Below are 144,179 nucleotides of genomic sequence, written 5' to 3' on the forward strand. Positions count from 1 at the left end.
TTTATTTTAGCAATATGAAATGGAAGGAAGTTCCATGCAATAAGGGCTCTATATAATACTGTATGTTTTCTTGAATTTGTTCTGGATTTGGGGACTGTGAAAAGACCCCTTGTGTCATGTCTGGTGGGGTAAGTGTGTGTGTCAGAGCTGTGTGTAAGTTGACTATGCAAACAATTAGGGATTTTCAACACAATAATGTTTCTTATAAAAAGAAGAAGTGATGCAGTCAGTCTCTCCTCAACTCTTAGCCAAGAGAGAGTGGCATGCATAGTATTTATATCAGCCTTCTGTTTACAATTAAGAGCAAAATGTGCCGCTCTGTTCTGGGCCAGCTGCAGCTTAACTAGGTCTTTCCTTGCAGCACTGGACCACACGACTGGACAATAATCAAGATTAGACAAAACTAGAGCCTGCAGAACTTGCTTTTTGGAGTGTGGTGGTTCGAGCCCTCAATGCTGATTGGCTGACAGCCATGGTATATCAGACCGTATACCAAAGGTATGATAAAACATTTACTTTTACTGCTCTACTTACATTGATAACCAGTTTACAATAGCAATAAGGTACCTCGGGGGTTTGTGATGTATGGCAGATATACCACAGCTAAGGGTTATGTCCAGGCACTCCGTGTTGCACCTTCGAACAGCTCTTAGCTGTGGCCATATACCATTGGCCATATACCATACCTCCTTGGGCTTTATTGCTTAAATAGTCCAGGCTACTCTGGCCCATTCAAAACCCCAGTGTTCATTCCCCTCCATCGTCATTCAGTAGCCTTGGCAGCCGATAGTGACCTCTGGATCTGCACTATCTAGCGGTTGCTACTGGCTGCCTAGGCTAGTCATTCAGGAGATTTGATCTTCCGTGAATCTGGCACACAATACTAATATATATTATAAAAAATATACAGTACCAGTCAAAAGTTTAGACACACCTACTCATTCAACGGTTTTTCAACATTGTAGAATAATAGTTAAGACATCAAAACTATGAAATAACACATGGAATGGTGTAGTCACCAAAAAAGTGTTAAACAAATCAAAATATATTTAATATTTGAGATTCTTCAAAATAGCCATCCTTTTTATTTGTATTTTTTTATTTCACCTTTATTTAACCAGGTAGGCTAGTTGAGAACAAGTTCTCATTTACAACTGCGACCTGGCCAAGATAAAGCAAAGCAGTGCGACACAAACAACACAGAGTTACACATGGAATAAACAAACATACAGTCAATAATACAATAGAAAAAGTCTATATACAGTGTGTGCAATTGAGGTAGGATAAGGGAGGTAAGGCAATAAATAGGCCAGAGTGGCGAAATAATTACAATATAGCAATTAAACACCGGAGTGATAGATGTGCAGAAGATGGATGTGCAAGTAGAGATACTGGGGTGCAAAGGAGCCAAATAAATAAATAACAGTATGGGGATGAGGTAGTTGGATGGGCTATTTACAGATGGGCTATGTGCAGTGATCTGTGAGCTGCTCTGACAGCTGGTGCTTAAAGTTAGTGAGGGAGATATGAGTTTCCAGCTTCAGTGATTTTTGCAGTTCGTTCCAGTCATTGGCAGCAGAGAACTGGAAGGAAAGGCAGCCAAAGGAGGAATTGGCTTTGGGGGTGACCAGTGAAATATACCTGCTGGAGCGCGTGCTACAGGTGGGTGCTGCTATGGTGACCAGTGAGCTGAGATAAGGCAGGGCTTTACCTAGCAAAGATTTATAGATGACCTGGAGCCAGTGGGTTTGGCGACAAATATGAAGTGAGGGCCAACGAGAGCTAACGAGAGCATACAGGTCGCAGTGGTGGGTAATTAATGGGGCTTTGGTGACAAAACGAATGGCACTGTGATAGACTGCATCCAATTTGCTGAGTAGAGTGTTGGAGGCTATTTTGTAAATGACAGCGCCAAAGTCAAGGATCGGTAGGATAATCAGTTTCATGAGGGTATGTTTGGCAGCATGAGTGAAGGATGCTTTGTTGCGGAATAGGAAGCCAATTCTAGATTTAACTTTGGATTGGAGATGCTTAATGTGAGTCTGGAAGGAGAGTTTACAGTCTAGCCAGACACCTAGGTATTTGTAGTTGTCCACATATTCTAAGTCAGAACCGTCCAGAGTAGTGATGCTGGACGGGCGGGTAGATGCGGGCAGTGATCGGTTGAAGAGCATGCATTTTGTTTTTACTAGTATTTAAGAGCAGTTGGAGGCCACGGAAGGAGAGTTGTATGGCATTGAAGCTCGTCTGGAGGTTAGTTAACACAGTGTCCAAAGAAGGGCAAGAAGTATACAGAATGGTATCATCTGCGTAGAGGTGGATCAGATAATCACCAGCAGCAAGAGCAACATCATTGATGTATACAGAGAAGAGAGTCTGCCCGAGAATTTAACCCTGTGGCACCCCCATAGAGACTGCCAGAGGTCCGGACAACAGGCCCTCCGATTTGACACACTGAACTCTGTCTGAGAAGTAGTTGGTGAACCAGGCGAGGCACTCATTTGAGAAACCATGGCTGTTGAGTCTGCCAATAAGAATGCGGTAATTGACAGAGTCGAAAGCCTTGGCCAGGTCGATGAATACAGCTGCACAGTATTGTCTCTTATCGATGGCGGTTATGATATTGTTTAGGTCCTTGAGCGTGGCTGAGGTGCATCCATGACCAGCTCGGAAACCAGATTGCATAGCGGAGAAGGTACGGTGGGATTTGAAATGGTCGGTGATATGTTTGTTAACTTGGCTTTTGAAGACCTTAGAAAGGCAGGGTAGGATAGATATAGGTCTGTAGCAGTTTGGGTCTAGAATTTCTCCCTCTTTGAAGAGGGGGATGACCGCGGCAGCTTTACAATCTTTGGGGATCTCAGACGATACGAAAGAAAGGTTGAACAAGCTAGTAATAGGACTTGCAACAATTTCGGGCAGATCATTTTAGAAAGAGAGGGTCCAGATTGTCGAGCCCGGCTGATTTGTAGGGGTCCAGATTTTGCAGCTCTTTCAGAACATCAGCTATCTGGATTTGGGTGAAGGAGAAATGGGGAAGGCTTGGGCAAGTTGCTGTGGGGGGTGCAGGGCTGTTGACCGGGGTAGGGGTAGCCAGGTGGAAAGCATGGCCAGCCGTAGAGAAATGCTTATTGAAATTCTCAATTATCGTGGATTTATCGGTGGTGACAGTGTTTCCTAGCCTCAGTGCAATGGGCAGCTGGGAGGAGGTGCTCTTATTCTCCATGGACTTTACAGTGTCCCAGAACTTTTTGGAGTTTGTGCTACAGGATGCAAATTTCTGTTTGAAAAAGCTAGCCTTTGCTTTCCTAACTGCCTGTGTATATTGGTTCCTAACTTCCCTGAAAAGTTGCATATCGCGAGGTGTATTCGATGCTAATGCAGTACGCCACAGGATGTTTTTGTGCTGGTCAAGAGCAGTCAGGTCTGGAGTGAACCAAGGGCTATATCTGTTCCTGGTTCAACATTTTTTGAATGGGGCATGCTTATTTAAGATGGTGAGGAAAGCACTTTTAAAGAACAACCAGGCGTCCGCTGCTGATGGAATGAGATCAATATCCTTCCAGGATACCTTGGCCAGGTCGATTAGAAAGGCATGCTCGCTGAAGTGTTTTATGGAGCGTTTGACATTGATGAGGGGTGGTTGTTTGACCGCAGACACGTTACGGATGCAGGCAGTGATTGCTGAGATCCTGGTTGCAGACAGCAGAAGTGTATTTGGAGGGCAGGTTGGTTAGGATGATATCTATGAGGGTGCCCGTGTTTACGGATTTTGGGTTGTACCTGGTAGGATCATTGATAATTTGTGTGAGATGGAGGGATTCAAGCTTAGATTGTAGGATGGCTGGGGTGTTAAGCATGTCCCAGTTTAGGTCACCTAACAGCACGAGCTCTGAAGGGGGGAAATCAATAGAAAGTAGAAGCTCAAATTGTTTGAGCACAGACCTGGATAGTAAGACAGAACTCTGCTGGCTATCTCTGCAGTAATTTGCAACACCGCCCCCCTTGGCAGTTCTATCTTGTCGGAAAATGTTACGGTTAGGGATGGAAATTTCTGGGTTTTTGGTGGTCTTCCTAAGCCAGGATAGGACATTCGGGTTGGCAGAGTGTGCTAAAGCAGTGACTAAAACAAACTTAGGGAGGAGGCTTCTAATGTTAAAATGCATGAAACCAAGGCTTTTACGGTTACAGAAGTCAACAAATGAGAGCGCCTGGGGAATGGGAGTGGAGCTAGGGACTGCAGGGCCTGGATTAACCTCTACATCACCAGAGGAACAGAGGAGGAGTAGGATAAGGGTATGGCTAAAGGCTATAAGAACTGGTCGTCTAGTACGTTCGGAACAGAGAGTAAAAGGAGCAGGTTTCTGGGCATGGTAGAATAGATTCAAGGCATAATGTATAGACAAAGGTATGGTAGGATGTGAATACAGTGGAGGTAAACCTAGGCATTGAGTGATGATGAGAGAGATATTGTCTCTAGAAACATAATTTAAACCAAGTGAGGTCACCGCATGTGTGGGAGGTGGAACTAAAGGGTTAGCTAAGGCATATTGAGCAGGGCTAGAGGCTCTACAGTGAAATAAGACAATAATCACTAACCAAAACAGCAATGGACAAGGCCCATTGACATTAGGGAGAGGCATGCATAGCCGAGTGATCATAGGGGTCCAGTGAGTAGCTAGGCGGGCTGGAGACACGGCGATTCAGACAGCTAGCGGGCCGGGGCTAGCAAGTGCAGTTACGTCGGCAGACCAGTCGTGATGGTTCAGCAGGGCTCCGTGTAGTAAAAGGGGTCCAGGCCAATTGGCAAAATAGGTATAGTGGCCAAAGAAAATGGCTGATGGGCCTCTTAAGCTAACAGTCCGATATGCTCTAGACAGATAGCAGGCCACGGCTAGCAGGCTAGCAGATGGCCATTCAGGGGACGTCGCGACGGAGGAGCCTGTTGAAAAACCCCCTCGGGCAGATTACGTCCAGTCGTGATGGGTCGGCGAGGCTCCGTATCGGCAGTAAAAGGGGTCCAGGCCAACTGGCAATTTGCCTTGATGACAGCTTTACACATGCTTGGCATTCTCTCAACCAGCTTCACGATGTAGTCACCTGGAATGCATTTCAATTAACAGGTGTCGCTTGTTAAAAGTTAATTTGAGGAATTTCTTTCGTTCTTTATGCATTTGAGACAATCAGTTGTGTTGTGATAAGGTAGGTGTGGTATACAGAAGATAGCCCTATTCGGTAAAAGACCAAGTCCATATTATGGCAAGAACAACTCAAATAAGCTAAGAGAAATGACAGTCCATCATTACTTTAAAGACATGAAGGTCAGTCAATCCGGAAAATGTCAAGAACTTTGAAAGTTTCTTTAAGTGCAGTCACAAAAACCATCAAGCGCTATGATGAAACTGGCTCTCATGAGGACCGCCACAGGAAAGGAAGACCCAGAGTTACCTCTCCTGGAGAGGATAAGTTCATTAGAGTTAACTGCCCCTCAGATTGCAGCCCAAATAAATGCTACACAGAGTTCAAGAAACAGACACATCTCAACATACCTAAGCATTTCGCTACACTCGCAATAACATCTGCTAACCATGTGTATGTGACCAATAAAATGTGATTTGATCAACTGTTCAGAGGAGACTGTGTGAATCAGGCAGTCATGGTCGAATTGCTGCAAAGAAACCACTACTAAATGACACCAATAAGAAGAGACTTGCTTGGGCCAAGAAACACAAGCAATGGCCATTAGACCAGTGGTAATCTGTCCTTTGGTCTGATGAGTCCAAATTAGACATTTTTGGTTCCAACGCCGTGTCTTTGTGAGATGGAGAGTAGGTGAACGGATGATATCTGCATGTGTGATTCCCACCGTGAAGCATGGAGGTGTGATAGTGTGGGGGTGCTTTGCTGATGACACTGTCAGTAATTTATTTAGTATTCAAGGCACACTTAACCAGCTTAGTGGGACTGTCATTTGTTTTTCAACAGGACAATGACCCAAAACACACCTCCAGGCTGTGTAAGGGCTATTTGACCAAGGAGAGTGATGAAGTGCTGAATAAGATGACTTGGCCTCCACAATCCCTCGACCTCAATCCAATTGAGATGGTTTGGGATGAGTTGGACTGCAGAGTGAAGGAAAAGCAACCAACAAGTGCTCAGCATATGTGGGAACTCCAACAAGACTGTTGGAAAATCATTCCTCATGAAGCTGGTTGAGAGAATGCCAAGAGTGTGCAAAGTTGTCATCAAGGCAAAGGGTGGCTACTTTGAAGAATCTAAAATATATTGACACTTTTTTGGGGGGTTACTACATGATTCCATATGTGTTATTTCATAGTGAAGATTTCAAAACTATTATTCTACAATGTAGAAAATAGTAAAAGTAAAGAAACCCTTGAATGGGGAGGTGTGTCCTAACTTTTCACTGGTACTGTATATTCTCAAATTTACAATGCAATAGATGTTTATTTATTACGAAGACACCTTTACATATAGCTACTTCCATGCATTAATTTATACACAAGCATGCAAACATTACAAATCAAACAGCAATTTTTTTTCAGTTTGGTAATTTGCTTCTAAATTGCAAGCACATTCATACAGTGTATTCAGACTCCTTAACTTAACACATTTTGTTACATTCTAAAATGCATTGTTTTTCCTCATCTATGTCCACACATACCCCATAATGACAAAGTGAAAAAAGGTTTTCAGAATTGTTTGCAAATGTGTGTGTATATATATATATATAAAATGTATTTACATAAGTATTCAGACCCTTTGCTATGAGACTCTGGAATTGAGCTCAGGTGCATCCTGTTTACATTGATCATCCTTGATGTTTCTACAACTTGATTGGAGTCCACCTGTGGTAAATTCAATTGATTTGACATGATTTGGAAAGGCACTTACCTGTCTACATAAGGTCCCACAGTTGACAGTACATGTCAGAGCAAGGCATGAGGTCGAAGGAATTGTCCTTAGAGCTCAGGGACAGGATTGTGTCAAGGCACAGATCTGGGGAAGGGTACCTTGGTCAGGGAGGTGACCAAGAACCTGATGGTCACTCTGACAGAGCTCTAGAGTTCCTCTGGAGATGGGAGAACCTTCCAGAAGAACAACCATCTCTACAGCACTCCACCAATCAGGCCTTTATGGTAGAGTGGGAAGACGGAAGCTACTCCTCAGTAAAAGGCACATAACAGCCCGCTTGGAGTTTGCCAAAATGCACCTCAAGACTCTCAGACCATGAGAAACCTAGATTCACTGGTCTGATGAAACAAAGATTGAACTCTTTGGCCTGAATACCAAGCGTCAAGTGTGGAGGAAACCTGGCACCATCCCTACGGTGAAGCATGGTGGTGGCAGCATCATGCTGTGGGGATGTTTTTCAGCGGAAGGGACTGGGAGACCAGTCGGCATCGAGGGAAAGATGAACGGAGCAAAGTACAGAGTGATCCTTGATGAAAACTTGATCCAGAGCGCTCAGGACCTCAAACAGGAGCTAAGGTTCACCTTCCAACAGGACAACGACCCTAAGCACACAGCCAAGACAACGCAGGAGTGGCTTCGGGGCAAGTCTCTGAATGTCCTTGAGTGGCCAAGCCAGAGCCCGGACTTGAACTCGATAAAACATCTCTGGAGAGATCTGAAAATAGCTGTGCAGTGATGCTCCCCATCCAACCTGACAGAGCTTGAGAGGATCTGCAGAGAAGAATTGGAGAAACTCCCCAAACACAGGTGTGCCAAGTTTGTAGCATCATACCCAAGAAGACTCAAGGCTGTAATCACTGCCAAAGGTGCTTCAACAAAGTCCACACTACTTATGTTAAAGTTCTTATGGATGGTGGCAATATTGAGTAGCTTGGATGACTGACGTGCCCAGAGTAAACTGCCTGCTACTCACGCCCAGAAACTAAGATATGCGTATTATTTGGATATAAAACACTCTGAAGTTTCTAAAACGGTTTGATTGATGTCTGTGAGTATAACAGAACTCATATGGCAGGCAAAAACCTGAGAAGAAAATCCAAACAGGAAGTGGTTTGTAGTTTTTCAAGTGATTGCCTATCCAAACGAAGTGTCTGTGGGGTCATTTTGCACTTCCTAAGGCTTCCACTAGATGTCAACAGTCTTTAGAACCTTGTTTGAGGCTTCTAATGTGAAGTGGGGATGAATAAGAGCTCATTGCGTCAGATGACTGCCAGCAGGGCATGAGCCTCAGCCATGCACGCTCACGTGAGTGGTAGCTCAGTTCCATTGCATTTCTGAAGACAAAGGATTTCTCCGGTTGAAACTTTATTGCAGATTTATGATAAAAAAATCCTAAAGATTGATTCTATACATCGTTTGACATGTTTCTACGAACTGTAAGGGAATTTTTAGAGTTTGTCTGACCTGCGCGTCGTGAATTTGGATTTGTGAACTGAAGGCGCGAACAAAAAGGAGGTATTTGGACATAAAGGATGGACTTTATCGAATAAAACAAACATTTGTGGAACGGGGATCCCTGGGAGTGCATTCTGATGAAGATCATCAAAGGCAAGTGAATATTTATAATGCTATTTCTGACTATTGTTGACTCCAACATGGCGGATATTCTATGGCATGTTTTTGTGTCTGAGTGCCGTACTCAGATTATTGCATGGTGTGCTTTATCAGTAAAGCTTTTTTGAAATCTGACACAGCGGTTCATTAAGGAGAAGTTTATCAAAAGTTCCATGCATAACACTTGATGAGTATTTCTGTAAATTGGATGTGGCTCTCTGCAAAATCACCGGATGTTTTGGAGGCAAAACATTACTGAACATACCACACCAATGTAAACTGAGATTTTTGGAATATGAACTTTATCGAACAAAACATACATGTATTGTGTAACATGAAGTCCTATGAGTGTCATCTGATGAAGATCAAAGGTTAGTGATTAGTTTTATCTCTATTTCTGCGACTCTCTTTCGCTGGAAAATTGCTGTTTTTGTGTGTATAGGCGCTGACCTAACAATCATATGGTTTCCTTTCGCCGTAAAGCCTTTTTGAAATCAGACACTGGCTGGATTAACAAGAAGTAAAGCTTTAAAATGGTGTATGCATGTTGTATGTTTGAGGAATTTTAATTATGAGATTTTTGTTGTTTTGAATTTGGCGCCCTGCACTTTCACTGGCTGTTGTCATATATATCCCGCTAACGGGATTCAAGCCATAAGAAGTTAATGTGATAATTCCATTTTTAATTTTTTATAAATTTGCAAAAAAAATCTAAAAACCGGTTTATGCTTTGTTATTATGGGGTTGTGTGTAGATTGATGAGAAGATACAAATACAATAATACATTTTAGAATAAGGCTGTGACGTAACAAAATGTGGAAAAAGTCAAGAGGTCTGAATACACTGTATATCCAAAAGGGCAATGGGGACAGGAATAGAAAAGGGCAAAATGGATGAAAAGACAAAGACCAGCTTCAAACAGAAAGTGTAAAATAAAGACAATTCCTTCGGTTATCACCAAGAAACATAGCTAGGCCAGAGGACAGCTGCATAAATGGTCACACACAGATCATGCATTTAGGACATCACAGTAAAAGTGTCTGTAAACTTTAAAACATTAGGGAGAAGTATCCATCACTACATTAGCCGATTCCTTTGGCCTTGCAGAGTGACGTCCCCTCTGTCTCCTACTCCTCTTCCTCCATCATGCCCCAGGCCTCCTCTGCTTTCATATAGTACTGGTTGGCCAGTCGGCCTTTCATCGCTTCCATGGCTGCATCTGCTGCCTGTGTGAACAGATCACCTGGGCCAGAGAGAGAGTCTGTGGTTAGTTACTGTAAGTACAACAGAGGTTATCACACAGAGGGCTCAAGTTAGTGTTTTAGTTCTAGTTTAAGTTCAGCTGTGTTTCTCTCTGCTGTCTTGCCTGCTCTCTGTGGGTCTCGGTCCAGGCCATGGCCCCCCTCCTGGTACATCTCAGCCTCTCTGGCCAGCAGCAGGTAGGGAGGCTTGTCCTGCATGCCGTCAAACTCGCCCCCCTCGTCATAGTCCGTCATGTTCAGGGCACAGTCGTACCAGCTCACCGCCTCCTTCCAGTCCTGGGACCTAAGAACCACAGAGGTTTTTTAAATTTGTTTTATGAAGAAGCGCTTTTCATTTAACATCCATTTCACAGTCCTGATATAGTCTGTGTCTTGGGGACTGCTCTCTATTAGTTTTATTTGTGTAATCTGTATAGTTCTGGGTTGATAGCTTCTCGTCATAGATGGTCCCATCATTAGTTGATATCATATGTCCCCCCGAGTCTCTGACCTCTCTGGTGAGAGGTTGATGCCGGTGTCGAAGGCCCTGGCCACCAGGATCATACAGGGTCTGTCTCCTGCCTCAGCAGCCTGCAGCAGGAACTTAAAACCCTTCATACGGCTCCCTGAGTTGTCCTGATCACAAGAAAACAACATACAGCATGTAATTACAACATAGAGGAGTCAAAAGACACATTGTGTATTAGAGAGAGAGGTAGAGAGAAAGAGATACCCCTAGCTCCATCTCTGACAGTATATGGTGTGGCAGCTGTAGGTAACACTGTCCCAGTGCAACGATAGCCTCTAGTTCCCCACACATGGCTGCTGTCTCCAGGTGGTACATGGCTGAGTCCTGGTCCCACTGCTCCTCCTTTTCACAGAACCGACCACCCTCGTGGTAATTCACCATCGCCATGTGGACCTGGGGAAGAGACAAAAGGAGATTTGTGTGTTTTTAGTGTGTGTACACACGTGTGTGTGTGTGTGTGTGTGTTCCAGCCACTCACTTTCCCCAGGATGGACTTCCCGATCTTCCTCTCCAGGGTCATAGAGTCGAGTCTCTCCATCTCCACAGCAACACAGGATGGCCGGTGGACGTGAGAACGAGAAGAGTGGTAGACACTCCATTTCTCATCTGTCAGCTAGACAGACAGAGAGCATAGAAAAGGTCAATGAAGCACTGTATATGTATGCATGTTCATAGTACTTAAGCCTCAACTTGTACATATCTGATTTAACACTAATGCTAATCATACTCCAGGTATGCAGTGAGAGACGGAACAGGCAGTTACAGACTTATTGATTGGTTAGGTGATTTGATCAGGGAGGGGGCAGGTGAACATGTTGACATGGAGAGGCCAAACAAGGTCACACATAGAATTAAGACCAAAACACAGGGCGGCTGCTGAGTTTGCATTCCTTTTCTTGGGTGCAATAAAACATTTGCCCCACAAACCATACATCCCTAGAAAACAAAGCATGTGTCAAATCATCAGCTGACACAGTGCAACGTCAGTGCTGGGTTAGACCCCTTCATGCAGAGGCCAGGGCTGTTGGCTGTTGGCTGTTGGAGAAGTTTACAGCAAGAGAATTTAGGTTTGGGTTAAGGGAGGATCTGCTAGGAACCTTTCTCTAGCAAGGAGACAGACAGCAGCAGCAAAAACCCAGTTAGCTGTCAGTTATCCCATGGAATGGAGCCATAGATTAGACAGCAGGAACACTGCACTAGTGAGCAAAGGATATTGGGCGACAGAGATGAGCAAGGGGTTATTTGATTATAGCGAAGGTGGCTTTGATGATGATGGTCATTTATTTTGTTTACCCGTCCGACTCAGACTGCTGTAGAGGTGGGGCGGGCCTACACAGTGACATAAACGGAGCTAAAGAGAAGGCCTGGTTCACACTTCCATGGCTACACAGAGTAATAGTTTAACAGCTTTTGATGTTGGGGCATCAGAGAATCCATGTCATGGTGGTCCAGTGTTGCTCAGTTGGTAGAGCATGGCACTTCCAATGCCAGGGTTATGGGTTCGATTCCCATGGGGGACCAGTATGAAAATGTATGCACTCACTACTGTAAGTCGCTCTGGATAAGAGCGTCTGCTCAATTACTAAAATGTAAATGGTGAGCAAACATTAACTTTGGTGTCAGCTATAAACAATACAAGACTAAAGAGGAAGTAGTTGACTGTTTCCATAAAGTATTTATGACTGACAGGCTCACCAAGACTGAGTGTTGGTGTAGAGAAGAGTAATGTCCCCTGTCTGCATGGTCGTTGGAGTCCCCTTCACTCCTCCTCTCACTTGGACATCCACTGTCTCCTCCATTCTCTGAGTCCTACAGAAAACAAGCACAGGCCTCAGTTTGTCAACCACAACTAATGTCATTCTTGTGATCAGGATCGTCAGAGCCATTTCCACAAAGCCTTCACTGACCTTGTGTTCTGGGCTGTGGCTGCGGTTGTTGTGTTTCTCCGGTTCATCCATCTCATTTACGAAAGACCAACCTGAGGGTGGGCAACCAGATGTTAGATTTTAAAATTTTTTAAAATATCTGCCATTCTTCTAAAGAGTTGAAGTACCGTCATTTCCGGACTATTGAGCGCACCTGAATATAAGCCGCACCCACTGAATTAAAAAAAATATATATTATTTTGAACATAAATAAGCCGCACATGTCTATAAGCCGCAGGTGCCTACCGGTACATTGAAACAAATGAACTTTACACAGGCTTTAACGAAACACGGCTTGTAACAAAAATACAAAAATTAGCAGTAAACAGTAGCCTACCAAGAAAGTTATTGGTCACCATCTTCCTTCTCCTGTGCACTGAAACCTTCTCCTTCGGTGTCGGAGTTGAATAGCCTCGGAATTGCTTCATCTGATATTGGATCGTTTTCATTGTCGCTCTCGTCACTTTCATCCGGAGGCAAATCCCCCGCTGAGCCCTCTTCAACACGCAGCAGTCCAGCCTTTCGAAACCCGTTGATGATAGTGGATTTTTTGACAACGCTCCACGCTGTCTGGACCCACTGGCAGACTTGACCATAAGTTGCTCTTCGCATGCGGCCCGTTTTAGTGAAGGATTTCTCCCCACTTGTCATCCAAGCCTCCCGCTTAACACGGAGCGCCACCATAAATGCACGATTTACACTGATGTCGAGTGGCTGCAAATACTTAGTTGTACCGCCAGGAATCAGGGTGACAAAATGACTACCGTAATCAGAATGATGGGAAGTTTGAGAGCGCTCGATTTAATCTAAACAGTAAACAAAAATAGTTGTTTGACCTTAACCCGTTCGGCAATTTGATTGGTCTAATGAAAGCTTCATGCCGCCAAAAAACTGAGCACGTCACAGAATGTGTTTTTTTGGAGAAAAAAAATGTGAAAGTGGGAAAAATCCATATATTAGCCGCGTCATTGTTTAAGCCGCGACGTTCAAAGCCTGGGAAAAAAGTTGCGGCTTATAGTCCGGAAATTACGGTAGTTCAACTATCTCAAACAGAGCCCTTGTTCATTCAACCTCAATCTAGGTTATCAAATAACAACACCGTTTAGTTTGTTTTTAATGGGGCTTTAGGCATGCTATTTGGAATGGCATGCTAATGCTGGGCTGCAGCTAATAAAACAAACCCAGATGTTTGGTCACTGACTTTACAGGCCCACAGATAACCTTCTAGATTAACATAAAATTAGACAAATGTGTTATTTAGGTGAACTATAACTTCTAAACTCTGTTCCTACCCAGAGGAGACTTGTCCATGGAGCCCATAGAGAAGTGCTGTCCTAGGGGGGAGCCAGGGAAGGCGAGGGGCGAGCAGGGGATGGAGTCACTTATAGTGTTGTCCCCAGTCGAGGTCTCTGACAGACGGGAGAGAAGTGGGGGCGCACGGCCCACTGAGAGGGTACGAACACGAGCTGAACCACACTGTTCCTCACTCCCCCTCAGTACCGTCTGGGCCGACCTCTGATTGGAGGGGAGGGTTGAAAATATTGTTAAATATGAGGACTAAAAGACAATTCTAAATAGCTGCATAAAAGTTGCATGATGTCTTGGGCCTGTGTTGAAGTAATTTCCGAGGTCATATCCTGTCTGTGATGTGCTAATATAATTTCTGTGGTAATACGATGCCTGTGGCTACAACTAGGATGATATGTGATGCTATGTGTCATCGGTCTCACACACTTTGATTCTACTTCAATATATTTCTATGGTCTCACCAGCAGTCTGTTGGTGCAGTCCAGCTGGCTTTTCTCTGCAGTGGAGAGGTCAAAGTCTGTGAGGCCCATACTCTTACAGATCTTATTACACAGGTGGGAGTGGAAGAACAGCGCCATGCCCCGCACACCTGTAATAAACACACACAAGTATGTTGCAATCTATTTGAAAGTCTTTCGCTAGGTGGGTCACAACTGAAAATGTCAGTCTACCTTTGTGTTGCTAACAGTGTGACTGTGTGAGAGAAAGCCGTACCCAGGTTTCCGTTTCCGAAGTCTTTGCCCTTCTCTGTGTGGATCTGGGGGTCCGTGTAGAGGTCCCCCACCCCCTGGATGTCCACCACGATCAGCTGGTGGGCCGAACGCTCAAACGAGAAGTGACTAAATGCCTGCAGGCAGACAGAAAATCACTAGTTACCAGCAGACAACGAGAATATGGTGGTTTACAGGAATTTTGATAGGTTGGAAGTTCACACACAGAACAAAGAAAAAGGATTCAATTGAAAAATCTAGCATCTTCAATTCATAATAAAGATGAAGATGCATTGTTGGGTTCTGCAGCTCAGGAGTAATCCATGAAGTTGGCCAACAAATTTACAGCAGTAACAGCCTGATGTTGTCGTCCTTGACGAAGAAGTACCTGTGGAGTGAGCCTGATGTTGTCGTCCTTGACGAAGAAGTACCTGTGGAGTGAGCCTGATGTTGTCGTCCTTGACGAAGAAGTACCTGTGGAGTGAGCCTGATGTTGTCGTCCTTGACGAAGCCGGAGTTAGAGTTGTATTTGGTGTACTTCCCCTCGATGTAGTGTTCCAGGTGGTACAGAGGTTTACCTGGACGCTGCATCATCTCAATCACACACATCTGCATGATGTCCACCTGGGAGAGGGAGAGAGTGGGAATGGTTAGTTTGTTAGAAAATCGTGGAAAATCCACAATCAATCATCTAATCCAGGGGTTCTTAAACTTTTTCAGCCTGGGACCCAAATGAGAAATTCTGTATTTTCCTAGGAGCCCCTCTTTTGACACCTGCAACTATATATAAATATCGGTACTTTTCATTGCCCTTATGCCTCAAACAAATGCAATATAGACATAACAATGAAATATAATATAAATAGCTATTCATGTTTATTTTACCTCATTAAAAACACTCTTACAGTGCATTTGGAAAGTATTCAGACACCTTGACTTTTTCCACATTGTTACATAACAGCCTTATTCTAAAATGGATTAAATTGGTTTTTTTTTCTCTCATCAATCTACACACAATACCCCATAATGACAAAGCACTAATAGGTTTTTAGAAATGTTTGCAAATGTCAAAAATTAACAAACATTCAGACCCTTTACTCAGTACTTCATTGAAGCACCTTTGGCAGCAATTACAGCCTTGAGTCTTCTTGGGTATGACGCTACAAGCTTGGCACGCCTGTATTTGGGGAGTTTCTCCCATTCTTCTCTGCAGATCCTCTCAAGCTCTGTCAGGTTGGATGGGGAGCGTCGCTGCACAGCTATTTTCAGGTCTCTCCAGAGATGTTCGATCAGGTTGAAGTCAGGGCTCTGGCTGGGCCACGCAAGGACATTCAGAGACTTGTCCCGAAGCCACTCCTGCGTTGTCTTGGCTGTGTGCTTATGGTTGTTGTCTTGTTGGAAGGTGAACCTTGGCCCCAGTCTGAGGTCCTGAGCGCTCTGGAGTAGGTTTTCATCAAGGATCTCTGCACTTTGCTTTGTTCATCTTTGCCTCAATCCTGACTAGTCTCACAGTCCCTTCCACTGAAAAACAGAGAGTGTTGTTTCTCATGGTCTGAGAAGGATGATCAATAGAAACAGGATGCACCTGAGCTCAATTTCGAGTCTCATAGAAAAGGGTCTGAATACTTATGTAAATAAGGTATTTACATTTTTTGCAAACATATCTAAAAACCTGTTTTTGCTTTGTCATTATGGGTATTGTGTATAGATTGATGAGGATTATATATTTTTTTTAATCCAGGCTCCCGAGTGGCGCAGCTGTCTAAGGTACTGCATCTTAGTGCTAGCGGTGTCACTACAGACAGTCTGGTTCGATTCCAGGCTGTATCACAACCGGCCGTGATTGGGAGTCCCATAGGGCGGCGTACAATTGGCCTAGCGTCGTCCAGGTTTGGCCGGTGTAGGCCGTCATTGTAAAGAATCATTTGTTCTTAAAATGACTTGCCTAGTTAAATAAAGGTTCAATAAAAAATAAAAAGACTAACGTAACAAAATGTGGGAAAAGGGAAGGGGTCTCAGTACTTTATGAATGCATTGTACTCATCTGCCTAGGTTGGAACTGTTGCTGTTATAATAAGAAAACATTTTCATTCTAAACTGGAATAAGGTGACTGATCACATCACACAGAAGTAGACCAGAAAGCACACACACAGGCTCAGTTTTTGATAGAGCAACCCTAAGTAACAGTACAGAAGAAACATGATCAGGCCTACTGTACATCTTACTGTAGAAACTATTGTTGAAAAATCTAGGTTGGAACTGTTGTTAAAATACAAGAAATAATTTGCATTCTGAATTGGAATACACTGATTGAGCACATCACACAGATGTAGACCAGAAAACACACACAGTGCTTATGAGGTGTGTGGCTGGTTGAAGCTTTCAACAACAGTGTAGGTTCCGTCCCTCTCTTCGCCCCAACCCGGGCTCGAACCAGGGACCCTTGCACACATCAACAACTGACACCCACGAAGCATCGTTACCCATCGTGCCACAAAAGCCGCGGCCCTTGCCGAGCAAGGGGAACAACCACTTCAGGTCTCAGAGCGGGTGACGTCACTGATTGAAACGCTATTAGCGCGCACCATCGCTAACTAACTAGCCATTTCACATCGGTTACACAAGCATTTATATTCTGGGCTCAGTTTTAACAGTGCAAACCAGAAATCATGCTCAGCATGGAGTCTGTTTCTGTACTTGTTTTTTTAAGTAAGCCAGAGTTGAGCACCCTGACTCACATAGGTATGTGGTGCCAAACTGGATCAGAACATCTACTGCTTTCTCAGCCAGGCAGGAGACCGCTTCCTGCTGTAGATGAGCAACCCAGAACTATGTGTGGGTTTGCCTCAAAAAGCATCTTGCTTCAATCAGTTTATTCCAGTTCAGAATAAAAATTATTACTTGTATTTTAACAGCAACAGTTCCAACCTTAACTTGTTTTCAACAATCCTTTCTACAGTAAGATGTACAGTAGGCCTGATCATTTTATCTTCATATGTACTGTAACTTAGTGTTGCAATATCAGTAGCTAGCTAGCTTGCTTGGGCTAATATTAGCAATCTAACTAACGTTAATAGCGGTGTACAAGGGAATTGTATGAAAGAGAAACTCACATCTACTTTGAAAGATATAGTATTCCCTTATTTATGCTTATCATCCCCTGTTATAAAATGATAACAATGCCTTGCTAGTTGACTTACTCACTGTCGAAGCACTGTTTCCTGAAGCATTCTGCCCTGTTCTGAAAGAACTCCCTGGGTTTACCGCCATGCTGTGGATGTTGGTCAGAATGTGTTGTTTTAATTTGTTTGTTTTGAGAGACTCATTACTAAGCACTTCCCCGCACCAAATACATTGTGGGAGCCCCTCGTTATTTCTCAAAGTTTGTATTAAACCAAGCGAGAGAAACTCATCGCTGTATTTGCGTTTCATGACGATTGAGCTGTCAGAACTTGTGGCAAACGTGACTCCATTTGATGACATCGCTGAGTTTAGGCGAGTGAGAATGACAAGTCATTGGCTGACAGCGCATCATCTGCTGCTAAACGACAGCGCTGCGTCATGTGGGTCGCAGAGTGATCTTCAAGAAAACTGCAGAAAAAAAAGATCCGGTAAACTGCGAAGCACACGGGCATCTCTCTCCCACTCACGCAGCTGCCAAACTGACACGGCTGCTAAGCACAGAGCGCAATGAATAGAGTCCATTTACACTTGGCCAAATAAATTCCAGTAATGAATGAAATCACACTTACTCTAACACGGTGCGACCCACCATTAACAGGTCCGCGACCCACCCATACTTTAAGAAAGGCTGATCTAATCAATCAATCAATTGACCAATCAACTGGATGACTCATTGGTTAATTAAATGTTCCATCCATACCTGTTTGGGTGGCCTGTGGCGGTTGTACTCTTCTCCCCAGAGTTTGGCCTCCATCTGCAGCCTGACATCCTCAAAGTACACATCCCTGTCCACAGGCTCCATGTAGCGCTTCGTCACATAGTTACACGCACTCTTCCAGTTACTACTGTGGGAGAAGTTAGACAGCTTCTTCCTGCAGAAAGATGGAAAGGAAATATGGAAAAAATGACAAAGATTAGAAGAATGGCACTGTACTAAAATGACAGGAACATTTAAATGAGTAAATCCAGAAGAATGTTAGTCGAGTATCAGAATGACAAACTGAGGTGAAATACTCCTAAGGGTTTGAGTGGCGTATCTCTTGGGAATTGTGTATTTTTGCTGATAAACCATAAACATGTTTTCTATGGTGAGAACCTGTGTGTGAGCTTGTTAGTGGGTGAGGGTTTATTTATTGGACTGCCAGTGGTCTGATATAGACAGGATGGATGCCTCATTGCCTCCCCTACACTGTTCCCACAGAAAGAGATCGCATCATAATAAGATCACAATATTAATAATATCCCAGTTGTGAACATCAGGCTAGACCAGAGTCATTTCCTATATACAGAGTTCAGCAAACTCAGTTTGAGATAGAGAACTCCACTTGGTGCCATGTTGTCATGAAAAGTTTGAGAATTGAGAATGTGAATAAGAATGTTGTAGTCATGGAATGTTTGTTTCTGTCTAGGGATCTATCTATGGCTCTAAACTGGACTAAATGGGTCTGAGAGATATTTGTGGAATGTGGATTGGGGACCTGAGCAGCTCGTACCGTCTTGTCATTTTGTTTACACTGCATGAAGAGGAAAGATCACACAGCTCTGAAACTAGCAAGACACAAAAGGCCAATAAGAGACCAGGCCGTATGGAGAACATTATTAAAGATAGGGTGTGTGACACTTACGTTCTGAAGCATTCCCTCATGGCACCACGTCCAAAAGGCTGTGAGAAACCAAAAAGACAAATCAATAATTGCTGAGAAACTCAACTCACCAAGCTTTTGAAAACGTTCACATTCATGTAAACAGTGTTACTACATTCCACATACATATCCACAAGTCCAACAATGCTCTGATGAATAACAACATAGATTACTGCTGATTTAGGAGCTGAGGCATACCTGGCCAGACATCTTGATGTGCACTGTGTCTTGAGACCACTCTGCCGTGATAGCCTTGTACCTGTGGAGAATAGCAGCATAGATCAAGCAAATAACATTCACCAAACATTGATCAAACATTATTATTCCATTCTATATGGGCCAGAATTCTGGACTTGTTTTAGCAATATGGTGATGACTAGAACGTAGAAAATGTAATTTTGGCCACAATGCTCCATATACTGAAGGGGTCGAGGTTAGTACAAGGGGACTGAAAACAAAAACTGACAGAGTACTTGGATTTGTTCTAACCAGGACCCGCTCTGCTTATCCTCAAATAGTCCAAATATAGTCATCCATAACCTGAAAATAGTCTAATCTATGATGTCACGTCCCCCAGGATTACAAAGGGTTGTGAGATATTCCCTTGGTTTGGTGATGTTCAATGTCAGAGCCCAGACCCAAAGACCATGTGGGAATGCATTTATCACCCATGTGAACTTGACGTTACATGTCACAATCAATTCTCACCGTTGGGACCATTAACAGTTTTTAGGGATCCTTCTCTACGCTGGATCCGATCCTAGGGGGAGAATTTCAAACACACTGTATGTACAGATTATGAATGCTTGGCTTGTCTGAGACTGGGTCAGCCATACGCACTGATAAGACACATAGCAGACCCAGAGGCTAAATATTTACACAGTCTGTTCTGCCAAGTATGTGTCTCTGCCTAGAACTCTGTGTTTTATTCCAGTCAGAAGTCAGCCACTGCTATTGGGGGCATGGGACAAGAAGATGGCACCATGCCATTGGCTAAGAGACCAGAGAGGCTTAGGTAGAGTGAGGTTACGACTAGAGTTGTCCGGCAGCCACGAGTCATGTCCGCAACCAAATTCCACATGACCGTTGAGTCCCGGTAACTAGGCTTCTCCAAAACTGTGCTCTGATGCCGCTGATGGTCATTAGTAGCCTACCAAACTTTCTAATGGCCTGGTACTCAGTGCCCTACTGTCCCTCTAATCCCTCTACCAAATCAAACACTTCATGAGAGCCCTGGAGTTTGAGCAGAATAGGATCACCTTTGGCACAATGACTTCGGCGATGTCATTTACAAAATAGCCTCCAACACTCTACTCAGCAAATTGGATGCAGCCTATCACAGTGCCATCTGTTTTGTCACCAAAGCCCCATATACTACCCCACCACTGCGACCTGTATGCACTCGTTGGCTGGCCCTCGCTTCAAATCCGTCGCCAAACCCACTGGCTCCAGGTCATCTATAGGTCTTTGCTAGGTAAAGCTCTGCCTTAGCTCACTGGTTACCATAGCAGCACCCACCCGTAGCACTGGCCACCCCCAAAGCCTATTCCTCCTTTGGCCGCAGTTCTCTGCTGCCAATGACTGGAACGAATTGCAAAATTCACTGAAGCTGGAGACTCATATCTCCCTCACTAACTTTAAGCATCAGCTGTCATAGCAGCTCACAGATCACTGTATCTGTACATAGCCCATCTGTAAAGAGCCCATCCAACTACCTCATCCCCATATTGTTATTTATTTATGTTTTGCTCCTTTTCACCCCAGTATCTCTACTTGCACATTCATCTTCTGCACATCTATCACTCCAGTGTTTAATTGCTAAATTGTAATTCTCTCCACTGGGTTTCTCTGCCTCTAACCCTATTACAGGGGCTGAGTCACTGGCTTACTGGTGCTCTTCCATGCCGTCCCTAGGAGGGATGCGTCACTTGAGTGGGTTGAGTCACTGACGTGATCTTCCTGTCTGGGTTGGCGCCCCCCCCATGGGTTGTGCCGTGGCGGAGATCTTTGTGGGCTATACTCGGCTTGTCTCAGGATGGTAAGTTGGTGCTTGAAGTTATCCCTCTAGTGGTGTGCGGGCTGTGCTTTGGCAAAGTGGGTGGGGTTATATCCTGCCTATTTGACCCTGTCCGGGGGAGTCCTCGGACAGGGCCACAGTGTCTCCCAACCCCTCCTGTCTCAGCCTCCAGTGTTTATGCTGCAGTAGTTTATGTCTCGGGGGGGGGGATAGGGTCAGTCTGTTATATCTGGAGTATTTCTCCTGTCTTATCCGGTTTCCTGTGTGAATTTAAGTATGCTCTCTCTAATTCTCTCTTTCTCTCTCTCGGAGGACCTGAGCCCGAGGAGCATGCCTCAGGACTACCTGGCCTGATGACTCCTTGCTGTCCCCAGTCCACCTGCCCGTGCTGCTGCTCCAGTTTCAACTGTTCTGCCTGTGGCTATGGAACCCTGACCTGTTCACCGGACGTGCTACCTGTCCCAGACCTACTGTTTTCAACTCGAGACAGCAGGAGCGGTAGAGATACTCTCAAAGATCGGCTATGAAAAGCCAACTGACATTTACTCCTGAGGTGCTAACCTGTTGCACCCTTGACAACCACTGTGATTATTATTATTATTATTATTATTATTATTAGACCCTGCTGGTCATCTATGAACATTTGAACATCTTGGCCATGTTCTGTTATAATCTCCACCCGGCACAGCCAGAAGAGGACTGGCCACCCCTCATAGCCTGGTTCCTCTCTAGGTTTCTTCCTAGGTTCTGGCCTTTCTAGGGAGTTTTTCCCTAGCCACCGTGCTTCTACACCTGCATTGCTTGCTGTTTGGGGTTTTAGGCTGGGTTTCTGTACAGCACTTTGAGATATCAGCTGATGTAAGAACGGCTTTATAAATAAATTTTATTTAATTACTTTGCCACTACGGCCTATTTATTGCCTTACCTCCCTAATCTTACCTCATTTGCACACACTGTATATAGATTTTTTCCCCCTATTGTGTTATTGACTGTACGTTTGTTTATTCCATGTGTAACTCTGTGTTGTTGTTTTTGTCGCACTGCTTTGCTTTATCTTGGCCAGGCTGCAGTTGTAAATGAGAACTTGTTCTCAACTGGCCTATCTGGTTAAATGAAATATGAAATGAAATAAGTGTTTTGATAGCCTCTAAAAATGAGGAGGATCCATCAGCTTTCTATAGCCTAGGGCCTAGTCGCTAGGCCTACTACAGTGAGGGAATAAAGTATTTGATCCCCTGCTGATTTTGTACGTTTGCCCACTGACAAAGAAATGATCAGTCTATAATTTTAATGGTAGGTTTATTTGAACAGTGAGAGACAGAATAACAACAAAAAAATCCAGAAAAACACATGTCAAAAATGTTAAAAATTGATTTGCAGTTTAATGAGGGAAATAAGTATTTGACCCCCTCTCAATCAGAAAGATTTCTGGCTCCCAGGTGTCTTTTATACAGGCAACGAGCTGAGATTAGGAGCACACTCTTAAAGGGAGTGCTCCTAATCTCAGTTTGTTACCTGTATAAAAGACACCTGTCCACAGAAGCAATCAATCAGATTCCAAACTCTCCACCATGGCCAAGACCAAAGAGCTCAGGGACAAGATTGTAGACCTACACAAGGCTGGAATGGGCTACAAGACCATCGCCAAGCAGCTTGGTGAGAAGGTGACAACAGTTGGTGTGATTATTCGCAAATGGAAGAAACACAAAAGAACTGTCAATCTCCCTCGGCCTGGGGCTCCATGCAAGATCTCACCTCGTTGAGTTGCAATGATCATGAGAACGTTGAGGAATCAGCCCAGAACTACACGGGAGGATCTTGTCAATGATCTCAAGGCAGCTGGGACCATAGTCACCAAGAAAACAATTGGTAACACACTATGCCATGAAGGACTGAAATCCTGCAGTGCCTGCAAGGTCCCCCTGCTCAAGAAAGCACATATACATGCCCGTCTGAAGTTTGCCAATGAACATCTGAGTGATTCAGAGGACAACTGGGTGAAAGTGTTGTGGTCAGATGAGACCAAAACTCAACTCGCCATGTTTGGAGGAGGAGGAATGCTGCCTATGACCCCAAGAACACCATCCCCACCGTAAAACATGGAGGTGGAAACATTATGCTTTGGGGGTGTTTTTCTGCTAAGGGGACAGGACAACGTCACCACATCAAAGGGACGATGGATGGGGCCATGTACCGTCAAATCTTGGGTGAGAACCTCCTTCCCTCAGCCAGGGCATTGAAAATGGGTCGTGGATGGGTATTCCAGCATGACAATGACCCAAAACACACGGCCAAGGCAACAAAGGAGTGGCTCAAGAAGTAGCACATTAGGTCCTAGAGTGGCCTAGCCAGTCTCCAGACCTTAATCCCATAGAAAATCTGTGGAGGGAGCTGAAGGTTCGAGTTGCCAAAGGTCAGCCTCAATGACTTGGAGAAGATCTGCAAAGAGGAGTGGGACAAAATCCCTCCTGAGATGTGTGCAAACCTGGTGGCCAACTACATTTACATTTTTTTTTGTCATTTAGCAGACACTCTTATCCAGAGCGACTTACAGTAGTGAATGCATACATTTCATACAATTTCATAATTATTATTTTTTTTTTTCCCCTGTGCTGGCCCCCCGTGGGAATCGAACCCACAACCTTGGTGTTGCAAACACCATGCTCTACCAACTGAGCTACAGGGAAGGCTACAAGAAACGTCTGACCTCTGATTGCCAACAAGAGTTTTGCCACCAAGTACTAAGTCATGTTTGGCAGAGGGGTCAAATACTTATTTCCCTCATTAAAATGCAAATCAATTTATAATATTTTTGACATGCGTTTTTCTGGATTTTTTTGTTGTTATTCTGTCTCACTGTTCAAATAAACCTACCATTAAAATTATAGACTGATCATTTCTTTGTCAGTGGGCAAACGTACAAAATCAGCAGGGGATCAAGTACTTTTCCCCCCCCTCACTGTATATTTATTTCTCAACTTCCCTAATATTAAGCACATTTACAACAGGAGTAGCCTACCTGGTTGGCATGAAAATGAACCGCGGGAAAATAGTCCCTTATTCGCTATTCAAGTGCATACGGATGACATCTTTTTCCCCCTGCCCCTGTTCTGACAGATGCATGATAATGGTCCATTCTAAATCAAAACTATTTTCACACATATATGATTTAGAATATGTAAAGACAAGATTCAATTGAGAATAGTCTGATGGGTGAGAGAATATTCTAAGGCAAGAAACAGCACATGCATTTTTTTGTTGCAACTATTTCAAATCATAGTCACATTCATCATGTCTTGCCCATAGGCCTATATGTCTTGATAAGGTTTGTATCACAACTAATGTGGCCAAATAACTCTAAGTTTAGCCTATAGGCCTAGGACCCCTGGAACAGGATTGGAGCCTACAGAGAGCCTAGTGAAACATGTGTTCCTTATAAACCCAGTCACTGCGCAATCGCAGAGTTTTGGCTGGGCAGTGGGCACTATTTAAAAGAGGATCCCATCTTTCTGGAGCTACTATATTTATTGCTCAATTCTTAAAATGAAGCACATGGATCCGCTTTAAAACCAGTGTAGCCTACCTGGCATATTACAAACGTAACCGCGGGAAGCGCATCCTTCAATCACTATTCAAGCGCAGGCTTTCGGATGATGTTCTTTTTTTGGGCCATTCTAAATAAAACATTACTCACACACATACTATCAGGCTATATGTAAAGACCAGATTAAATTGAGAATAGTCTGATGGGTGAGAATATGATCAAGGGGTTGTCAAATTGTGAATGACTGATGAAGAGTGTGCAGCCTGCACAAGAAACAGAGCCGAGTACATGACTTTCATGTGATTTTTCTCAAATCATCATTCGTCGCATCATCCAGCCTTAGAATGTATTAGAAATCAAAACACAGCCTAAGGTTTGTATCACTGCTAAAATTGCATGAATAACTAAATTAACCATATAGGGGGACCTGTTTCAAATGATCACCTTGTTAACCGCTCAATACAGAATAGCCGCAAGTGTACACTCCCTCAGAAATCATTTGGGAAAATATCCTTTCTATTTTATTTTCTAACTATAAAATAATGTAACAGGAATGATGAGCAAATCTTGTCTGCTAAATGAACTAGTGTAGCTCACAGCCAGCCAGATCAGAATATGCTATTCTGTTCTTCTGAAATAGGCTACATTTTCTTCAAATCATGTTTCCTTAGACCTGCCTAAAATAAATAGTAATGTTCATGAGCTGAAATAAAAAAATTCCAGAAATGTTCCAAATGTACAAAAAGCTTATTTCTCTCAAATTTTGTGCACAAATTTGTTTACATCCCTTTTGGCTTCAGACTAAGTGTTTTGGCGTGAGCAGGCAGACAGCCCAGATATCTGCCACAAGGGAAATTTGTGCACAGGCCAAGAAACTTGTAAGGGCCATAGGAAACGCAGTGATGTTTATATAATGTACTGTACCTACAGAAAGGGCAGGGGTGTGGGGATGATGTGTTTTTGTCAACAACTGACACACACACGAATATGTACCTGTATCGTATGCATGGCTCTGTCTTGACTTCCTCCAGATGAAACTCAGCCCAGAGATCAGGCATGGCCTTGGCCTTCTCTAAGGCTCTATTCCACGCCGCCTGGGACAATGGGAAACAAGACTTATCTTTTAGATAACTATCACATTGTATCACAGCTTACGCTAAGGGGCTTCCCTACAGACACTGGGGATACATAAATGAAACACACAGATTAGGGATGTGACAGTCATGGAATTCTGGTTGATTTATTGGTCAGCCCAAAAACACAAAAACAAATCATTAGTATTTTTTTTTAAGAAGCACATTTTCTCCTCTCCTCCGCTCCAGACTGCATATGCTGCAGGGAGTCGGACACTAATGTGGTTTTCCGACAGCAAGGCTCAGATCAACATGGCAACGTTGCCATTGTTTATACGTTTTTTCTTTATAATTTATACATGAATCGCAGAAAAGTTGGTTCCTGTTTCAGTCATGTCTTTGGTTACGTTCGCATGGGTCAAACAAAAACACCCTAAATATTGGTTGACAATAGATCTTCTTACAATGCAGGCGATGGCTGCAGAATGAAGGCGATGGCTGCAGAATGAAGTTGGTAAAGAGCAGTCGACTAGTCAATTTCCTGTTTGCTAAAATTCTAATAGTTTGCCTAATTTCAGTTTGTGACAAAACAAGCTGTCATTGTGTAGAGAATCATTGTACCATCTAAACCCCTGTGAAATATATTTTCCATAACCCAAAATATTGAATTTCCAGCGGTTTGAAGCTGGTGTACAAAACCCAAAGTAAAAGACGCTAATGGGAAGCATAGAAATAGCACACATAGCTTCTTAGACTTTCAATGAGAATGACAGATCTACAACACACATTTCTATGCGAATTTGGTCAGGTAGCACAGAAAGTTACATGTTGCAGCTTTAAGGTTAGGATAGGAACGTCCCAAGGAACTCAGATAGCAGTGACCCACGTGGGAGAGCACCATCACAGAGAACAATGAACCAGATATTTCCCCGATGCATCTGGTTGGCGTTTCCACTCACTACCAAATATGGTGATGAGAGGAAGCCCAGTGGCCGGCAGCGGAAGAAGATGGAGCGAGATGGATTTTGGCCGACATTATGCACATTTTCTAAACGATCAAATGTTTAATCTCAATACAGTTTTCAGTTCCCAAAACTAGAATTTGTTGAGAACAGAGTGGACTGTTATGTAGAATTTACCCGTTGCCAAAGTTTTAAAAAAAATGCGTTGTTTAGAAGGCGTGCCAGGGCGAATTGAGTTATTGCACACGCACACTTCAGAGTAGGCGTTTTCTTGCGGAAAAATGCTAATTTAGTGCATTCGGAAAGTATTCAGACCCCTTCCCTTTTTCCACATTTCGTTATTTTACAGCCTTATTGTAAAATTGATTAAATAAAACATTTTCCTAATCAATCTACACACAATACTCCATAATGATACAGCGAAAACAGGTTATTAGAAATGTTTGCAAATGTATTAAAAATGAAAAACCTAAATACCTTACTTACATAATTATTCAGACCCTTTGCTATTAGAATCGAAATGGAGCTCAGGTTCCTCGTTTCCATTGATCATCCTTGAGATGTTTCTACAACTTGATTGGAGTCCACTTGTGGTAAATCCAATTGATTGGACATGATTTGGAAAGGCACACACCTGTCTATATAAAGTTCAACAGTTGACAGTGGATGTCAGAGAAAAAACTAAGCAATGAGGTCTAAGGAATTGTCTGTAGAGCTCCGAGACAGGATTGTGTTGAGGCAGAGATCTGAGTAAGGGTACCAGAAAATGTATGAAGCATTGAAGGTCCCAAAGAACACAGTGGCCTCTATCATTCTTAAAATGGAAGAAGTTGGGAACCACCAAGAATCTTCCTAGAGCTGGCCGGCCCAGCCAAACTGAGCAATCGGGGGAGAAGGGCCTTGGTCAGGGTGGTAACCAAGAACCCAATGGTCACTCTGACAGAGCTCCAGAGCTCTTCCTCTGTGGCGATGGGAGAACCTTCCAGAAGGACAACCATCTCCGCAGCACTCCACCAATCAGGCCTTTATGGTAGAGTGGCCAGACGGAAGCCACTCCTCAGTAAAAGGCACGACAGCCCGCTTAGAGTTTGCCAAAAGGCACCTAAAGAACTCTGACCACGAGAAACAAAATTCTCAGGTCTGATGAAACCAAGAATGAACTCTTTGGCCGAATGCCAAGCGTCATGTCTGGAGGAAACCAGGCACCGCTCATCACCTGGCCAATACCATCCCTACGGTGAAGCATGGTGGTGGCAGCATCATGCTGTGGGGATGTTTTTCAGCGGCAGGGACTGCGAGACTAGTCCGGGTCAAGGGAACGATGAACGGAGCAAAGTACAGAGAGATCCTTGATGAAAACCTGCTCTAGAGTGCTCAGGACCTCAGACTGGGGCAAAGGTTCACCTTCCAACAGATCAACATCCCTAAGCACACAGCCAAGAAAACGCAGGAGTGGGACAAGTCTCTGAATGTCCTTCAGTGGCCCTGCCAGAACCTGGACTTGAACATCTCTGGAGAGACCTGAAAAAAGCTGTGCAGCGACGCTCCCCATCCAACCTGAGCTTGAGAGGATCTGCAGAGAAGAATTGGAGAAACTCCCCAAATACGGGTGTGCCAAGCATGTAGCGTCATACACAAGAAGACTCAAGTATGTAATTGCTGCCAAAGGTGCTTTAACCATTACTGAGTAAAGGGTCTGAATACTTATGTAAATGTGATAGTTTTTTATTATTATACATTTGCAAACCTTTATAAAACCTGTTTTTGCCTTGTCATTATGGGGTATTGTGTGTAGATTGATGAGGGAAAAAAACGATTTAAATCGATTTTACAAGAAGGCTGTAATGTAACAAAATGTAGAAAAAGTGAAGGAGTCTGAATACGTTCCGAATGTATTTGTACATGCTACAACGCGCTAATAACATCTCGCTAGCTCATGCTTGGCTCTGCCCCTTCCTTGCTTGTTCTGCCCACTACGACTCATTTGTTCCCATTGGAAATGACAGGCTGTGGTCTATCTTGGGTTAGTTATAAAAATCTTTGGCACCATAGCCTAGCACAGTATGAGTCATAATACCCATAAAACCTGCCAGTCAAACACGGAAATGGTTCAAATAGTCTTTCCATCATTAATTTGATCCATTGTGGATTTTAGAAACACTTCAAATAAGCGCTGTGTATTGTGTAGACTTACCCTGGCGTGACGTTTTCATAAACGTGTAAATCACTCTCAGACAAGGTGACCTTTATCAATATATTAGCCTATATTTACCGCCCAAAAAAATGAAATGCTAAATTAGCTGCTAATGTGGCCATAATACAGAACTACAAATTCCTGTCTCAAGATCCACATCACTCACCAAGGCCATGATGATCTGGACAGGACAGGCATGTTAATGTTAGCTACATTTAGTAATTTAGTAATTAATAAGTTTAAAATGGACAATTCTGTGTACTGTCATGGGCAAGTTTTCAATTGAAAATGCATGTTATCTAGCTAGCTAGCTCATGGCTAGCTAGTTAACATTTGCCTGGCTAGATGGCTACATTTGCTGTCTATTTGTCTAGCCATTTAAATGCATGAAAAATTCATAAAAACAAGTTCAGCTTTCTTTGGCTTTTATAAACCAAAAGTCTAGCTTGCTAACTTAGACGGTGAAGCTAGGACTAGGCATTCTTGATAATGTTTGTTTGTGTCTGTGGGTGAGTAGCCTACTTCACTTGTAGCTACCCCAGCTAGCTGTATTATTTTAGTCTGGCTATTTGAGGTTTCAGAGATGGACTGATTAGCATTCTCGAGTCAGTGTGCTTACTTTACTGCGGGAAAACAATATGTTTGCTGTTACCCTCTGGACAGCAAATCATTAGTATAGCTAGTAGGCCAGGTTACAGTGTGTAACCTTAATAAGTCCTACCTGCTATGGTGGGTCTTTAAATTCATTGGTATTCAAATTCATTGGTTTGTTTGTTTTTTTAGGTAGAATTACTGTCATGTTATTGATGCCAAATTGCAAACCTTATTTTCACCTTCTGTTTTCCAGAACCATTGGGAGTGCCCAAATCTTATCACCTCTCAACTAGGTACACTGTTTCAACCTGGAACACTATTCGCCTGCTTTGGTCTGTTTCAGTCATTGCAGGAAGTCATGAAGAGCAGGAGCATGTAAAGGGTTTGTCCTAGCCCAGCTTTAACACCTGACTTAAATAATCAACATACCGAATCACAGTGATAGGCTATGATTTGTAATGCTCCACTCTCAAGTTGAAGTTGTTGACTGATGCCGGAGCAGCCGCCGCTAAGACGGGGGCAGCCGCCGCTAAGACGGGGGCAGCCGCCGCTAAGACGGGGGCAGCCGCCGCTAAGACGGGGGCAGGGGCCGCTAAGACGGGAGCAGGGGCCGCTAAGACGGGAGCAGGGGCCGCTAAGACGGGAGCAGGGGCCGCTAAGACGGGAGCAGCGGCCGCTAAGACGGGAGCAGCGGCCGCTAAGACGGGAGCAGCGGCGGCTAAGACGGGAGCAGCGGCGAACGAGAAGACTGCAGCACTGATGCACACCTGCCCTGTCTGTCAGGTGAGTAGGTATGGTTAACTGTATGTGCTCAAAATCCCTCTTTTGAATTGATAGAGGAAAACAATACAGGGAGAGATATGACAAGCAGACAAATCAACAGAGGATCATGAGAAGTTTGCTTCAGGAACTTTCAGCAAAAGATAATCGTCATGAATCATGAGATATGATGCAGGGCCAAGAGTTTTTCCTGACCACATTACCTGACCGTGGAAAACTCTTGGCCCTATGAAATATAAGTATCAATGTAGAAATAGGAGTCTTTCTATTGACCTACTAGGAGGATAAAACATCTCACATTAGCTGTCCTATCTGAAAGTCACCCAAGAGCCCTACATTGCACAATAACATAGATCATTAACGTGCTGTCACCAGATTCATTTTATAACCACAGCCAGCACAGGAGCTTTACTTGTCTATGAGGCCTAACCAGGAAAAACTCCTGACTACACTCATGAATGTCAGGACTGTTGTCCTCAGCTTTCTCAGAACTAACAGGCTGACTACACTGCTCACGTCGCGTGCACAAGCGTTGCAAAATAAATTCAGAAATCTATATTATTCAATTATTGCGCCAACGAGCGTCTGCGTTGCCAAGGGCTAAAATTGAAGTCAGTTCTATTTGTGACGCAGATCGTACTGCAAGTCCTGCCTCTCCCATCTCCTCATTGGTTATACCCACGTGCCATCTGCTCATTGGTTATACCCACGTGGGTGACTGAAAGACGAACGAGGTCAGTGGCGGTAATGCACCTAATTTATGAAAGTTGACTTTTTATATTGCGATTGGCAAGAGAAGAAAAAGCCTAGAAGGAGGAGAGGTGACTAGAAATGATTCGGTTGACCGTTTTGTGTGGATTAATTGTCAGAGTAGAGGACCTTGTGCATTTCAGGTAAAATAACAACTCAATGTTTATATGCCAGGACAAATTAGCTAGCAACAGCAAGCTAGCTAAATAATACAAATTAGCTAGCAAGTGCAAGCTAGCTAGCTAAATTGCCATAAGTGTTTAATGCTTTTCGACCTGTCCCCAAATTAATATAATTGGGTCAGAGTTTGTTTTGATATTTTAACCTGCGTGTCGTGATCGCGTTTGGTGTAGGGGGACAAAATAAATGTATACACGATGGCGTGCAGCCGGGTTGGGTTCCGTGTAACAGTGATCCTAGCGGCATTTGCTAGTAATGTAAACCTGTTTGTAACCTGACCCTCCCATACAGTAGCATCCTCCAGCCTCACACGGAACCCAAACCGGCTGCGCGCGTGCGCCATCGTGCATAAATGTATTTTACCGCCACCACCACTGACCTCGTTCGTCTTCAGTCACCCACGTCGGTATAACCAATGAGGAGATGGGAGAGGCAGGACTTGCAGAGTGATCTGCGTCACAAGTAGAACTGACTTTTATATTTCAACGCAGACGCTCGTTGGAGTGCGCGAGCAATAATTGAATAATATAGAATTCTAAATTTATTTTGCAACTCGCCGCGAGCAGTGTAGTCAGCCTGTCATGTCCACCAGTTCCCTCGGAACGCAAAGAGTTTGACGCAAGTCATTCATTGTCAATGGAGCAGTCCGCACCGCTGCGTTGGGGATGTCGCACTAGGCTGCAGTCCGTTCTGTGTATGACGTGTTCAATATTTTGAACTCGTGTGTTGCTTTATGGTGTGGTGGTAAGTTACAAAGATAATTTCATAAACAGTCAAGCTAGTTAGCTATCAAACTACAAAGCAATCACTTTGCTAGATAGCTTAGCTAAGAAAGTGCCAGCACCTAGCTTCCACTTTCCAGCGAATTATTTCACCTTCAACTGACCAGGTAATCCAATCGTATTTGCAATGTGTCTACATGCAGATTTTTTTGCATGGAGGTCCCGGTAACAATCGGCGCTTTGGTCGAACACGGCAGGGAACCAAGAGACAGCGAAAATGACCTCCATGCTGAAACCTTTCTGCAGCCTTGCAAAGCACATGTGCGTCAAGTACAGCAAATCCGGACTAGACAACTGCTAAAACAACATATGGAAAAACGAAAGAGCATTTAGTGGATTTACGGCGTGACCTACTCACTCTGCCACACACACTCTGCAATTTAGATAAGATATAACGTTACTCTAAGAGATGGACATTTGTCTTCTGCTTTTAATCCAACCCCCCACCCCAGATATACACACACATTAGGTTGTAGAAGCTGGAGCTGAGGGCAACCACAATGCAGCGCCTAATATGCATTACGTGGCAACTGACATCCATCAAGCCTAGTGTATATTTAGCCTGAACTATTTACATTGATATACGAAGGTCATGTTTTTAACAGGCAGAAAGCCACGTCTGGTTGGTGAGAAACACACACCGGGCATTGCACATCAGACCCTGGTCACCTGCAGTTTGTGTGTCCCTTCACACGTCCCCAATGACACTATATACAGCATAGCTGTGGTTGTACCCTCAATGATATCATATACAGTACATCTGTGGTTGTACCCTTGTGATCAGACACCATCTTCTCACAAAACTGCACCACCAGATATAAGACACGGTAGTGGTAAGCTATGGTACAGTATAAACAGCCTGTCTGCCTGTTGCTTTTCTGAAACAGTTTGCACCGCAGTAGAGCTGAAAATTACATTTAGAATAAGAAACAATACCCTGTTTCAACCATTATTGTCATGTGCTTATTAGATTTGCATTAGCCTAACTGTTGATATATTCCTGAGGACTCATAAAATTACAACTAAGGAATTAATAGTCTAGATTAAACAGGTCATGCAAGTACAATGGAAGGAAGGAAGAAATGATTTAAAGATTGAATTAATGACGGGAAGGTGAGGAAAAAGGAGGCAGTCACTGATGCAAAAGGAGGGGGAATGAAACAACGGGAAGGTGAGGAAAAAGGAGGCAGTCACTGATGCAAAAGGAGGGGGAATGAAACAACGGGAAGGTGAGGAAAAAGGAGGCAGTCACTGATGCAAAAGGAGGGGGAATGAAACAGCGTGGTGAGTAACGTACCCGTGCATTGTCAGATAACGCCCCAAACTCGACTGACCGTTGTTGTGGAGTTTCTTTCTCTGTTTCATTCTATGTGGAGAGGTAGAGAAATGAACAGCTTAATATTAGCAACTTAACCATATATGAGGAGCAGAGCAAAAGATATGCGATTGGTTGACTATGTTGGTGTTGAACATTCCATGAAAAGGGAATTATCATGTTATTGCCAGTAGAATGTGTTTTGGAACTTGCTTCCAACATTACGACCCATAAATTCTACATCTCAAACAGTCTGCCAAACTCTGAGGGAGGGCTATTAATTACTCCCCACTCTACAGGCTGGCCTACTGGATCAAAAGGCCAAAGGTTGCGACTCGTGCTGTGAAAGGGTCGTTTACTTATGACATCATCATGTGAGGTGAGAGCTGCTCTCTGGGTACTTTCTGTTCTGAGAGTAGAGACGAGAGGGAGCTGACCTGCTGTCAGCCACAGCAATGCGCACACACACACACACACACACACACACACACACACAGAGGGCATTCTCCTTCTCTCTAGCAGTGTGAGCAAGAGCTCAGCATTTTGCATACTGACATTAGAGCAATACAGTACATGGCAACATGTTGCAGTCAGCTGGTACTTAAAGAATCTTCTGAACCCTGGTAATATTGCACCTACACTACTGCTGCTCACCTTGTACATGAAGGAGTTTTGGGGGGAATTGGACAGCTGATTGCTGTGGACTAGGTCCTTCAGATAGACACAGATGTCTTTGGCCTGGCTGACAGGGTCGTCTGTGATGGGACAGATGTAGTAGTCGTCCTCACCGCTATCATTAGCGTCGCTAAGGGATGGAGCACGTTGACCTGGAGTCCTCTGTTTCCCTGAGTTATGCTGAGCACTGCCCACCTCCATACTAAACATCAGGTCATCCTCCATGGTGGCTTGTAGGGGTGTGTGTGATGAGTACTGGGCTGGGGAAATGCAACAGAAACACAAAGATGTGAATATGCATGTACACACAGAGCTAGACCAACAGATGGCTGTATTGCCTAGTTAAATAAAGGTTCAATAAAAAAAACTGTGTTTAATTGTGGCCTATTCAATCAATCACAAATGCAACAAACTGTCACATGTGGATGACAGTATTTGGTTTAGTCTTACATTGCATATAGGAACACTTGTTTAGACATCCAACTAGTACAACTATTTTATAAAATAATAATTATTACTACACATATTACCATTGAGCAAAAACTGCAGCTGAACAGTAGTGAGGAAGGCTCAGGGCTCACCCATCAATCACACCTGTCAATTCACCTTTTCAATGTTTTGTAAAGAGTTGGGGGCTTACAAAAAACATTTGCTGCAGTGCATTTACAGTACATGAGTGTAGACAAAGACAAACAGACAGTACTGCGGCTATTTACCTAATTTGATCAAGGGTGTATAGAGACTACTTTATGAAAATATGCATGCCTTGATAATCCTCCAACAACTTCCTCTGTCTGGCGGTATTTGCAACGTTTTCAAGGAGTTGAGTTGACTTGCTAGCTAGCTTGATAGCTGTTGATCCAAGTCAGAGGGTCGCTGCTGGACTGTGGTGAATTCTGACTCTCCGAGGTGGCCAGAAAGTCCACGGCGAGTCCCTCTTCTCTGTAGTTTTGTATGTTCCCTGGTTCACCCGTCCAGGTTGGCGGCGTACACGTATCGTTTACAGTCTCGGACAGCCGCACCCCTTTAGGCAGCGAGCCAAAAAAATAATGTGTGAGTGGTCACAAACACTCAAATGAAATTAGTACAGTTTGTCACTTTTGCATGAAAAATACAGACGATGCCACGTGGTGAAAGTTCATGTCCAAAATCTAGCAAACTGTTGAAAGTCACTCTCAAGCAGGTAGCAGTGCGACAGATGAAACGGTTAGTGCTACTCGGGCTCATTGGGACGTCCCTACCCTAACCAGCAACTCAATATAGACTGGGTTGCAACCAAAAAAGCTTCAGAGTGCGCATGCTTCCCATCCGGAAGAGTTCGTGCACATATCATGACGACATTTTGTGAAGTTTTGGAAATCTGTGAGGGGTTTTTCGGCAGTTCGGGCACACGGGATTTTTTCGAGAGGCAAGGCGAAGTTCGGAGCCGAAGTCTACGCCCCTTCGTCGCTGATTGGTCAAGAGTAGGGATTCTTCTGTGAAGTATTTGTTTTCGTTCAACGAGAGAAGACTCGTATCAAGCAAATGTTTTCCTTTTGAAATACTGCACCAAACATATTACCTAGATGTAACATTGCGGGACTAAGATATCCTAGGCAAAAACGTCAAAATTAATGACATATTTCTTGAGTTATGTTTAGATTAATTCTGACTGGAGGAAGTTTATACTAACTATGGCGTATCGAAATGGACAAACAGTACTATTAACGCTTTTTTTCCTTCTTTTTCTTCTTCTTCTTCTTCTTCTTCTTCTTCTTCTTCTATGATATAATGGCTGTCCGCAAACCAACTTTAAAGGTGCATGCCGCCACCTACTGTGCTGGAGTGTATAGTCAATCACACCATTTGGTTTGCCCATTTTCATCTCACACGTTTTTACATACATTTTTCAAACTTTCTAATTTCAATAGGGCCTTGGTCATGTGACCTACTGGACACAAACAAGGTTCAGAATGTCCACTGACTACCCTTCTATATTGCACACCCTTTAGTTTGTCCATTTTCATCTCATGCGGTTGTAACAGTGTAGGTTCCGTCCCTCTCTTCGCCCCTACCCGGGCTCGAACCAGGGACCCTTGCACACATCAACAACTGACACCCACCCAAGCATCGTTACCCATCGCGCCACAAAAGCCGCGGCCCTTGCGACGCAAGGGGAAACCCTACTTCAAGTCTCAGAGCGAGTGACGTCACTGATTGAAACGCTATTAGCGCGCACCACCGCTAATTAACTAGCCATTTCACATCGGTTACACGGTTTTACATACATTTTTAAACGTTTTTAATTTAAATAGTTCCCTGGTCATATGACCTACAACCCTCAAACTACTTTCAGAATATCCACTGACTAGCCTTATATATTGCACACCCTTTTGTTTGTCCGTTTTCCTCTCACACGATTTTACATGAATTTTGTAAACTTTAGAATTTCAATAGCTCCTTGGTCATGTGACCTACTGACCTCAAACAAGGTCTGTAGTTCCAGGGAGTAATCTATACTATAAGACCAAGGGAGATGGGTGTTGACCGGGTAGGGAGAGTAGGTGTGGAGGCCTGGAGGTCTGTACTTCCGGGGAGTAAGCTATACACTCTCAGGCCCAGGGAGAGGGCAGGCAGGCGGGCAGGGAGTGTAGGCCTAGAAGCCTTGAGTCAGCGGTCACCAGGTCAATGGGGGCCTGCCTGGAGGTCAGGAAGGCCCCAGGGAGAAGGCCCAAGTGAATATGTGTGTGAGTGATACTGTCCTTCAGGGGGGCAGAGCAGACAGCACCCCTGAAGGCCCCTAGAGTCATCCCCAAATATGCACCTGGTAACCCATCCGGTCACCCTGTGCACGGCTGGATTTTGTCACTGGAGAAAAAGTTGGACTTGCGCAATGGGACCATTTTTCAAAAAATTATTAAAAGTGATTAAAAGTACCCAAATTTGGACTGGTACCCTCTCTGGTGATGGGCTACAGTTACCTGTGGTCGAACCGGACCTAGCCCACCCGGAAGCCCCTCCCCCCCACCCCCAGTACTTTTTTTCATCACCTTCTGACGCGATTATCCAATACTGTTTTGATTGCATGGAAATGCGCGTCTTGGCGTGCATCCCGATTGGACTTTTAGTTTTCGAGATATTAACGTTTAAAGATGTACCGAGGGATTTGTAAAAGTAAAACGTCGTAACAAGGTTTACATAGGTGAAGGATCATTAACGGGTTGCCAGTCGCCGGCGCGGGGCTGTGCTCCAAAAACAAAAATCTGCTGTGGGCTGGGTAGAGCAGGGGGCTCACGCCCCCGCGTCTCCCTTCCCTCTGCATGGAGTTCTTGGCCGGGAGGGTGGCTTCGGCTCCGACCGGCAACACCCCCCTTTCCCAGCTAGACACGGCTGCATGGTGCACATGTGGGCAGGTGCATTGGCTGTGTCCGAAGGGGATCGGGGTGAACCGGGTCTTCTGGTATCCAACATCAAGCGCTTAGGTCTCGCCCAGGACACTTGTGTGGCTCCGGGTACCTAGCTAACCGCTCTGCGCCCGGGGGTTTAATGTCTCCCCTCCTGTCGCTACGGCGGCGGTGGAGTGCTTGGACACTTTCATTTCATTTCAACCTAAAACCTTTTTGCTCCGTGAACTGTGGCCTCTCGCTCTGGCGAAGGGCGTGTGGGGGAAAGGACAAACTAAAGGGTATGCAATGTGTAGGCCCAATGAGTGTACATTCTGAACCTTGTTTGAGGTCAGTAGGTCACAATACCAAGGAGCTATTGAAATTCTAAAGTTTACAAAATTCATGTGAAATCACCTGAGATGAAAATGGACAAACTAAAAGGTGTGCAATGTGTAGGCCAACTGAGTGTACATTCTGAACCTTGTTTGAGGTCAGTACGTCACATGACCAAGGAGCTTTTGAAATGTGAAAGTTTGAAAAATGTATGTAAAATCATGTGAGATGAAAATAGACAAACCAAAGGCTGTGAAATATAGAAGGGTAGTCAGTGAACATTCAGAACCTTGTTTGAGTCCATTAGGTCACATGACCAAGAAGCTATTGAAATTAGAAAGTTTTAAAAAGTAATGTAAAAATGTGTGAGATGAAAATGGACAAACTAAAGCGTGTGCAATGTGTAGGCCTACTAAGTGTACATTCAGAACCTTGTTTGGGTCCAGTAGGGCACATGACCAAGGCGCTATTAAAATGAGAAAATGTAAAAAATGTATGTAAAAACCTGTGAGATGAAAATGGACAAACCAAAGGGTGTGCAATATACAAAGGTAATCAGTGGACATTCCAAACCTTGTTTGAAGTCAGTAGGTCACATGACCAAGGGGCTATTGAAATGTAACATTTTGAAACATTCATGTAAAATCGTGTGAGATGAAAATGGACAAACTAAAGTGTGTGCAGTATAGAAGGATAGGCAGTGGACATCTGAACCTTGTTTGAGTCAAGTAGGTCACATGATCAAGGAGCTATTGAAATTTGAATGTAAAAAAAGTTTGTACGTTGTTTATACTCCCTAACTAATTAAACTAGGAATACACAATGCTGCTCACATTTCCACATGTTTATGAGCTTTGGAAAGCAAATTGTGAAAATAAGACCCGCAATTTTTCAAACATCATCATATTTGGAGTCTGTGGCTCAAGTGGTTTGAAAGCTCGTATATCCGTTGAATAGCCAACCTGAAACTGTTTTTACCACGGTCCAGCACCTTAGTATGCAACAACTGGCAAGGAGGATAACAGAATTCTGAGGCAAAATCCTCAGACTACTGATGACCAACCGAGTGAACGAGCTAGAAAGTTAGCTAGTACTAAAGTTAGTAAATTATCTGCTCAGCTGGGAAGAAACGGCGCATGGGCTAATGAGAGCTATGACACTTTTCAGTAGTAAAACCTGTTTGTGTTTCCAGGAGGTGGAAATGGAGTCCCTAGAGAAAGCACAAACTAGATGGGTGTCAGGAGTGGGGCAGCAGTATTATCATAAGGAGACGTATACTTGGAAAACGGAGGAGGAATGGAGGGAGAAGAGGTCTAAGAGAGAGATGGAAGAAGCGGGTGAGCTTGAGTTGGATAAAAATGGTGGGAAAAAGGGAGATGGTTTGTTAAAGAAAAATGGTAGAAAGTGTAAGCGGAGGGAGCTGAAGACAGGAGGAGGGTGAAGTATCGGAGGTGGTAGGTGCAGTGAAGTTATCGGAGACTGAGGTATGCTCCAAGATCAGGAAAAGAAGAGTCTGTGACAGTAGGAGTGAAGTTTATGGAAAAAGTGGACTCTTGCCTTTTGGCTGATCCATTTGTGGTTTCACGGTGGGTGAAAAAAGAGTTGGGTCATGTGGAATCGGTGAGGGTAACCAGAAGTGGTCTTGTGATAATTGTTTGTATTCCTGTTGGGCAGAGGGAGAATGCGCTTGGAGTAAAACGAATGGGGGCAAGAAAAGTGAATTGTTTCGTTCTCAAGAAAAGGGCACCAAGGTGTGATAACTGGGGTAGCGGTAAATATAAAAGTTGACCAGCTGAGGGGAAAGATTCCCGGTGTATGTGATGCTCGTCGTTTGATGCGACGCAGACAGGGTGGCGAGAGTGGGGAAACAGAAGATTCATTGTCTGTTCTTTTGAGTTTTGAAGTTGAGTCTTTGCCCGACAAAGTGAAGTTAGGATATATAAGTTATCCTGTACGAGCGTATGTGCGGAATACATTACGATGTTACAAGTGCCAAGCTTATGGGCATGTGGCAGCAGTGTGTAGGAGGGAGGGTCCAAGGTGTGAGAAATGTGCAGAAGGGCATGAGACAAAGGAATGTGTAGTATTGGGGAAAGTAGTGGTATGTGTTAATTGTAGGGGTGCCCATGGAGCTGGGGATCAGAAATGTCCCGTGCAAGAGAGGCAGGTTGAGGTTTCCAGGGTTAGAGTAGTGCAGAAGTTGTCATATGCTGAGGCAGTGAAGAAAGTAGAGGAAGATGGGTCAAGGGGGAGGAGTGGTGAGAGTAGTAGACATACCAGAACAGAGGAATAGACCAAAAAGTGATATAAGTTTTAGTAAGATTGGATTTTTAGCATTTATAGCAATGGTTATCAATTGTACTGCAGGGATGGATCGGAAGTCTCAGAAAATGGAGGTTGTGGTGGCAGCTGCAGAGAGCTATATGGGTGTGCGAGACTTGACATCAGAAGAGTTACAGGGTTTCTTAAGTGGTGTCCCATCCTTTCAGGTTGTTGGCCTGAGGTAGGACTAAATACATTTAATTAGTGGAGTAGGGTGGTGTTAATTTTATTTGATATCATTTTGAAATTAGTGAGTGTAGTGTTAGATGGTAGGGTATTTATTTAGTTAGTTTTTCAAGCCATGTATAAGGAGTTGTACTCCAGTCTAGTAGGTGGTGGTAATGCAACAAATTGGATGCCAACCGCCGTTAAACCTCATAGAAGAAGAAGAAGATGTGTTTCCAGGAGGCTAACAAGAGCTTCAGCACATACGAGATAGCTGACGATCGCAGAAGAGCGGTGTTTCTATAAGTCGTGGGTTCAACGATGTTTGAGCTACTGAAAGATTTGGGAGCAGTTGAGGCACCAGCTAGTTTATGGAGTTGCCAGTAAGGAGCTGCGTGGCAAGATGTTAAGCGCGGCATATGGGGAGAATTTAACATGGGCAAAAATATTGGACATTGTCAACAACTTCGAGTGCACAGCCCAGAGTATCCATAAACTCCAGTAGACACCGACTCAGTTGAGAACCGATCAGTTGACCACAAAATGGGAGGGGAACCGACCCTGATCCGACAGGGATAAACAGTGGATGTCAGACCGGAGGGGAGAGACGTCAAAGCCCTGTTTTCACTGTTTGGGGACAGGACATTCACAGCAGACCTGCTGTTACAAGGAGTTCCAATGCGGAGCCAGAAGACTGGACGTCTTGAAAGGGCTTGCAGGGGGAGAATATCAGTTCAATTCAAGGGTCTTTATTGGCATGAGAAACATATGTTAACATTGCCAAAGCAAGTGAAGTAGATAATATGCAAAGTGAAATAAACAATAAAAATGTACAGTAAACATTACACTCACAGAAGTTCCAAAAGAATAAAGACATTACAAATGTAATAGTATGTCTATATACAGTGTTGTAACGATGTGCAAATGGTTAAAGTACAAAAGGGAAAATAAACATAAATATGGGTTGTATTTACAATGGTGTTTGTTCTTCACTGCTTGCCCTTTTCTTGTGCCAAGAGTATCTGCAGGGAGCAGCGCGTTTTCTAAGCAACGCTCTAAAACAGCGCACTCTAATCCAGTGTAGGGGACAGGCTACTTGATAACAAATCAAGTTGAGGAGGCAGAACTGATATTGCCTGCAGGCTCCAGCACAGTTGGAAATCACCAGTCAGAAAAGGACTTGGGACTTTTTAACTGTGTGTAGTGGTCGTGAGTATGTGAAATCGTACACGGTCATAGTGAAATGTAACGGAAAAGATAAAGATGGAGGTAGATACTGGGGATGCCATGTCTGTTATCTCAGAGAAGCTGTACAACAGCAGATTTAAGAAGCATAAACTGCAACCATGTGATGTTGTTTTGAGAACTTACTCAGCTCAGCCTATTCAGTTACTGGGACAGCTGGAGATTAAAGTGAAATGTGGTGCTCAGGTGTTACCACTACCTCTTTTAGTGTCAAAGGGCAAGGGTCCTACGCTAATGGGGAGGAACTGGATTAAAATCAAATCAAATTTTATTAGTCACATGCACCGAATACAACAGGTGTAGACTTTACAGTGAAATGTTTACTTACGAGCCCCTAACCAACAGTGCAGTTTAAAAAAATACAGATAAGAATAAGAGAGAAAAGTAACAAGTAATTAAAGAGTAGCAGTAAAAACGAACAATATATACAGGGGGGTGCCGGTACAGAGTCAATGTGCAGGGGCACCAGTTAGTTGAGGTGGTATGTACATGTAGGTAGAGTTTATTAAAGTAACTATGCATAGATGACAACAGAGAGTGGCAGTGGTGTGGAGAGGGGGGCAATGAAAATTGTCTGGGTAGCCATTTGACTAGATGTTCAGGAGTCTTATGGCTTGGGGGTAGAAGCTGTTTAGAAGCCTCTTGAACCTCGACTTGGTAGCAGAGAGAACAGTTTATGACTAGGCTGGCTGGACACCGCCTGGTATAGAGGTCCTGGATGGCAGGAAGCTTGGCCCCAGTGATGTACTGGGCAGTTCGCACTACCCTCTGTAGTGCCTTGCGGTCGGAGGCCGAGCAGTTGCCATACCAGGCAGTGATGCAACCAGTCAGGATGCTCTCGATGGTGCAGCTGTAGAACCTTTTGAGGATCTGAGGACCCATGCCAAAACCTTTCAGTCCCCTGAGGGGGAATAGGTTTTGTCGTGCCCTCTTCATGACTGTCATGGTGTGTTTGGACCATGTTAGTTTGTTGGTGATGTGGACACCAAGGAACTTGAAGCTCTCAACCTGCTCCACTGCAGCCCCGTCGATGAGAATGGGGGCGTGCTCGGTCTTCTTTTTCCTGTAGGCCACAATCATCTCCTTTGTCTTAATCACGTTGAGGGAGAGATTGTTGTCCTGGCACCACACGGCCAGGTCTCTGACCTTCCTATTGGCTGTCTCGTGATTGTCGTGATCAGGCCTACCACTGTTGTGTCATCGGCAAATTTAATGATAGTGTTGGAGTCGTGCCTGGCTGTGCAGTCACGAGTGAACAGGGAGTACAGGAGGGGGCTGAGCATGCACGCCTGAGGGACCCCTGTGTTGAGAATCAGCATGGCGGATGTGTTGTTACCTACCCTTACCACCTGGGGGCGGCCCGTCAGGAAGTCCAGCACCTCAAATTAGATTGGTCAAGAGTGAACCATGTGTCAGACCCAGTTGCGCAGCTGTGCGATAAATATGCTGAGTTGTTTAGTGGTGAACTGGGTGTGGTAAAGGGAGTTATTAAAGCCAAAATTCAAGTGTCAGAGAAAGCTGTTCCAAAGTTTTGTAAGGCTAAACCTGTAAGGCTAGACCTGTGAGACCTGTGCCTTATGCACTGAGAGGCAGTAGACAAACAGCTTACAGAGCTAGAAAAACAAGGAGTGATCACACCCATAGAATACAGTGAATGGGCAGCGCCTATAGTTTACGTTCCAAAGATAAATGGGGGTGACTGTAAATGCATGGGTGGATGTGGACCAGTACCCCTTACCAAAGAACCCAGCATCTTAGGATGCAACAGACTTTCTTCTTCCAGTCAACTTCTTCAACATAGACCATACATCCCCCAGCTCAGTACCCCTGCCTATTGTAAAGCACAACTGTCTCCATGCATTTCTCTATGGCAGACTTAATGACCCTACGTACTAAAGCTCTCTTCCTTTGGAAATCAACTAGATTCTCAGGAGTCATATTCCTACGCAACACTCTGAAAGTCCTATTTCTTTCTTGAATAGCCGCAGTGCACTCTTCAGTCCACCAAGGAACCACCTTCCTTTTCTCACCCACTTCACTCACTGGTACATATCATTTTGCAGCACTCAAAATCAGAGTGGTCACAAAGGCAGCACATATATCAACCGGCCTCTCTAAAGACAATTCTCCAACAGACTTTGAGCAATGATCACCAAACCTTTCGCAGTCCGCTTTATGAAATCACCATCTTCTGAATGGTGCCCTATCTGCAATAGTAACATCACAGTTCATGGTATACAAAATCAGGAAATAATCACTTCCAACAGTAGAATCATTCATTATATTCCATTCACACATTGATGCAATAGAGTTGGAAGCCATTATGAGGTCCAGGTAGAATGTAACCCCTCTAACATCAACTCTTGTACCACATCCATCGTTAAGACATACTAATGTTCTTGATTCCATCATATCTTCCACAATAGTACCATTAGCATCTGTATGTGTGCTTCCCCATAAACTATTGAAGTCGCAGCACCATATCTCTCTATACAAGACCTTCTCTTACGAACGTGGCACAACCACCACCCTGTCCAATTGATCTATCAGATCTGATTTGAACAATAACCAGAAATAATAAAATCAAGATGTGGTCTAAGCCATGTTTCTTGAACACATATCACATCAGGTTTGATCTCTAAATCTATTACATATTTCTTAAACTCCTGACTGTTAGCAATAAGGCATCTGGCATTCCACTGAAGGATGACAAAAACCATAACTAACTATCATCATACTGAGACATTCCATCGTTACTATTATTAGGAGTCAACATATCAACCATCATGGAGACAGTAACATCTGTTACTCCTAAAAACTCTGTTGCTGCTTCCACAATGATCTTCAACTTGGCAGTTCTTCCTTCCACAATGTTGTCATGTTGATCACCTTTCCAATGAAGGCTATGAAGTCAATCTGATTAACTATCAAGGCATCCTTTGAAACAACACATTTGTGAGAGCAAGATTTCTGAGCAGGTCTTGTATCCGTGTCTGGACCAATATAAACAACATTTCCTACAGTAGGTCCACTTATTCCAGGAGTAACCCTATTATCTCCATCATTCTGCCTAATAGTTCAACTAATCTGCCTTGCAGCCTCTGCATAAGAGACATTATGAGTGATTTTGTATCTTTGAACCTCTCTAGCCTCTTTCTGCACCTGGCATCCACCAAACTTGACATTGTTCCCACATTCACCATAATCATGTTCCCCTCCATAATTGACACATCTTTTCTTTCCTTTGCTCAGAGACGCTACATGTCCCATTCGTTGGCATTTAAAACGCCTTAATGGAGGTGGGACAAACTAACAGTGAAAGCCAGGAAGCCCATCTGTACTTTCTTAGGTACAACCTTCTCAAACATGAATAATACTGACAGGCTTTCACTTCTCCGCCCCTCTTTCTTACTGAACAGCCTTTTGGCTTCAACCACGATGCCCCCCTATATATTTTATTTTACATAATCTATGGACATAGATAGTGGAACCCCAGATATGACCCCCCTCAGCTTAGCCGAATCTCCAGGGCCATGACTTCTGATTTTCTTCCCCATGAGAGTTTTCATTTTCAGAATCTTCCCTTGCTGAAGATGGTCAGCACAGAATATTAATGGTCTACCATTACCAACAAACCGGGCTAATGTGACTTACCCTATCTCTTTCTTAATGGCATTGGGTAATCGAAAAAGGTGCATATTAGACCCCGTGGTCGCATCAAACACGATTACAACTTTCCACTCCGACACGTCATTACTTTTGTTTTTCACTACCTTCACCCTCTTCACGTTCTCAACACTAGAACTGCCACTGCGTTCAGCAGAGCTTATAGCAGGGCCGTTCACTACCTTCACCCTCTTCACGGTCTCAACACTAGAACTGCCACTGCGTTCAGCAGAGCTTATAGCAGGGCCGTTCACTACCTTCACCCTCTTCACGGTCTCAACGCTAGAACTGCCACTGCGTTCAGCAGAGCTTATAGCAGGGCCGTTCACTACCTTCACCCTCTTCACGGTCTCAACGCTAGAACTGCCACTGCGTTCAGCAGCGCTTATAGCAGGGCCGTTCACTACCTTCACCCTCTTCACGGTCTCAACACTAGAACTGCCACTGTGTTCAGCAGCGCTTATAGCAGGGCCGTTCACTACCTTCACCCTCTTCACGTTCTCAACGCTAGAACTGCCACTGTGTTCAGCAGCGCTTATAGCAGGGCCGTTCACTACCTTCACGGTCTCAACGCTAGAAGTGCCACGGCAGTCAGCAGCGCTTATAGCAGGGACATTCTTTTTCCTTTTCACCACGGACCATCCAAGTCCATGACTTTCATCATCCCCACCCATACCGTCAGAACTATCATCCATGTCGACCACAGTCCAGCACAGCTGTTGCTACAACAATATAGAACAATGGATTCTATTTTGAAGTCAAACCTTGCACGTCCCGGTAGCTGCAGTTGCGATCACTGAGGTATACAGAACGATTCACTCTGCACTCTAATTACTATTACTCTACCTAGTTCAACAATTCATAAAGAAATGTGGAAATGTTCATCCTGTTTTTCTTGTTTTTCAAGCGAAACCATTTCCCTTTTAAGGGAGTATGCGAGCATGTAGAGTAGAAGTGGGGCTTCCTCTTGAAAACTCTTTGCTTCTTGGTCGTAGGCGTGAACATATTCTAGTAAGTAAGTAAATACATTGTGAAAATGTTAAAAAACTATATATTATTAGCTAGCTGGCTGGCTACAGCAGGCCACTGTGTGTAGGCTAATGAGCTGGTTGTTAGCTAGCAAGCCAACTTTTCATACTATAGCTAAGTGAAATACCATCAGCTTTTTAACTTCATATTAGCTTGTTATCTTCATTTAGTGCTGTCCCCGACTAAAAAAAACTTGGTGGACCAAGAGTTGTCTGTTCTTTGTATTTTTCCATATATAGACTCATCCCATGATTGAATAAAATCAACTATATGTAGACTACTGAGCTCGTCTGATGCTTTAAGCAGTACGATTTAAAAATGAAGACACAAATTACTAAAGAGGGAGCCAGAGATCAATATAGCCTAACCAGAATTTAAAAAATACTGTTCCCGACCCTCCTCTTCCCGGAGGAGCTGCTGGCCTTAGCAGATTCTGCCATTATGCTTCTGAAGTTGCCGGTGATAGGCAACCTTTTCCATTCGGAGTGCCAAGTTATCGTACCATTTCTATTGATCTGTGTGGCCTGCTGATTGATTATTGAAAGGGAGAGAACTGGAACGATTTTTGAAATAGGCTACGTTGAGGAACTATTGTCATTCTCAATGGATTTAAAAACAGACTTTGTTTATTTGCTGTTTGAGGCAAAGAAAACATTACTTTGAGACGCTCTATAGTGATGGTGAGTTAAGACAATAAGAAATAGTATTGGCCTTCCCTGTGGCTCAGTTGGTAGAGCATGGTGTTTGCAACGCCAGGGTTGTGGGTTCAATTCCCACGGGGGAAAAAAAATGTAAATCCCCAAATAGGCATATTTGTAAATCCCCAAGTCTACATTTGCATACAGGCCAGGTAACCTAGGCCTACTTCTATGTGTAATCAGGTGCATGTCCTTACTCAAGATTGACAGAAGTGCTCCAAACAAAAGACCTTGGGCAGGTTGTGGGATGACATGAAAATATTCCCCAGTTTTAGTCCCTAGAGAGGAGAACTAAGAAAACAGACAGAGCGATAATAGTCAGGCTGTCTAATTGTAATAAAATGAAGCCTGTTTCTTTGATGTCTGTCTATGGAGAGCTGTGAAAGCCTGTCTGCAGATGAAGAGGTCCCAAGAGACTGCTTGCACATCCTTTAATGCCATGGGTTGTATGTCTACTTATGTTAGCAAATGTTCTATACAACAATATAGTTGAAAGTCACACACAATGTAATGTAGGCTACAAATGTATTACACTGTAGCAGGCCAATCCTTCTCCTGGAGGTATGCTGTGTGTGTAGGCTTCTGTGCTAGCCCAGCACTAACACAACTGATTTAACTTATCAAATCTAATGAGTTGATAATAATGTGTATTATTGTTGGGCTGGAATAGCAGTCTGCTCACACAGTAGATCAGGGAGTGGAGCAAGGTTGGCCACATCTGGTATGGACTTTTTTAGTAATAAAGCCTCCCTACTAAGATGTCTAACATTTACAAACAAGTTTGATTATTTGTACATTCTGAAATTATATTTTGATTAATTCAATGGTAATTCATTGACGTGAAGTGTCAATGTTCATCCATGTGTCAATGTTCAGTCAATGTTCGTTTCTCTTTGCTTATTTGAGCTGTTCTTGCCATAATATGGACTTAGTCTTTTACCAAATAGGGCTATCTTCTGTATACCACCCCTACCTTGTCACAATACAACTGATTGGCTCAAAAGCATTAAGAAGGAAAGAAATTCCACAAATTAACTTTTAACAAGGCACACCTGTTAATTGAAATACATTCCAGGTGGCTACCTCATGAAGCTGGTTGAGAGAATGCCAATAGTGTGCAAAGCTATCATCAAGGCAAAGGGTGGCTACCTTGAAGAATCTAAAATATATTAGATAGATTTGTTTTTTGGTTACTACATGATTCCATATGTGTTATTTCATAGTTTGATGTCTTCACTATTATTCTACAATGTAGAAAATAGTAAAAATAAAGAAAAACCCTTGAATAAGTAGGTGTGTCCAAACTCTTGACTGGTACTGTATATATTTAACAAACCAAAAAATACATTATGACCCTCACACCAAATACAGAATATGCCCCACCGCATTTTATATGATGCATTGGTGGAGGAAGCCCTGGCGTTCTTCAACATGTTCACCACATTGTCCTGAATGCCTAGACATGACAATTTAAGCCTCTCGAGGGAACAAGCCCAAAGCTGGCAGCGGAGTGGGTCCGGATGCCAGAACGCCCCCCGAGCAGGTCGGGTCTTAGCGACAGCTGCTATGGGGTCCCGGAGAGGAGGGACAACAGGAGGCTTAACTATGGTCGTCTCGGCTAGCATGGGGCTATCAGGAGCAGACAGTGGCCCTTAAAACTGACCCTGTCAAGCGTAACTGTGATCAGGGGAAATGGTGGGAACGCATAACGTGTTGTTGCCGGCCAATCGTGAGCGAGGGCTTCCAAACCCAGAGGGCCTGGAGGGTTCGACATCGAGAACCAGCTAAGGCAATGAGTGTTCTCCTGAGATGCAAACCGCTCTCCTGAACCGTTCCCACAGCTGTAACACCACCTGAGGGTGTAGACTCCAGCCCACCTCCGGCGGGCCATTTCTCGAAAGCATGTTCACTGCCTGGTTCAAGATGTGTGCTGGCAGCAGTGACGAGCCCACAGCAAGAGCTCCCGAGCCATTTTGCGGAGGTGCCGTCATCTCAGTACCCCCTGGTGATTGATATACGCCACTACCATGGTGTTGTCTGATCTGACCAGGACATGCTTCCCCTCCAAGTAGGGCAGGAACTGTTGGAGTGCATGGCGAACTGCCCAGAGATCCAGCACATTGATGTGCTTGCCACTCCATGGGGGCTCCAGCGTCCGCTCACTGCCATGCCTCCGAACATGCCTCCGAACACTGCCCACCAACCCGCTAGCGAGGTATCTGTGCACATTAGCTCCCTGCAGTGGACTCTGTTCATTATCACTCCCTCCAACAGGAAGGAGTGTGAGTGCCATTTCAACAGAGTCCTCACACACACACACACACACACACACACACACGTGTCACCGATAGCGGACGATGTCTGCGTCGTCTCCAATAGAAACTGTCGTTTATTGTTTGCTTTTGGATCAATGATTATGGTCTGGTTATAGCTACAAATTCCCTTTTGTTTGAATCGTAAATTATAACGGTAGCGTGGCCGAGTGGTCTAAGGCGCTGGATTTAGGCTCCAGTCATTTCGATGGCGTGGGTTCGAATCCCACCGCTGCCACAATATTTTAATGTTGTTTTTTTCTTTCTCAACCAGGTCGGGCAATGTATTACGAGTTATATGCTTTTGATCGTCCAGGTAAACTACAAAATATGTGACAAGTGTCTGGACTGTTGCAAAGACTGGTGATAGTAGTACATGACGCACCCATTTCGTGGTAGAATGGCCATGACAAAGACCTGTAGTGCCATCTTGTGGCGTTTCATAGTCATTACATTTCAAAGATAGTCCACTCGAGGGCAGCTGCTTGTTGACAATCCCATAATTTATTAGTTTCTTAGTTAGAAAGACTTACCTCTAAGAAATACGTCTGTATAAGAAACATATTCCCGAAATAAAGTATAGTACCTGTATTTACATTCATGAAAAGCTGTTATGATTAATATACATATTATTCATAAAATAATCCAAATTAAAATCAACTCTTCGCAAAGTGCTTCAAGTGAATCCCTCTAAATGAGAGATCAATGATCAGGGGGCCCAACGAGCAGCTCACCATGTTAGGGTTAAATCTATGCGAGGCTTCACTGGGCCCTGAGCCTCTGCTGAGAGTGTTGCCTGGCCACAAACTGCAGCTTTTGGATGGCCAGCTGAGTGTCCTCCAGTGAGATGCCCAGATGCCAGACGGCCCTTACAAAGCCTCCAATGTGGGGGAACATGAGTACCCGTACCCCCTGCCCCATAGCGGCCTGCTCGCCTTCCCCCACCCCAGCCATCAGGGCACAGAACTCTGTTGGGGTCAACGAGGCATCCCGCAAACGAAACCGCAGGATGTTGGTTTCCACAGCAGCCATGTCGACCTCGTAGAGAGGCGGGTCGCACTCCAACAGAGCTACACACACACACACACAGGTTGACAGAGTGGTCAAGAATATATGATGAAATAGAAACGTCCACGTGTGTGTCTTGCAGGTGTACATTTGTGTGTTTGTGTGCCCACCCTGTGCGAAGGTCCTGGCATGACGGTGGTCTTCCTCCAGCCTGTTGATCATGTCCCCCAATGCCAGCTTGCCAGCGGCTGCCAGAATTCCCACCTGGCGCAGCCCTCCGCCCAGGGCTTTACGACAACGCACCGCCCTGGAAATGAAGTCCTGAGGGCCAGCCAGCATGGTGCCCACTGGAGCACCCAGACCCTGCAACACACAGGATCATACGCAGGATCACACAGCAGGTAACATACAGCAGGTAACATACAGCAGGTAACACACAGCAGGTAACACACAGTGTCTGTCTCACAAATACATAACTCCAGCTGATGGTATGTGTGTGTGTGTGTGTGTGTGTGTGTGTGTGTGTGTGTATGTGTTCTGACCTTGGACAGGCAGACGCTGACGGTGTGTGTGTTTTGTAGGATTGTAGATGGGGCGACTTTCTGGGCAATGGCTGCATTCATCATTCTTGCTCCGTCCATGTGTACAGCCAGACCATATCTGTCTGCTAACACCTTTACCTGAGGGCGAGACACACAACAAAGCAGTTACACCATACCTCTCTGCAAGACTCTCGAGCACTAACCTGAGGGATACACAACACACACACTCACCTCCTGCAGGAAGGGTAGGGGCAGCACGCGGCCTCCCTGTATGTTGTGTGTGTTCTCCACACACACCAGGCGTGAGCGGGGGTAGTGGGCGTCGGGGTAACCATGGCGAATCTTGGACTCCAGCTGATCAAGGTCAAAGGTCCCGTCAGGTAGATTGGTCACCATGGTGGAGTGGACACCAGCCAGCTGACACACACATTACAATCACATGTGCTTTTAGTGTGCACTTTAAGTTTGTGTGTGCAGTGGCTGTGTGTGTAATCTGTGTGTGTTCACTGTACCTGAGCACTCCCTCCCTGCTCGTAGATGTGGAGGTGTGACAGATCTCCAACAATCATCTCATCTCCTCTCTCTCTACAGTGCACCATTACTGGACAACATATAAACACACCCAAAAAATATTACACAATTAATACTAAGGTGATCCACCTTCTGCACAGCCATGTAGAACGATCAGCTGTAAACCCATTGCAGATCCAGTCTCCTCTCACCAACACAACTGAACAACACACACACACACACACACACACACACACACACACACACACACACACACACACACACACACACACACACACACACACACACACACACACAGCTGGTTATTCTCTCACCTGCTATTAGGTTTGCCATGGTTCCAGATGGGACATAGAGAGCTGCCTCCATCCCAAACACCTCTGCAGCCATCTTCTGGAGCTCTGTACATGCCCGCCCAAATTTGCCAAATTAAATCAGGTTCATAAAAATGGAAAGGATGCATCATAAAAGGATACAAACAGGTCCATGTCAGTGCAATCAGATCACAGTACCACACTAATGAATTATGCAGTGTGTGCACCCCATGCACTTCACTACAGAATGCGTATTGCACTGTTTTACATACTTTTATTGATCGGCCAGAACTTTGATCAGTGAAAGATCAGTATAAAATAATCAGGTCATAATGATGAGCACATTCTTACAAATCAGATCTTCACAAATGATTGTTAAGCAACTCCATATGCTTGCCAAAACTCATACATCATCTAATTTCTCTGACCATTTACTGTTGGATCCTCCCCGAATACATCATCCCCAACCTCGGCCTCTGCCATGGCCTGACGCATGGCCGCTCCAGGCTTGGTCACTGTGTCGCTACGGAGGTCCACTGTCCGGGCAGAGGACGCCCCGGCCAGGGAAGGGTCCACTGGTTTAGCGGTCTCGTAGTAGAGTCGAGAGGGTCCTCGTCCAAGCCCCACGGGGAACACATGGCGATGTTTTGGTGAGATGACACCCCGGTTTACACACTGCAACAAGGCACGGGCCGGAATCGTTAACGTTTTTAAAAACATGTTTGCTGTCGTTTTGAGCACCGCAGAAAACCAGTTCACTCATCCATTGTTTTAGTTGTGAACTTTGGATCGTTGTATTCGACAATCATTGATTCGAACTCCAGTGGCTGTCAGGCCAGAGTAATGGAAAAGGATCATAAATATACCAGAAGGTGGCGCCACAGAACATGCATTTTACTCCACCAGCCCACAACACAGAAAGCGTTCATTGCCATGATCTAACCCTGGGTTTAATTTCTATGAATTGAACTTCTCTTCATGCAAAAACAATGCCACAAAGCAAATACATGTATGCCATACATTAATCTATATTATTCCCCAAGCAGTTAACATCTCATCCAGTCGTGTGGTTAGATGTGAGTATATATTTGATACTTTTTTGTTGTAATATAGCTTTGAAACTTCAAATTGTTGCTTACTATAAGGAATTACGGATGTGCCTTTCTAGCTGAGAGAGGAGGGTTTTCCGGTCAAAGTTTCCTTTGTGAGTCGAAGTGGTGCACCACTAAAGCCAAAGGCGTTTAACCTCGTTAACATCATTAATAACTAAAATGATAAGTAGCTAACGAGAACACGCATTAATTTAAATAATAAAGTCACGACACAGAGAAAGATACCTTGCAATTTGGTTGAAAGCTACAGGCTCCACCGCGTGACTAGACTGACAGGTAGCTGCTAGCATCAGATGCTAAGCTAACTATTGATTGTAGCTAACTGTCTGAAGCGGGGAAGGTGGACTTGTCTAGCTATCTTTACTGTCGATATATTCGCATAAAACCATTTTCTGTTTGCTGCAGTGGAAGTATTGGATTTCGTTATTCAATAGTTCTGCGTTGGACCATTCCGGTGAGCTCCCACTGCGTAACTAGCTAGTTTGATAGATAGCTAACGTTAGTTATTGTATTGTTACCAAAGGGTATTGTGTAACATTAGATACGTTATTTGCTAGCTAGCTGCCACATGAGCCGATGACAGCTGTCGTGACATCCGTGGTTAGCGCAATAGCTAACTGTGGATTTGGTTATCTAATCATACACATTGCCCTTGATACCGACGTTTTAACTAAGTTGTCAGGCCATCATGTTGCACCATACATCTACATACACACATACATAGATAGCTGACCAGGTCCGTGTAGTAATAGTTTGTATTCATGTCATGAATGATGATCTGCATCAAGATGGGGATGGAACAAATTATTGATGAAGAGTAGGCCTAACTGTAGCAATGTGCTTGGACTAAAGACACTCTCTTTCTCTTCCTCTCCTTCAGCACTCATCCCAACTGTGTGCTGAAATGGAAAAACCCTCCCATTTGTTTTCAAGTATTTAGAGGAACAGGTAATTTCACATTTCCTGTTAAACATCCAGTCCCATCACTAATTTCCTGTTGTCAGAACAGAGCGTAGCCAGATCTCTATTTACCTTCCACTGATGAATGTAACTTATAGATATAGCTATAATACATCACATTTCTCCTGAGACAAGCTTGTGACAGATGAAGATTGCTAACAGTGTGTTCCTATTCATTAGTAGCTGTTTTGCACATCTAAGATGCAAACCCCACACACTAGCCAGGTGGGAGGCGTGCCTGCTGTGTTACTTTGTGAACGTGATGAGCACAGATCTGCACAGAGTAGTGTAGGCGTGCAGTTGGAGGAATGCCAGAGAACTGTCCCTTCCCAATGCCATTATGTCAGCACAATGCACTACATGTTTCAACAATAACCCTCATACAGGAGAGGTGCTGGCAATGCCAAAACAACCATCAGAGATCCAGATCATATATCTTTTTGTGATAATGTATAAAATGAAAACCTGATATTGATGTTTGCGTGTTATATAAGATATCTTTGTTGCTGTGAGAACTTGTGTGCTCAAGGATTGTGATCAACTACATGGTGAAACGCATTCCAGAACTTGACTATGTTCTGAAAATACATGGTTATTATGACATTACGCCACCTATTGCATTGATTGTGATTTGTTCTATTGTGACTCTACCATATCTTGCATTGCAACATTATTCAAGTTCTACTGCTGCACTATGACCTCATCCACACTCAAGAAAGTTGAGTTCTTGACTTGCATTGTGATGCATTGCATTGTGATGCATTGCATTGTGATGCATTGCATTGTGATGCATTGCATTGTGATGCATTGCATTGTGATGCATTGCATTGTGATGCATTGCATTGTGATGCATTGCATTGTGATGCATTGCATTGTGATGCATTGCATTGTGATGCATTGCATTGTGATGCATTGCATTGTGATGCATTGCATTGTGATGCATTGCATTGTGTTTTGCTGCATTATGACGTCATCCACCAAATGTTTAGTTCTTAGTTTACATTGTGAAGTATTTCTTTGTGACACACCTTTTTAGCCTATTTGAGTTCTACTCAGTGGTGTAAATGACTTTTACTTCACTACTTTTACTTCACTACATTCCTATAGAAAATATTGTCCTTTTTTTTTCATACATTTTCCCTGACACCCAAAAGTACTTGTTACATTTTGAATGCTTAGCAGGACAGGAAAATTGTGAAATTCACACACTTTTCAAGAAAATACGTGGGCATCCCTACTGCCTATGGTCTGGCGGACCCAATAACCACAAATGCATATTTAGTAAATAATGTTGGAGTGTGCCCCTGGCTATCCGTAAATTGTAAAAATAAGAAAATGGTGCTGTTTGCTTTGCTTAATATAAGGAATTTTTTATTTATTTATACTTTTACTTCTACTTTTGATACTTAAGTATATTTAAAGCCAAATAATTGTAGACTTTTACTCAAGTAGTATTTTACTGGGTGACTAACTTACTTGAATGACTTTCTATTAAGGTATCTTTACTTTTACTCAAGTATGACAATTGGGTACTTTTTCCACCGCTGGTACTACTACTGCATAGGGCTGGGAATTGCTAGGGACCGCACGAAACAATATCATGATACTTGGGTGCTGATGTGATGTATTGCAATTCTCATTTTTCTATATGCATTGAGATTCAATACTGTGATTTTATTGCAGTTCTATGGTCCAAACATATTGCTCACCATATGTCTACTGCAGAGGGACGAGAGAGCCATGAGAAAACGATTTTTGATCAGTCATGGAAATAAAAGTGCTGAAGAAAATGTGGCTCCCTATTTAAAAAGATGATGTAGAACAAGCTATGAAGGAAAAATACTGTAGTTTCATTGCAGGTACAGCCAACTAGCGCAAAGATGATATTGTCAAACTATACGATATGTCGGCAAAAAATAATATACTTAAATATAATTCCAGTTCGCTGCAGCTAGCGACTGGAACGAGCTGCAAAAAAAACACTCAAACTGGACCGTTATCTCCATCTCTTCATTCAAAGACTCAATCATGGACACTCTTACTGACAGTTGTGGCTGCTTTGCGTGATGTGTTGCCGTCTCTACCTTCTTGCCTTTGTGCTGTTGTCTGTGCCCAAAAATGTTTGTACCATGTTTTGTGCTGCTATCATGTTGTTGTCATGTGGTGTTGATACCATGCTGTGTTGCTGCCATGCTATGTTGTTGTTTTAGGTCTCTCTTTATGTAGTGTTGTGGTGTGTCTCTCTTGTCATGATGGGTTTTGTCCTATATTTTTAATCCCATCCCCCGTCCCCGCAGGAAGCCTTTTGCCTTTTTTACTACTGCATTGTGACATCACCCCATGCTCGAAAACATGGCCTACAACATAAGTCTTTCAATGGACTGTCTTTTTCTCCCACATATCACTAAAGGGTTAAATGTAATTCTCTCTAAATTGACCTGTTTCACTGACTTTTTGAAGCTGTTTCTGCTTGTCAAAGATCTCGTTCATGATAGCCTCAATTACATCAGTGAGGGAACCACGGGGTGAGGCGGTCGCTGATGAGGTCATTTGTGGTGCTGGGGTGGAGGGGAAGGTTCTACAGTTATGCAATAGGAGATTGGATGATTAGATCAGACTCAATGTGCTGTAATAAACCATAATAAAGGTCAATTACGTTTTGTTGTGGTAACTGGGGTGGAAATGCCTCATGATGTGAGGTCTGAAGGACGACACAGAGTGTTTCACTGTGGAAACCCTGTTGAGATTGTCCAGAAGAGGTTTTTTGGTTGGGGTGTGTTGTCTGACTGGAGACGACTTCCTCAGGCTGCTGGAACACTCAGAAGACAGAAATCCTCTCTGGCCATATGAGTGTTGTGGTTTTTCTCGAGCCAGTGCCAGGAAACTGCTCCTTATGGTCACATCAGCACTTATCACATTTTATTGGTCACATACACATATTTAGAAAATGCTATTGCGGGTGTAGCGAAATGCGTGCTTCTACATCTGCATTGCTTGCTGTTTGGGGTTTTAGGCTGGGTTCCTGTATAGCACTTTGACATCGGATGATGTAAAAAGGGCTTTATATATACATTTGATTCCTAGTTCAAACAGTGCAGTAGTATCTAACAATTCACACATCTAAAAGTAAAATAATGGAATTAAGAAATATGTAAATATTAGGACGAGCAATGTCGGAGTGGCGTTGACTAAAATACAGTATATACAGTTGAAGTCGGAAGTTTACATACACCTTAGCCAAATACACTTAAACTCAGTTTTTTACAATTCCTGACATTTAATCCTAGTAAAAATTCCCTGTCTTAGGTCAGTTAGGATCACCACTTTATTTTAAGAATGTGAAATGTCAGAATAATAATAGAGTGATTTATTTCAGCTTTTATTTCTTTCATTACATTCCCAGTGGGTCAGAAGTTTACATACACTCAATTAGTATTTGGTAGCATTGCCTTTAAATTGTTTAACTTGGGTCAAATGTTTCCACAAGCTTCCCACAATAAGTTGGGTGAATTTTGGCCCATTCCTCCTGACAGAGCTGGTGTAACGGAGTCAGGTTTGTAGGCCTCCTTGCTCGCACACATTTTTTATCAGTTCTGCCCACAAATTTTCTATAGGATTGAGGTCAGGACTTTGTGATGGCCACTCCAATACCTCGACTTTGTTGTCCTTAAGCCATTTTGACACAACTTTGGAAGTATGCTTGGGGTCATTGTCCATTTGGAAGACCCATTTGCGACCAAGCTTTAACTTCCTGACTGATGTCTTGAGATGTTGCTTCAAAATATCCACATAATTTTCCTTCTTGATGATGCCATCTATTTTGTGAAGTGCACCAGTCCCTCCTGCAGCAGAGCACCCCCATGCTTCACGGTTGGGATGCTGTTCTTTGGCTCGCAAGCATCCCCCTTTTTCCTCCAAACATAATGATGGTTATTATGGCCAAACAGTTCTATTTTTGTTTCATCAGACCAGAGGACATTTCTCCAAAAAGTATGATCTTTGTCCCCATGTGCAGTTACAAACCGTAGTCTGTCTTTTTTTATGGTGGTTTTGGAGCAGTGGCTTCTTCCTTGCTGAGCGGCCTTTTGATATAGGACTTGTTTTACTGTGGCTATAGATACTTTTGTACCTGTTTCCTCCACCATGTTCACAAGTCCTTTGCTGCTGTTCTGGGATTGATTTGCACTTTTCGCACCAAAGTACGTTCATCTCTAGGAGACAGAACGCGTCTCCTTCCTGAGCGGTATGACGGCTGCGTGGTCCCATGGTGTTTATACTTGAGTACTATTGTTTGTACAGATGATCGTAGTACCTTCAGGCGTTTGGAAATTGCGCCCAAGGATGAACCAGACTTGTGGAGGTCTACAATTTATTTTCTGAGGTCTTGGCTGATTTCTTTTGATTTTCCCATGATGTCAAGCAAAGAGGCACTGGGTTTGAAGGTAGGCTTTGAAATACATCCACAGGTACACCTCCAATTGATCAGAAGCTTCTAAAGCCATGACATCCTTTTCTGGAATTGTCTGAGCTGTTTAAAGGCACAGTCAACTTAGTGTATGTAAACTTCTGACCCACTGGAATTGTGATACAGTGAAATAATCTGGCTGTAAGCAATTGTTGGGAAAATTAAACTTCTGACTTCAACTGTAGATATGAAATGAGTAAAACAGTATGTAAAACGTTCTGCTAGAAGCAGAGCTGCAATGTCTGTTGGCACGATCTTTCCAGAGTGCTGTATGCTGCCACACCCAGACAGACATGGGGAGAGGGGCATTGAGGGAGACTGAGACAGATAGTAGGTTGAGCCTTGGTAGAGCAAGACAACCCCCCCCCCAAAAAACATATCAGCAATAACCTGAGGTTAACACAGAGATGGAGATATTGAGAGTGAAAATGAGTAGTGTGTGTGTGAGCGAGAATGAGGGAGAGCGAGAGAGATCCTCAGACAACACAACCTCATTGACAGGCTAGGCCTGCTTTGTTCTAGTGGCATTCCTTGCTGCAGTCCATGGGTAGAAAACACACTCTCATGAAAACAAACAGAATCGACCCTGTAGTGTTATCATTCTGTCTTTATGTAAACCATTCAGAGGTCAGTGTTTCTGCTCAGATTTTCTTCAGCAGAGGTAAGGGGGAGTATGATGTTGTAACATGTCATTCTGATCTTGAAAGCGCTTTTCCACAGGAAAATTAAGAAACAAATGTTTATTGCACCTCTGCTTTAGTCATTCCATGTCATTTCAGAAACCCATGACTAACTGCATTGCTTTAATGGAGGACTGGCTTGAATTGTGAGGATGACCACTCAATTTATTTTGTCATGAGCAAAAGCAATTTTTTAAATGTATTTATTTATTTTAACCCAAAGTTGAGAAGAAAAGGTTTTGATCCACGCGGGGCTCCCGAGTTGCGCAGCGGTCTAAGGCACTGCATCTCAGCGCAAGAGGTGTCAATACAGACCCTGGTTCGATTCCAGCCTGTATCACAACCGGACGTATTTGGGAGTTCCATAGGGCGGCGTGCAATTGGCCCACCGTCGTCCGGGTTAGGGTTTGGCCGGGGTAGGCCGTCACATCACAGAATGAAGAAGCAATATGCCATGCCGCAGATCCATCCTACTAGTCAGACATAGAGAACTGATACTGTATACTGGTTGTTGGGGTGGGATTGAGGGTGGCTTTTGATAATTTTACTGGATTCCTTATGTCTTATTCTTAGGAAGAATTATAGTCCAAATCAGATGTTGTGTACTATATTTATTTAATATTATATGAATCCTATAAATTAAAATGGCCAATTTTGGCACCATAAATTATCTTCATTTCTCAGATTAAATAATTGAACAAAATGTTTAAGGAATCCTAATCTTATCTGTTTCTAACTACAACTATTTTGGCAAAATTTGAGATGGGGGGTGTAAATCCTCTCTTGTGCTTTTTGAGGTCCAACGACCCTAAAGGGCAGGTATTCCCAAACTACACGCAATGCCGTCGGGGATACGCCAAATAAAAATGTGATTCACCTTGACATTTTCTAACAGCCCATTTATATTTTTGTTCGGGGCTATACATTTGGGTAAGGTTTTTACCAGCATTACTACACCTGCACCTGTCGACGACACAAGTTGATCTGCTTCCATAAGCACATCCCAATGCTGGCATCAGTAATTCTACATTTGTTGTTAGCCCAGCTAGCATGGACACTGACAGTTGTGAATCTGATGCAGCCGAAGAGCCACTTCCCCCTTACCCGGGAAAGCACCGAACAACAGACAGAGACGTTGGACCATCGAAGAGGCGCAAATATGATGAGAACTACATTGATTTGTGGTTCACTTACATTGGGAGTAGTGCCTTATCTCGCAACTCGATGAAACCTTCACTCTTGCGCAGATATTTAGAAACAAAACATGCCAATTTGAAAAATAAGCCACGGGATATTTTTGAGCGAGAATTAAGACGACTTTTCAAGTATTAAGACATGTATATAAGCAACGGATACCATTAATAAGAAGGGGCTAGAAGCGTCTTACATGGTGAGCTACCGAGTGGCTAGGACAGGCAAGCCCCATACTACTGTGCAGGACTTAATTCTTCCTGCTGCCGCGGATATGGCTGGGACAATGCTGGGGGAAAATGCCCATAATCTATACAGACAATTTCTTCATCAACCACACTGTTTCACTTTGCATACATGCCAGTGAATTCTATGCGTTACAGCTGGATGAGTCAACAGACGTGGCCTGGCACATGTCTGTTACGTTTATGGGGGGTCAATTAAGGAAGACATCTTCTTCTGGAAACCAGGACAACAGGAGAGGATATTTTTAAAGTACTGGACAGCTTTGTGACATCAAATGGACTTTAGTGGTCAAGATGTGTTGGTATCTGTACTGATGGCGCAAAAGCCATGAAAGCGCATGCAAGCAGTTGCTCCCGACACCACTTGGGTACACTGCAGCATCCACCGAGAGGCTTTTGCTGCCAAGAGAATGCCTGACAGCTTGAAAGACGTTTTGGACACTACAGTGAAAATGACTAACTTTGTTAAAGCAAGGCCCCTGAACTCATGTATTTTCTGTACTATACAATGATATGGGCAGCAACCATGTAACGCTTTTACAACATACAGAAGTGCGCTGGTTATCAAGGGGCAAAGTATTGATAGTTTTTTTTAAATTGAGAGACGAGCTTAATGTTTTCTTAACTTGTCTGACTGCTTGCATGATGACGAGTTTCTCACACGACTGGCCTATCTGGGTGATATTTTTTCTCGCCTGAATGATCTGAATCTAGGATTACAGGGACTCTCCACAACTATATTCAATGCGCGGGACAAAATTGAGGCTATGATTAAGAAGTTAGAGCTCTTCTCTGTCTGCATTAACAAGGGCAACAAACAGGTCTTTACATCATTGTATGATTTTTTTTGTGTGTAAATGAACTCCAGCTTACGGACAATGTCAAATGTGATATAGCGAAGCACCTGAGTGTGTTGGGTGCGCAATTACGCAGGTACTTTCCTAAAACGGATGACACAAACAACTGGATTCGTTAACCCTTTCATGCCCTGCCTCCAGTACACTTACCGATATTTGAACAAGAGAGCCTCATCGAAATTGCAACAAGCAGTTCTGTGAAAATGTTATTTAATCAGATGCCACTGCCAGATTTCTGGATCCTGCCTTTGCAAATCTCGCTGTTAAGACACCGATGTTCTTTGCAACCACGTACCTATGTGAGAGTGGATTCTCAGCCCTCACTGGCATGAAAACTAAATACAGGCACAGACTGTGTGTGGATAAGGATTAAGAATGAGACTCTCCAATACAACCCAACATTGCAGAGTTATGTGCGTCCTTTCAAGCACACCCTTCTCATTCATCTGTGGTGAGGTATTCACAATTTTCGATGAACAAATAATATATGTAAGATGGTTAAATAAAGAACAAAATTATTATTAATATTTGTGCCCTGGTCCTATAAGAGCTCATTGTAACTTTCCACAAACCGGGTTGTGACAAACTCACACTCATTCTTATGCTTTGTGTGTGTGTGGCAGGCTTACAATGATGTAAAAAAATATATATATTTGAGAGTGCGCTGTCCCTGGTGCTGGAGGGGGTAAGCAGCTGGAGGTTGAATGTTTGAAGGGGTACGGGACTATAAAAATTTTGGGAACCACTGCAATAGGGGAACGACCCTATATGGTAAAGACTGCGCTGAAGTCAACCATAACTTCAACAAGTGTCAGAGGTCAATAGAAACGCAAGATGCTAATTCCTCATGATGGTTGACTTTATAATCCTTAGCCTGCAGCCATGCATTCTTAAGTTGGGTGTTCTTTCTGTGTCTGAGAGTTCCATAATTGCACAAGTGTTCTGGTTACTACCTCTCAGCCCTGAGCAACAGATAGATGTAGTCTACTCTCCTATCTACCCTAACCCTCCGCCATAGTCTTTACAGATCTGGTCATGAAGTCGCTCTGGATAAGAGCGTCTGCTAAATGTAAATGTAAAAAATTATGGGGAGGGTGGGCAAAATTGGTCTTGGACAGCCAAAGATTTTATTCCTACCCCAGGTCAAATACACACCTCATAAAACTAAGTGGTCTAAATGTAAATCCAATATCAAGCTAAACGATATCATAACCACCATCGATAAAAGACAGTACTGTGCAGCTGTCTTCATCAACCTGGCCAAGGCTTTCGACTCTGTCAATCACCGTATCCTTATCGGCAGACTCAACAGCCTTGGTTTCTCAAATGACTGCCTCGCCTGGTTCACCAACTACATCTCAGACAGAGTTCAGTGTGTCAAATCGGAGGGCCTGTTGTCCGGACCTCTGGCAGTCTCTATGGGGTACCACAGGGTTCAATTCTCGGGCCAACTCTTTTCTCTGTATATATCAATGATGTCGCTCTTGCTGCGGGTGATTCTCTGATCCACCTCTATGCAGACGACACCATTCTGTATACATTTGGCACTTCTTTGGACACTGTGTTAACAAACCTCCAGACAAGCTTCAACACCATACAACACTCATTCTGTGGCCTCCAACTGCTCTTAAATGCTAGTAAAACGAAATGCATGCTTTTCAACCGATCGCTGCCCGCACCCGCCCGCTTGACAAGCATCACTACTCTGGACAGCTCTGACTTAGAAAATGTGGACAACTACAAATACCTAGGTGTCTGGCTAAACTGTAAACTCTCCTTCCAGACTCATATTAAACATCTCCAATCCAAAATTAAATCTAGAATCAGCTTCCTATTTCTGAACAAAGCCTCCTTCACTCATGCTGCCAAACATACCCTCGTAAGACTGACTATCCTACTGATCCTCGACTTCAGTGACGTCATTTACAAAATAGCCTCCAACACTCTCCTCAGACTGCATCCAATTTGCTATCACAGTGCCATCCATTTTGTCACCAAAGCCCCATATACCACCCACCACTGTGACCTGTATGCTTTCGTTGGCTGGCCCTTGCTACATATTCGTTGCCAGACCCACTGGCTCCAGGTCATCTACAAGTCTCTGCTAGGTAAAGCCCCGCCTTATCTCAGCTCACTGGTCACCATAGCAACACCAACCCGTAGCACGCGCTCCAGCAGGTATATCTCACTGGTCATCCCCAAAGCCAACACCTACTTTGGCCGCCTTTCCTTCCAGTTCTCTGCTTCCAATGATTGGAACAAATTGCAAAAATCGCTGAAGTTGGAGACATATCTCCCTCACTAACTTTAAGCATCAGCTATCTGAACAGCTTACCGATCGCTGCAGCTGTACACAGCCCTTCTGTAAATAGCCCATCCAATCTACCTACCTCATCCCATATTGTTTTTATTTACTTTTTTGCTCTTTTGCACACCAGTATTTCTACTTGCATATCATGATCTGCACATCTATCACTCCAGTGTTAATTTGCTAAGTTGTAATTACTTCGCTACTATTGCAAATTTATTTCCTTACCACCTCACGCCATTTGCACACACTGTATATAGACTTTTTCTATTCTGTTATTGACTGTTCGTTTGTTTTTTCCACGTGTAACTGTTGTTTTTTGTCGCACTGCTTTGCTTTATCTTGGCCAGGTCGCAGTTGTAAATGAGAACTTGTTCTCAACTGGCCTACCTGGTTAAATAAAGGTGAAAAAAAAGCTGATAAGCTAAATCAAGTGTTTTAGTGACGGGGTGGAACAAAAGCCTGGATACCTTGCAGTTTCTTGGACCAGAGTTCCCCACCTCGTTGAAATGATCTTTTCTGCGTAGGACCATTTTCAAACCTAACCAACCTCCATTTTTTTTTTTTTATATCTCACAGGTCTCTCTGTCACCCTGGCAACGCTGGAGCCACAGGATGGGACGGAGCCAAATACCGGAATCATGGTTGTTGCTGTAGCACCCGGCTCCGCACCTAGCCCGTGGAGCGAAGCAGTGACTAATGAGCTTCAGGAGATGACTCTGCAGCCCGCCTCCAACGACATGCCTGTGCGGGACAGGAAGAATGGTGAGTTGGTGTCCCAGGGAACACGTTCCCTATTCCCCTATAAATTTCTCTTCTTTCATCAACTTTTAGACATACCGTATCAAGCATACCATCAAATAAATTCAGAACTTATTCCATAATTTTCCTTAGTTCACTGTCCTATGTGTTACACCCTATGCAATGCACTGCCTTCTGTTTAAATTTCCATTAATTACATTTCCATTTAGAGGTGGGGGAAAGAAAATATCACTTTTCAATGTAAACACACCAGTACATTTGCATATGTAAAAGGAACAGATTACATACAGGTAATCTTAATAGGGCTTTGTGCCATTACTAGCCTCCATAACAGCTTTAATGCGCCTTGGAATAGATTCTACAAGTGTCTGGAACTCTATTGGAGGGATGCGACACCATTCATCCATGAGAAATTACATAAATTGGTGTTTTGTGGTGGTGGAAAATGATGTCAGGCGCCACTCCAGATTCTCCCATAAGTGTTCAATCAGGTTGAGATTTGGTGACTGAGACACACACACCCTTGAAACCCCCTATGTACCTTTGAGACCCCTCTTTCAAAGTCACTGAGATCTCTTCTAGCCATGGTAGCCATAATAATGGGCAACTGGGCATTTTTCTACATGACCCTAAGCATGATGGGATGTTAATTGCTTAATTCCTGAACCACACCTGTATGGATGCACCTGCTTTCAGTATACGTTGTGACCCTCATTTACTCAAGTGTTTTTACTTTGTTTTGGCAGTTACCTGTAAGTGTTGAGGTGGGGAAAAAACTGTGTTTTCATGAAAAGCAGAAGTTCAGTATGAGGTGTTTCTGTACAGCTCTCCCAGCCATGTACCAGTGGACAGCTTACATCTCCACAGGAGAGGGTTTAGAGAGATTGAGATTAGCTGGTCAGATGAGGATGAAGGAGATGGAGGGTATGAATGATGTCATAGGGCAGTAGGGAGTAAAGGATCATTGCTGATACTGAGACTGGTAGTGTTCATGATGATGGAGTTGCTGTATTGATTCGTTATCTGCTATTGCTGTTATTGTGACTAGGTCCCTAGATTGTATCTCATTGAGACAGCTAATTGTAAGGGGAGTGAAATGGTCTAAGTTACAATAAGTTTGCTTAACAAGATTTGCTTAACCTGTTGGGGCTAGGGGGCAGTATTTGCACGGCCGGATAAAAAACACGTACCCGATTTAAACTGGTTACTACTCTTGCCCAGAAACGAGAATATGCATATAATTAGTCGATTTGGATAGAAAACACTAAAGTTTCTAAAACTGTTTGAATGGTGTCTGTGAGTATAACAGAACTCATATGGCAGGCCAAAACCTGAGAAGATTCCATACAGGAAGTGCCCTGTCTGACAATTTGTTGTCCTTCTGTTGCATCTCTAATGAAAATACAGCATCTCTGCTGTAACGTGACATTTTCTAAGGCTTCCATTGGCTCTCAGAAGGCGCCAGAAAGTGTCTGCTGTCTCTGGGCGAAGAACAGCAGGAGAATTTGTGAGTGGTCAGCCTGGGGACAGTGACACTGGAGATGCGCGTTCATGAGAATTCTCCATTTTTTTCTTTCAGTCTTTGAATGAATACAACGTCGGCCAGTTGGAATATTATGGCTATTTTACGTGAAAAATTGCATAAATTGATTTTAAACAGCGTTTGACATGCTTCGAAGTACGGTAATGGAATATTTTGACATTTTTTGTCACAAAATGCGCTCGCGCATCACCTTTCGGATAGTGACCTGAACGCACGAACAAAACGGAGCTATTTGAATATAACTATGGATTATTTGGAATCAAAACAACATTTGTTGTTGAAGTCCTGGGAGTGCATTCTGACGAAGAACAGCAAAGGTAATCACATTTTTCTAATAGTAATTCTGAGTTTGGTGAGCCCCAAACTTGGTGGGTGTCAAATTAGCTAGCCTGTGATGGCCGAGCTATCTACTCAGAATATTGCAAAATGTGATTTCGCCGAAAAGCTATTTTAAAATCTGACACCGCGATTGCATAAAGGAGTTCTGTATCTATAATTCTTAAAATAATTGTTATGTTTTTTGTGAACGTTAATCATGAGTAATTTAGTAAATTCACCGGAAGTTTGCGGTGGGTATGCTAGTTCTGAACATCACATGCTAATGTAAAAAGCTGTTTTTTGATATAAATATGAACTTGATTGAACAAAACATGCATGTATTGTATAACATAATGTCCTAGGAGTGTCATCTGATGAAGATCATCAAAGGTTAGTGCTGCATTTAGCTGTGGTTTTGGTTTTTGTGACATATATGCTTGCTTTGAAAATGGCTGTGTGATAATTTTTTGGCAAGGTGTAAAGAAGGCTGTAAAGTCTTTTTGAAATCGGACAATGTGGTTAGATTAACGAGAGTCTTGTCTTTAAAATGGTGTAAAATAGTCATATGTTTGAGAAATTGAAGTTATAGCATTTTTGAGGTATTTGTATTTCGCGCCACGCGATTTCACTGGCTGTTGACTAGGTCCCACCTCGCCCAGACAGGTTAAGAACCAGATGGGAGTCTCAGTGAAGGCCAGGATGGATAGACCCTCCCTGCAAAGTGAATTACAATGCTAGAAGTTTGAGGTTTAGAGTTTACCCCCCCAGCCCTAGGGCACCACTCCCCGTTTTAAGCAATCCCTACCTGGGCTAATAACTCTTCATACAGGGCATGCTGGCTGGCTGCTAGTTGCAGACATGTTGTAGCAGGACCTTCCCAGTCTCTTATTTGACAACATAGTGGAAGAGAGACGGAGGAATGTTAGCAAGGCTATCAGTCCATTACATCGATCTAGTATACCATCTTATTTCTCTCTGAACGGCAGCTTTGACCCACCACATCAATGAAACCCTATTTACTCTATGGGATGCACCCTCCTATCTAGTCTATGACAATCTAGATGCCCTGTGCACGGCAGCTATGAGCTTGGTGCTCTCTCTCTTCCAAGTAGCGTTATGCAATCCTATCATTCCACGTGTAAAACCAAGCTCATGCTCTTTAGGTCACGAAATGTTGACCCTCAGGACCTGCATATTTGCGCTATAAATTGAGCCCAAATTGAGCTTGTTTCTCAATATAAGTACCTTTTCGTGTCTGGATTGAAGACAAGTTATCCTTCGTAACGCATATAGAAAATCTGACTAAGAAGCTAAGATCCAAGATTATTTTTATTTTTTTATATAGAAATGAATCATGCCTCAGTATTGAAAATAGGTGAAAGATTGTTCAAACAACGCTTCTCCCTGTATTGAATTTTGGTGATATTGTTTACATGCATGCGGCAACCTCTGTTTTGAAACCATTGGACGCAGTCTACCATTCAGCAATACGTTTTATCACGGGACAATTTTAGGACTGATCATTGTAGTCTGTATAAAAATGTGGGATGTACCTCTGTCTTTAAGAAGAGAGCTGCTTTCTCTATGCATTTACAATCAATCTTACAGAAACTCCCTTCATATGTAACTTCATTAATGAAGTTAAGAATCATAAGTTACCAAACCCGTTCTCATGAATGGATAACACTAGAGATCCCTCCAGTCTCCACAGATCTGGGAATATCTTCATTTAGTTTTTTTGCCCCTAATTTGTGGAACAGAGTTCACTGCAGTTACATGTGCTGGTGCCACTCAGGCAGTTTAAATGATTGATTGAGGACCTCTATGTAGTTGAATGTAATTGCTATTGTTATTGTGTGCTGAAATACATTGTTCTATACACATATATAGTACCAGTCAAAAGTTTGGACACACCTACTCATTTAAGGGGTTTTCTTTATTTTATGATGTTCTACGTTGTAGAATAATGGTGAAGACATCAACACAATGAAATAACAATATGGAATCATGTAGTAACCAAAAAAGTGTTAAACAAATCAAAATATATTTGAGATTCTTCAAGGTAGCCACCCTTTGCCTTGATGACAGCTTTGCACGCTCTTTTGACTGGGACTGTATGTGTGTTTTATTATTCAGTTTTTATTGTAATGTATACAGGGCTCTCTTGTAAAATAGATTTTTAATCTCAGTGTGACTCCGTTTAAATAAAGTAGAAATAAAAAACGTAGTACCTTGCTTTATAGAGGAGAGGAGGGCTGAGGAAGATTTATTGTTGTAAATATTTACGTTTTCATGTCAGGGTTTTGTGTGGGCTCAGCACTCGGCACACTGTGTGTGTGTGTGTGTGGGCCTAGACGTCAGAAACAAAGGAGGAAAGACTGAAAGAAAAGAGCAAATGTTGCTTTACTTCAGCACTTTTTGATAGTATGGCCCTGAAGGAGAAAGGTGATAGCAATGTTTTCTGCTCGTGTTAGGGGCTTTGTTTAGAACGGTGTTTTTCCTTTTACTTTAATAACGGCTTTTACTGTTAGGAGAAAATGCAACCTTTTGTTGACTGGTTAAGGAGGGTCAGTTAGTTGGCAGCAAAATGGACCAAAATATGCATCACTATTTCTAATGTACTAGAACTTGGTGGAGAGCGTGGGAGAACCGGGTGTAATAGCGGCGAGTGGGGGAGAACAGGGTGTAGTAACAGTGGGGGAGAACAGGGTGTAGTAACAGAGTGGGGGAGAACCGGGTGTAATAACGGAGAGTGGGGGAGAACCGGGTGTAATAACGGAGAGTAGGGGAGAACAGGGTGCAGTAACGGAGAGTAGGGGAGAACAGGGTGTAGTAACGGAGAGTAGGGGAGAACAGGGTGTAGTAACGGAGAGTAGGGGAGAACAGGGTGTAGTAACGGAGAGTAGGGGAGAACAGGGTGTAGTAACGGAGAGTAGGGGAGAACAGGGTGTAGTAACGGAGAGTAGGGGAGAACAGGGTGTAGTAACGGAGAGTAGGGGAGAACAGGGTGTAGTAACGGAGAGTAGGGGAGAACAGGGTGTAGTAACAAAGTGGGGGAGAACCGGGTGTAATAACGGCGAGTGGGGGAGAACCGGGTGTAATAACGGCGAGTGGGGGAGAACCGGGTGTAATAACGGCGAGTGGGGGAGAACCGGGTGTAATAACGGCGGGTGGGGGAGAACAGGGTGTAATAACGGAGAGTGGGGATGGTCCATTGTTTGATTGGTCTAAATGTCTAACCTTATTTTTCCAGATAGACAGAATATATTTGAATAAAATCAACTACATATGCATTGAGCTTGTCTGATGCTTTAAGCACACCATTTGATGAAATAATTAAGACAAACAAAGGATGGAAAAGCCCGATGGTCACCCATGACAGCGAGTGCCTGTGAGACTGGCGAACGTTGTCTCGCTCTCCTCCCTACTGCAGCGAAAAGGCACCACAGCACAGCAAGTGTTTATTGCGCTGTCCGTGCTGAAGCAGCAACATAATTTCAGCCATTTAGTTTCTTGTTTCTGACTGAAAAAATCTATTCCCTCAACCCTTGCTCTCTTTATGTGAAACATGTAAGCATCGCATACATGTGACAATAGGGCCTGACCTATAGCCTATCACAATCACATCAATAAATTGGTTATGTACAAACTCCGAACATAGTAACATGTGACAGCAAAACGGATGTGGAGGACGTGAAAAAGAAACTTGGAATGGGTGAATGTTTACTGGTTGCTCAGGAGGGAAAGGGTTGTGTGAGAAGGGTTGCGTGAGTGTGCCAAACAGTTACTGTAGATTACAATATTATAATTTTTTCTGGCGGTTTCGAACAGTGTAAACAACACTAAATAAGTGTAGTCTGTTCTCTATCTATCTATCTATCTATCTATCTATCTATCTATCTATCTATCTATCTATCTATCTATCTATCTATCTATCTATCTATCTTTTCCTCTCACGTCACCCCGCTCCTCCGCACACTCCTCTGGCTTCCAGTTGAAGCTCGCATCTGCTACAAGACCATGGTGCTTGCCTACGGAGCTGTGAGGGGAACGGCACCTCCGTACCTTCAGGCCCTACACCCAAACAAGGGCACTGCGTTCATCCACCTCTGGCCTGCTGGCCCCCCTACCTCTGCGGAAGCACAGTTCCCGCTCAGCCCAGTCAAAACTGTTCGCTGCCCTGGCACCCCAATGGTGGAACAAGCTCCCTCACGACAGCAGTCAATCACCACCTTCCGTAGACACCTGAAACCCCACCTCTTTAAGGAATACCTGGGATAGGATAAAGTAATCCTTCTAACCCCCCCCCCCCCAAAAAAAAGATATAGATGTACTATTGTAAAGTAGTTGTTCCACTGGATATCATAAGGTGAATGCACCAATTTGTAAGTCGCTCTGGATAAGAGCGTCTGCTAAATGACGTAAATGTAATGTAAAATGTAAATGAGAACTTGTTCTCAACTGGCCTACCTGGTTAAATAAAGGTGAAAAAATAAATAATAATTGTTCTCAATCTAAATATGGTGGTAAACTTTGCTAATAGGCGCGAATCAGACAGGTGTCTTGTGCAACATAAAAATGTGACTGCTCGTCTAAAGAAATCTCGGTCGACCAATAGCCTGACTACCAGTCGACTAAATGGGGTCAGCCCTAATGGAGAGAGTGGGAGAATCGGGGTGTAATAATGCCTTTTGAGATCATTTAGAACTTGGAGACGTAGGTGGTTTGAAAGAATGGGAGGCTAGGAGGAGGAGTGGGGAATGAAAAGGAGTCATCCAAAATATGCAGAATTACATAACTCTGTAGAATAGAGGGAAGGAAAGAGAGGGAGAGAGGAAAACAGCTAGAGACTGGAGGGGAGAAGTGTTAATGCTTGAGAGGCCAAAAGGGGACCTGTGATGAAGATTAGATTTGCAAGCACCAGTGTTTTCCCTTGTTTTCTGCCTGAGCAACAACAGCATTGAGTCACGTTCTGCCTGCAGCCTGCCTTTTTAAAGAAAAAAAAGTAGGAGTCGCCCCAGAGAGGTGAAGAACTCAGGGCTGGACTTGGATTGAATCCAAGGAGCAATAAGAAAGAAAATCTTACTGCCTCACACACAGGCCTACACACACCCTTTCTGTCAGGGCGTCCACACACTCGCAGACAGGCACAGCAGGCTAGGGTTGGGTGCAGCCAGTGTTTAGAAGACGTGGGGTGTACTCACACACACACAAACACGCTGTGTTTGTGGATCTTGTGGAGAAATCCTGCTACAGAGAAGGGCGGCATCAAACTTTCTTGTTCTTGGAAACGCGACTCTGCCGGCAGCCTCTCTTTCCTGATGTTCTCTTTGGAGTATGGATCGCTAAAATTTAGGGGAGGTTGTACTTAATCCTTCTAGTGAAGAGGGACATGGCTATACAGTCAGGTAAAGATCTCTCTCTTTGCTGAGTATTTGTTTATATCAGCTTTTTGTTGTGGGTGTTGTCAGTGTGCGTGCGTGTGTGTGTGCGTGTCATAGCGGCAGTTTAACTTTAACCGAGTGTTATATGTTAATGGCCAGGCCCTCCATTGTGTGAAGTATTTATTCCTCTGTCACAGCTTCCTGTTAAAGTTTCACAGCCGCTCTGTAGGCCAATTGAAAATAACTGTAATCATACTGAATCACTGCCGTAGCCAGACAGCATTATTTTGGTTTTACACTATCATTTGACACGAATATAAAATGACAACATGTATTTCCATTTGGATTTCCATCACATTTATTTCTGCTTCTGTGGGAACGGTGACTAAATAAATTAATGAATGCAATTCTGGCATGTGTGCCTGTATGCTCTGGTGTTTTCTGTGGTAATGTAACCTGACAACTATCCTACCTGGTTGAAAGTAGAAAGATCACGCTGTAAAAGAAGCCCAGATGTGGCAGGGGAGCCCGGAGCTGGGGTGACCTGGAGGGGCTTCCCCGCTAAGAGGGGGGGGGGGGGTGGGGTGAGCTGGGCTGGGATGGATGGACATATGGAGGGTGGGTGGGCAAGTCAGTGGGGATGATGGATTTGACTGTTCTCTCTGAGACGACAGCACTTCATTGAAAGCAGCTGGCCAGGCTATGACTGTCCACTCCTGCAGGATAGATCTGGGACACTGATCCATGTCCCAGCTTTTCTGATTGTTGTGAAATTTGGGTTGGGACTGCAGAGCACAGATGAGCTAGACCTGCAACCCCCAGAGAGGTTGTCTGACTGGCTGGCTCCTGGGTATTGTGGAGCCCAGCCCAGCTCAGGGTTTGTCATGTTAAGTATGCTAGCTCCAGGGTTGTTTAGGGTGTGATTGACTGGGACTGTCTGGCCAGTCTGGCAGGTCATCAGTCTTGTCCTGTCTGTCTGTCTCACACCTGGCAACAGAGCAAGGTGGGGTATGTTAACGCGTGACTAAAGGTGTGGCTCAGGGGTCTAAACTACTAGAGCCTGGAGAGAATGGGGGGAATAGTCAACGGGTTCTTTCAGAAAATATTCTGTCCATTTAACACGTCTTGTCCCCGTGCAGTGCAAGCCTAGGGATTTTTCCTGGTTAGAGGAACAACATTTATTTGGGGATATCAATTCTTATAGCCCGCCTGCGGTTAGAACATTCCATTAATGTCATCCATGTGAAAAGGGACGTTGTCATTTGTAGGCTTCAGGCTACATAATTACATAAATGTACACAAAAACACACGTTGTATGGAAACTTGGAAAGTACCCTTGAGATGTCCCTCTCCCACATTCTGTCCCCTCTCTCGTTGCTCTCCGTGTGGGTACGGTGTGATCGGAGGCAGCCTGGAGGCTGTGAAGATTTCTAGCAGCAGTGGTAGGCTGTGGAGGAGCTGTGTGGTTGAGTTTATGTAATGGGGAGGGAAGAGTGCCAGCAGCCTGGCAGGGATAGGAGGAGAAGAGGGGATGAAACAAAGAGAGGAGAGCAGGAAAGGGTTGAGGAAGAGGTCCTAGAGGGGTCTCGGCTTAGCTAATGCAGGTGAAACACGCCGCTGTCTCTGTCATCCATAGATTTTCCGCAGATTTAAGTCAAAACTGTAACTAGGCCACTCGGGAACATGCAATGTCTTCTTAGTAAACAATTCCAGTGTAGATTTTGCCTTTTGTTTTAGGTTGTTGACCTGCTGAAAGGTGAATCTGTCTCCCAGTGTCTGTCGGAAAGCAGACTGAACCAGGTTTTCCTTTAGGATTTTGCCTGTACTTAGCGCTATTCCGTTTATTTGTATCTTAAAAAACTCCCTAGTCCTTGCCAATGACAAGCATACCCATAACATGATGCAGCCACCACCATGCTTGAAAATATAAAGAGTGGTACTCCGTGTTGTGTTGGATTTGCCCCAAACATAATGCTTTTTATTCAGGACATAAAGTTAATTTCTTTGGGGGGTACGACGCTACAATCTTGGCACACGGATATACGTCATCAGATATGTCATCAGAGTGCAACAGAACATTGTACTGTCTACACTCTGTTTGTTGTTTATATTAAAACATTTTAATTAAATCGAATTTAATCAGAACTAAAGTTTTGTTGCTAAGGATCCCACGATGCGGTTAACCTTTACGGCTGGGACTGCAAGCTTGTGTTTCTTAATTTTTTTTTGCGTTGATTCCGCGAGTGCAAGCTGGCTGTACTACAGACAACTGTCGTCGTCGTGGGAAAGACTCATTGTTATCTTTTCGTAAAACAACTGCGAGCAGTAAAGAGCCAACCTGGATACTAAGGAGATCCTGAGGGAAATCGACGAGGACCAACAGCTTTACGCTATGGAGGAACAACATACTCCATCATGGAAAGATCCGACTACCTCACAAAATAACTTTAACCCGACGAAAAAAAGAAAAACAGATTCATCTACAGACACGGGTGATTTACTTACCGTTGAAGTAGAGGCTAGTGCTCTGGCTGGAATCCATGCAACACTGGAAAAATTGTGTTAGGAGGTAGCAGGGCTGAGGGGGAGTTTGGAGTTTAGCCAGAGTGAAATTCTCACGCTCCAAGGAGAAAACAAGGCACTCACAGCCAAGGTAAAAATCCACGATTCCAACATGGATTGTCAACTCAGGGAAAACAGGGTGATGGAGTCGCTACTAGACATACAAAGTCGTAGCATGCGTGAAAATCTTTTTTTTTCTCTGAAATTCCTAAGGACGCTCCAATAATCCAGAGGGCGCGATCAGAGAATTCATGCAATCCGCCTTGAAACTTCCTATAGAGATTAAACAAGGTGGCTTTCCACCCGAGTACACAGACTTGGAGGGACAAGAGCAAGGGTCCCCGACCGATCATCGCAAAATTTGAACACTACCAACAAAAGGAGCTGATCAAAAGCAGGGGAAGGGAGCTAAAAGGGACCAAATTCGGTCTCAATTACCAATTTCCAAGGGAGAGAAACGAACGTCGTAAGAGACTGTATCCGGTACAAAGGCAAGAAAGGGAGAAGGGTAAGCGTGCCTTTCTCATTGTAGACAAGCTCTTTATAGATGGACATCTATTCCGAGACAGCTCCATAACACTATGACTGTACTATATTCTACAGGGACTTCAGGTTACGAAAAAAAGAAAGTATGGGAACTGTAAAAATATCCAAACACTATGAAGTGGATATGAACACGCACGTACTCAATTACATGCTCGCTTACACATACGGACTTACACACACCTGATCTCGCTCTCTTCTCTTTCTCTTTTCTCTTCTCTCCCCGTCTCTGTTGTCGAACTGTTTTATAATTTAATGTGTTTATTCTTTATCTTTTTTATGTATTTGTCTACAACCTTATATATGTTTACAACAAGCAAGGGGAAGATATCAGAATAGGGGCATTGGGGAATAATAACATATTGTACGGAATACATTTGTACTGTAGTGAAGCAGTCTCTAGAGTAATGCAATGTAATTCTTGTAATTCTTGATCATGTGAAACATCAATTGCTATTGAAATGCTGGGATGTGTTTTTCAATGATGTTAAAGGTAATTATGATGCAACTATGATGGTGATACGATATGGATTACAGTTATCATCATGAATATTAAGGCTATACACTACATGTTACACACAGACACTCAACCATGGAGTTGTTATTTATTTGGACATCACACGTTATAGACATACTCTTATACAGACATTGTACACACTCTCACTAAATCACATCCAAAGTCAAACATATCAACCTAATCAGATTTACTACACACATATCTTGTCTCAATTTTCTAACATCTGTGGCATTGGCTCACAGGCAAACAGGCAAGGGAATAAAGCAAATATTGCTAGAACCTATTTCTTGAATTCTAAATATCAGACATTTGAAAGCTCTGATTTTGACCGTCATAATACCTCTGATGGCAGTAACTTTACAAGCACTAATTATGGTCAATTTATACTGAATAGTATCTAGTTATTGGAAGGGGTGAAATAAGTATAGCCAGTTATAATTGTAACGGTTTAGTAGATTATAAAAAAAGATCAGTCTTTACATGGCTAAAAGAAAAGGAATATAACATATACTCTTTACAGGAAACTCACTCTACATCCTTTAGATGAAGTTGCATGGAAAAAGGAATGGGGTGGTGACATTTTCTCTCATGGACAAAGGATCTCAAAAGGTGTGATATTAATTAACAAAAATGTTGATTTGAATGTGCATATAGTCAGGAATGATTCGCAAGGAAGGTGGATCTTTTTGAAAATGAAAGTGGACGAAAAAGAGATTTGGCTCATTAATCTATATGGTCCAAATCAGGATGATCCATACTTCTTCGACAACATTTATACCAATTTATTGAACTTACAGGCAACAAAAATCCAATCATTATGGTAGGAGACTATAATACAGTGTTACGTACCCCAATGGACCGTAAAGGTAATCACTCGACAAACTATCATCACCACGCCTTAAGGAAATCACAAATATTATGGACACGTTAGAAATAGTGGATATTTGGAGACTAAAAAAACCCTGACCTTGTGAGATATACACGGAGGAGACTTAATCAAGCTAGTCGTCTTGACTACTTTCTTGTCTCTTTCTCTCTTGCATCAAAGGTTCAAAAAGTTTTAATAGGAGACAGAATGCGATCGGATCATCATCCAATTGGCATTCACATAACTCTTATAGATTTTCCATGTGGATGGGGATATGGGAAATGTAATCAAAGTTTACTGGAGGATAACTTATTTTTAAATAAGACAAAATCGTTTAAAAAACAAATCCAGTATAATATAGGTTCAGCAAATCCCCTTATGGTTTCGGATACCTTTTAAATGTACTTTCAGAGGTCATTCAATTCAATATTCATCAATAAAAATAAAAATCTGGCTAAAGAGACAAGACTAACAAGGGAAATCCATGAACTAATAGTACAGGTAGATGGCAATAAAAATGATACTACAGAGATACAAAACAAGTTAGAGGAAAAACAAAAAGAACTTGAGGAACTTATTCAAGAACGATCTAATATAATCAATTACAAAAATAAAGCAAACTGGATGGAATATGGAGAAAAATGCATAAAATTCTGGAATGCTAACAAAAATTATTTTCAGAAACTCGTTACTGAAGACAGAGTCCTCTGATTCTCCAAATGATATTTTAAAAAAGGAGGCTAATTATTTTAGGTAGATGTTCTCTTTTCCATCTCATCCTCTCCCACTGAATGAAGATTACGGTAAGGAATTCTTTCCAAATAATATAAAAAAATTGGAAAATTAACAAATGTACAGAAAGATAAGTGCGATGGCCAAATTATAGAGAGATACCTTTTTGAGGCTATTAATTCCTTTTAATTCTGGAAAAACCCCAGGGCTTGATAGCATACCGGTAGCGGTTTATCAAGTATTTTTTGATATACTAAAAGCTCCATTGTTAGATTTGTTTTAACTACTCCTATAAAAATGGTAGTCTGTCAGGTTCTCAGCAGGAAGGTCTGTTTTCTCTATTATTATAACAAGACCCAGATGGCAAATATAAAGACCCAGTCTGTATAAAAAACTGAAGGCCCCTTACACTTCAATGTTGTGATGCGAAATGCATAGCACTCAGAATTAAAGGGGTTTTACCAGGTATTGTTCATCCTGATCAGCCTGGATTTTTTTCAATTTAGGTAATTATCTTATAAAATGTGTTTAAAATAATGTATAGCAACCCCAGGTGTAAAATAGTAAATAACGGCTACTTCTCAGAGTTTTGAATTGTCAAGAGTTAAACAAGGGTGTCCGCTGTCACCATATCTATTCGTTATAGCCATTGAAATGCTAGCTATTAAAATCTGATCCAATAACAACATTAGAGGATTAGAAATACAAGGCTTAAAAACAAAGCTGTCCATGTATGCCGATGACTCTGGTTTTATATTAAGTCCGCAAGCTAGATCCCTGTAATGTCTCATGGAAGATCTAGATCATTTTTCTGGACTAAAACCTGTGTACAATATTACATATTGGATTTAAAAAAAATACAACTTTTACGTTACCCTGCAGTTAACCTATGAAATGGGCTTATGGTGAAGTAGACATACTTGGTATTCATATCACAGAATATATAAATAAGCTCTCCACAATTAATTTCAATAGAAAACTTGTAACAATAGACAAGATCCTGCAACCATGGAGAGGTAAATACCTGTCTATTTATGGACAAATTGCCCTGATTAACTCCTTAGTCATATTTCAGTTTACTCACTTACTTATGGTGCTGCCTACTCCTGATGATTCGTTTTTCAAATCATATGAGCAAAAAATATTTTGCTTTATCTGGGATGCTAAATCAGACAAAATAAAGCATGCCTATCTATATAATGAATATGAATTGGATGGGTTGAGATTATTAAATATAAAAGCACTAAACCTCTCTAAAAGCTTCACTTGTTCAAAAGTTTTACTTGAACCCTAAATGGTTCTCACGTAGATTACTAAGAATAGCTCATTCATTGTTTAAAAATGACCTTTTTGCCTTTGTGCAGATTGCCATGTTTAATTTTTGATTAATTGAAAATGATAGATACTTTGAAAAAAGTATCTTTCTTTTTCAAACAAGCATTGCAGAGCTGGCTAAAATTTCAATTTCATCCCCCTGAAAAGATAACAAATATTATGGTTGAACTCAAATGTGCTGGTTGATAAAATACCTGGATTTATGGGAACGATGTTTGAAAAGAGTATTTTGTTCTTAAATTTATATTGTAAATTGGAATGTTAGAGTTATGTCCTTCATGGAGTTATCCAATTGTATGGGAAGGTCTGCTCAATCCAAAAGTATAACCAATTGATTAAAGCATTACCCCAAAATGGAGGAGACAGGTGGCAGCAGGAGGAGGTAGGGAACTGGTCTGTCTGCCCAATATAACGGATCAAAACTGGCGACGGAATAAAAATAGCATAAATAGGAATGTATTCCAGTTTCATTTGAGGACCAGGATAATGACAACTGTGCCATTCAGATTGCAAAATAGTTGGGAAGAGATTTTTGATTCCATGGTACAGGGTGTACGAGTTGATAGACACTGCTCAAAAGAATAAAGGGAACACTTAAACAACACAATGTAACTCCAAGTCAATTTCACTTCTGTGAAATCAAACTGTCCACTTAGGAAGCAACACTGATTGACAAATTTCACATGCTGTTGTGCAAATGGAATAGACAACAGGTGGAAATTATAGGCAATTAGCAAGACACCCCCAATAAAGGAGTGGTTCTGCAGGTGGTGACCACAGAGCACTTCTCAGTTCCTATGCTTCCTGGCTGATGTTTTGGTCACTTTTGAATGCTGGCGGTGCTTTCACTCTAGTGGTAGCATGAGACGGAGTCTACAACCCACACAAGTGGCTCAGGTAGTGCAGCTCATCCAGGATGGCACATCAATGCGAGCTGTGGCAAGAAGGTTTGCTGTGTCTGTCAGCGTAGTGTCCAGAGCATGGAGGCGCTACCAGGAGACAGGCCAGTACATCAGGAGATGTGGAGGAGGCCGTAGGAGGGCAACAACCCAGCAGCAGGACCGCTACCTCTGCCTTTGTGCAAGGAGGAGCAGGAGGAGCACTGCCAGAGCCCTGCAAAATGACCTCCAGCAGGCCACAAATGTGCATGTGTCTGCTCAAATGGTCAGAAACAGACTCCATGAGGGTGGTATGAGGGCCCGACGTCCACAGGTGGGTGTTGTGCTTACAGCCCAACACCGTGCAGGACGTTTGGCATTTGCCAGAGAACACCAAGATTGGCAAATTCGCCACTGGCGCCCTGTGCTCTTCACAGATGAAAGCAGGTTCACACTGAGCACATGTGACAGAGTCTGGAGACGCCGTGGAGAACGTTCTGCTGCCTGCAACATCCTCCAGCATGACCGGTTTGGCGGTGGGTCAGTCATGGTGTGGGGTGGCATTTCTTTGGGGGGCCGCACAGCCCTCCATGTGCTCGCCAGAGGTAGCCTGACTGCCATTAGGTACCGAGATGAGATCCTCAGACCCCTTGTGAGACCATATGCTGGTGCGGTTGGCCCTGGGTTCCTCCTAATGCAAGACAATGCTAGACCTCATGTCGCTGGAGTGTGTCAGCAGTTCCTGCAAGAGGAAGGCATTGATGCTATGGACTGGCCCGCTCGTTCCCCAGACCTGAATCCAATTGAGCACATCTGGGACATCATGTCTCGCTCCATCCACCAACGCCACGTTGCACCACAGACTGTCCAGGAGTTGGCGGATGCTTTAGTCCAGGTCTGGGAGGAGATCCCTCAGGAGACCATCCGCCACCTCATCAGGAGCATGCCCAGGCCTTGTAGGGAAGTCATACAGGCACGTGGAGGCCACACACACTACTGAGCCTCATTTTGACTTATTTTAAGGACATTACATCAAAGTTGGATCAGCCTGTAGTGTGGTTTTCCACTTTAATTTTGAGTGTGACTCCAAATCCAGACCTCCATGGGTTGATAAATTGGATTTCCATTGATTATTTTTGTGTGATTTTGTTGTCAGCACATTCAACTATGTAAAGAAAAAAGTATTTAATAAGATTATTTCATTCATTCAGATCTAGGATGTGTTATTTTAGTGTTCCCTTTATTTTTTTGAGCAGTGTATAAAACAATGCAAGATTCAAGACTTCGTGCTTTTCAGCTAAAATTATTATATAGAATTCTTGCCACCAGCAAAATGTTAAATATTTGGGGCATAAAATCATCGATGCTCTGCAGTTTTTTTTGTGAGGATACAGAATCAATAGACCATTTATTTTGGTATTGCCCTCAGGTAGCCTGTCTCAGGTTCAGGAATGTCTGAAAATGCATAGCATTGATCTAAAATTGACCCTAGACATAGTACTGTTAGGTGATCTGGAGAGACCAGGTCAGTCAATTACTGATATACTAATACTCTTAGTAAAAGTATTTATCTTCAACTTCAATCTGTGGATTCTATTCGATTAGATAGATTGAAATTGTATGTTAAACATCACAGCATAGTTGAAAGATAGGTGTTGCATAGAAACTCGAAGAGGGTGGCCAGCAGAGAGAGATTGGACAGGCTGAGAGAAGCTGAGGGTTGGGATGTGGAATTGGAGACAAGTGGGAGTGGAGTTGCTGTGTGGTAGATAGAATGATGGTCAAAGATAAAAGTACAAAAAAAGTCAAAATAAAAAGTACGTTTGAATGACACTCAGGGGCAGTGTGTTTACAACTTATGCTGGTTGGCCTGAGGCTGATACCGTGCAGGAGTTTGTACACATGCATATACACACACTCTCATTCAAATAAACAAGAACACACGCATACATGTAATAGTGCCAGACATGCACACAAACATATACAGTTGGCATTGCTGTTATGATTTTAGTTGTCCTTAATGTACTTTGTTTTTTTAATTTTGCATTGTTTGCTGTTTTTTTCTGTCTTTTTTTCTCTTTAGTTCATTCTCTTGGGTGTTGGTGTATTGGGGGGTTCTTATGGGTGGGGAATGGAATTGTGTTTTTATTTTTAGGGGGAACTGTGGGAGGGGTCTCGAATGGTTGAGGGACAGCTATGGGGGGATCTTGGAGCGTTCGGGTTCACATTTTTTGGCCTTAGTGGCAGATCTATCAACGTGCCCTTGAGCAGGGCATTGACCCTGGATGCTTCTGTGTGTCTCTCTGAATGGGAGTCTGTTGGATGACTGGTATGATGTAGTTGTTGACCGGCTTCACTGCAAGTATATTGTATGTTTCTGATATTCAATAATAAAAAATAAAAAAGTTAATTTGTTTGGCACATTTTTTGCAGTTTTACTTTAGTGCCTTGTTGCGAACAGAATGCATGTTTTGGAATATATTTATACTGTACAGGCTTCCTTCTTTTCACTCTGTCATTTAGGTTATGTGACTTGTTAAGCACATTTTTACTCCTGAACTTATTTATGCGTCCCATAATAAAGGGTTGAATACTTATTGACTCAAGACATTTCAGCTTTACATTTTTAATTAATTTGTAAACATTTAAGAAAACATCATTCCACTTTGACATTATGTTGTATTGTTTGTGTATAAGCCAGTGGCACAATCTCAATAAAAACTATTTTAAATTCAGGCTGTAACGCAACACAATGTGGAAAAAGTCAAAGGGTGTGAATACTTTCTGAAGGCACTGTATATGTACATAGGGTTAACCCTAACTTTAATCCTAAACCTAACCCTAATTATGACCTTAATTGTAACCCTAAACCTATCCCTTAAGCCTAAAATAGCCTTTGTCATCGTGGGGATTTCTGGTACCCATGACGATTCTCTCTCACTCACACAAAAAGGCTTTTTACTGTTGCATATCACCGTGCTTCATTAGATACAGCTTTGATTTGTTATCCAATAAAGTCCTGGAGTAATACACATTCTGAGCACAACTAAGCAGTCTCCTGGGATAGGTTGTCCCCTTAAGCTATAGTAGCTGCTTTATCAGCCAACCACAGCCTGTTGCTCTTGGCATCCGCTGCTACAGTTGAAGTCGGAAGTTTACATAAACCTTAGCCAAAGACATTTATACTCAGTTTTTCACAATTCCTGACATTTAATTCTAGTAAAAATGCCCTGTCTTAGGTCAGTTAGGATCACCACTTTATTTTGAGAATGTGAAATGTCAGAATAATAGTAGAGAGAATTATTTATTTAGGCTTTTATTTCTTTCATCACATTCCCAGTGGGTCAGAAGTTTACATACACTCAATTAGTATTTGGTAGCATTGCCTTTAAATTGTTTAACTTGGGTCAAACGTTTCGGGTAGCCTTCCACAAGTTTCCCACAAAAAGTTGGGTGAATTTTGGCCCATTCCTCCTGACAGAGCTGGTGTAACTGAGTCAGGTTTGTAGCCCTCCTTGCTCGCACACGCTTTTTCAGTTCTGGCCACAAATATTCTATAGGATTGAAGTCAGGGCTTTGTGATGGCCACTCCAATACCTTGAGTTTGTTGTCCTTAAGCCATTTTGCCACAACTTTGGAAGTATGCTTGGGGTCATTGTCTATTTGGAAGACCCATTTGCGACCAAGCTTTAACTTCCTGACTGATGTCTTGAGATGTTGCTTCAATATATCCACATAATTTTCCCTTCCTCATGATGCCATCTATTTTGTGAAGTGCACCAGTCCCTCCTGCAGCAGACCACCCCCACAACATGATGCTGCCACCCCCGTGCTTCACGGATGAACCAGACTTGTGGAGGTCTACAATTTATTTTCTGAGGTTTTAGCTGATTTCTTTTGATTTTCCCATGCTGTCAAGCAAAGAGGTACTGAGTTTGAAGGTAGGCCTAGAAATAGTTCCACAGTTATACCTTCAATTGACTCAAATAATGTAAATTAGCCTATCAGAAGCTTCTAAAGCCATGACATCATTTTCTGGGATTATCCAAGCTCTTTAAAGGCACAGTCAACTTAGTGTATGTAAACTTCTGACCCACTGGAATTGTGATACAGTGAATTATAAGGTAAATAATTGTTGGAAAAATTACTTGTGTCATGCACAAAGTAGATGTCCTAACCGACTTGCCAAAACTAAAGTTTGTTGACAAGAAATTTGTGGAGTGGTTGAAAAACAAGTTTTAATGACTCCAACATAAGTGTATGTAAACTTCCGACTTCAATTGTATCTATACAGTGGACAGATGTACAGTACCAGTCAAACGTTTGGACACACCTCATTCCAGGGTTTTTCGATATTTTTACTATTTTCTACATTGTAGAATAATAGTGAAGACATCAAAACTATGAAATAACACATGGAATCATGTAGTAACCAAAAAAGTGTTAAACAAATCAAAATATATTTCATGTTTGAGATTGTTAAACGTAGCACCCTTTGCCTTGATGACAGCTTTGCACACTTGGCATTCTCTCAACCAGCTTCACGAGGCAGTCACCTAGAATGCATTTCAATTAACAGGTGTGCCTTGTTAATTTGTGGAATTTCTTCCCTTCTTAATGCATTTGAGCCAATCAGTTGTGTTGTGACAAGGTAGGGGTGGTATACAGAAGATAGCCCTATTTGGTTAAAGACCAAGTCCATATTATGGCAAGAACAGTCCATTACTTTATGACATCAAGGTCAGTCAATCCGAGAGAAAAAAATCGAACATTTTGAAAGTTTCTTCAAGGGCAGTAGCAAAAACCATCAAGTGCTATGATGAAACTGGCTCTCATGAGGACTACCACAGGAAAGGAAGACCCAGAGTTACCTCTGCTGCAGAGGATATGTTCATTAGAGTTAACTGCACCTCAAATTGCAGCACAAATAAATGCTTTACTGAGTTCAAGTAACAGACACATTTCAACATCAACTGTTCAGAGGAGACTGCGTGAATCAGGCCTTCATGGTCAAATTGCTGCAATGAAACCACTTCTAAGGACACCAATAAGAAGAAGAGACTTGCTTTGGTCAAGAAACACAAGCAATGGACATTAGACCGGTGGAAATCTGTCCTTTTGGTCTGATGAGTCCAAATTTGAGATTTTGGGTTCCAACTGCCGTTTCTTTGTGGAACACAAAGGCAACCTGCCTAAATGACTACAGAAGGCTGTGCTTCCCTTTGTAATAGTTTGCAAACTATTACAAACTACAATCTCTCACCATATAAACTCACTGACACGCCTTTATGCACTTCAATTGAAAAACCATAACTTCTGGTTGGTGCTGATGTAACCAGATATAGGCCTTTTATTTTTCATTGTAACTTGGCCTGTGCCACAAGTTGTGATCTAATTGACTTTTGTGTTTGCTAGTCAGCTTCATATACACTTTGTGGGATCTATTGTTAGTGAGTCTGTGACGTTCGGGCTTTTTGCTTGGGTCTGGTTGTAACACTGAAAACACATTGGGGGACTGGGGTTCGGTCTGCTGTATAGCAGTAAGGTTAAGTTTCCCTGACACGCTGATATGGGCAGTAAATGTTGCCCCTAATGGTTTAGTTTCGGATTGAGGGAAGGTAAGCTGATCCTAGGTCTGTTCCTACAGGCAGTTTATGGTTATGGGTCAGATTGAGGAAAAGGTAAGCTGATCCCTGATCTGTTCGTACAGGCAGCTTCTACCCCGAGCTCCCATTGAGAGGCTGGCTGCCCCACCGTCCTTTACCATCCTAATGTTACATAAGACTCAACAAGTAAAGACTCAAACAAGAGGAGTATTAAAGGGGCAATCTGCAGTTCAAACAATAACAAAGTGAACACCCCACCACTGTGTCACAGCTGAGAGATGGGGCTGGAGAAATGTAACCACTTTCAAATTCATAGACAGAGAGCAATGGATGCAAGGACTGACCATCCGTGATATCAAATATTATCGTTTTAACCATGTTTTGAGGCTATACAGTGTTTGTTTACAATTATTATTGTTTACCAAGGGTGTTAGACAAACATGTTTATATTTTGGATTCTGATGGGGTTAGACAGTTGAACTAAGCTCATGAAGCATTCCTAAGTTATATTCTACAAGAATCAATGGCTATATATCAAAAATGGATGTAGTAATCACAGGCTGGCCCTTCGAGTGATAGTGGTTCTGCAGCGATAGTGATCAGAGATGGGGATCGCTGCTCTTCTATAGACACACTCCAGAAGATGTGACTGTATTACTAGTTACTCTAATACTGTACCACCAGTGAGAGGCTGACTAGGCTTGATGTAATGTTTCCATTAAATCTACAATAAATACCTTGGAACTAATGCTACAGCAATATACCACAGTGTGGAGTCTGCCTTTTTTGCTGCACCAACTCAGTGAGGCCTCTGTTAAGAGAAGAGGACAGAGGTGAAGAGATGATTGAGGAAATAGAAACACATGACTAAAGAGACATTAACACTTGTAATTTGATAAATAACCATAACAAAATGAATTTGACTTTGCTGCTCTCTGTTCTCTTTTAAATTGTTACCCTATACGACAGAATGACATGAATCATCCTCTTCTTTCCGAATGAATCAATCTGTTCTTTTCTCTTCGTCACAAGTAACCGGAACCGTGTTCCAGACTGCATGCCTGCTGGTGCTTTAGGGGCTAGACCGTAACTGTAAGGGGAATGATATGGCATCTGTTTTCTGTGAATTAGACTAGGGGCTTATGTGGTGCAGAATGAAGTGATCTCAGATGTCTGTTATATAACAGAACTATTACCAAAACAGAGCGCCTGTAAAAGGAACGCCCTTTCTCTATTTCCTTTCTCTTTCTCCTCCTCTCCTTGTCTTTCTCTCTCACTGCTAACCTAACTAGCTGAACTCAGCCTCACCTCATTCCCTCCCTCACTCTCTCCCTTCCTCGCCCTCTCTCGCCCACTCTCCCTTCCTTGCCCTCTCTCTCGCCTTTTCTCGCCCTCTCTCTCTCCCTTCCTTGCCCTCTCTCTCGCCTTTTCTCGCCCTCTCTCTCCCTTCCTTGCCCTCTCTCTCTCTCTCTCTCTCTCTCTCTCTCTCTCTCTCTCTCTCTCTCTCTCTCTCTCTCTCTCTCTCTCTCTCTCTCTCTCTTTCTTTCTTTCTTTCTTTCTTTCTTTCTTTCCTCCCTCCCTTGTGCTCTGCTGTCCCATATTACCAGATGCTAACAGCTGCCCCTGATTGCTCTTTCCTTCCCTCTCCCTTCTTCTCTCTCTCTCTCCTGCTGACACTGTCTGCCCCGCCGTCTGGGTGTCTGTCCTTTGCTCTCGCTTACTCACTCTGTTTGCTGAATAGTGAGGCGTGTTGTTTTGAGGAGTCACAGTGTGGACACTGATCATGTGTGCTTGCTATCGCTCACCATCAAACCCTTCTGTTTACTCTGCATGGTATTATCCACAAGGTGCTGTCTTGCAGACTGTGACTTTACAACTTGAGTTAGCGTATATCTAGTATCATCCATGTTTTGCTTACCTTGTAAAACAACACACCACTTAGGTGAACAGATTTCCTCAGATATAATCCCACCTGAACCAGCCCTAACAGGTAATGAACCCACAACCAGGGTCTTTGTTGGCTTCTGTTAGTCCTGCCTAACCACATACAATCCCCTCCTCTGTTTTATTTGTCCCAACACTGCTCACATTATGCAGCTGGATTTTTATTACACACATTTATTAGATATTGGCTCCAGTGTTGTTATTGAGATCCAGTCTGTTCAGCAATGGATACAGAGACTGACTGAACAGAGCGGTGCTAGAGCTATAGATTGTTGTAAGGGAAGGGCATCCCAGAGTCACAGAACATAAACACTTGGTATGCAGTGAATTCCAAGGGAGAGAGAAACCGGAAGGGCAGAAAAAACCCCACCTGTTTAAGCTGGAGGAATTTTAACGACTGCCTTTATGTTCCCTTGTCACTCCCTTGTTTTGAGATCTGTTTTCTGGACGAACGGCCCGTACTGCCCAACTTGCTTGTAGCCGTCCCACCCTTAACAGAGCTGGTACACACGCACCCGAATGCACACATGTAAGTACGTGTATGGAGGGAAATGAGGTTGTGGGAGGTTATTGGTCTGGCTGTGTCTCTCCAGGAGTTCCAGCCTCCTCTTCCTCCTCTTCCTCCTCCCCAGGACGGGGGCGATCCAGCAAGGTGACTTTGGTGTGGGGGAGTCAGTGGCAGTGCCCGACCGCTCGTTCCTTCACGCTTCCCCTGGATGTTTGAGTCAATTAATTACTCAGAACTCCATAGAAATACTATATCCTGCTGAAACAACATAGACGAGGGTTTCACTGAGGGTGCTGTGTGGCTGTTTCCTTAGCTGAATGCACCCTGGGTAAGATCGCCTTAATGACTCAAATGTCAAAACAAACATTGGATTGGCAGGGGCCCCACTTTGCCTCATACAATGTTAGGGGTAGGTGGGAAACACTAGGCCTCAGATAATCTCTTCAATAGGCCCAAGTGTGAGGCTTTGCGAGACTATGCCTGAGGGGTCTTCCAAGACACCTAACATGCAGTGGTTCCCAAACCGACTGGTCAGCAATAATTAATTTTGAAATTGGGTAGTGCCATCTCTGTCACTGTATTCTAGCATGTGATGTAGGAGTTGCCGCAACTCACTGCAAAATGGCATGAGGTATTCCATTGCAGTTGTTCTACCACACAAAGGTTGCAAATCACACGAAGAGCCATAGATGCTCAATGTATGAATATGTTCCATCATAGAGTAAAATATAGGGTACTGAGAGAAATGGAAAGCCGGTTGTACTTTCAAGGTCATTGTCATCACTGATTGGATAAAGTCTCCTGCATTTTAACTATGAATGATGACTCACCAAAACCATTAACATGATCGCTGTGTGTTCTAAATGTCTCAAGTAGGTCATCAGAATAACACGTTGTTTATCAACAAAAACCCTTTTCTCTGGTGGGAGGCTGTGTCTGTAGGTTGAGCTGTGAATGGGAGGGGGGAGGTACAGTACCCATCCAAAAGTTTGGACATCTACTCATTCAAGGGTTTTTCTTTATTTTTACTATTTTCTACATTGTAAAATAATAGTGAAGACATCAAAACTATGAAATAACACGTGTAATCCTGTAGTAACCAATAAAGTGTTAAACAAATCAAAATATATTTTAGATTCTTCAAAGTAGCAACCCTTTGCCTTGACAGCTTTGCACACTCTTGGCATTCTCTCAACCAGCTTCACCTGGAATGCTTTTCCAACAGTCTTGAAAGAGTTCCCACACATGCTGAGCACTTGTTGGCTGCTTTTCCTTCACTCTGCGGTCCAACTCATCCCAAACCATCTCAATTGGGTTGAGTTCGGGTGATTGTAGAGGCCAGGTCATCCGATGCAGCACTCCAACACTCTTCTTGGTCAAATAGCCTTGACATAGCCTGGTGGTATGTTGGGTCATTGTCCTGTTGAAAAAAAAATATTGTCCCACTAAGCGCAAACCAGATGGGATGGCGTATCGCTGCAGAATTCTGTGGTAGCCATGCTTGTTAAGTGTGCCTTGAATTCTAAATAAATCAACGTCAGTGTCACCAGCAAAGCACCCCCACACCATCGCACCTCCTCCATGCTTCACGGTGGGAACCACACATGCAGAGATCATCCGTTCACCTACTCTGCGTCTCACAAAGACACGCTGTCACCAAAATCTCCAATTTGGACTCATCAGACCAAAGGACAGATTTCCACCGGTCTAATGTCTATTGCTCGTGTTTCTTGGCCCAAGCAAGTCTTCTTCTTATTGGTGTCCTTTAGTCGTGGTTTCTTTGCAGCAATTCGACCATGAAGGCCTGGTTCACGCAGTCTCCTCTGAACAGTTGCTGTTGAGATATGTCTGTTACTTGAACTCAGTGAAGCATTTATTTGGGCTGCAATTCCTGAGGCTGGTAACTCTAATGAACATATCCTCTGCAGCAGAGGTAACTATGGGACTTCCTTTCCTGTGGCGGTCCTCATGAGAGCCAGGTTCACCATAGCTTGATAGTTTTTGCAACTGCACTTGAAGAAACTTTCAAAGTTCTTGAAATTTTCCGGATTGACTGACCTTCATGTCTTAAAGTAATGATGGACTGTCGTTTCTCTTTGCTTATTTGAGCTGTTCTTGCCATAATATGGACTAGGTATTTTACCTAGTAGGGCTATCTTCTATATACAGTTGAAGTCTGAAGGTTACATACACTTAGGTTGGAGTCATTGAAACTCGTTTTTCAACCACTCCACAAATTTCTTGTTAACAAACTATAGTTTTGGCAAGTTGGTTAGGACATCTACTTTGTGCATGACACAAGTAATTTTTCCAACAACTGTTTACAGACAGATTACTTAACTTATAATTAACTGTTTCACAATTCCAGTGGGTCAGAAGTCTACATACACTAAGTTGACTGTGCCTTTAAACAGCTTGGAAAATTCCAGAAAATGATGTCATGGCTTTAGAAGCTTCTGATGGTCTAATTGACATCATTTGAGCCAATTGGAGGTGTACCTTTGAATGTATTTCAAGGCCTACATTCAAACTCAGTGTCTCTTTGCTTGGCATCATGGGAACATCAAAAGAAATCAGCCAAGACCTCAGAAAGAAAATTGTAGACTACAAATCTGGTTCATCCTTGGGAGCAATTTCCAAACGCCTGAAGGTACCACATCTGTAAAAACAATAGCACGCAAGTATAAACACCATGGGACCATGCAGGCATCATACTGCTCAGAAAGGAGACGAGTTCTGTCTCCTAGAGATGAACGTACTTTGGTGCGAAAAGTGCAAATCAATCCCAGAACAACAGCAAAGAACCATGTGAAGATGCTGGAGGAAACGGGTACAAAAGTATCTATATCCACAGTAAAACGAGACCTATATCGACATAACCTGAAAGGCCGCTTAACCAGGTCTGCTCCAAAATCACCATAAAAAAGTTCCAACTGCACGTGGGGTCTAAGATCGTACTTTTTGGAGAAATGTCTTCTGGTCTGATGAAACAGAACTGTTTGGCCATAATGACCATTGTTATGTTTGGAGGAAAAAGAGGGGGGGGCTTGCAATCCAAAGAACATCATCCCAACCGTGAAGCACGGGGGTGGCAGCATCATGTTGTGCGGGTGATTTGCTGCAGGAGGGACTGGTGCACTTCACAAATAGATGGCATCATGAGGCAGGAAAGTTATGTGGATATATTGAAGCAACATCTCAAGACATCAGTCAGGAAGTTAAAGCTTGGTCGCAAATGGGTCTTCCAAATGGACAATGACCCCAAGCATACTTCCAAAGTTGTGGCAAAATGGCTTAAGGACAACAAACTCAAGGTATTGGAGTGGCCATCACAAAGCCCTGATTTCAATCCTATATAATATTTGTGAGCAGAACTGAAGAAGCGTGTGCGAGCAAGGAGGCCTACAAACCTGACTGTTACACCAGCTCTGTCAGGAGGAATGGGCCAAAAATTCATCCAGCTTATTGTGGGAAGCTTGTGGAAGGCTACCTGACACGTTTGACCCAAGTTAAACAATTTAAAGGCAATGCTACCAAATACTAATTGAGTGTATGTAAACTTCTGACCCGCTGGGAATGTGATGAAAGAAATAAAAGCTTAAATAAATCATCCTCTATACTATTATTCTGACATTTCAGTCTTAAAATTTTTACTAGGATTAAATGTCAGCAATTGTGAAAACTGAGTTTAAATTTATTTGACTAAGGTGTATGTAAACTTCCGACTTCAACTGTACCACCCCTACCTTGTCACAACACAACTGATTTGGCTCAAACGCATTAAGAAGGAAAAAAATTGACAAATTAACTTTTACCAAGACACACCTGTTAATTGAAATGCATTCCAGGTGACTACCTCATGAAGCTGGTTGAGAGAATGCCAAGAGTGTGCAAAGCTGTCATCAAGGCAAAGGGTGGCTACTTTGAAGAGTTTAAAATATATATTGTATAACACTTTTTTGGTTACTACATGATTTCACTACAGCATACCACCCTGCATCCCGCTGCTTCCTTGCTTCTGAAGCTAAGCATGGTTGGTCCTGGTCGGTCCTTGGATGGGAGACCCAGATGCTGCTGGAAGTGGTGTTGGAGGGCCAGTAGGATACACCCTTTCCTCTGGTCAAAACAAAATATCCCAATGCCCCAGGGCAGTAATTGGGGACATTGCCCTGTGTAGGGTGCCGTCTTTCAGATGGGACGTTAAACGGGTGTCTTGACTTTGTGGTCTCTAAAGATCCCATGGCACTTATCGAAAGATTAAGGGGTGCTAACCCCGGTGTCCTGGGTAAATTCCTAATCTGTCCCTCATACCATCAGTCACCTAATCATCCCCAGCTTCCAGTTGTCTCATTCGTTCCCCTCCTCTCCCCTGTAACTATTCCCCAGGTTGTTGCTGTAAATGAGAATGTGTTCCCAGTAAACATACCTGGTAAATATTTTGGGGTTATTTTTTTTATTTATTTCATTGTTTCGATGTCTTCAATATTATTCTACATTGTAGAAAATAGTAAAAATAAAGAAAACCCCTTGATTGAGTCGCTGTGTCAACTTTTGACTGGTACAGTACTGTATGTGGGCAGAGATTCAGATTGTAACTGTGAATGAATGGTAACAGCTGCGTGGGAGAACTATATCACTAACACCACCACGTGCACGCGTCGTGACTGAGGAGCCGCAAGCAGAGCAGTCTCTCTCTGGGCTCGCCTTCTGCTGCTGCCCTCTCTCTCATACATCGTTCTCTCTCTTTTTCATCTTTGGCTTTACCCTGTCGATTTCCACCGTCTCATTGGACACCTTAGTGGAGCAGCTCTATCATTTCTAGCTGACTGTCACGACGAGAGAAAACGAGGGAAGGATGGAGAGACAGAAGAAAATGGACGTTCTGACCTGGAAGACAGAAGACGGCACAAGCTTTCTTGAATCAAATCACATCCCCTCTTTTGATAGAATTTTCAAGCTACTTTTTCTTAATCAACCTTTGACAAGCACAGTCAGAATTTATCTGGACAAGCAATGAATAAGACTAACGTCTTCTCCCTGCCTCGACGTAGGTGAAAGGAAAGCCAATACGATCTTGATTTTGTCTATTGCAGACGAGACCTCTTTTTAGAGATCCCCCTGCCTTTCGCTCCATATCGGTGGCCACCGCTATATCAGCGTCCATTCAAGACTTGAACGACGACACCTCGTTATGAAAATTAAATGTTTACAAAGATAATTAATAGCAAGTTTAAATGATAATGCTGGACACCAACCACTTCCTGTCCTTTGAGCCCGCCCCCTTGGACTATGTTCCATTGGGGGAAGAGCTGGACAAGCAGGACTTGAGGATGGATTACGAGAGACATACTTATCACAGCCTAAAAAAAGGTGGGTGGGTTTAGAAGACTAAAAGAAGGTGGGTAGGTGGGGGTTAGACGACTAAAAAAGGTGGGTGGGGCTAGACGCCTAAAAAAAGGTGGGTGGGTGGGGTTAGACGACTAAAAGGTCGGTGGGTGGGGTTAGACGACTAAAAGAAGGTGGGTGGGGTTAGACAACTAAATGAGGGTGGGTGGGTGGGTGGGGTTAGACGACTAAAAGAAGGTGGGTGGGGTTAGACGACTAAGGTCGGTGGGTGGGGTTAGACGACTAAAAGAAGGTGGGTGGGTGGGGTTAGACGACTAAAAGAAGGTGGGTGGGGTTAGACGACTAAAAGAAGGTGGGTGGGTGGGGTTAGACGACTAAAAGAAGGTGGGTGGGGTTAGACGACTAAAAGAAGGTGTGTGGGTGGGGTTAGACGACTAAAAGAAGGTGGGTGGGTGGGGTTAGACGACTAAAAGAAGGTGGGTGGGTGGGGTTAGAAGACACTCAGTGGAGAGGGGAGATGTGATTTGTGTGTTTGTCATTTTAGATGTAGACTCCCCCTAGATGTTACAATTTCCAAGTTTATTGTCTAGCACAAGCTTTGGGTTTGGTTCGGTTCTGTATGGTGACCAGACTTCTGTCAAGCTTTGGGTTTGGTTCTGTTTGGTGACCAGACTTCTGTCAAGCTTCATACATCCTCTTCATACATCCTCTTCATACATCCTCTTCATACATCCTCTTCTTGCTCCTTTCTTACTGATGCGTGCCGTGAACCATAAAAGGTCATTGGCTTCGGCCATTCCTCGTATAACTCCCTGGTTGTGGTGTGTAATGATCAAGCTAATGTCCAAATGGTGAGGTCATTGGATGATTACTGTGCTTTCCAAATAGAACTGTTCCAATGGCCATGCCAAGTGTTCGGCCATGCCAAGTGTGTGTGCGCATGTGAGTTTATAAGGGAGACTTCTAGGTGTGTGTGGGAAAGGGGAAGGGATACCTAGTCAGTATTCAACTGAAATGTCTTGTGCATTTAACCCCTCTGAATCAGAGAGGTGTGGGGGGTGCCTTATTCAACGTCATCGGCGCTCTGGGAACAGTTGTTACTGGGGCTTAATTGCCTTGCTCAAGGGCAGAACGTCAGATTTGGGGATTTGAACCAGCGACATTTTGGTTACTGGCCCAACTGTCTTAACCGTGTGTGTACACGCGCACGCACGCACACAGTAGGTGTGGACTATGCTGTGCCAGGTCTGGAGGCCCTTTGGGGACAGTGGCAGACATATTTAATTAGACCTAGTGACACATGAGCAGACTGTTGGCCCTCCTCCCTGTTCTTTTATCTCTCTTGTTCTCTCTCACACTCTCTGCATTCTCTCTCTCTCATCTTTCTTCTCTCTCAATTCAATTCAAGGGTCTTTATTGGCATGGGAAACATATGTTAACATTGCCAAAGCAAGTGAAATAGATAAACATAAGTGAAATGAACAATACAAATTAACTGTAAACATTACACTCACAGAAGTTCCAAAATAATAAAGACATTTATAATGTCATATTATGTCTATATACAGTGTTGTAACGATGTGCAATAGTTAAAGTACAAAAGGGAAAATAAATATGGGTTGTATTTACAATGGTGTTTGTTCTTCACTGGTTGACTTTTCTTGTGGCAACAGGTCACAAATATTGCTGCTGTGATGGAACACTGTGGTATTTCACCCAGTAGATATGGGAGTTTATCAAACTTGGGTTTGTTTCAAATTCTTTGTGGATCTGTGTAATCTGAGGGAAATGTGTCTCTAATATGGTCATACATTGGGCAGGAGGTTAGGAAGTGCAGCTCAGTTTCCACCTCATTTTGTGGGCAGTGTGCACATAGCCTGTCTTCTCTTGAGAGCCAGGTCTACCAAGAGAGCCAGGTCTATGCTCACTGAGTCTGTACATAGTCAGAGCTTTCCTTAAGTTCGGGTCAGTCACAGTGGTCAGGTATTCTGCCACTGTACTCTCTGTTTAGGGCCAAATAGCATTCTAGTTTGCTCTCTCTCTGCATTCTCTCTCTATCCTCTCTCTCATCTTTCTTCTGTCTCTCTCTGCATTCTCTCTTGTCTTTATTCTCTCTCTCAATTCAATTTAAGGGCTTTATTGGCATAGGAAATGTTAATATTGCCAAAGCAAGTGAAGTAGATAATAAACAAAAGTAAAATAAACAATAAAAATTAACATTAAACTCACAAAAGTTGTAAAATAATAGACATTTCAAATATATGTGCAAAGTACAAAAGGGAAAATAAATAAACATAAATATGGGTTGTACTCTCTGCATTTTCTCTCTCTCTCTCTCAACTTTCGTCTCTCGCTCTCTCTCGCTTTCTCATCTTCTTTCTCTTCTCTCCTTATTCTTCCCTCCTCTCTAATAAATAGTCTTCTCCTCGTCCTACTTCCATGACTACAGCAGATCCAGAGGGATCTTCATGGTGGAACTTAGAACTGTGCCCCTTGCTTTCAGATGTCAGTGGTCCAGAAGGAATGACGACATGGATGGAAAGGAGAGGTGTGGAAGAGTATTTAGATTTAGGTCTGGACTGAAGGGACAGGGAAGCAGGACACTCACTTAGCCTGAGTCCTTTCAAGAGATGTGTGACTCAAACACAAAGTAGTTTAGGTGGTTAGGGGTCAGCAATGGTGGAAAAAGTACCCAATTGTCATACTTGAGTAAAAGTAAAAATATCATCATATAAAATTACTCAGTCACTCAGTAAAATACTACTTGAGTAAAAACTAAACGTTTTTGGTTTTAAATATACTTAAGTATCAAAAGTAAATATACTTAAGTATCAAAAGTATAAATCATTTCAAATTCCCTATATTAAGCAAACCAGATGGCACCGTTTTCTTGTTTTAATATTTCTAGATAGCCAGAGGCACACTCCATCGCTCAGACATAATTCACAAACGGAGCATTTGTGTTTAGTGAGTCTGCCAGATCAGAGGCAGTAGTCATGACCAGGGATGTTCTCTTGATGAGTGTGAATTGGACCAATTTTCTGTCCTGCTAAGCATTTCAAAATGTAACAAGTACTTTTGGTTGTCAGGGAAAATGTATGGAGTAAAAAGTACATTGTTTTCTTTCGGAATGTAGTACAGTAAAAGTTGTAAAAAAATATTAATAGTAAAGTACAGATACCCAAAAAAACGACTTATGTAGTACTTCAAAGTATTTGTAAGTACTTTACACCACTGGGGGTCAGGTCAGTTGTTCTGACTGGAAGGACCTGCTTACTTCCCTTAATTGTTGCAAGACTTGCAGGACCAACAATTCTTTCTGCATTCTTCACATTGATGCATTGCATACCAACCACGTTGGCTTGATAATACAGGCTGCTGTGAAGAATACATAGTAATAGGTCGCCCTAAGAATGGCAGTGGTAAAACAGTCTGCTGACAGAATTACTGCCTGCATATATATATATATCTCTCTCTTTCGCACTCTCTCGCTCTTTCTCTTTCGCTCTCTTTATCTCTCTCTCTCTCTCTAGCTCCCCCCTCTCTCTCTCTAGCTCCCCTCTCTCTCTCTCTCTCTCTCTCTCTCTCTCTCTCTCTCTCTCTCTCTCTCTCTCTCTCTAGCTCCCCCTCTCTCTCTCTCTCTCTCTCTCTCTCTAGCTCCCCCTATCTCTCTGTTTTGTTCTCTCTATCTCTCTCTTACTCTTTATCTTCCCCAATATCTCTTTCGCACTCTCTCGCTCTTTCTCTTTCGCTCTCTTTATCTCGCTCTCTTATCTCCCTTCTCTCTCTATCTCGCTCTCTTGCTCTCTTTCACACTATCTCTCTCTCTCTTTCGCTATCTCTTTATCTCTCTCTAGCTCCCCATATCTATCTCTTTTGCTCTTTATATCCTCTGTCTCTCGCTTTTGCACTCTCTTTCGTTCTCTTTTTATCTCCCCCTCTATCTCTTCTTTTGCTCTCTCTCTCTTTCTTTCGTTCTCTGTTTATCTCCCCTCTATCTCTCTTTCGCTCTCTTCCACCCCCCGTCTAGCGCTCTCGCTTCCCCCCCTCTATCTCTCTCAATTCCATTTTTCAATGTAAGGGCTTTATTGGCATGGGAAACATATGTTAACATTACAAAAGCAAGTGAAGTAGATAATACAAAAAGTGAAATAAACAAGAAAAATTTACAGTAAACATTCCAAAAGAATAAAGACATTTCGTGTGTCTATTTACGATGTGCAAATAGTTAAAGTACAAAAGGTAAAATAAATAAACATAAATATAGGTTGTATTTACAATGGTGTTTGTTCTTCACTGGGTGCCCTTGTGGCAACAGGTCACAAATCTTGCTTCTGTGATGGAGCACTGGTATTTCACCTAGTAGATAAAGGAGTTTATCAAAATTGGGTTTGTTTTCAAATTCTTTGTGGATCTGTGTAATCTCTCTCTCTCCCTTTATCTTACCCTCTATCTCTCTCTTGCGCTCACTCTCACAGACACACATACATTCTCTGTGGGTTTTTATAAGTGCACTGCGCAATCAACAACTGAGAGTTTAGAAACAGGAAGTTTGTAATAAATGCCACCATACTCCACCCTCCCTTTGCCCTCTGCCACAGCGTTTCTTTAAGAGTGAGGGAGGAAATGAAAGAGCGAGGCAGTGGGTTCTGTCCATTGAGTCCTGCTCTAGCTGTCTACTCCAGTGTTTGTTGACACAAGGATACCCCCTCTGCCGTGCGGATGGATGGTTCAGTGTAGGATGGCAGTCTGGGCCTGAAACTCTGGTTTTGAAGATGTGGTTGTTGTTTCCATGCTGGCAGTTGCTGACTCTCCTCTATCCCTCTCTCTCTGTTGTCATGCAGTCCTCCAGCTCAAACTACAGCAGAGACGCACCCGGGAGGAGCTGGTCAGCCAAGGGATCATGCCACGTAAGTAGTGCCAAAACTCTATTCTTATCTCTAGAGTCTAGACCAGCAAATATAATAGAATGTCACCCTCTGCATTCTTGAACAGCACAGTGTCTGTTCCTGGTCCCCTTGGACTGACAGGCCTGTTCTGTTGTTGTAATTTGCATTGTGTTATGTTCTGTGGTGGTGGTGTTGTTATCAAGTGGGCCAGCCAGCTTCCCCTTCTGTGTCCACTTCCTGTTATGTGTTCTGTTCAGCAGCTGAAGAGACTGAGGAGACTCGGTGTTCAGCTGTTGATGGGAGGAAGTGCACGGGCTACTTCTTACAGGAGAGAGGCTCTGATTGCGTTGCGTCGTGCCTAAAGAACAGCCCTTAGCTGTGGTATATTTGCAGTCAGTGCCTCTCTCCTGCATACCACACCCCCCCAGGCCTTATTGTTTAGGTGTCTAACCTGGCCATAAGATGGGCCTCTCTCTCTCCCCTGTGCTTCCAGTCTTATTACACAACAACAACGGGCCAGGAGAACTAGGTGTCTCTACGGTGGCCTAGCTCAGACATACAGGACTTGATTCCAGATTAGTCCAGATTACTGAGGGTCAGGTTGTCTTCTTGTGGAGGAGGAGGCATTACCAGCCAGCCTTCTAAAATGGACTTCTTATGACCATGGCCCAAAGCTATAGCAGAACTGCTTTACCGTCAAGGCTCAGTAGAGTTAATAGACCGCAATGTGCTCATGCCATGGATTTACAGTCGCAGTGCAGTTGGCGCTATAAAGCAGACTGAATTAAACAGAAGGCTGGATCCTCCATGATCCATTTGCATGTATTTGTAGGCAAAAGTCGACTTGATTTGATTAGTTACATCACAGGAGTCTGCGACCCTCCTAGTTGACCTCCTAACCTCCGGCTTGACCCCTTCCGTAAGCCAGAATTGCGTCCCTCAATAAACACACACACAGCAGGGCCAGACGTCACTGTTTGACAGTTGAGCTGATTTAAGGCTTCACATTGGGCAAAAGGTGATCATGAAATCTCCAGTGTCCCTCCAACATCCTCTTCACCCATCCAGTGTGTGTGTGTGTGTGTGTGTGTGTGTGTGTGTTTTCCAACTTCTGAATGATGTGACACACAGGGGCATGCTGAAGACCCATACAGTTTCTCTCAGAAAGTCATCCCATCACTCTTCTCTCAGCTCTCACATGTCCTCCTTAAATCTCCTGGCTGTGCTGTAATTCACATCTTTATTGATAGTTCTATGGGTTCTCATGCGTACACCTCTCTTATACTATAGCAAGCCGTTCCTCCTTCACTGTTCTGCTGAAACAGGTCACTCACTAGTCAAGACAGAAACATACCGTTCTGTTTTCTGTTCTTACTGTTTGGTGGATAGAACTCCAGTGACTTTTTCATATAGAGAGTTCTGCTTTGTGCGGGTGTTCCTCAATATCAGCTCTCGCACTGTGTCTCCACTAGTGATTTACTCTGTACTCATTTGTTTGAGTTTTCATTCACGGTCGTTCCCTCTCCTTTATTGTTTTCTCTCTTTCCCTCACCACAGCACTGAAGAGTCCGGCGGCCTTCCACGAGCAGCGGAGGAATCTGGAGAGAGCTAGGGTAGGTCTTGTAGTCTCTCCAGCACTTTTTCTCTCTTTAGTTCAACAAGTGCAGTCTTTGTTGAAGTGCATCCTCTCCCTCTCTCTCTCTCTCTCCATCTCCTGTCCCTCTCTCTCTCCATCTCCTGTCCCTCTCTCTCTCCATCTCCTGTCCCTCTCTCTCTCTCCATCTCCTGTCCCCCTCTCTCTCTCCATCTCCTGTCCTCTCTCTCTCCATCTCCTGTCCTCTCTCTCTCATCATCCCGATCTCTCGTCTCTCCCTCTATCCTCTCAGTCTAGCTCTCTCCTCTCTCTCTCTCTCTCTCTCTCTCTCCTCTCCTCTCTCTCTCCATCTCTCTCTCTCCATCTCCTGTCCCTCTCTCTCTCCATCTCCTGTCCCCCTCTCTCTCTCTCTCCATCTCCTGTCCCTCTCTCTCTCTCTCTCTCTCTCCTCCTCCCTCTCCTGTCCCTCTCTCTCTCTCCTGTTTGTGAGCGTTTCTCCTTTGCCAAGATAATCCATTCAACTGACAGGTGTGGCATATCAAGAAGCTGATTAATCAGCATGATCATTACACAGGTGCACCTTGTGCTGGGGACAATAAAAAAGGCTATTCTAAAATGTGCAGTTTTGTCACACAACACAATGCCACAAATGTCTTAAGTTTTGAGGGAAATTGGCATATTGACTGCAGGAATGTCCACCAGAGCTGTTGCCAGCGAATTTAGTGTTCATTTATCTACCATAAGCTGCCTCCAATGTCGTTTTAGGGAATTTAGCAGTACATCTAACCGGCCGAATACTGTGTGTTTTTGTTCCTCTTCTCTCTTCACGCAGAGACGTCAGCGGAGCCGTCTCTGCAGGCCAAGCAGCTGCAGCTGAAGAGGGCCAGGCTGGCTGATGACCTCAATGATAAGATCTCCCACAGACCTGGTCCTATAGAGCTCATCCACAAGAACATCCTGCCTGTAGACCTGGACTGTCCTCTGCAGCACTCACTACTGGGTATGGACACACACTGTCCACTGCAACACACACACACACGCACACACATACACACATACACACACACACATATACACACACACACATACACACATACATACATACATTACAGATCAGGTATACAACACTACTTCTCATTGCAACACTTTACTGGGTACATACACAGTATAAGTTCCAGTATGTACACAGCAACACCTTAATCAACTGGGTAGGAGCGTCCTTCCTGTGCACAGTCCACTGCAACACGTTTACTGGCCAGGTGAATTAGTCCCTCACTCAGACAAATTTAACCAACCACTCCCAAACTCCCTTATCTTCAATTAATCACTGTTCATGGTTCACGTTCAAATCTTCCTCAAATGTTATCATTGTAATACATCAATTTCACAATACTGGACTGGTGTGGGGACATTGTTATTGCTAAATCCTTGTGCTGGAGCGACTGTGACCACTTCCATCATTAGTCATTCTGGTTTGGCCATCGCCTCTTTTTGTATTACCAATTACTATTCCCTCTGTTTGAAATACAGTTGATGTTTGTTGTAGTGAGACTCAACCTCACAACTAATCAACTTGTTGTTGTAGACGATCATTTGTTTGGCGAGAAGAACGGCAAAACAGAGGTTTAATAAATGTCTCTCTCAGATTCTCCAAAGGGTGCAGGAGAATCCTCATTGGACGAGGATAGCAGTGATGCATTTTCTCCGGGTCCACTAGCCAATCACGACTCTCCACTGGGTCCACTCTCCCAGCTGTCCCCCTCTGACATGCTCACTCAGAACAGGGACATGTCCCCCTCACAGGTAGTAGGTTGAAGTCTTATTTTTGTACAGTACGTATAGCCACATAATGGAGATTGCCACTGGTATTCCTGCAAGTTACATAGACAAGTAATCACAGGAGTTGTCCCATTGTTGACACTTAAACTGACCAATCAGATGTTTTCTCAGTTCCTTACCCAGGTCCCACCACCACCTCCGCTGTCGGTGAATGGCCAAGAATCATTGCCACCTCAGAAGCTGACCAATGGGACAGCAATGCCGGTAGCTTCCCGCCCTGCTACTGGTCAGACCAAGGTGAGAGACATCCCCTGTCGTTTGTCTATCAGAGTATCATGGAATGTAATACTTTGTGTATACAAGCAATCATATCTTACTTACTATTTCTCCATCTCCCACTCTTCCCCCACTCCCAGTCCAAGCCCAGTTCGGAGCGGCCCACCCAGAGGCCTAAGAAGGCCAAAGACAACAAGCCCAAGATGAAGAAGCTGAAGTACCACCAGTACATCCCTCCGGACCAGAAGGCTGACCGGGAGCCTCCCCCTCAGCTGGACTCCACCTACACCAAGATCCTCCACCAGCAGCAGCTCTTCCTCCAGCTGCAGATCCTCCACCAGCAGCAGCAGCACTATAACTACCACACCATACTCCCAGCACCACCCAAGTGAGTGTGGGGGGGAAGAGGTGTGAGTGTGGGTGTGAAAGAGGTGTAGAGTGTGAAAGAGGCGTGGAGTGTGAAAGAGGTGTGGAGTGTGAAAGAGGTGTAGAGTGTGAAAGAGGTGTAGAGTGTGAAAGAGGTGTAGAGTGTGAAAGAGGTGTGGAGTGTGAAAGAGGTGTGGAGTGTGAAAGAGGTGTGGAGTGTGAAAGAGGTGTGGAGTGTGAAAGAGGTGTGGAGTGTGAAAGAGGTGTGGAGTGTGAAAGAGGTGTAGAGTGTGAAAGAGGTGTAGAGTGTGAAAGAGGTGTGGAGTGTGAAAGAGGTGTGGAGTGTGAAAGAGGTGTAGAGTGTGAAAGAGGTGTAGAGTGTGAAAGAGGTGTAGAGTGTGAAAGAGGTGTAGAGTGTGAAAGAGGTGTGGAGTGTGAAAGAGGTGTGGAGTGTGAAAGAGGTGTGGAGTGTGAAAGAGGTGTGGAGTGTGAAAGAGGTGTGGAGTGTGAAAGAGGTGTGGAGTGTGAAAGAGGTGTGGAGTGTGAAAGAGGTGTGGAGTGTGAAAGAGGTGTGGAGTGTGAAAGAGGTGTGGAGTGTGAAAGAGGTGTGGAGTGTGAAGAGGTGTGGAGTGTGAAAGAGGTGTAGGGTGTGAAAGAGGTGTGGAGTGTGAAAGAGGTGTGGAGTGTGAAAGAGGTGTGGAGTGTGAAAGAGGTGTGGAGTGTGAAAGAGGTGTGGAGTGTGAAAGAGGTGTGGAGTGTGAAAGAGGTGTGGAGTGTGAAAGAGGTGTGGAGTGTGAAAGAGGTGTGGAGTGTGAAAGAGGTGTGGAGGGAGGGAAGAGGTGTGGAGGGAGGGAAGAGGTGTAGGGTGTGGGGGGAGGGAAGAGGTGTAGGGTGTGTGGGGGGAGGGAAGAGGTGTAGGGTGTGTGGGGGGAGGGAAGAGGTGTAGGGTGTGTGGGGGGAGGGAAGAGGTGTAGGGTGTGTGGGGGGAGGGAAGAGGTGTAGGGTGTGTGGGGGGAGGGAAGAGGTGTAGGGTGTGTGGGGGGAGGGAAGAGGTGTGTGTCTCTCCAGAAGGCCCCACAAGAATAGTAAACAAACAACAATTTGACCAACTGGGGACATTTTGTTGGTCCCCACAAGCTCCTAAACCTAATTCTAAACCTAAGCTAGGGTTAAGGTTAGGTTTTTAGCTTAACGTTAGGGTTAGGGTACGGGTTAAAATAATAGGATTTTGAACTGAATTGTATGGCCCCATAAGGTTAGCTGCATAAGACTGTGTGTGTGGACTGACTCATCTGTTGTTTCTCTCTCCTCAGACCACCTGCAGAGCAACTACCTTCAACCAACCCCACCCCCTCCCTTTTGCACAGTGTTCCCCCGACGACCCCTGCCCCTTCCAATCAGAATGGGTCCAGTCGTCAGAGCCAAACCCCTGTGGGAGGGACCAAACCTTTGACGCTACCAGCCAACCTGGATGACTTCAAAGTGAGTAGATAGGTGGATACATAGAAACAGAATTCTACTTCTGTGTGTAGACACTAGCTACTGGGAATGTATTTATTTCAGATCAGTGTAGATAAAGAAAGGGAGATTAGAAGAGAACCACATTAGACTATTGATATGCACTTAGAGAGAGAGAGAGAGAGAGAGAGAGAGAGAGAGAAACGGGGAGAGGGAGACGGGGAGAGGGAAACGGGGAGAGGGAAACGGGGAGAGGGAGACGGGGACGGGGAGAGAGAGAGACGGGGAGAGAGGGGGACGGAGAGAGAGGGACACGGAGGGAGACGGAGAGAGAGGGACACGGTGAGAGAGGGAGAGAGAGGGAGACGGTGAGAAAGGGAGACGGGGAGAGAGAGGGAGACGGGGACGGGAAGAGAGGGAGACGGAGAGAGAGAGGGAGACGGGGAGAGAGAGGGAGACGGGGAGAGAGAGGGAGACGGGGAGAGAGAGGGAGACGGGGAGAGAGAGGGAGACGGGGAGAGAGAGAGAGGGAGACGGGGAGAGAGAGAGGGAGACGGGGAGAGAGGGGGAGAGAGGGAGACGGGGAGAGAGAGAGGGACACGGAGGGAGACGGAGAGAGAGGGAGACGGAGAGAGAGGGAGACGGAGAGAGAGGGAGACGGTGAGAGAGGGAGAGAGAGGGAGACGGTGAGAGAGGGAGACGGGGAGAGAGAGGGAGACGGGGGACGGGAAGAGAGGGAGACGGGGAGAGCGGGAGACGGGGAGAGAGAGGGAGACGGGGAGAGAGAGGGAGACGGGGGAGAGAGGGAGACGGGGAGAGAGGGAGACGGGGAGAGAGGGAGACGGGGAGAGAGGGAGACGGGAGAGAGAGGGAGACTGGGAGAGAGAGGGAGACTGGGAGAGAGAGGGAGACGGGGAGGGAGGGAGACGGGAGAGAGAGGAGAGGGAGAGAGAGAGAGGGAGACTGGGAGAGAGCGGGAGACGGGGAGGGAGGGAGACGGAGAGAGAGGGAGACGGGGAGAGAGAGGGAGACGGGGAGGGAGGGAGACGGGGAGAGAGAGGGAGACGGGGAGAGAGAGGGAGACGGGGAGAGAGAGGGAGACGGGGAGAGAGAGGGAGACGGGGAGAGAGAGAGGGAGACGGGGAGAGAGAGAGAGGGAGACGGGGAGAGAGAGGGAGACGGGGAGAGGGACACGGAGGGAGACGGAGAGAGAGGGAGACGGTGAGAGAGGGAGAGAGAGGGAGACGGTGAGAGAGGGAGAGAGGGAGACGGGAAGAGAGGGAGACGGGAAGAGAGGGGGAGACGGAGAGAGAGGGAGACGGAGGGAGAGGGAGACGGAGGGAGAGGGAGACGGAGGGAGAGGGAGACGGAGGGAGAGGGAGACGGTGAGAGAGGGAGACGGTGAGAGAGGGAGACGGGGAGAGAGGGAGACGGGGAGAGAGGGAGACGGGGAGAGAGAGAGAGCGGGAGACGGGGGGGAGAGAGAGCGGGAGACGGGGGGGGAGAGAGCGGGAGACGGGGGGAGAGAGAGCGGGAGACGGGGGAGAGAGAGAGAGCGGGAGACGGGGGAGAGAGAGAGAGCGGGAGACGGGGGGAGAGAGAGAGAGCGGGAGACGGGGGGAGAGAGAGAGAGCGGGAGACGGGGAGAGAGGGAGACGGGAGAGAGAGGGAGACTGGGAGAGAGAGGGAGACTGGGAGAGAGAGGGAGACGGGGAGGGAGGGAGACGGGAGAGAGAGGGAGACGGGGAGAGAGAGGGAGACTGGGAGAGAGCGGGAGACGGGGAGGGAGGGAGACGGAGAGAGAGGGAGACGGGGAGAGAGAGGGAGACGGGGAGGGAGGGAGACGGGGAGAGAGAGGGAGACGGGGAGAGAGAGGGAGACGGGGAGAGAGAGGGAGACGGGGAGAGAGAGGGAGACGGGGAGAGAGAGAGGGAGACGGGGAGAGAGAGGGAGACGGGGAGAGAGAGGGAGACGGGGAGAGGGACACGGAGGGAGACGGAGAGAGAGGGGAGACGGTGAGAGAGGGAGAGAGAGGGAGACGGTGAGAGAGGGAGAGAGGGAGACGGGAAGAGAGGGAGACGGGAAGAGAGGGGGAGACGGAGAGAGAGGGAGACGGAGGGAGAGGGAGACGGAGGGAGAGGGAGACGGAGGGAGAGGGAGACGGAGGGAGAGGGAGACGGAGGGAGACGGAGAGGGAGACGGTGAGAGAGGGAGACGGTGAGAGAGGGAGACGGGGAGAGAGGGAGACGGGGAGAGAGGGAGACGGGGAGAGAGGGAGAGGGGAGAGAGAGAGAGCGGGAGACGGGGGGGAGAGAGCGGGAGACGGGGGGAGAGAGAGCGGGAGACGGGGGAGAGAGAGAGAGCGGGAGACGGGGGAGAGAGAGAGAGCGGGAGACGGGGGGAGGAGAGAGAGCGGGAGACGGGGGAGAGAGAGAGAGCGGGAGACGGGGGGAGAGAGAGAGCGGGAGACGGGGGGGAGAGAGAGAGAGAGCGGGAGACGGGGGGAGAGAGAAAGAGCGCGTGAGACGGGGAGAGAGAGAGAGAGCGGGAGACGGGGAGAGAGAGAGAGAGCGGGAGACGGGGAGAGAGAGAGAGCGGGAGACGGGGAGAGAGAGAGAGAGCGGGAGACGGGGAGAGAGAGAGCGGGAGACGGGGAGAGAGAGAGAGAGCGGGAGACGGGGAGAGACGGGGAGGGAGCGAGAGGGAGAGACGGGGAGGAAGAGAGAGGGAGAGACGGGGAGGGAGCGAGAGGGAGAGACGGGGAGGGAGCGAGAGGGAGAGACGGGGAGGGAGCGAGAGGGAGAGACGGGGAGGGAGCGAGAGGGAGAGACGGGGAGGGAGAGGGAGGGAGGGAGAGACGGGGAAGGAGGGAGAGGGAAAGAGAGAGTCTCCACAATTCAGAAGTTAAATGCCTACTGTTCGCAGATGACCTATGCCTGCTGTCACCCACAGCACATGGCCTACAGCAGAGCCTGGACCTGCTAGAGCAGTACTGCCAGACCTGGGTCCTGGCAGTAAACCCCAAAAAGACTAAAATAATGATTTTCCAGAGAAGATCCAGATCTCAGGGAATTAGACCAAAGTTCTCAATTAGTACAAAATATATAGAGTACTGTACACACTACAATTACTTAGGTTTAAAAATAAGCTCAACTGGACACCTTAATGAGGCAGTGAATGAACTCAGAGTGAAAGCACGCAGGGCATTCTACGCCATTAAAAAGCAAATTCAAATTGAAATACCTATTAAAATTTGGCTAAAACTAATTGAATATGTCATTGAACCAATTGCACTTTATGGCAGCGAGGTGTGGGGTCCACTTGCAAAACAAGATTTCATCAAATGGGACAAACACCCCATTGAAACCCTACATGCAGAGTTCTGTAAGATTCTCCTACGTGTCCAGAGGAAAACTACAACCAATGCATGCAGGGCAGAATTAGGCCAACATCCACTAATAATAAAAACTCAAAAAAGAGCAATTAAGTTTTGGAAACATCTAAAATACACTGACCCCCTCTCATATCATTACCAAGCCCTGCAATGCCAAGAGCTGAGCAAAGAAAAGAGTCCCCTCATCCAGCTGGTCCTGGGGCTGAGTTCACAAACCTGTTCTACTAACACACTGAAGCCTCAGGACCAGAACATCCAATCAATCAGAATAAACCAAATTACAACACAGTCAAAACAAAACTACATTGCTTATTGGGAAACACAAGCACAAACACAGCAAAATGCAGTGCTATCTGGCCCTAAATCGACAGTACACTATGGCTAAATATTTGACCATGGTTACTGATCAAAACCTTAGAAAAACCTTGACAAAGTACAGGCTCAGTGAGCACAGCCTTGCCATTGAGAAGGGTAGACACAGGAAAACCCAAATTTGAAACCCTTTTCAAGGTTTCAAAGACCTCTCTGATGAGGATAGGCTACCTGTCCTGTTGGGGGAGGACGCAGAGAGCTGTGGGTTGGCAGCGCACTACATTGCTGCATGCCATAAGTTGAGGGACAGTGTCTGACAGACCAATAAACCTGCACATGTCCTCTACTGTATGCTTATTGTTATTGTCGAATGTATGGTTATTTTGACCCTTGGTTATTGTTGTTACTGTTGTCCCGTTGACAATTTTGATTCTCATTTTTTATATTGTAAATATCCAAAATAAGCTTTGGCAATATGTATATTGTTACGTCATGCCAATAAAGCGAATTGAATTGAGGGGGAGAGGGGGAGGGAGAGAGAGGGGGAGGGATATATATATATATATATACTGCTCAAAAAAATAAAGGGAACACTTCACCTGTTAAGGTATAGGGGGCAGTATTTTCACGGCTGGATAAAAAAATGTACCCGATTTAATCTGGTTACTAATCCTACCCAGTAACTAGAATATGCATATACTTATTATATATGGATAGAAAACACCCTAAAGTTTCTAAAACTGTTTGAATGGTGTCTGTGAGTATAACAGAACTCATTTGGCAGGCAAAACCCTGAGACAGATCCTGACAGGAAGTGGATACCTGATGTGTTGAATTGACTTTAAGCCTATGCCATTGAAAAACAAAGGGGCTGAGGAATGTTTTGGCACTTCCAATTGCTTCCACTAGATGTCACCAGCCTTTACAAAGTGTTTTGAGTCTTATACTGTGAGATCTGACCGAACAAGAGCCATGGAACGGTGATGGCCCATTAGACACCTGGCGCGCAAGTTCATGTTGGGTACTCTCGTTCCAATACGGTTTAAAAGAGAACGCAATCGTCCGCCTTGAATTTTATTCATGTTCTGGTTAAAAAAGGCACTAATGATTTATGCGATACAACGTTTGACATGTTTGAACGAACGTAAATATATTTTTTCCGTTCGTGAAGTGAAGTGAAGTCCGGCTGGCTTAGATCATGTGCTAACAACACGGAGCTTTTTGGACATAAATGATGAGCTTTTTTGAACAAAACTACATTCGTTATGGACCTGGGATTCCTGGAAGTGACATCTGATGAAGACAATCAAAAGGTAATGGATTATTTACATAGTATTTTAGATCTCTCCAACATGGCGGTTAGTCTGTATCGCAAAGCGTATTTTTCTGGGCGCAGTGCTCAGATTATTGCAAAGTGTGATTTCCCAGTAAGGTTATTTTTAAATCTGGCAAGTCGATTGCGTTCAAGAGATGTAAATCTATAATTCTTTGAATGACAATATAATATTTTACCAATGTTTTCTAATATTAATTAATTATTTTGTTGTCATGACTTGACAGCCGGTTATTGGAGGGAAACGATTTCCTGAACATCAACGCCATAGTAAAACGCTGTTTTTGGATATAAATATGAATTGATAGAACTAAAAATGCATGCATTGTCTAACATAATGTCCTAGGAGTGTCATCTGATGGAGATTGTAAAAGGTTAGTGCATAATTTTAGCTGATTTTATGGTTTTGGTGACGCATGTCTTTGAATCGACAATACATTACACACAGCTATTGTCAATGTACTCTCCTAACATAACCTAACTTTATGCTTTCGCCGTAAAACCTTTTTGAAATCGGACAACGTGGTTAGATTAAGGAGATGTTTATCTTTCAAAGGGTGTATGTTTGAGAAATTTGAATTTTGACATTTATTTGGTTTCAAATTTGCCGCTCTTGAAATGCACCTGCTGTTGATAGGGTGCGCCACGGGTGGCACGCTAACGTCCCACATAGCCCCAAGAAGTTAAACAACACAATGTAACTCCAAGTCAATCACACTTCTGTGAAATCAAACTGTCCACTTAGGAAGCAACACTGATTGACAATAAATGTCACATACTGTTGTGCAAATGGAATAGACAACAGGTGGAAATTATAGGCAATTAGCAAGATACCCCCAATAAAGGAGTGGTTCTGCAGGTGGGGACCACAGACCACTTCTCAGTTCCTATGCTTCCTGGCTGATGTTTTGGTCACTTTTGAATGCTGGCGGTGCTTTCACTCTAGTGGTAGCATGAGACGGAGTCTACAACCCACACAAGTGGCTCAGGTAGTGCAGCTCATCCAGGATGGCACATCAATGCGAGCTGTGGCAAGAAGGTTTGCTGTGTCTGTCAGCGTAGTGTCCAGAGCATGGAGGCGCTACCAGGAGACAGGCCAGTACATCAGGAGATGTGGAGGAGGCCGTAGGAGGGCAACAACCCAGCAGCAGGACCGCTACCTCCGCCTTTGTGCAAGGAGGAGCAGGAGAAGCACTGCCAGAGCCCTGCAAAATGACCTCCAGCAGGCCACAAATGTGCATGTGTCTGCTCAAACGGTCAGAAACAGACTCCATGAGGGTGGTATGAGGGCCCGACGTCCACAGGTTGGGGTTGTGCTTACAGCCCAACACCGTGCAGGACGTTTGGCATTTGCCAGAGAACACCAAGATTGGCAAATTCGCCCTGTGCTCTTCACAGATGAAAGCAGGTTCACACTGAGCATGTGACAGACGTGACAGAGTCTGGAGACGCCGTGGAGAACGTTCTGCTGCCTGCAACATCCTCCAGCATGACCGGTTTGGCGGTGGGTCAGTCATGGTGCGGGGTGGTATTTCTTTGGGGGGCCGCACAGCCCTCCATGTGCTCGCCAGAGGTAGCCTGACTGCCATTAGGTACCGAGATGAGATCCTCAGACCCCTTGTGAGACCATATGCTGGTGCGGTTGGCCCTGGGTTCCTCCTAATGCAAGACAATGCTAGACCTCATGTGGCTGGAGTGTGTCAGCAGTTCCTGCAAGAGGAAGGCATTGATGCTATGGTCTGGCCCACCCGTTCCCCAGACCTAAATCCAATTGAGCACATCTGGGACATCACGTCTCGCGCCATCCACCAACGCCACGTTGCACCACAGACTGTCCAGGAGTTGGCGGATGCTTTAGTCCAGGTCTGGGAGGAGATCCCTCAGGAGACCATCCGCCACCTCATCAGGAGCATGCCCAGGCGTTGTAGGGAGGTCATACAGGCACGTGGAGGCCACACACACTACTGTGCCTCATTTTGACTTGTTTTAAGGACATTACATCAAAGTTGGATCAGCCTGTAGTGTGGTTTTCCACTTTAATTTTGAGTGTGACTCCAAATCCAGACCTCCATGGGTTGATAAATTGGATTTCCATTGATTATTTTTGTGTGATTTTGTTGTCAGCACATTCAACTAAGTAAAGAAAAATGTATTTAATAAGATTATTTATTTCATTCAGATCTAGGATGTGTTGTTTAAGTGTTCCCTTTATTTTTTTGAGTAGTGTATATATATATATTCCGGAGTAAATAAGCTCCTACAAATATTGAAATTTACATGGTTTTTAGAGTGAAGTAAATCGGGAAAAAAGAAAACTGCAAGACCGAATAGGAGACAAAACAAGCAACAAAGAAGATAGGCTTTTGAAAAAGTAACTATTTTTCATAAATTGTACAGTTATCTTAGCTAGCTGAATTGTTTACCAGTTGCTAGGGACTCTCCTGGAAGAAGCTAGCTAGCTAACAAAGAATATCTAGTTAACAGAAGAAAAGAAAGCCAGAAAAAGGACATCAAAGTGAAACAGTCCTCTAAAGACACAAGTGACAATAATACAAGAAACAACGCTTCTATTGCAACACAGTCAGTCTGCTCCAGCCCAGATCAGCCAACCAGCATCCCAGTCTGCTCTAGCCCATGTCAGCCTACCTGCTTCCCAGTCTGCTCCAGCACAGTCTGCTCCAGCCCAGGTCAACCAACCAGCCACCCTGTCTGCTCCAGCCCAGGTCAACCAACCAGCCACCCTGTCTGCTCCAGCCCAGGTCAACCAACCAGCCACCCTGTCTGCTCCAGCCCAGGTCAGCCACCCTGTCTGCTCCAGCCCAGGTCAACCAACCAGCCACCCTGTCTGCTCCAGCCCAGGTCAACCAACCAGCCACCCTGTCTGCTCCAGCCCAGGTCAACCAACCAGCCACCCTGTCTGCTCCAGCCCAGGTCAACCAACCAGCCACCCTGTCTGCTCCTGCCCAGGTCAGAATACCAGCCACCCTGTCTGCTCCTGCCCAGGTCAGAATACCAGCCTCCCAGTCTGCTCCAGCCCAGGTCAGCCAACCAGCCTCCCAGTCTGCTCCAGCCCAGGTCAGAATACCAGCCTCCCAGTCTGCTCCAGCCCTGGTCAGAATACCAGCCTCCCAGTCTGCTCCAGCCCAGGTCAGAATACCAGCCTCCCAGTCTGCTCCAGCCCAGGTTAACCTACCAGCCTCCCAGTCTGCTCCAGCCCAGGTTAACCTACCAGCCTCCCAGTCTGCTCCAGCCCAGGTCAGAATACCAGCCTCCCAGTCTTCTCCAGCCCAGGTCAGAATACCAGCCTCCCAGTCTGCTCCAGCCCAGGTTAACCTACCAGCCTCCCAGTCTGCTCCAGCCCAGGTCAGAATACCAGCCTCCCAGTCTGCTCCAGCCCAGGTCAGAATACCAGCCTCCCAGTCTGCTCCAGCCCAGGTCAGAATACCAGCCTCCCAGTCTGCTCCAGCCCAGGTCAGAATACCAGTCTCCCAGTCTGCTCCACCCAGACAATCACATACAACTGCAATCCTTATTGATTCAAATGGGAAGTTCTTAGTCCAGGAAAGATGATTCCCTAGACACCAGGTGTATAAGTTCTGGTGTCCTACAACTGACAGCGCAAGGCAGCTACTCAGTCAGACCAGGTTTGACACCCCCGACAACATCATCATCCACACTGGCACAAACGACCTTCATGCCAAAGGTGAAAATGTATCTGGGGCAGTGAGAAGAGTGGCAGAACAGGCACAGGCTATGTTCCCAACAACCAATATAGTTGTGTCCACCCTCCTACCAAGAAAAGACTTCCCAGGACAGTTGATCAACAAAATAAATCAACAGATCACTGTGGAATGCTCTACTGGACCTGGCCCATCACAACACAGCTCTACTGGACCTGGCCCATCACAACACAGCTCTGACCACTACTCCAGGGTCGGACAGAACACTGTCCTTCAGAGAAGTACATCACATGATGCAGTCCACACCATGTATCATTCAGATCATCAGCCTACATATGCTGAGGTAACCTCTGGCAAAAGACACCTAGAACGATTGGAGAGGTGCGCCAACTACTGCAACTAATATGCAGACTACTGAGCTAGACAGACCCTTTAATTCACACTTGCACACACACACACACACACACACACACAGGGTTGCAGCATTGTACTTATTTTTTGTGCCATCTTAATCCGTTCTTAATTTGTTTACAACTATTCTTAATTTTATTGGCACCGGTATTATAATAATAATTATATGTAAAGGTGTGTGTGCGTGTGTATGTATGCGTGTGTATATATATGTGTGTGTGTGTGTATGTATATGTGTGTGTATATATATATGTGTGTGTGTGTGTGTGTGTGTGTGTATGTATATATGTGTGTATATATGTGTGTATATATATATATATATATATATATATATATATATATATATATATATATATATTTATTATATATATATATATATTTATTATATATATATATATTTATTATATATATATATTATATATTTATTATTATTATTATTTTGTTTTTTTTCAATGTACTTTACTCAAACCAGTGAATATCACTTATTATAAATGAAATCATTAACCATCAGCTCTTGGAATATCCAGGGCCTATACTCTTCACATTTTGGTTATAAAACAACAAATCCAGAATTGATTAAAAACATCAAGGGACAGGACATCCTAATCCTACTGGAAACATGGTGTCGTGGAGACATAGATACTCAGTGTCCCTCAGGCTATAGAGAAAGTTTACTACCATCAATCAAACATAAAAATGTTAAACGGGGCCGAGACTCAGGTGGAATCATCATTTGGCATAAGCAGGACTTAGCACTGAATGAAATGAAAAAAGGTACCAGTCACATTTGGCTAAAACTTAACAAAGGTACAATCTACTGTGACAATGATGTATACATATGTGCAGCTTATGCTCCTCCTTCAGATTCACCATATTATGATGATCAGTTTTTTGACCATCTCCATATAGAAATCATTCCATTTCAGGCAGAGGGTAAAGTGCTTCTTTGTGGAGATTTCAATGCAAGAACAGGTTCTGAGCCTGACTTCACTGATGCGGGAGGTAACCACCACATATTTGGACACCCCTCCTTGTACAGTAGCCCTATTATAAATAATAGAAACAGTCCTGACCAAATACTGAACAAAAATGGGAAGGAGTTAGTGCATCTCTGTCAAGTCTTAGGCCTGTACATGCTTAATGGTAGAATCAGAGAAATGGTAGAATCAGAGAAATTATTCAAAATCAACATCCCAATTAGAATTTGGACCAAAATATTTCAGTGTAATCCTACCAATAACTCTTTACGGAAGTGAGGTTTGGGGGCCACTCAATAAACTAGACTTTAAAATGTGGGACAAACATCCAATTGAAGCCCCCTACATGCAGAATTCTGTCGGAAAATCCAACAAGTCCAGAGAAATACACCAACTAATGCATGTAGGGCAGAATTGGGCCGCTTTCCAGTAATAATGAAAATACAGAAAAGATCATTAAAATTTTGGCTACATCTAAATTCAAGTCCAAATTCAAGTCTGCAATTTAAAGCACTTCAAACCCAAGAGCTGAGCCCAGAAACGAGCCCTCTCAGTCAGCTGGTGTTGGACCTCACCAACCAAGCTGACACCAGCACTGCTTCAAAAGAAAGAATTCAAATAAACAAAATCATGAACCAATCAAAAGACTCATATTTACAACATTGGAAAAACAAAACAAAATCCCAAAGCCGACTAAATTGCTATCTGACCCTAAACAGAGAATATGAATTGGCTGATTATCTCTACTCTGTCAGAGATACGAAGCAGAGACAGATCCTTACCAAGTACAGGCTGAGTGACCACCGATTGGCCGATTGGTTGTAGTACTGATGTAATGGTGAAGATGACCGTTGTTTAGTTATAAGTTATAGTTTCATTTTCCATATTTAGATTTGTATATTTAATTTTGTATTATTATTTACTGCCATTTTATATTATTATTTGTAAATGTTTATAATTTTATTACAATGTATATTATATACATTGTTGCTTTGGCAATATTGACACAATGTTTTTCATGCCAATAAAGCAGCTTGAATTTGAATTTGAGAGAGACGGGGGGAGAGACGGAGAGAGACAGGGAGAGAGACGGGGGGAGAGACGGAGAGAGACAAGGAGAGGGGAAGAGAGACAAGGAGAGAGGGGGAGAGACGGGGAGAGACGGGGAGAGAGACGGGGGAGAGAGAGAGACGGGGGGAGAGAGAGAGACGGGGGAGAGAGACGGGGGGAGAGAGACGGGGAGAGAGACGGAGGAGAGAGAGAAATGGGGAGAGAGACGAGGAGACGGGGAGAGAGACGAGGAGACGGGGAGAGAGGGAGGGAGACGAGGAGACGGGGAGAGAGACGAGGAGACGGGGAGAGAGACGAGGAGACGGGGAGAGAGACGGGGAGAGAGGGAGAGAGACGGGGAGAGAGGGAGAGAGACGGGGAGAGAGGGAGAGAGACGAGGAGACGGGGAGAGAGACGGGGAGAGACGGGGAGAGAGGGAGAGAGACGGGGAGAGAGAGGGAGAGAGACGGGGAGAGAGAGGGAGAGAGACGGGGAGAGAGGGAGAGACGGGGGGAGAGAGAGACGGGGGAGAGAGACGGAGAGACGAAAGAGATGGAGAGAGGGAGACGGAGGGAGAGCGAGCGAGACGGAGACGGGGGGAGAGAGAGAGAGACACGGACAGATGTAATGGATCAGAATCATAACTGTACTTCTGCTTCTCTCCTCCAGGTTGCTGAGCTGAAACAGGAGCTGAAACTACGGTGTCTGACCGTGTCTGGCACTAAGATGGACCTGATCGAGAGGCTGAGGAACTACCAGGAGCAGAACGGTGGAGGTCGAGCTGGTGTTACTGCTTCTGTAACCCCTAAACCCAGCCAACCAACCCCACCGCACGCCTCAACCCAACCTGCTGGCTCCACCAGCCCTCCCCCCCCCCAGGCCGGAACTAATCCCCACACCCACCATTCAGGAGAGGCAGCAGGGTATATACCCGCTTTCTCATTGGCTCAGAGTGCCGCTCCGGCCTGTATTATGAGGTTTGGCAGTACGAGCTCCTCCCCTCCAGTCTCCCCCACACCGTCAGAACGGTCTCTGGCGGTGATGAGCCCCGACGAGACCAGCTGTAATGGAGACGTGTTCGGGGAGATGGTGAGCTCTCCCCTGACCCAGCTCAGCCTGCACCCCTCTCCACAGCACCCCTCCCCAGCCTCCATCAAAGAGGAGAACCAGGGTCACTTATCCACCTGCAGCCTCTCCCAGTCCCGGCCTTCTCCCACCGAGCTTCAGCCTGCCGCCCCACCTCAGGAGCCCCTAGCCGGGGCAACCATGGAGGCCTCCCCCTTGGACAAGGACCAGATGCTCCAGGAGAAGGACAAGCAGATTGAGGAGCTGACACGCATGCTGAGGCAGAAACAGAGGCTGGTGGAGAACCTCCGCTCTCAATTGGAGCAGGGGAAACAGACTGGAACAGTGAGAGAGATGGAGGGAGAAGAGATGGAGGGAGTACAGGGAGTGGTGGTGAACAGTTATGCCCAGGAGGCCCAAACCACCCCAATCAAAGCCTCAACCATCCTCCATTTCTCTCTCACCAACACAGACATGGTGAGGGTCAAGAAGGAGGTAGAGACAGAAGAAGGGATGGAGGGAGTGGACGAGGCTCAGCCGACACAGTGCTCTCAGCAGAACCTGCTCAAACTGCAGCAAATCCCCCGGATACAGGTTGAACAACAGACACAACAACTGAAACAACAGCAGACACAACAACCACAGATACAACTACTACAGACACACTCACTACAACAACAACAGACACAACAGCATTCCAAACAGCTCCAGCAACAACAGACACAGCAGATGCAGAAGCCTTCGGCCCAGTTATTATTACAGCAGCAGCAGCTGATCATCCAGCAGACTCAGCAGAAACAGCTCCAGCTGCAGGCCAAACAGCTGCAGGACAAGCAGCTGCAAGTGCAGCAGAGACAGTCCCAGAGACAGCAGCAGAACAAACAACTGAGTCAGACAGTCACCCCACAACAGGTACATTCAATCATTACAGCTCTCGATCATACAGTCTGTAGATCTACAGTATAGGAATACACGCCGCTGACAGTCGCCACACATCAGGTCCATATTTCATTTTTAACGGAATAAACTTGTCTGAAACCTGAAGACTTTAGCTCAACAGGCTAACAGTCTGGCAAGCAGGAGAGACAGGTTTCAAACCTAGTCTCTTCCCCTTCTCTGTCTTGTGTCTGGGCCCTGTGTTTGAATATGCCTCTTTCCTACTCTATTCTCTTCAGGTCACTCCAGTCTTCATCAGCCAACAGAATGGCACCCAGGTCCCCGCCCAAACCTTCTCATTGGACCTCCTCAAGTCGGGCACCACACCCACCCTGGTCACCGACGGCAATGGCAACCACTACCTGATAGCACTGACCAATAACAGTGCAGAGGGCCAAAACGGCGTGACCTCATTGGGCAAAACCAGTGGATCGCAACGCATCACACTGCAGGTACAGTACAGTTACACTGTAAATCTGCTGTTAAGTGTTACAGGTCTCTATGTTGGTGACATGATTGTGTAAGATGGTATCACAGTGCAGTAAAGTTGCCCTTTTTACTCTAGCGATTGCAGTCAACTCCAAGCAAGTTCCCCAGCCAATTGCCAGCTGAGATACTGAGCCCCGTTACCCAATCAAAACAACAGTTACAACCAGGCCCTGTCAACCAGTCTATCAAAAAGGTATTACAATTACAAAATATTGTGACAGAAACAAGGTTGTCACACACACACAATATTAGCGGTCACCGTCTGTAAAAAAGGATAGGGGGTAAACCTGTATGGGTGCTGTCTTGACTGACTTGTCACACATCACTGTCAACCAACACACTGGAGATCTTTAGGGTTCTTTCATGGGTAACTAGGTAGTGGTTCTACAAGGTAGAAAATATATATATTTTTAACCTTTTTATTTAACTAGGCAAGTCAGTTAAGAACAAATTCTTATTTACCGTGACGCCCTACCCCGGCCAAACCCTAACCCGGACGCCGCTGGGCCAATTGTGCGCCGCCCTATGGGACTCCTAATCACGGCCGGTTGTAATACAGCCTGGAATCGAACCAGGGTCTGTAGTGACGCCTCTAGCACTGAGATGCAGTGCCTTAGATTGCTGCGCCACTCTGGAGCCCAAAGATGCCCTTTTTACATATTATTGTGTACTATAGTAGGTTATGTATGACTATACACAGATGGACCTGAAATATGCATACAATATAATCTAAGATATATATTACCATACAGTATACAATACTAATACCATAATACAACTCTAATAAGTTGCCACAGTTACAAGCAGGCTGTACAATACAACAAACTGCATAGAGTAAATGCAATAATAACAGGACATATATTCTTGTATCTCAATCATAAATATAACTGCAATGTAACGTGTGTGTGAACCATAGTAAATAGTTAGCCTGGCTAACTAGCTAGTAGCTAGAAGCATCGCCATTGCGTGCAGCATACAGTGTGATAAAACATCACATATTACTCACTATTAGATGCGCGCACAAATAACGTTAAACATGGTGCGACTTGTCGTCTTGTTGCTTCTGTGGCGAACTCACAAACTGCCTGTCTTCAACGCAACTCACTGACGAGGGGGGATTTACAATTAGCAGGCTAAAGAGAAAGTCTCTGATTGGATAGAAAATCAGGGGTACCTGAGGAGCTGTCGGGCATTCTAACTAAAGGGACTAGGGGTGCCTAGGGAAATACTCAATATGAATGAGTGGCCGTGTTAACACCTTCTTAAAATGATAACAAAAATCAAGACTGGCCTTATTTAATTTCCTCTTCCTCTTCCTGCTCTCGTTCTGGAACTGAAGGTGAGTCTACATCTGGAAACAAATGGCATAACCAATGGAGTGCCAGAGCCCACTCAGTCTGTCTCCGCCCCGCCCAATCTCCATCCTTTCTTTGGCGAGGTGTCCAACTTGTCTGAAAGCCAAAGCGCCTCTCCCCCCTCCCTCAAGGTAAGATATAATCTGCAATGATCATTCATGGCATGTCAACGTCATCTCATATTTGATTTTTCATTCGCCTCCATGTTTTCATTCTTTTTCTGTAGCCTATTTCCTTTCCCCTTCCCTCATCCTTTCTTTATTCTCTGCTTCCACCCTTTCAGAGAGAAGTGTGTCCGACCTTTGACCGGCACACTTTGTTCACCCCTCCCTCTCCTGAACAGACCTCTTTCTCCTTCACTCAACGCCCCAAAGTATGTCCTTCACTCCTCCCATCTCCCTCTGCTCATGTTTATTCTCTTTTCTTCTCTTACTTTCTCTTCTCTCGTTTTCTCTGTCCATCTGTACGCGTCGGTCTCGTCTCAAATTTGCTCAAAGTATTTTGGTCATTTTATAGTGCTGTACATGTTTGACGATTTTGTTTAAACAACCATGAGTACTGTAAACTGTTCAAAATATATGTCCTCTTCTCCCAGGAGAACGGGCTGAGTAGTCAACAGATGGACGATCTGTTTGACATCCTCTTGAAGAGTGGAGGTAAGAGAACATAGCAGTTCACACAACATAACACTCACATAAACAGTACCAGCAAAAAAAATTGGATACACCTACTCATTCAAGGTTTTTCTGAATTTTTCACTATTGTCTACATTGTAGAATAATAGTGAAGACATCACAACTATGAAATAACACATGGAATCATGTAGTAACCCAATTTTTTTTAAACAAATCAAAATATATTTTTCAAATATTCGAGACCCTTTGACTTGATGACAGCTTTGCACAATCTTGGCATTCTCTCAACCAGCTTCATGAGGTAGTCACTTGGAATGCATTTCAATTAACAGGTGTGCATTCTTAATGCGTTTGAGCCAATCAGTTGTGTTGTGACAAGGTAGGGGTGGTATACAGAAGATAGCCCTATTTGGTAGAAGATCAAGTCCATATTATGGCAAAAACAGCTCAAATAAGCAAAGAGAAATGACAGTACATCATTACTTTAAGACATGAAGGTCAGTCAATCCGACAAAAAGGTCCAGAAGTGTGAACGTTTCTTCAGGTACAGTCACAAAAACCATCAAGCACTTTGATGAAACTAGTTCATGAGGACCACCACAGGAAAGGAAGACCCAGAGTTACCTCTGCTGCAGAGGATATGTTCATTAGTTACCAGCCTCAGAAATTGCAGCCCAAATAAATGCTTCACAGAGTTCAAGTAACAGACACATCTCAACATCAACTGTTCAGAGGAGACTGCGTGAATCAGGCCTTCATGGTCGAATTTCTGCAAAGAAACCACTACTAAAGGACATCAATAAGAAGAAGAGACTTGATTGGGCCAAGAAACACGAGCAATGGACATTAGATCGTGGAAATCTGTCCTTTGGTCTGATGAGTCCAAATTAGCGTTTTTTGTTGTTGTTGTTCCAACCGCCATGTCTTTGTGAGACGCAGAGTAGGTGAATGGATGATCTCCGCACGCGTGGTTCCCACCGTGAAGCATTGGAGGAGGAGGTGTGATGGTGCAGGGGTTCTTTGCAGGTGACACTGTCTGTGATTTATTTAAAATTCAAGGCATACTTAACAAGCATGGCTACCACAGCATTCTGCAGCGATACACCATCCCATCTGGTTTGTGCTTAGTGGGACTATCATTTTTTTTTCAACAGGACAATAACCCAACACACCTCCATGCTGTGTAAAGGCAATTTGACCAATAAGGAGAGCGATGGAGTGCCGCATCAGATGACCTGGCCTCCACAATCAACCGACCTCAACCCAATTGAGATGGTTTGGGATGAGTTGGACCGCAGAGTGAAGGAAAAGCAGCCAACGAGTGCTCAGCATATGTGGGAACTCCTTCAATGCTGTTGGAAAAGCATTCCAGGTGAAGCTGGTTGAGAGAATGCCAAGAGTGTGCAAAGCTGTAATCAAGGCAAAGGGTGGCTATTTGAAGAATATAAAATCAATTTTATGTGTTATTTCATGGTTTTGATTTATTCACAATTTTTCTACAATTTAGAAAAGAGTTCAAATAAAGAAAAACCCTTGAATGAGTAGCTGTGTCCAAACTTTTGACTGGTACTGTATACTTCATGTCTCACTGCCAGTACATGAGCAAACCCATTTGTTTTGATCATTGTTAATATTAATGGTTTTTATTTTTTCTTCCCCAACCAGAAATCTTTGGATTCCGAGCCAACCCAGACCCTTCCCTGGCCCAAATCCACTCCGACCCCCCCCACCCCTCCCTCGTCCCCTCTCCACATCTCGCCGTCCACCACCCCTCCGGAGCCCTCCCTGCCCGCTGTGCCTTCCCAGCAGCCCTTGCCATCGCCCTGCACATCGCCCTGCACAGGAAGTGGTCGTCTGGAGGACTTCCTTGAGAGCACCACGGGCACGCCCCTCCTGGGGGTGGAGACTGACGGCGGTCTGACTTTGATTGACAACCTCCACAGCCAAATGCAGAGCACCCCCAGCATCCTGGACCATCCCCCCTCCCCGGTGGACATGGACACTAGCGACCTGGGCTTCTCCACCCACCCGGCAGGGCTTGACTTCGGGGACCCAGTCCTGGACAGCATGGACTGGCTGGACATCTCTATGGGTGGTGGAGGTGGGAGGCCGAGTCTCGCCCCTCTGGGCCCCCACACGCCCCCCAGTGTGTTCTCAGCGGACTTCCTGGACAGCTCAGACCTCACTCTGCACTGGGACTCCTGTTTGTAGCTCTTACGGAGTGAGGAGTACGCATACAGTGTACAGGCTCTCTCTGTCTTACTCGCTAAGCAGGTCCACCACTCTGGAGGTACACTGAGACGGGGAGTCTTGTCCTGCGTTCACTCTGCCTTCTCGTCATGTTTGGACAGGCTAGAGAGCAAAACTGACTTTAGATCAGAGGCAGTGTGTGAAGGGAATACTGTGGAGTTTGGTCACGCTCTGACACATCCTTCTGGTGACAAAGGGTAACACATGTGAAAGGCAGCCCCGATGTGTCAGTGGTGCCTTTAACTTTGCACTTATGCTGAGACTGTTGATTGGTGAAAAGTTGTAATGAACAAACCTCATTGGTGCAAACCAGGGGTGCGTTCAGTACGAAAGAATGGTGTTAAGTTTTCTCCATCAAGTCATTTAACTCAACGGAAACTGTACTCCACTAAACAGCCAGTTGAAGAACAGTGTGGTTATGTTGGCCCAGAGGGAGATTGTAAATGGTGTGTGCTGCACGGGTTTTACGATTTTAAATGGTCACACCCATATTGATCATGCCACACCCACCAAACGAGAGCAAACACACCTCAAAGACTTTTGAAGAACGGTACACACCTTTTTGGGGAAGCGTGTCATTCAGTACAAACTGTCACGCAACGGAGGAAACGTTAAATTGAACGCACCCCAGTTGATAAAATGAACCTCATTGGAGGAGGCAGTTACTGGAGGTGTGTGCTAGACCACTATGCATTTCTGTATATGAGGTGTGTATTATCGATTATCCATATTTTTCTTCCCGGTTGCTTAGAATAGCAGGTAGGGAATAAAGGGGTCTCAGCTTCCAAACAACTTTTTGATGGAAAAAAATATATATATATAAAAATAAAACTTAACTTGAATGCGTCTTTGTTTTATTTTTATAAACCTTTTACATTGTAAATTATTTGGTGACTGTATTTTTATTTTAGCAGGGAATCCCATTGAGACCAAGGCCTCTTTTTCAAGGGAGCTGCGGTTGAACACAATTTATAACTCTTCAGCTGCTATACGTGCAGCTGAACACACCATTGGGTGCAGACTGCCTGCCCAACAGGACACCCACAACTCCAGGTGTCGCAGGAAGTCCAGGAAGATCATCAGGGACCCCAGGCACGCCCTGTTCTCCCCGGTTCAATCACTCAGACACGGGCTGCACAGGAGCATCATGGCAAAAACGGAGAGTGGCTAATAGTTTCTACCCCCAGACCATCAGGCTGCTGAATAGCCACCACTAGTCAGTTAGCTCCCCTGTTATTCCCCCTATGGACTTTCTCTGCCCCCACCTCAATGACATTCATCACTGTTGCAGTTAATATGTATATTATTACAATTTATTGTTTTTAATTTGACTTGGTCCCCAGACCCCCTCAATGGTCATTCTCCTCCTGTGGTCATTCTCTCCCTACCCCCTCAACAGTTCTTACTATGTCTGCACCCCAATGGACATTTTCATTATTTTATTTAACTTAGTCCTGCATGTTGGAGCCCGACGCCTAAGATTTTTACTGTACCTTGCAATCACACCTGCAACCCTGTACAAGTGACTATCAGTTATACCAAATTTCTATCAACATGTTAAATGTGCAACCGGAGGGGAAAAAATGTAGATCACCTGTACTCCACACACAGACACGTACAAAGCTCTCCCTCGCCCTCCATTTGGTAAATCCGACCACAACTCTATCTTCCTGATTCCTGCTTACAAGCAAAAATTAAAGCAGGAAGCACCAGTGACTCGGTCTATAAAAACTGGTCAGATGAAGCAGATGCTAAACTACAGGACTGCTTTGCTATCACAGACTGGAAAATGTTCCGGGATTCTTCCGATGGCATTGAGGAGTACACCACATCAGTCACTGGCTTTATCAATAAGTGCATCGAGGACGTCGTCCCCACAGTGACTGTATGTACATACCCCAACCAGAAGCCATGGATTACATTCGCACTGAGCTTAAGGGTAGAGCTGCCGCTTTCAAAGTGCGGGACTCTAACCCGGAAGCTTACAAGAAATCCTGCTATGCCCTGCGACGAACCATAAAACAGGCAAAGTGTCAATACAGGGATAAGAATGAATCATACTACACCGGGTCTGACGCTTGTCTTATGTGGCAGGGCTTGCAAACTATTACAGACTACAAAGGGAAGCACAGCCGCGAGCTGCCCAGTGACACGAGACTACCAGACGAGCTAAATTCTTCTATGCTCACTTCGAGGCAAGCAACACTGAGGCATGCATGAGAGCATCAGCTGTTCCGGACGACTGTGTGATCGCTCTCCGTAGCCGACGTGAGTAAGACCTTTAAACAGGTCAACATACACAAGGCTGTGGGGCCAGACGGATTACCAGGACGTGTGCTCCGGGCATGTGCTGACCAACTGGCAGGTGTCTTCACTGACATTTTCAACTACCACCATAGTCCCTGTGCCCAAGAACACAAAGGCAACCTGCCTAAATGACTACAGACCCGTAGCACTCACCTCCGTAGCCATGAATTGCTTTGAAAGGTTGGTAATGACTCACATCAACACCATTATCCCAGAAGCCCAAGACCCACTCCAATTTGCATACCACCCAAACAGATCCACAGATGATGCAATCTCTATTGCACTCCACACTGCCCTTTCCCACCTGGACAAAAGGAACACTTATGTGAGAATGCTATTCATTGACTACAGCTTTGCGTTCAACACCATAGTGCCCTCAAAGCTCATCACTAAGCTAAGGACCCTGGGACTAAACGCCTCCCTCTGCAACTGGATCCTGGACTTCCTGACGGGCCGCCCCCAGGTGGTGAGGGTAGGTAGCAACACATCTGCCACGCTGATCCTCAACACTGGAGCTCCCCAGGGGTGCGTGCTCAGTCCCCTCGTGTACTCCCTGTTCACCCACGACTGCATGGCCAGGCAGGACTCCAACACCATCATTAAGTTTGCAGACGACACAACAGTGGTAGGCCTGATCACCGGCAACGACGAGACAGCTTATAGGGAGGAGGTCAGAGACATGGCTGGGTGGTGCCAGGATAACAACCCATCTCTCAACGTAACCAAGACTAAGGAGATGATTGTGGACTACACGAAAAGGAGTACCAAGCACGCCCCCATTCTCATCGACGGGGTGGTGGAGCAGGTTGAGAGCTTCAAGTTCCTTGGTGTCCACATCAACAACAAACTAGAATGGTCCAAACACACCAAGACAGTCGTGAAGAGGGCACGACAAAGCCTATTCCCCCTCAGGAAACGAACAAGATTTGGCATGGGTCCTGAGATCCTCTACAGCTGCAACATCGAGAGCATCCTAACTGGTTGCATCACTGCCTGGTACGGCAACTGCTCGGCCTCTGACCGCAAGGCACTACAAAGGGTAGTGCGTACGGCCCAGTACATCACTGGGGCTAAGCTGCCTGCCATCCAGGACCTCTACAGAGGAAGGCCCTAGAAATTGTCAAAGACCCCAGGCACCCCAGTCATAGACTTTTCTCTCTACTACCTGGAGTGCCAAGTCTTGGACAAAAAGGCTTCTCAACAGTTTTTACCCCCAAGCCATAAGACTCCTGAACAGGTAATCAAATAGCTACCCAGACTATTTGCATTGTGTGCCCCCCCAACCCCTCTTTTTACGCTGCTGCTACTCTCTGTTTATCATATATGCATAGTCACTTTAACTATACATTCATGTACATACTACCTCAATTGGGCCGACCAACCAATGCTCCCGCACATTGGCTAACCGGGCTATCTGCATTGTGTCCCGCCACCCACCACCCGCCAAACCCTCTTTTACGCTACTGCTACTCTCTGTTCATCATATGCATAGTCACTTTAACCATATCTACATGTACATACTACCTCAATCATTCTGACTAACCGGTGTCTGTATGTAGCCTCGCTACTTTTATAGCCTCGCTACTGTATATAGCCTGTCTTTTTACCGTTGTTTTTTTTCTTTACTTACCTATTGTTCACCTAAGACCTTTTTTGCACTATTGGTTAGAGCCTGTAAGTAAGCATTTCACTGTAAGGTCTACACCTGTTGTATTCGGCGCATGTGACAAATAAACTTTGATTTGATATTAAACACTGAATCTGTATCTAACTTGGTAAAGTATCTGTGGTACTGGATATGGCCACTGGATGGTGACATTATCATAAAAAGTACCACCCTCAGATCAACTGCACTTGTCTGTTTTTTTTATTTATTGAAACTATGCACACTCACTTTCACACTCATTCACTCCCTCACTATTTTTCCATTTTGCTGTCAGTAATTCACTCACCCTGTAACTCGTTTCCATCCCTCTCTCACCCCCCCCCTTCTCTTACACAACGCCATACTGTTTCTGTTCATGACACATTTATTCTAGCCTAAAATAGCAGGGAAAATTAGAAATGTAGTCACGGGTTCAGGGTAGAGAAGAGGAACAGGAATGGGGTGGGAGGCTCTTATATTAGTCTGATATGATAGTGTATGTCCCAAATAGCACCCTATTCCCGATACAGTGCACTACTTTTTACCAGATCCCAATAGGCTCGGGTCAGAAGTAGTGCACTCTATAGGGAGCCATTTTAGATGTACCCTGGTATCCTTACCTTGACTCCTCCCAAATGAAATACATCTCCCTCTAATCTCTTCAGTTAGTTTGGGTGCGTGTCATTTTGTTTTGTCATTTCAGCTTTTTTACTTGCTCTCCTTACAGTGTTTATGGGGTTTCAGTGTGCATTCTAGACCCTCCCTCTCTATACAGCATGCTGCAGACGTTGCTAATAAATTGCATCACCCTTCTGTTTCAGTACATGCAATTTGCGATGATGGCATGTTTTAACAATGATCTTAAGATTATTTTGGGAGGCCCAGAATGATACCCACATCCTGTCAAAATTACCAAAAATGTTTTATTGAATATTTACAACATGCAATATTCTTGCAGTGAAGACGCTCAACTACATCATATTGGTCATCTAACAGCCTCCCATCCAGAGCGACACACAGAAGCAACCAGGGTCAATGCCCTGCTCAAGGGCACGTCGACAGATCTCCCACAAAGTAAAAAATGGGGACCCGAACCAGCGATTCATCAGCCACCGGTCCAAGCTCCCAAACGCCAGGCCTCCAGCCCTCTAAGACCCCCCCCCCCCACACAGTTCCCCAAGAGCTGCCCCTCAACCATCAGAGAACCCCCCTCCACAGTCCCCTGGAAAAAATAAAATATCATTCCCCACCCCCAAGACCCCCCCCCCCCGTGCACCAACAACATGAACAAACGAGAAAAAAAGAGGGAAAAAACTATGTAAAAGACATCAAGGAACCAAAAATCACAACAGCAAGGCCAAATTAATGTTTGAGTGCACGTGTGGCACTATTTACATGTGTGCGTGTCTGTGAGTGTGCATTCGAATGAGAGTGTGTGTATATTTCATGTGTACAAACACCTGCACGGCATCAGCCTCAGGCAAACCGACATTAACTGTAACATCACTGCCCCTCAGTGTCATTGAAACTGACTTTTATGTTTTATTTTGACTCTATTTTTTTAACTTTTATCTTTGACTGTCATTCTATCCCCGGCCCAGCAACTCCACTCCCACTTGTCTCCAATTCCACATCCCAACCCTCAGCTTCCCTCAGCCCGTCCCACCTATCTCTGCTGGCCACCCTCTTTGGATTTCTTTGCACCATATATCTTTCAACTATGCTGTGATGTTTACCATACAATTTCAATCTATCTAATTGAATAGAATCCACAGATCGAGAGTTGAATATAAATACTTTTACTAAGAGTAAATTGACTGACCCGGTCTCTCCAGATCTCCCAACAGTACTACGTCTTGAATCTTGCGCCATTTTATATATCAACTCATACACCCTGTACCATGGAATCGGTACATCAAATTCTCTTCAACTATTTTGCAATCTGTATGGCACAGCTGTCAACATCCTGGTCCTCAAATGAAACTGGTATACTTTCCTATTTATGCAATCTTTATTCCTCTGCCAGTTTTGATCCTTTATATTGGGCAGACAGACCAGTTCCCTACCTCTTCCTGCTGCCACCTGCCTCCTCCATTTTTGGGGTAATGGTGTAATCTTGGATTGAGCAGACCATCCCATACAATTCTGACTGAGAGAATCAGGCCTTCATATTTGAACTTCTGCAAAGAAACCACTACTAAAGGACACCAATAATAAGAAGAGACTTGCTTGTGCCAAGAAACAAGAGCAATGGATGATCTCTGCATGTGTGGTTCCCACCGTGATGCATGGAGGAGGAAGTGTGATGGTGTGGAGTGCACACTTAACCAGGCACACTTAACTAGCATGGCTACCACAGCATTCTGCAGCGATACACCATCCCATCTGGTTTGCGCTTAGTGGACTATCATTTGTTTTTCAACAGGACAATGACCCAACACACCTCCAGGCTGTGTAAGGGCTATTTGACCAAGAAGGAGAGTGATGGAGTGCTGCATCAGATGACCTGGCCTCCACAATCACCCAACCTCAACCCAATTGAGATGGTTTGGAAGGAAAAGCAGCCAACAAGTGCTCAGCATATGTGGGAACTCATTCAAGACTGTTAGAAAAGCATTCCAGGTGAAGCTGGTTGAGAGAATACCAAGAGTGTGCAAAGCTGTCGTCAAGGCAAAGGGTGGCTACTTTGAAGAATCTCAAATATAAAATATATTTTGATTCGTTTAACACTTACTACATGATTCCATATGTGTCTTTCATAGTTTTGATGTCTTCACAATTATTCTACAATGTAGAAAATAGTCAAATAAAGAAAAACCCATGAATGAATAGGTGTGTCCAAACTTTTGACACAACACATGGAAGAAGTTGGGAACCACCAAGACTCTTCCTAGTGCTGGCCGTCAGGCCAAACTGAGCAATCAGGGGACAAGGGTCTTGGTCAGGGAGGTGTCCAAGAACTCGATGGTCACTCTGACAGAGCTCTAGAGTTCCTCTGTGGAGCTGGGAGAACCTTCCAGAAGGACAACCATCTCTGCAGCACTCCACCTATCAGGCCTTTATGGTAGAGTGGCCAGACGGAAGCCACTCTTCAGTAAAAGGTACATGACAGCGCACTTGGAGTTTGCAAAAAATGCACCTAAAGACTATCACAACATGAGAAAAAATATTCTCTGGTCTGATGAAACCAAGATTGAACTCTTTGGCCTGAATGCCACATCTGGAGGAAACCTGGCAACATCCCTACGGAGAAGCATGGGGGTGGCAGCATCAGGCTGTGGGGATATTTTTCAGCGGCCAGGACTGGGAGACTAGTCAAGATTGAGGGAAAGAGGAACGGAGCAAAGCACAGAGAGATACTTAATGAAAACCTGCTCCAGAGCACTCAGGACTCAGACTGGGTTGAAGGTTCACCTTCCAACAGGACAACGACCCTAAGCACACAGACAAGACAACGCAGTAGTGGCATCGGGACAAGTCTCTAAATATCCTTGAGTGGCCCAGCCAGAGCCCGGACTTGAACCCGATCGAACATCTCTGGAGAGACCTGAAAATAGCTGTGCAACAATGCTCCCCATCCAACCTGACAGAGCTTGAGAGGATCTGCAGAGAAGAATGGGAGAAATACAGGTGTGCCAAGCTTGTAGCGTCATATCCAAGAAGAATCAAGGCTGTAATCACTGTCAAAGGTGCTTCAACAAAGTACTGAGTAAAGGGTCTGAATACATGTAAATGTGATATTTCAGGTTTTTATTTTTAATAAATTAGCAAACATGTTCTTCTGCTTTGTCATTATGGGGTATTGTGTGTAGATTGATGAGGGGGGAAAACGATTTAATCAATTGTAGAAAAAGGCTGCAATGTAACAAAATGTGGGAAAAGTCAAGGCGTCTGAAATATATATATATATTATATACATTACGATTATTTAATCAAGGAGAGTCAAAACATATTTAAATGAGAAGAACAAATGCTTTTTCACAATGACGGCCTGAAGTCCCATACGTACGTACATGTGATTAAAATACAATGATTACATACAATGACTACAAAGGCACGAGAAAGAAAAATAAAAACTTTAGTCAAACAATTTCTGTTCTGTATCTCTTGGGATATTATATACAGACTACTGAGAGCCAGAAGACCACTATCAGATCAAGATGCAGACAGTGCCCCCAGTATTGCCCCCACTCTCCCTGCCTTCCCATAGGTACTACTGCTCCATGTTAGTGCAGCAGACAGAGCCATCCCTGCTGGACCCAACAGAGCCCCCATGGTCGCCCAATTCCCCAGGACTGACTGGTAATAATCCCCCTCCTGCAGCTGCTGCTCCTGGTTTCACAGCTCCCATTTTTGTATTATTATGATAAAACATGTTTAACCCTTTTTTTACCAGGTAAGTTGACTGAGAACACATTCTCATTTACAGCAACAACCTGGGGAATAGTTACAGGGAGAGGAGCAGGGATGAATGAGCATGAGCCAATTGTAAACTGGAGATAATTAGGTGACCGTGATGGTATGAGGGCCAGATTAGGAATTTAGCCAGGACACCAGGTTTAACACCCCTACTCTTACAATAAGTGCTATGGGATCTTTAGTGACCACAGAGAGTCAGGACACCTGTTAAACATCCCATCTGAAGGACAGCACCCTACACAGGGCAATGTCCCCAATCATTGCCCTGGGGCATTGGGATATTTTTTTAGACCAGAGGAAAGGGTGCCTCCTATGGGAGACCAGCAGCATCTGGTCTCCCATCCAGGGACCGACCAGGACCAACCATGCTTAGCTTCAGAAGCAAGCTAGCAGTGGGATGCAGGGTGGTATGCTGCTGCCAACCGAGCCGTTATCAAGGCTACGAGTAAAGCCACAGTAAGTGCTGCTATAAGAAATGCACATTTTACAAGCCCACATTTGTACACAATTAGGAGTTCAGACAATTTTCCAATGATGGTTTCCATGACGTGTCCCAAACCTCCACATGCAACAGTGGTCGCTATCAGAACTGCAGTCATCTCCATAGCATTCAGCTCAGTCATCCCAACCCTCCCAATTCTCCTAGAGGCAGTTTTGGCCAGTTGTCCTACTATCATTGGCAGAAACAACATCAGAGGAAATCCTATATGAAGAGTCATTGACATGTAATGCTCATGATAGGCCCCTAATTCTTTTATTTTAATGTCTCCTGGTGGAGGCCCAAACCAGTCACCTGCTGCCACTGTGGAGGATAGCAAGTAGCTTCCAGGTACTCCAGACGTAAATCCCAGCACTGCTGCTATTACAGCGTCACGAAAAGCTATGTGGGGGAGATGAATTAATACTTATTAATAACTACTAGGCGTCCCAACCCAAAGCTACCCCAAACTACCAAAAACAGCAACCACAAATGACCCAAAACAGCTAGCACAAACTACCCTAAACAAGTAGCACAAACTACCCTAAACAAGTAGCACAACTACCCAGAACAAGTTGCACAAACTACCCAAAACAAGTACCCAAAACCACTAACACAAACTACCCAAAACAACCCTGAAACTACCGAAGACAGCCTCAAACTACCAAAAACAACTACAACAAACTACACAAAACAGCTACAACAAACTACACAAAACAACTACCACAAACTACACAAAACAGCTACAACAAACTACACAAAACAGCTACCCCAAACTACCAAAAACAGCAACCACAAATGACCCAAAACAGCTAGCACAAACTACCCTAAACAAGTAGCACAAACTACCCTAAACAAGTAGCACAACTACCCAAAACAAGTTGCACAAACTACCCAAAACAACCCTGAAACTACCGAAGACAGCCTCAAACTACCAAAAACAACTACAACAAACTACACAAAACAGCTACAACAAACTACACAAAACAGCTACCACAAACTACACAAAACAGCTACAACAAACTACACAAAACTACTACCACAAACTACACAAAACTACTATCACAAACAACTAAAAACTACAGTGATAGCTATTTTAGGTAGTGATACAGTAACTACAGTGATAGCTGTTTGGGGTAGTTGAGGTTGTTTTGGATAATCAGTAGGACCCACAACGCTAAAAGGTTAACTAATGTTACTAAAAGCATCATCATCACGTCTCCTGTTCAACAGTTGAGTCCTTTAACTCGGTCCTAGATCAGTAGACAGAGCCAATGATAATGATCTAAAATGCTCCAGGAACGGTCTTATCACCATGGGGTGTTATCAACCAGCCAGCAGTCAGCATTTAACTGAACATGTCTAGCTTGATCATGGAGATGACACCTAGGGTTTTTTTTCCATTTGTTTTCACCTTTATTTAACCAGGTAGGCCAGTTGAGAACAAGTTCTCATTTACAACTGTGACCTGGCCAAGATAAAGCAAAGCAGTGCGACAAAAACAACAACACAGAGTTACACATGGGATAAACAAACATACAGTCAATAACACAAAAGAAAATCTGTATACAGTGTGTGCAAATGAAGTAAGGAGATAAGGCATTAAATAGGCCATAGTGGCAAAGTAATTACAATTTAGCAGTTAAACACTGGAGTGATAGATATGCAGATGAGGATGTGCAAGTAGAAATACTGGTGTGCAAAAGAGCAGAAAAACTAATATGGGGATGAGGTAGGTAGTTGGTTGGATGGGCTATTTACAGATGGGCTGTGTACAGCTGCAGCGATCGGTAAGCTGCTCTGACAGCTGATGCTTAAAGTTAGCGAGGGAGATATGTCTCCAACTTCAGTGATTTTTGCAATTTGTTCCAGTCATTGGCAGCAGAGAACTGGAAGGAAAGGCGGCCAAAGAGGAGTTGGGTTTGGGGATGACCAGGGAAATATACCTGCTGGAGCGCGTGCTATGGGTGGGTGTTGCTATGGTAACCAGTGAGCTGGGATAAGGCGGAGCTTTACCTAGCAAAGACTTATAGATGACATGGAGCCAGTGGGTTTAGCGACGAATATGTAGTGAGGACCAGCCAAAATCGAGCATACAGGTCGCGGTGGTGGGTAGTATATGGGGCTTTGGTGACAAAACGGAGGGCACTGTGATAGACTACATCCAGTTTGCTGAGTAGAGTGTTGGAGGCTATTTTGTAAATGACATCGCAGAAGTCAAGGATTGGTAAGATAGTCAGTTTAACGAGGGTATGTTTGGCAGCATGAGTGAAGGAGGCTTTGTTGCGAAATAGGAAGCCAAGAGCAGTTGAAGGCCACGGAAGGAGTGTTGTATGGCATTGAAGATCGTTTGGAGGTTTGTTAACACAGTGTCCAAAGAAGGGCCAGATGTATACAGAATGGTGTCGTCTGTGTAGAGGTGGATCAGAGAATCACCACCAGCAAGAGCGACATCATTGATGTATGGTGTGGAGGCTGTGCTTTGGCAAAGTGGGTGGGGTTATATCCTACCTGTTTGGCCCTGTCCGGGGGTTTCATCGGATGGGGCCACAGTGTCTCCTGACCCCTCCTGTCTCAGCCTCCAGTATTTATGCTGCAGTAGTTTATGTGTCGGGGGGCTAGGGTCAGTCTGTCACATCTAGAGTATTTCTCTTGTCTTTTCTGGTGTCCTGTGTGAATTTAAATATGCTCTCTCTAATTCTCTCTTTCTCTCTTTCTTTCTCTCTCTCGGAGGACCTGAGCCCTAGGACCATGCCTCAGGACTACCTGGCTTGATGAGTCCTTGCTGTCCCCAGTTCACCTGGCCGCGCTGCTGCTCCAGTTCCAACTGTTCTGCCTGCAGCTATGGAACCCTGACCTGTTCACCGGACGTGCTACCTGTCCCAGACCTGCTGTCCTAGACCTGCTGGAACCCTGACCTGTTCACCGGACGTGCAACCTGTCCCAGACCTGCTGTTTTCAACTCTCTAGAGACAGCAGGAGCGGTAGAGATACTCTCAAAGATCGGCTATGAAAAAGCCAACTGACACTTACTCATGTGTTACTGACTTGTTGCACCCTCGACAACTACTATGATTATTATTATTTGACCATGCTGGTCATTTATGAACATTTGAACATCTTGGCCATGTGCTGTTATAATCTCCACCCGGCACAGCCAGAAGAGGACTGGCCACCCCTCATAGCCTGGTTCCTCTCTAGGTTTCTTCCTAGGTTTTGGCCTTTCTAGGGAGTTTTTCCTAGCCACCGTGCTTCTACACCTGCATTGCTTGCTGTTTGGGGTTTTAGGCTGGGTTTCTGTACAGCACTTTGAGATATCAGCTGATGTAAGAAGGACTATATAAATACATTTGAATATATTTGATTTGATGTATGCAGAAAATAGTTGGCCTGAGAATTGAACTCTGTGGAACCCCCATAGAGATTGCCAGAGGTCCGGACAACAGGCCCTCCGATTTGACACATTGAACTCTATCTGCCTCGCCTGGTTCACCAACTACTTCTCAGTCATTTGAGAAACCAAGGCTGTTGAGTCTGCCGATAAGAATGCGGTGATTGACAGAGTCGAAAGCCTTGCCTAGGTCGATGAAGACAGCTGCACAGTATTGCCTTTTATCGATGTCAGTTATGATATCGTTTAGGACCTTGAGCGTGGCCGAGGTGCAACCATGACCAGCTCGGAAACCAGAGTGCATAGTGGAGAAGGTACGGTGGGATTCGAAATGGTTGGTGATCTGTTTGTTAACTTGGCTTTCGAAGACGTTGGAAAGGCAGGGTAGGATGGATATAGGTCTGTAACAGTTTGGGTCTATAGTGTCTCCCCTTTGAAGAGGGGGATGACCGCGGCAGCTTTCCAATCTTTGGGGATCTCAGACGATATGAAAGAGCGATTGAACAGGCTAGTAATAGGGGTTGCAACAATTGCGGGGGATAATTTTAGAAAGAGATGGTCCAGATTGTCGAGCCCAGCTGATTTGTAGGGATCCAGATTTTGCAGCTCTTTCAGAACATCAGCTGTCTGGATTTGGGTGAAGGAGAAGCGGGGGGAGGCTTGGGCCAGTTGCTGCGGGGGTGCAGAGCTGTTGGCCGGGGTTGGGGTAGCCAGGTGGAAGGCATGGCCAGCTGTAGAGAAATGCTTATTGAAATGATTTATTATCGTGGATTTATCGGTGGTGACAGTGTTTCGTATCCTCAGTGCAGTGGGCAGCTGGGAAGAGGTGCTCTTATTCTCCATGGACTTTACAGTGTCCCAAAACTTTTTGGAATTAGTGCTACAGGAAGCACATTTCTGTTTGAAAAAGCTAGCCTTAGGTTTTCTAACTGACTGAGTATATTGGTTCCTGACTTCCCTGAAAAGATGCATATCGCGGGGGCTATTCGATGCTAATGCAGAACGCCACAGGATGTTTTTGTGCTGGTCAAGGGCAGTCAAGTCTGAGGGGGAACCAAGGGCTACATCTGTTCTTAGTTCTACATTTTTTGAATGAGGCATGCTTATTTAAGATGGAGAGGAAAGCATATTTAAAGCGCAACCAGGCATCCTCTACTGACGGAATGAGGTCAATATCCTTCCAGGATACCCGGGCCAGGTCGATTAGAAAGGCCTGCTCGCTGAAGTGTTTTAGGGAGCGTTTGCCAGTGACGAGGGGTGGTCGCAGACCCATTACGCACGCGGGCAATGAGGCAGTGATCACTGAGATCCTGGTTGAAGACAGCAGAGGTGTACTTAGAGGGCAAGCTGGTCAGGATGATATCTAAGACTTACAGATTTAGGGTTGTACCTGGTAGGTTCCTTGATAATTTGTGTGACATTGAGGGCATCTAGCTTAGATTGTAGGATGGCCGGGGTGTTAAGCATGTCCCAGTTTAGGTCACCTAACACAATGAACTCTGAAGAGAGATGGGGGGCGATCAACTCACATATGGTGTCCAGAGCACAGCTGGGGGCTGAAGGGGGTCTATAACAAGCGGCAACGGTGAGAGACTTGTTTCTGGAAAGGTGGATTTTTAAAAGTAGAAGCTCAAATTGTTTGGGCACAGACCTGGATAGTATGACAGAACTCTGCAGGCTTTCTCTGCAGGAGATTGCAACTCCGCCCCTTTTGCCAGTTCTATCTTGTCGGAAAATGTTATAGTTTGGGATGGAAATTTCAGGATTTTTGGTGGCCTTCCTAAGCCAGGATTCCGACACGGCTAGGACATCTGGGTTGGCGGAGTGTGCTAAAGTAGTGAATAAAACAAACTTAGGGAGGAGGCTTCTAATGTTAACATGCATGAAACCAAGACTTTTACGGTTACAGAAGTCAACAAATGAGAGCGCCTGGGGAATGGGAGTGGAGCTAGGGACTGCAGGGCCTGGATTAACCTCTACATCACCAGAGGAACAGAAGAGGAGTAGGATAAAAAAGTACGGCTAAAGGCTTAAAGAACTGGTCGTCTTGTGCTTTCGGAACAGAGACTTAAAGGAGCAGGTTTCTGGGCGCGAAGAATAGATTCAAGGCATAATGTACAGACAAGGGTATGGTAGGATGTGAGTGCAGTGGAGGTAAGCCTAAGCATTGAGTGACGATGAGAGAGGTTTTGTCTCTAGAGGCACGATTTAAGCCAATTGAGGTCACCGCATGTGTGGGGGGTGGAACAAAAGGGCTAGCTAAGGCATATTGAGCAGGGCTGGAGGCTCTACAGTGAAGTAAGACAAAAATCACTAACAAAAACAGCAATAGACAAGGCATATTGACATTAGGGAGAGGCATGTGTAGCCGAGTGATCATAGGGTCCAGTGAGTAGCTAGGCGAGCGTTAGGCACGGCGATTCAAACAACTTGCAGGCCGAGGCTAGCAGGCTAGCAGATGGGCCTCAGGGGGACGTCGCAACGGGAGAGCCTGTTGAAACCCCCTTGGACGGTTACGTCGTCAGACCAGTCGTGATGGATCGGCGGGGCTCCTTGTCGGCAGCAAAAGGTCCAGGCCAATTGGAAAAATAGGTATTGAAGCCCAGGAATTGTCTGATGGATCTCTTCGGCTAGCCGGGAGATGGGCCTAGCTCGAGACTAGCTCCAGGCTAACTGGTACTTGCTTCAGGACAGAGAAGTTAGCCAGGAGTAGCCACTCAGATAGCAGCTAGCTAGCTGCGATGATCTGTAGTAAAGCTTTTAGAGCTTGCGGTAGGAATCTGGAGATGTGGTAGAGAAAAAACAATCCGATATGCTCTGGGTTGATATCGCGCTGTTCAGATTGGCAGGAATTGACGGGCTGAGGCTGGCAGATGTCCGAGTTAACAGTGATGTCCGCTAGTAGTGTCTAACTGACTACTAGCTAGTAGCTAGTTAGCTGGCTAGCTTCAGAAGGGGCTTCCGGTTCTAAAGTATAAAAAACAGCAGATCCGTACCAGGCGGGTTGCAGGAGAGTATGTTCAGTCCGTAGATAGAAATTGAGATTAAAAATATTAAAAATACAAACGAAGAAAAACGATATATACACGGGACGGGACAATCAAAACAGACATCCGACTGCTACGCCATCTTGGAACTCATATTCGATGGACATTAGACCGATGGAAATTCATTTTTTTTGGTCTGGAGTACAAATTGGAGATTTTTGGTTCCAACCGCCGTGTCTTTGTGAGACCCGGTGTGGGTGAACGGATGATCTCTGCATGTGCATTTCCCACCGTAAAGCATGGAGGAGATGGTGTGGGGGTGCTTTGCTGGTGACACTGTCTGTGATTTATTTAGAATTCAAGGCACACTTAAAATCAAATCAAATGTTATTGGTCACATACACATGGTTAGCAGATGTTAACCCTTAATCTTGTAAAAATAGCCTCCTCTCTTCCTTCGCTTCCTGCCGTCCTCCCCTCCTTGACTTTCCCCTGTACTTGAAGTAAATGCCTGCCTTTAGTATCTCTATTCCAATGCTCCTGCCATCTCTGCACCATCACTGTCCATATCATGCTTTTTTGCCTCAGCCTTGCTCATTGAAACTACAACATCCACATCCCCACTACTAAGTGCTTGTTCACCTAGTACATCAGCTGCCTCATTCCCCTCCATTCCCACATGGGCCGGGACCCAAGTAAAACTTGTCTGTTTACCCATCTGTCTAACCCTGCCATTGGTTTGTACTACCTCATAAAGTAGGTATTGTCTGCTACATGAGCTAAAGTTCTGGAGACTCATTAACACTGCAGAAAAACACAATTTTGACCATTCAGGTCCTTTAAATGCTCTACCCAGAACCTTCGGGGGTGTCTATGACAGAGGCGGAGGAGCAGGAGGCGAAGCTGTGGGCTAAGCCTCTCCTCTTCCTGTTTAGTACAGGAAGTATCACAGCGGAGAGACAGTACAATGCCAACACAGCCACGATTACGCCGCACTGCGCCGTTTGCACGCTTTACATGCCCTACCAGGTACACACACACAATGCTGGCTCCCTGAGTGCCGAGACGTCGTCAGCCCTCAACTCAAAGGAACTGGAGAGGAGAGGATAAGTCCACAGGCTGCTGATAATTAACAGCTACACTCTACAGGCTCTTATAAAGCCAGCCTGGGTCCTAAGCTTTAGATCATACAATACAGACATCATACATCATGCAGCACACACACACACACAGAGAATGGCCTCTTGGAATGTGGCTCACGTGGATAAACAGCTCAGAGTGAACCGGAGGTGGCAAAATGTTTAATCGTGTGGATTTAGCATGTTCAAGTGTGGAAAGAAGATGTGGGGTAAATGGGAAAGTTTGAGGGCTTGTGATATGTGTGAATGTGTATGCCTGTGTAACCGGTGTGAAATGGCTAGCTAGTTAGTGGTGCACGCTAATAGCGTTTCAATCGGTGACATCACTCACTCTGAGACCTTGAAGTAGTTGCTTCCCTTGCTCTGCTTTTGTGGAGCGATAGGTAACGATGCTTCATGGGAGGCAGTGGTTAAAGTGTTCAGAGGGCCCCTGATTTGAACCCAGGTAGGGGCGAGGAGAGGGATGGAAGCAACACTGTTACATTGATGCCGTTGACCCGGATCACTGGTTGCTGCGGAAAGGAGGAGGTCAAAGGGGGGTGAATGTGTATGCCTGTGTAACCGGTGTGAAATGGTACTTAGCGCTGTGCACTAATAATGTTTCAATCAGTGACGTCACTCATTCTGAGACCTTGAAGTAGTTGTTTCCCTTGCTCTGCAAGGGCCGTGGCTTTTGTGGAGCGATAGGTAACGATGCTTCGTGGGAGGCAGTTGTTGATGTGTTCAGAGGGTCCCTGGTTCGAGCCCAGGTAGGGGCAAGGAGAGGGACGGAAGCAACACTGTTACACCTATGTATGTGCTTCCGTGTGTGTTTGTATTTATGAGTACCCCTGTCTTTTCACTCACACACGGACTCCTTGGACTCCTTAATTTCCTTAATTTCTGGGTTTGGCCAGTCTCTCCCTGCTGTGATGGAATGCCTTCTCATCAAATCAAATCACATTTCACAGATGTTAATGCGAGTGTAGCGAAATGCTTGTGCTTATAGTTCCGACAGTGCAGTAATATCTAACAAGTAATATAACAATTCCCCAACAACTACCTAATACACACAAATCTAAAGGGGTGAATGACAATATGTGCATGTAAGTAAATGGATGAGCGATGGGTAAGCGACATAGGCAAGGAGCAATAGATGGTATAAAATACAGTACAGACATGTGATATGAGTAATGTAAGACACAGTTGAAGTAGGAAGTTATCATATACTTAGGTTGGAGTCATTAAAACTTGTTTTCAACCACTCCACAAATTTCTTGTTAACAAACTATAGTTTTGGCAAGTCGGTAAGGACATCTACTTTGTGCATGACACAAGTAATTTTTCCAACAATTGTTTACAGACAGATTATTTCACTTATAATTCACTGTATCACAATTCCAGTGGGTCAGAAGTTTACATACACTAAGTTGACTGTGCCTTTAAACAGCTTGGAAAATTCCAGAAAATTATGTCATGGCTTTAGAAGCTTCTGATAGGCTAATTGACAGTTTTTTTGTCAATTGGAGGTGTACCCGTGGATGTATTTCAAGGCCTAACTTCAAACTCAGTGCCTCTTTGCTTGACATCATGGGAAAATCAAAAGAAATCAGCCAAGACCTTGTAGACCTCCACAAGTCTGATTCATCCTTGGGAGCAATTTCCAAATGTCTGAAGGTACCACGTTCATCTGTACAAACAATAGTACGCAAGTATAAACACCATGGGACCACACAGCCGCCATACCGCTCAGGAAGGAGACGCGTTCTGTCTCCTAGAGATGAACGTACTTTGGTGTGAAAAGTGCAAATCAATCCCAGAACAACAGCAAGGACTTTGTGAAGATGCTGGAGGAAACAGGTACAAAAGTATCTATATCCACAGTAAAATGAGTCCTATATCGACATAACCTGAAAGGCCGCTCAGCAAGGAAAAAGCCACTGCTCCAAAACCGCCGTAAAAAATCCAGACTATGGTTTGCAACTGCACATGGGGACAAAGATCGTACTTTTTGGAGAAATGTCCTCTGGTCTGATGAAACAAAAATAGAACTGTGTTAGAGCAGATTTGGACATATTTGTATAAAAGACAGAACATACAGAGCTCCATGTATATTTGTGTAAATATATTAAATATTAATGTACATGATGAAATATTAGGTACGTACCTTTATGATTTATATTTACCTGATTGAGATGTATTCATTTGTTGTTAGTGTAACTTGGTTTTTGGCCCCCCCTCTTGCCCATTCATTGTACTGTGGTAAGTGTGTTAGGATAAAAGCAGGAAGTTGGGCCTTTGGGAGGGGGAGTCCTAGCTAGACGCGGGAGCGATATAGTTTTTTGACCATACAGACATACAAACAGGTCATGTTATGTATTTTCCATGTCAAGTAATCTAGGATTTAAGTTGATTGGAGAATCATTTTTTTTGTTAGATGTAAGAAGAATAAAACTTTTTGTTGCACCATATCACTGGATCTCATTGAATGTTTTGGCTGTTTGGAATCCTTGAGTGTGGACTGTATGCGTTCGAAACAACCCCGCTTCAGGCTTAGGCAGTGGCTATGGTAAAGAGGAAAGGAAGCCATGGCCATAATGACCATCGTTATGTTTGGAGGAAAAAGGGGGAGGCTTGCAAGCCGAAGAACATCATCCCAACCGTGAAGCGCAAGGGTGGCAGCATCATGTTGTGGGGGTGCTTTGCTGCAAGAGGAACTGGTGCACTTCACAAAATAGATGGCATCATGAGGAAGGGAAAATTATGTGGATATATTGAAGCATCTCAAGACATCAGTCAGGAAGTTAAAGCTTGGTCGCAAATGGGTCTTCCAAAAGGACAATGACCACAAGCATACTTCCAAAGTTGTGGCAAAATGGCTTAAGGACAACAAAGTCAAGGTATTGGAGTGGCCATCACAAACCCTGACCTCAATCGCATAGGGGCCAGAACTGAAAAAGCGTGTGCGAGCAAGGAGTCCTGACTCAGTTACACCAGCTCTGTCAGGAGGAATGGGCCAAAATTCACCCAATTTATTGTGGGAAGCTTGTGGAAGCCTACCCAAAATGTTTGACCCAAGTTAAACAATTTAAAGGCAATGCTACCAAATACTAATTGAGTGTATGTAAACTTCTGACCCACTGGGAATGTGATGAAAGAAATAAAAGCTGGAATTAATCATTCTCTCTACTATTATTCTGACATTTCACATTCTTAAAATAAAGTGGTGATCCTAACTGACCAAAGACAGGGAAGTTTTACTAGGATTAAATGTCAGGAATTGTGAAAAACGGAGTTTAAATGGTTTTGGGTAAGGTGTATGTAAACTTCCGACTTCAACTGTATGTAAGCATTATTAAAGTTGGGGACCCGCTTGCGCATACATACGCACCCAAAAAATATATACAGTACCAGTCCAAAGTTTGGATACACCTACTCATTCAAGGGTTTTTCTTAATCTTTACTATCTTCTACATTGTAGAATAATAGTGAAGACATCAAAACTATGAAATAACACATATGGAATCACGTAGTAACCAAAAAGGTGTTAAACATATCAAAATATATTTTATATTTGAGATTCTTCAAAGTAGCCACCCTTTTCCTTGATGACAGCTCTGCACACTCTTGGCATTCTCTCAACCAGCTTCACTAGGTAGTCACCTGGAATGCATTTCAATTAACAGGTGTGCCTTGTTAAAAGTTAATTTGTGGAATTTCTTCCCTTCTTAATGCGTTTGAGCCGATCAGTTGTTTTGTGACAAGGTAGGGGTGGTATACAGAAGATAGCCCTATTTGGTAAAAGACGAAGTCCATATTATGGCAAGAACATCTCAAATAAGTAATGAGAAACGACAGTCCATCATTACTTTAAGACATGAAGGTCAGTCAATGTCGAACTTTGAATGTTTCTTCAAGTGCAGTCGAAAAAAACATTGAGCGGAAACTGGCTCTCATGAGGACTGCCACAGAAAAGGAAGACCCAGAGTTACGTTTGCTGCAGAGGATACGATCATTAGTTACCAGCCTCAGAAATTGCAGCCCAAATAAATGCTTCACAGAGTTCAAGTAACAGACACATCTCAACATCAACTGTTCAGAGGAGACAGTGAACCAGGCCTTCATGGTCGAATTGCTGCAACAAAATCCATCTGGACAAGAGGAATCGAGAGCATCCTGTTGGGCTGTATCACCCCCTGGTATGGCAATTGCTCCGCCCTCAACCTTAAGGCTCTCCAGAGGGTAGTGAGGTCTGCACAACGCATCACCGGGGGCAAACTACCTGCCCTACAGGACACCTACAGCACCCGATGTCACAGGAAGGCCAAAAAGATCATCAAGGACAACAACCACCCGAGCCACTGCCTGTTCACCCCGCTACCATCCAGAAGGCGAGGTCAGTACAGGTGCATCAAAGCTGGGACCGAGAGACTGAAAAACAGCTTATATCTCAAGGCCATCAGACTGTTAAACAGCCATCACTAACATTGAGTGGCTGCTGCCAACATACTGACTCAATCTCTAGCCACTTTAATAATAAAAAAATGGATGTAATAAATGTATCACTAGTCACTTTAAACTATGCCACTTTATATAATGTTTACATACCCTACACTACTCATCTCATATGTATATTCTGTACTCTATATCATCTTGCCTATGCCGTTCGGCCATCGCTCATCCATATATATTTTTATGTACATATTCGTATTCATTCCTTTACACTTGTGTGTATTAGGTAGTTGTTGTGGAATTGTTAGATTACTTGTTAGATATTACTGCAAGGTCAAAACTAGAAGCACAAGCATTTCGCTACACTCGCATTAACATCTGCTAACCATGTGTATGTGACAAATAAAATGTGATTTGATTTGAAATCACAACTAAAGGATGCCAAAAATAAGAAGAGATTTGCTTGGGCCAAGAAACACAAGTAATGGACATTACACCGGTGGAAATCTGTCCTTTGGTCTGATGAGTCCAAATTTGAACTTTTTGGTTCCAACCGCCGTATCTTTATGAGACGCAGAGAAGGTGAACGGATGAGCTCTGCATGTGTGGTTCCCACCGTAAAGCATGGAGGAGGAGGCGTGATGGTGTGGGGGTGCTTTTCTGGTGACAATGTCAGTGATTTATTTAGAATTCAAGGCACACTTAACCAGCATGGCCAACACAGCATTCTGCTGCAATACGCCATCCATCTGGTTTGCGCTTCGTGGGGCTGCCATTTGTTTTTCATCAGGACAATGACCCAACACCTCCAGGCTGTGTAAGAGCTATTTGACCAACAAGGAGAGTGATGAAGTCCTGCATCAGATGACCTGGCCTCCACAATCACCTGACCTCAACCCAATTGAGATGGTTTGGGATGAGTTGGACTGCAGAGTGAGGGAAAAGCAGCCAACAAGTGCTCAGCATACTGTATGTGGGAACTCCTTCAAGACTGTTCAGGAAAATCATTCCAGGTGAAGCTGGTTGATAGAATGCCAAGAGTGTGCAAAGCTGTTTGAAGAATCTAAAATATAAAATGTGTTTTGATTTGTTGAATACTTTTTTGGTTACTACATGATTCTATGTGTTATATGCATTGTGATTCAATACTGTGATTTTATTGTGATTCGATGTTCCAAACATATTGCTCACCATATGTCCACAGCAGAGGGACAAGAGAGAGCCATGAGAAAGCAAGTTCTGATCAGTCATGGAAATAAAAGTGCTGAAATCAAATGGCTCCCTATTTTAAAAGATGGCTATGAAGGAAAAATACTGGAGTTTTGGTGCAGGTACAGCAAACTAGCGCAACAATTATATTGTGATATTGTCAAAACGATACATCATCCAAAATAATATCCCGATATGTATGGTGAATTAACGTAACAATGAATTCCCTCTTATGGTGAATTTACCTAGAATCAATGCATCGTTTGGAACATTCATTTAGATTGACCATGGTGAGAGTACGCCGTCATTGTAAATAAGAATTTGTTCTTAACTGACTTGCCTAGTTAAATAAAGGTTAAATAAAGGTTAAATAATAAAATAATAAAGAGTTGGGTTGATAGGGAGGGAGTCACGATTGTAATATCAATTAATTGACTCTTGTGTCATTGTCATAACCGCCCTGGGCTTCAGCCCTAACACAATGGGACAAGGTGGAGATGTAATCGGGAAGATTTTGTGAACCAATTACAGGAATTGCCCATCATTAATTGATTGGGATCCTACAGGATCACAATGATGACCGTGGGCTTTAACCCGGAGAGAAATCATCTGTGGTTAAACCGTTGCTTGGGGCTGTAGATTGCAGTAGTCTTCTTCACATTTTGCTGGTTATATTCATTGATCTCATTTCCCCCCTATAGGTACGCTACTTCCCCAACACCCCCGCTAGCAACTACTAACTCCATCACCATCACCTCAGCACAGAGAACCAAAGTACTGAGTCTCTTCTCTGCTCCAAGGTCTGGACTTAAAGCTGCGATCGTTCATTAATGAACGAGTTATTAACGACCTCATTATCAAAGTCCGCACGGTGGGGTTGAGGGAGGTGAGGGGGATCGGATGGGGAAGCTCGAGGGGACTCTCTCGGTGGTGTTTTGGGATCTTTAAGGGCTCCTCTCTCCCAGTGTTGAACTGACATGACACACCACATTAACTCTCATACACAGTCGCTTTGATCCGTTCACACACGTTTACCCGTATCTCCCAGTCCTTCCTACTACTCCCTGCAGCTAGTACAATCAGTTCACACACTCATATAAAGACACCATATGAAATCTCCACCATTATCACCTTGGCCCACCTTGTGTCTGGTGGAATCAAAGTGAGGTCAGACTCCCCTACTCTCTCTGCCCTTTCAGCCCCATCTCATGGAGTTGTCCTTCTATCTCTCTGCGGCTGGCTGGTATTAAGCTAACTTTCCCTCAGAGAGGGAGATGTCAAAAGGGTTCAATGCTCATTCAGGCAAGCCTACTTCAGCTGAATGTTTAACTGGGAGGAAGCAGAGACGTGTGTGCGTGTGTGTGCGTGCGTGCGTGAGTGTGCGTGTGTGTGTAAGTTTTATAGACTTCTGCACATCACTCGTCAAAAGCCCAAGAGAGAGGAGAGAGACAAAGAGATGGTTACTATGTAGCAGAGAGAGGAGAAAGAGAGAGACAAAAAGAGAGAAAGAAAGAGACAGAGAGAGAGAGAGCGAGCGAGTGAGACAAAAAGAGAGAGAGGTTTGGGATGTGGATACTGGACATGACCATATAGTGACAGCGAATGACATTCAAACAGAGTTAATCAGAGACTGAAGATCATTAACAGGAGAAAGACAGGAGGAAGATGAGTGAAACGAAAGAAAAGGTAGAGTCAAGGGACCCTGGAGAAGCCTGAGAAGAGGAGCGTTGCAGATAATAGTGGGAATCTACACTTTACAGTGATTATTTCTGAGGAAACA

At 44.4% G+C, this 144,179-nt stretch overlaps 1 protein-coding gene, 2 non-coding genes and 1 pseudogene across 5 annotated transcripts; 3 read left to right on the forward strand and 1 right to left on the reverse strand.

Moving 5' to 3' along the window:
- Positions 1–9,322: 9,322 nt before the first annotated feature.
- Positions 9,323–35,655, reverse strand: LOC115153576 (eukaryotic elongation factor 2 kinase). 3 transcript variants are annotated; one of them, XM_029699169.1, is made up of 18 exons: positions 34,719–35,655; positions 33,933–34,213; positions 33,261–33,329; positions 25,642–25,742; positions 19,286–19,346; positions 19,070–19,107; positions 18,145–18,316; positions 14,735–14,884; positions 14,265–14,397; positions 14,012–14,139; positions 13,535–13,757; positions 12,225–12,295; positions 12,013–12,126; positions 10,796–10,930; positions 10,522–10,710; positions 10,300–10,424; positions 9,914–10,092; positions 9,323–9,790 (listed from the first exon to the last, which is right to left on the reverse strand). In XM_029699169.1, exons 2-18 carry the CDS (start codon positions 34,176–34,178, stop codon positions 9,675–9,677), a joined length of 2,250 nt encoding a protein of 749 aa, XP_029555029.1. In that variant the 5' UTR covers positions 34,179–34,213; positions 34,719–35,655; the 3' UTR covers positions 9,323–9,674. The 3 variants fall into 3 exon arrangements, with proteins under 3 accessions (XP_029555029.1, XP_029555028.1, XP_029555030.1); XM_029699168.1 differs by having other exon boundaries at positions 34,670–35,654; XM_029699170.1 differs by lacking the exon at positions 34,719–35,655 and having other exon boundaries at positions 34,067–34,206.
- An 11,135-nt stretch (positions 35,656–46,790) lies between these two features.
- trnaa-ugc (transfer RNA alanine (anticodon UGC)) lies at positions 46,791–46,863 on the forward strand. The gene has a single exon. It is a non-coding gene; the product is annotated as a tRNA-Ala (tRNA).
- Positions 46,864–49,244: 2,381 nt separating this feature from the next.
- Positions 49,245–49,326, forward strand: trnal-uag (transfer RNA leucine (anticodon UAG)). Its single transcript has one exon. It is a non-coding gene; the product is annotated as a tRNA-Leu (tRNA).
- A 1,097-nt stretch (positions 49,327–50,423) lies between these two features.
- On the forward strand, positions 50,424–121,229 carry LOC115152697 (myocardin-related transcription factor A-like; annotated as a pseudogene).
- Positions 121,230–144,179: the final 22,950 nt, after the last annotated feature.

Source organism: Salmo trutta, chromosome 18, assembly GCF_901001165.1.
Source record: "Salmo trutta chromosome 18, fSalTru1.1, whole genome shotgun sequence".
Lineage (NCBI taxonomy): Eukaryota > Metazoa > Chordata > Actinopteri > Salmoniformes > Salmonidae > Salmo > Salmo trutta.

Excerpts from the sequence above, each read along its gene's own strand:
- LOC115153576 (XM_029699169.1), bottom strand. The coding sequence starts at position 34,178 with ATGGAGGATGACCTGATGTTTAGTATGGAGGTGGGCAGTGCTCAGCAT. Across the intron at positions 14,140-14,264 it reads CTTCGGAAACGGAAACCTGG|GTGTGCGGGGCATGGCGCTG; the intron begins GTACGGCTTTCT and ends TGTTTATTACAG. Across the intron at positions 10,093-10,299 it reads ATCAACCTCTCACCAGAGAG|GTCCCAGGACTGGAAGGAGG; the intron begins GTCAGAGACTCG and ends TGTGGTTCTTAG.